This window comes from Barbatula barbatula (genome assembly GCF_947034865.1).
Source record: "Barbatula barbatula genome assembly, chromosome: 20".
In the NCBI taxonomy this organism is placed as follows: Eukaryota; Metazoa; Chordata; class Actinopteri; order Cypriniformes; family Nemacheilidae; genus Barbatula; species Barbatula barbatula.
Genome location: NC_136783.1, coordinates 4,032,680 through 4,176,858, shown reverse-complemented (window position 1 = coordinate 4,176,858; position 144,179 = coordinate 4,032,680). Strand labels below are relative to the sequence as shown.

Genomic DNA, 144,179 nt, shown 5'->3' with positions numbered 1-144,179 from the left:
AATGTTATTAATGACAGGAAAAAGAGAACCTGACTGATTGTGCTTCTTTACATATTGAAATTGATGACGGGCTTGTTACGTTTCAGGGTTGACTGAAAAGACTTAGTGACCATGACACAACCCAACATCAGCATCAATGCTTCAGCTCAGTTAAACAAGAGTACTCAAGATGAGAACCTCAACATTTTTGAGACAAAACAGGCTATTGCAGATTCAGTGTTTATCTGGATTATTTCAGTCATTGAGGTCCCTGCCATGCTCTTAACTCTGTTTGCATTGTGTTTACTCATCAATTCTCATCAAACTCATCATGCTGCTTCAGTTTATGTGATTCAATTGATTCTGTCAGATCTCATACAGATGATTTTTGTAATATTATCAACAATATATTCATGGACAGATATGTTGTGGGCTGGACATGAATATTCAGTGATTTTGGGACTGTTTTTTATGGCATGTATCGCTTTTGAGCGATACCTTTTGGTTTGTCATCCTCACTGGAACAGAGCTCATCATTCACTGACATTTTCCTGTTTGATTTCTTTGTCACTGTGGTTTATGCCTCTGATCTTTGTGGAAATAAAGCCCGCTAAGCTGGAGTTTCACCCTCTCCAAATATCTTTAGCGTATCTGATCCCCTTCCCAATAATCCTTCTGTGTTTTGTTGGTACTTGGAGGGGTCTCTCTCACTCAATATCACTGACTCATCAGAAGCGCAGGTTAGTTGTGGCTAGTTTGTTCCTGGTGCTGCTGAATTACACGTTTCTCATCCTCCCATACTCAGTTATCAATTGGGTACGTCATATCACTCCTGATATTAAGCAGAAATTAACCTTTAATAAAGTTCATCATTTTCTAGATTGTCTCTTGTATCTGAATCCTCTTGGTGACTGTTTATTGTATTTGTTCATGAGAACTGATGCTGTTGATATAATGAAGTCTCTTCACTGTTGTTGTAGATCTGACATCCATCATATTTCAGTAAGATACACAACCACAACAAACACTCTGCATGATAATATACACTAGACTAACGGTTGTGTGAATTAGAGAGGTATTGTCATATGGTGGTCATACATTTGTGTGCCGAGCTGTTTGGCAATGAATTTGTGATGTTTGACAGGTCCTGTCATGACCATATCATGCATGTTATAATACAATAATCACTTTTTCTATGAATGACTTCAGAAACTGAACACTTGTGTATGTGGAACTGAAATGATGACGTCACTTTGCTTCACAACTACGAAATGTTTATTAAATAGACATTTACTTCTAACAGTGCATTCTTATTCTGGTAATCTGAATCTCACTCAGATACCACATATGTAAACAAAGTTATTTATTAACATGAAATGGGTTGAATAGTCTGCTTACACAAAAAATGTTATACTTGGTATCTTTTAATTAAATTGCATATTTGAAGAACAAATAGCATGTATGCCTTGAATGCATTTGGATAATCTGCATACAGTACGTGTGAAAAGATGTTTGATTAAGCTTGAGGCGTGTTGATCTGCAGCTCAAGAAAAGCTCAAATGAAAACATGATAATAAACATAATAATGTGTTTTTTCATATCATGCAAATTAACTACATGTTATGGTGCTTTGTTCTATTGTTCAAATAAAGAACTTTGTACAATCTCAATAATCTGATTTATTCTTGACCTAAACATATCACTTACATGGTGCCATCTCTTAGTTTTGCATGTATAACAGGGACAATTAATAGATATTTTACAATTTCTTATGAAAACTAAGTATGTTGTGAGACTGGCACTTCATCTCAAAAAAAATTTGAATATCAGGAAAAAGTTATTTTTCTTTTTAAATTTAATTCCAAAATGTCTTATATTCTAGAAACATTGAACTGAATGTTCACAAAATGTATAATCCACTGCCAATTTGTTGTAGTATTGACTGTTCCTGTGGCTCAGTGAATTAGAGAATGGTGCCAGCAAAGCCAAAGTTATGGGTTCGATGCACATACTGTACTTAGAAACAAATGTATATTATAATGCAATGAAATTTGCGTCTTCCAAATGCATAACTGTAAATGTAACAACCTACAAAAGACAATGGCAAACACAAGGGTATATACTGTATACACAGTGAAAGTGACAGGGAATTTATGAATTGTCATTGCAACTGATGTGGTGGGTGTGGTCTATGAAGAATGTCTATGGTAATGGGAGGAACTTAACAGAAACAACAGGGAGAACAAGGCATCCCACAAACAGGGAAGAGAAACAGACATGACCGTGACACATATAAGCATAGGTGCATTAAGACCTACTGGTAGCCCTGAGCAGCTGCCCCAGAGGTGCACCCCATCAACCCACCAACCCCGAATTTATCACGCAAGAATACACTTATGCATTTATACGATTTGGTAAGAATGAAATATTCTTTTATAGTATATACACTATTTCAATAAAATGAGGGGGCAGCTGTCAGTTGACGTGACAGTGTATATGTTGTATGTAGTTTGCATGCATTGATGTATGTGTTTTCACATTAGAGGAACAATGGAACAATATACAGATTTTGCAGGGCATCAGGGCATTGGGTCTTTAATTGACCAAAGTTACAATGTACTGTATAGCCGGACACCTTTGAAAAATAGCATGTCAAATGATTACAGTTTTTAGAGAGATGCACTACACACCAGGTTTCATTTGCATATACAACTTTTCAAAGCCTCTTTTGAAGTAAAATATGTATTCATTCTTGTTACAGACGGTTAAATAGTCATAATAAGTAATGAAAAAAATAAAACACATAAATCAATTCTGTTTCGGTTAACAATACACAAATTCAACAGAACATTTATCAAAATGTTAAACAAATATCATTAAGATCTTATTATGTATGTAGGATTTAAAGGTGCTGTGTTATTTTTAGCGGCATCTAGCGGTGAGAAGAAGTCTGTTTAGGGATACTGTAGAATCAAACATGGCAACGTGTCCATGCAAGGGGACCCGCGCTGTATGTAAATAGAAATAGCTCATTTGTAGCTTTTTATACGACATAGTTATGTATATTATATTGCATTTCTGACAACAGTTACTTGTTTAAACTAATAACATTTTGCCATTTTTGTCACTTCTTTTTCCACATTATGTTCTACATTTTTACTTGATCAAGACCTAAAGCACCTACAAGATACATGCATTCACAGGAATGTTCTATTGTGTTCAACATATTACAAATTGTGGAAAATATGCATTAATTAAGTGAAATGGCAAAAATTAGCATTAATAATTCAATAAGTAAAATTGACAAATATAATGAAACCAGGAATGATCAGTACATGACTCTTAGTACTGACTACTCCTCAAGAGTATAGCTGCCTCGGCTCAAGATAGGTGGGATAGACTAAAGTACTAGGCCTACCCACAATTGTAGAACTTTCCAGCGGGTGTCACTACTGTTTGCGGGCGTATATTAGGATTGATGGGTGTTATTGTTTATTTTTCTTGTTTGAGGAAATAAGTGTACATTTATTCTCATTCTAATTGCGGGTACATTTATGTTATAATCTTACTAGGTCGCAGATATGTTTATTGTTGTTCCTAGTTACCAGATTGTGTGTTTGTATGTGTGTGGTTGGTGAGTGCACAGGCGCCGCCTTTAGTTTCATTTTTTATTCTGTTGTTGATCAGGACTGGTGCGCTTGCCGGTGAGTATCTGTAATCTGGCATTGCTAGTAGTTTGGATCGAAAGTTAATATTTCCAGATTGTGTAATTTCATTAGTTCATTTTGATGTATTGTTTTGTGGTTTTATTGCAGGTTTACAACCTAGCGATCTTTCAGTTAGTAAAATGACGAGCTAAACGTCACATATAACTAGCTGTGTATGTGTTCTAAATAAAAACTCAAAAAGTGGCTCGAGTTGTATCCGCCGTGCTTGTACTGAAACCTTCCAGTGGGGAGTTTATTGATCTACAGTAGGTAGGCTGGGTTGATTAAAGCATACACAACACAAAAATCAACAATATTTTTCCTTCTTCGTAGCTGATGAGCAGAGATTTCTGGGAAACGGCGTCCTTTAGGTGTGACACAAAAATCATAAGGGATTGGCATTGTCATGTACGGAAAAATTATGATTTATTAAAATAACACTAAACAAAGACCCACGAGGGGTAAAAAATGACAGAGGGAATACTTACCACAGTCTAAAAGAACGTAGACTAACTCAACTGGGCTAAGACAACATCTGATAAAAACTTGACTTTGACTAGGAAAAACGGAGCAGTAACAAGACGTAATGTTTTTCTAAGATATTGACCAAAACGAACTTGCACAGGACAAAAACACAAGGGCAAAAAATAGGGACCCAAATCGAAATGGGAACAGGTGAGGGGTATTAAATCATTACAATCACTGATGAAGGAAAGTGAGGGCGGGGACAGAGACGAGACCGGAGAGAGCACATAGCATGCCAAAACAAACAATACCATGTCTCTCTCCTTACTAGACATGTGGGTACTGCCACGATCCTGTACTGCAGGAGTCCTTGGGTGGCTGGGGACAGTCCGATGACCAGAGCCTCTCCTGCCACCACCAGGAACTTCAGAGTGAAAGCCTGCATCCCTGCATCTCTCTGGCGTAGACAGAAGAGCATGCAGACGTTGGGGCTCCACTCTGGAGAGGGCACTAAATCCAACACCCTCCGTACCGCTGTCTGCTCAGTTCTTTCTTGCCTAAATCTAACGATGTACAACCACACAAATCCATTGTTTTAGTTTTCACAATGTTAACACTAGAATTCCCAGAAATCTATCACTACGAGAATGGCCGTGGAGGTCATTTTGACCGCTCATATTAGACTGTACTGTATGTCATTTTTGCCATACAATTTTTACATTCAAATCTTCTATGGAGATTATAGGTTGAAGCTTTGAATGTCTGTTGTCATATTTTATAATATTATCACACTAACTAACGTCAAAATGCTCAACCACAACCCCAGGTGTCAAGCGAACTCAGACGGGCATACATAATACGATTCATTTTTCATTTTTGTATATAATTTTGCAAAAGCTACGAGACCGCACCCAAAGGTGTTTGCCTTGCTTTGTGTCCGGTGTTCGGTTTTAGGAAGTTTTTTAACGCAGGGAAAATGTTGTTTATGAAAGTCTTAATGGCAACAAATATGGATTGATGCAGAATATTTCGCTTAGATAAAAACCTGTTTTTGAATTTATAATATCCAACCTTTTTTCTCTATATTTGGGTCACACGAATCGCACCCACCACTGAAGTCAAAATTTATAAATTGATGTGTTTAGTTAGGACAGGTAATAATAAACATAAGGAAACGAAATTGAAATACTTACGAATGTAAAAATGTATTATTTCATCGTCAACCACAGAACTTATTGGGTAATAGATATTCAAGGAAGATAAAATTATATAAAAATATATATTTTTTAGAATATAGTAAGTTATAATATATAACAATCTGCATTTTATTGCATAGTAAATACCTTCATAGATATGTATGGACATATGGCAAGATGATCAAGATCAAAAACAGTTATAAAGAATATTCGCTAACCTGTGGGAAAACTAACTGATTTAGAAAGCTGTATACAATTTTTGCTGACATCTTGAGAGTAAGCTAGGTTTTGGACAGTTAAAAATTGTAATCTGTCAAAATGACTGCATTGGTAGTTCTAGTGCTAGTAGAGGAAATGGATTATAAATGCAGTCCATATGATATGGAGAAAAAACACCCCACGGTGTAAAGAAGTGTTAGAGCGATTTATTGCTGGTGATGCTCCAGCTTTGAGTTTCAAACGATCTTTAAATTCAGTGTCCAACTAAGCTTGTTCATAAACAAAATGATCAATCTTGACTGAGTAAGGACTAAATGCATTGCAGCCAAACAAAAATCTGATTGAAAAACATCACTTTGAGATAGTTCTGCGCACAGTTTTTAAAGTCAAGTCAACTTTATTTATATAGTGCTTTTTACGGTTTACATTGTTACAAAGCAGCTGGACATGAGAGACATTAACTATAAGCAAAACAAAATTTTACACTAGTAAAACCTTCCTTCCGTCACTCTCGATTCTCTGACCGGAATCTGTTTCATACTCAACCAGTTCAATTATGAATGTAGCTAGGTTTATTACAACATTTGATTTTAATAAGGGAATCAAAACAATTATGTTCCTTTAATCAGCTATTTGACTAAAAGGTGGTGAAAAACAAACAGTCATGCAGGCACATGACATTATAATATCAATTATGAATAAAAACATAATTTTTCACATATTTTACATTTCATCTTTCTAGCTCTCTCAAACATTTGATATGATAATAGTCTGGTTTAGCCCATAACCCTTAAACAAACACATGAAAGTAACCAATTTAATTAACAGTATACCATTCATTCAATGTATACCATTTCAAATGGAGAAAAATGTATATCTGCCTAGGCTAGCAGAAAAAAGTTCATCCCCACTGATTGCCAATGCAAACACACCTCAACCTCTCTCACTATAGCAAGAGTAATGAACTGCAGGCCCACAGTGCTCTTGATGGTAAGCGGGTCTTCCTATCGCTGGTCGGTTGACACGTGGGCGAGCTATTTCTTTCTCATTGCCGTGGGCGTGCTTTATCAGGAGAACAACCCAATCAGGGACTAGAAAAAGTTGTTACGCAACGATTATTCATGTTAAAAAACCTTTACGAACCTTGGGGGAGTGTATCGAGCACAGAAATACTAGGTGATACGTCCAACTAGTTCTATGACAAGTTGACCATGTTAAGCATTAGAAGCATATTTAACTTTGTAAAGAAGTCAGAATTCATGAAACAGTGTGATATCACCACTTTAACTATTCACCTATTACATTACATTAATGAGGTCCACTTGAAGGAGAGAATGAAAACGAATGAATTCCTTATGTTGTGCTGCGGGCAGGGGGCATCATCTTGTGCCGAGACGCAGGAATTCATTCAGCGCGAGCTAGGCGCGAGCTAGGGGCCACCTGTGGAGGAGAATACCAGTCACTACTCTCTAAATATGTCATGACATATTTTTAGTGATGTAACATTTTTAAAACATTCCACTAACTATGTATGGAAGAGTTTATATACTAACGTTTTCGGAACGCTTAGTATGTTTATAACATTGACGAACCGTTGCAAAAACGCTACTGCAAGAAAGTTTTTTATAACTTTGAGAGAACTTTTACAGAACATATTTTCTTTAATCTAATCAGATACCGGAAGACAGCATTAGTGATTTAGTGGTATATCCACCAAACAGCCTTCATTGAATATGAACATACATAAACATCCAAGCCCATGCCCTGTGCCAAGCCCACCCCCTGTCCCAAGCCCACTCCCGTTCCCAAGCATGCCACAGGCAGCCTCCAGCCCTGAGCCTTTTGGGGGGCATGCGTTACCCGGCTGCTGTCCGGCCTCATGCACCTTTGGTGTGTACACAGGGTTGGGGCCGGTTCCGAGCTCGGCGCACCCCCCCCCCATCGGCAGCTCGAGGCCCGTCCCCCGTGAAAGGATCCATAGAATTCATTAGTGTAGATGATAATATAAAGGATTTACATCAGCAGCTTATTAAACATTGTGATGTGTTTTTAATCTTGTCATTTTTTATATCATGCTTTTAGACATGTTGGTCAATATGCATTTTTATTGAATTCAAAGGTAATGAAAAATATACTATTTTTAAAAAAAGCATGCTTACTTTTCAATTACATTCAAATAGAAACATTTGTTTTTTTTGCATACAGATGTTTTCATTTGCAGTTGGAAACAGCAGTGTTAAATTGATTTAGAAAAGGACTTTTTAAGCGGAATACGTATAAGAAAGAACAACAATTCTCTAAATATCTTTATTAAGAATGAGAAAATGCTGGTGTTTTAGGCAGTGCACATTGCATCATCATCAACTCTTGAAGCTGGCCAGTACCAGTTACAGATGCCGTCACTGTCCTCCAGACAGGCGTACTCCAGAAAGTGAGGAGAGTGGGTATCCCACATACATTCTTTCTTAGATTTGGGACAACATGGACCGCCAGAACACCTAGAGATCTGTGGAGATGACAGTAACATTATGACTTTTGTGTTTCCCATAACAAAACGAGTAGTGCAGTTTTAGAACAGACCAAATAATGACAGAAGTTTAATATTTGGGTGAACTTACTGATTTAATAAAGCTAAATGCTTTCTCTTTAATGACTGCATGGCAGAGGTTGGCTTATTCCTGAAACTATGCCATTTTGGTAGATAATTGTGAATATCAAAGTCAAATTTTGTATGGTTTTGTATGCAGTATATCATTACCATGCAGTTGCAGCCCATCTTATATGTTTGTTTGAAGTTTTCTTGTTCCGTTAAGGAGAGAAGATCCCATCGCTTGACAAGGCCACACATTATCACCTCGATCCCATATTTAATCTGGTGTCCTTTAAAAAAAAGGTAGAAATGGTAAATTCGAGTCTACGACAAATAATTTTTTACACTCATATGCTTTGCCTCACAAGTACCACTAATAAAAAATAAAGAAATAAGGCAATAAGAATTGTGAGTTTTTTTATGGTAAGTTTAGATTCAATGTGATACGCAGAAGTTTACCTGAAAGCAAGTATCGCCCCTTATTCAGTCTGACGCGACACGCTGATCGTGGATTTGTATTGACGTATTTAATGTGCTTTGCTTTGTTAGAACCTTTCAATACCTGAAAGAGATATTTTCATGATGATGCAAACATTTTATATTGGAAGAATTTTATTGTGAATATTCTGCAAACTTGAAATATGTGATGCTCTTTCTTTTTCATTTTTCAAGATAAATATTCTGTAGATGAGGACTAACATTATCTTGCATTATCTTTGATTCATTTGAGATGTCAAATGAAAAGCTTTTGCGCTCTTCTGAGAAATATGGACGCTTGAAAGTGCAAGTAGATTCGCTCACCTGGATGTTTTTGATTTCATACCGAAATAAGTTGTGTTGACCCTTAACAGGACCACTCTTTCCAGTTACGTCAGCTAAAATCACTGATGGAAAATAAAGAGGCAAAAATGTTAGAAATGCTGTTTTGTCTAAACATCCTGAACACGATTATTCAGCGCTGTGGAGTTTTCACACACTCACTAATATATTGTTTATATGAGATATTTCACCATTATTGTCCCCTTACAACATTCAACAGTGGACATTGTTGTTTGTTTCTGAATCATGAACATTTCCAGCACATACTGTCAATAGTAAATCTTCACTTGCTTGTTTGGAAATGAAATACTGGTATTATAGATAAGTAGATAAATGACAAATCAACTGAAATAAAGTGTTTCCTTCAGATAAATGTGTTCTGCAGTTTAGAAAATGTCGTTAAAAAATTATAAGTTATATTATATAACTTTTAAAAATTAAAGTTGTGGAATTGATGCTGATGTTAGATTTGACGTACCTGTTTCAGAAGTGCAGAATTGATCTTGAGGGTGACGTTGGATACAGGTGCAGCTCTCTGCTGTCTGTATATTCAGCCCGACAGACAAGAAGATCAGCACAACACCCAACAGTGTGAAGCCCATCATGTACAGCAGAAGTCAAAGGATTGGGTTTGATTTACAGACTGTGATTGAATTTCTCCTTTTCTCTCAATGGAAGTGGATGCACTTTATAGTTCACATGTCTGAGGGCGGGATCTGCCCCCCAACCAAACAAACCCCTCCCACATTCTTGTGTGTTGATGAGTTAGTCCTGCATATTATAAGATAAAATACTAGATTCAGGAGCGCCGCTAGGCATTCTGGGCCCCTGTTTAATTTCTAGTTTGGGCCCCTTGCGAACGCCCCTTGGTCTGTCCACGGTTGGCTTTTGCAGAGATGAAAATATATTTGTCCTAAAGATATCATTGTACGAAGTTCAATTACAAATAGAGTCAAAACACATGTGACAGAACATAAAGTGTTTTCTCATACAACATTAAAATGCTGGGTCAAATATTTCAGTACATTGAAAATTAAGAAATGCTCTTACTGTATGTATAAAGGTATGGTCAGCATCAATTTTGTTTTACAGATTTCTATTCACCTTTCTAGTCACAATTTTACTAGTTACAGTTTCCTAGAAGCACACTTTAGTTTAAAAGCAAAGCACCTAAAAACACAGGATTAATGGGCTAAAGAAACATTCTACCATTTGTTACCAATAAATACCATGAACCAATAAACAGTTGTATTAATCTTACTTAATTTTATTTCTTAAAATACAATTGTATATTTTTGGATAATTTACCAACTCATATTAAATCACATTTATTTAGAGACACTTTGTAATTCAACAAAGCAAAAATCCCTCTAATACATGTCACAGCCAGCTGCTGGGTCATTATTTATCAGTAAGAAACATTTTCTTTTTTTGGCCTTCAATTGATAAGCAGTTGAATCGAGTTCTGTCCGTCACTTCTTGTGCAAGACTTTGAGGTCATCTAATGCCACATACAGAATAATGTTTTTAAAACCGTATGATGCTAAACACAATGCTTTGTGTAATAAAAGTGTAATAAGTTTGCACAAAAGGAAATATAACAAGCAAATAATTTTGTCAAAAGTAACGTTAGTAGGCAGCTCTCCAGTACAACATTACATCAAAAAAAGAAAGTGAAACTTGTCTTTGCCATCAGTTAAAACGATTTGCTCAGAAACAAATAACAGATTTATAAGAGCACAGATTGCCCGTTAGATATAAACAAAATGTATTATATCTCATGTTTAATCGCTACAAAGCTGTGAGATTTAGAAGCACTTGCCCGGGTGAGGTTGAGTTGGGTGGGAAAATGAGCGCTGAGCTCCGGTTATTGCCTGGAGCTCACATTTCCTGAAATCTCACAACAAATTTGAAATCAAAATGAATGATCGCTTTCTTAAGTATGCCTCATGGATGTAAAGCTTTATTCGGAGGTTAACATATATGCAGTTATAATAATATAATTTGCATAATATGCAGTTGTCATAGCAGATAGAGCTTGTTAATCGACGTAAAACGCGCCACCATTTTTGGAGGTTGTTACTAGTGATTGTTGTGTTTTACAACAACTCTCACCTTGCTTTTGCGTACAGTGGTGTGAAGAGAATTAGAGTCACAAGGAACAGCATTAAACTGATCTCACTAGCACAGGGGTATTCAATTAAAGTTCAAAGAGGTCCGGTCTTTATATCTTCTTTCAAACGGAGATCCAGACAATATGTTTTATGAAAATAAATACATATTTAATCAATTTAGCCCAGTTGTATAAAATATATGATCTTTTATCAGGCCATTTATTTTATATCTTGATATACTGTAGGTAGATTATGTATAGGCTGTGTGGTTTTAGGGGAATGCCCTCTTAATAGAAGTCTGATCATTAATATTTGTAATTAAAAATCTTCTGACAACATGCAAATTGATAAATAAACAATTAAAATGCTATATAACAATTAAAACTTAACCACATTAATAAAGAATGGGAAATAATAGTCACATGTTCCATATCCTATGTTTCTATTAACCATAATAGGGGCTAAATGTGCATCTAACATCCAATAAATCTTTGATTTAGACAAAATGTTATAATAAGCAACTAATTTGCCACATCAAATCATAGCTGGCTGAAAAAAAGTATGATCTCAAACAGATCTGCCATACATTTCATAATGCATGACCAAAGTTCAGGTCATGAAATCATGAAATATTGATGTGAACAGGGAACTTCAGAATATTCGAATGATGCACAAGACTGCTAATCTAATCATTATCCATGCTGGGAAGAATGATATTCGGAAAGAGCAGTCAGAACTCCCAAAGAGGATTTCAGTGAATTCATTGAAACGCTAGAAAATCTAATGTTCAGTAGTTCATCAGTGGACCACTGCCAGCAGGGGGAACTAACATGATTTCAAGTTAGCTTGGGCTAAATACATGGCTACAAAGAACCTGTGGTATAAAAGGAGTGAACTTCATTGATAACTTTAGACTTTTCTGGGGTCAAAGACAACTGTTCAAACCGGATGGCCTCCACCCAATCAAACTTTGGTGGAAGACTGCTAAAGGACAATATCAACTTCTCCCTTCAGGATCCTTGAGTAGAGTGTGCAAATCCACCCAACCTGAATGGCACTCCCTGACAAAGTATGAGTGACCAAAAGAATTTGCATCAGTTTCCGAGTCGTCATGTGCTTGACACACCCTACGAGGACATTGATAATGCCACGCAGCCAAAACAAGCACTGCTCACGGACACTATCCTGGCTGAGCCTTACACATCAAGATCATTACAGACTGGTTGTGATGCAATAGATCAGCTCCAAGAGTCAGCAACCAAGGACGACCTTCTGGAAAACAGCCAAAGAAGTCAGGTAAACATATTTCAGCCACCGTAAACACAGCCGTGCTGAGGAACTGGTCTATGCTGGGACATAACACTACCCACTCTTTCACTACAAGCCCCCAGACATCAACCACAAAACGGCGGACCCCACAACACCCAAAGCTTGTGGGCCAAACTCACCATCCTCCTCGCCAGGGCCAAAACCCTCCAACATCTTCTGGCGGACCAAAAACAACTGATAACAGCTCCCAGTTATACAGTATGTGTCGGGTCCCCGCTACGATAGTAGCAACATTGACAAATGTTTACGGAACAAGCTGGAACCCCGTGTGCCTGTAGTTTTCTCTATTTCAATTTTATTACATGATAGAAAGTCTAAGGCCATATCAAGCAGTACAGCTAACCCATCTTATCTGCAACCTAAGATTGCTTTAGGGACAAAAATATATGGCATCAAATTAGCATTTCTAAACATTCGCTCACTAAAAAAGAAAACAGAAGATGCGGACCGCTAGCACACTACAAATGTATCGTAGTATGTGTGGAAGCACAATGGCACATGACGGATCTGTATTGCATACGTGTTGCTCTACGCACGCAGACACACGCGCACACACAGACACGCACACACAGTGGTTATCACTGAGAATCACATTTAAGATAAAGGAGAGAGAAACACGATTATTAAACAGACTATTGTAAATTCCTATATGCAGTATTAATTAAGTAAAACCTAAAAATTCTTAATGTAATTAGAATGTTGACATGACCTGTTCCATACTGTTAGACATTAAGGGTTATTGCATATATTGAAGCTATATCATACTCATATTGATTGAAATGTTCATGGCTGTTTGGTATATCTTTCTGTCTTTCAGAGGCCCCAATAATATATCAGCAAAAACTGAAAAATTTATTTATGTCCTCAACATTGAACTTCGAAAAATAAAACCTAAAGTCTGTGTTCATATGTATCTGACTCTATAACATTAACATATAATATCTCTGACTTTTTTGTCTCCCTTTACAGCATCCATTTTCATAAGCTTTCTGCCAAGTTTTTCTATTACTTACACGCTCCTTGTCTTTGTCGTACGATCCAAAAATAGACAAATCTGTCTTGTGAAAGTTTCTCTCTGTTTATGTTTTAGGTTGAAGTTGGCCCAGAGAGGTCAGTCTTTCAGTCGCTAATCTAGAAGCATTAGGCAAGTGTCTGAGAACAGTGGCATGATCTGCAAAATCTAAATTTACCCTCAACACTGCCTTTTTATTACTGATTTATTCCTGACTAGTTTTTTCTTTCTTTGTTTTTATTCAAAAAGAGAAAACGCATATTAACGCTGAACAAAGGGAAACCTTAAATGGCAAGTGTTCAGCTTTAAAATCAAGAGCTACTGGTTTGGACACCAGTGTCATAGACGTAAGGTTTACTTAAGTGAGTCCCACACTAACAATCAACATGTCAAATAAATATACCATTCTGCTGCCCTGCTGGTATAAATGAAGGTTTTGTTAAGGTTTTGTTAAGGTTTGAACATTTTGCTGGTTCTAATCTCATTGCCAGCAGGTCATGACTGAAGTGCCCTTGAGCAAGGCACCTTACCCCTGATTGCTCTACAGTAATGTGTCACTGTAAAAAAAACTACTTGTAAGTCGCTTTGGATAAAAGCGTCTGCCAAATGAATAAATGTAAATGTAAATGTAAATGTAAGGTTCAGTTTAAGTGGTGTAATAATCTTTAGTTATTCTCTGTTTTTCTCTTTTAAAACTGGATCGGTATTTACGAAAGGTTGTTAAAAGCTTCATCTGAGATCCGGCCATCAAAGGCCAAAATTCACATCCGAGAGCTGACAACATACAATCTGTTTTGTAGGGACATTCTCAGAAACAAAGGTATGAGACAACTGAAGGATTCTGTTATGTGTTCACATATGCCATGTTTGGATCGATTTAAACAAACTCTGGAGCGATTGTTCGATTGGTGCAGTTTATTTGTGTAAGTGTGAACGGTGCCACTCCAACCCTGGCGTGCACCAAACAAGCGCCCACAGTGTATGCGAAACAAAATGAAGGCGGAGGGCAAACGTGGCGCATCGAAGACCCGTCTTCTAGCAGCAGATCATAGTTTGTATAAGCAGCGAAGGATTTCATGGCGCTTTTTTTATTCATTTATGCATCGTAAGCTCTGTGCTGGTAAAAATAACACAATATAAAGACGGGAAAATCAAGCGCATTTACGATAGAACGTATCATTGTGTTGTGTTGGATGTTCTGTCGCATAATAAACATCACAAAAGCCAAGACCAATCCGGTTGTGACCTAACCTCTGTGCCTTAAGATTCGGACTCTTCTATGTTAAAATGTCAATGTGAACGCTAAGCAAACCAGGAATATTTATTTCGTTTTTGGTCCGGACCAAACGAACCGAACTGCATATGTGAACACACCCTCAACCGTTATACAAATGGTTTGTTGTTGTACGGCCCCTGTTTACATCAGGGGTTTACGAGGGTCAGAACAGATTTTCAGGATAGTATTTGGGAAGTACTTGATGCATGCAAATTGGGTTCATCAGAGTAAGACTGCTGTGTGTATTGAAAATCAGGTCGTCTACTTCACACTGTATCTTGTTTTTACAAAGTTTTTACAGAGAAATGGATCGAACAACCCAAGTGAACCAGTGTGTTGGAAAGAGTGTCTCTGTATGAATTTACTTAAAAACAGACGCTAGTGTTACATTTTCTCTGCATCTATTTTTTTCCCTCAAGCACAATGAACGATATTAAGGGCAGGTGGTCCACATTAGGGAAAGAGGAGAAGCAGAAATAATGTCAAGACTCAGCAGCACTGAGAGCACATGGGCAGGCACCGGACCTTAGCCCTGAGATGAGGGATCTCAGAATGAACTTAGAGGATTGGGAAGAAACTTCATTTGCTAGGCAGTAGTGGTATTATTATAGTATTGGATGCGATTGTAGTGGGATTGGCCCTTTAAGAGTAGTCTGTGTGGCCCTTTAAAAAAATAGCAGGTCATTAAGTGGGTGGGGACTTCAGGTAATCAAGTAGCTATATAGATCCAGGTGAGTTAGGTGCTTCATGACATTCTATCATGTGACCTGTTTGTGTAGGTCTTGTATTTTCTTCACTCCTCGAGAAAGGTAGGTTATATTAAACTGGTGGCTCAGAGATGGTGAAATATAAATCTAGAATATGGGTGTTCGTGGGAATTTAACTTAATTCACATGTTTGCTTAATGTGCTTGATGTAATTTTAGAGTAGTCGGTGTGTCCAGATATTGCTAGTGAGCATGTGTGAGTGAGTTTCTTACACGTGAAGGGTAATATTGTTTCCCTTACCTGGTTTGTGTGACTATAAATCTGAGAGGAGTGGGGCGGGAGCAAACGAAAATGTCTATTTGTTTTTCAGAAGTTGCCAGCTGCTGTTTTGCTGCGGTTAAAATAGCGTTTCCAGTTTGGGACGCTGGATTCTCCTGTTGCGTTGAACACTCATGATCGCCTTGAATGCTCGCGATCACCTTGAACGTTTGTACCACGCTCACGTTGGATGCGCGCTAAACCCGTGGCCGTTGACTCTGTTGCTACCGGGTTCGCTCATGTCGCTGGCGTAATTCCAGTGCATAGGGGCGCCGCACCATGGGGGGCGCCAACGCGATGGTTTAAAAAATGTGAAATAAAAAGTTATATAAATTTTTATAAAATGTATATGTTGTTGTGTATATATACATTTAAGAGGACTAACAGGCTAGGCGGCACCGGTGCCCTTAAAGATTCCATCATATAATTTATTTAGACATAGGGTAATATCGCGAGTGGGCGGGGCGCCGTGAGTTACGTTAAGTACGCAGTAACGTCAGTGAGTTGTCGTTGAAATTTGAATTTGAAAAAGATGGATAAACCAAAGAAGCCTTAGGGGGCTAAAAATAGTAAAGGAAAGATGGAAAAAGGAGATGGCCTGTCAAGGCTGCGACAGCAGCTACGTGGATGGTGAAAGGCAACAGGTAGGATTTAAAATGTGACGTCTATTGTTGCAAATACAATATTCATGTTAACAGACTAACGTTAGCTAGCGAGCTTGCTGAGCACCCGACCGTCGGATTCATGAATAGATTTGCTACCAAACTCGGAGGCTTGCAAATATAAATATTGACTGGCAAGTGTTTGCTAACTTAATGCAAAATAATGTTGCTGCGGATATCTTTATATTTTGGTTAAACCCTATTGTACCAATGCCATGCATGAAATATCTCAATTTGATTAAAGTAAAATAAGAACTGGTTAATATAAGGTAGCATGCACAATAAATAACTAGAAGCTGGAAAACATTACTTGTGCAGTAAGGCTGGTTTATCATGGATTTATTTACCATTAGCTTGATGTTAGCAATGCTGTGCTGTCAGACATACAGGCTACTTTACATCTGCTGGGTGACATGAAAGCTGCAAGGGCCACATTTCTCCTTCTTTAAAGATCTGTGCTATATGTGTGTGTATGTATGTATATCAGCACAGACCTTTAAACAGAGAGAGATGTGACCCTGTAATTACTTTTCTATATGTATGTGTGTGTCATATTTGTACTTTTTAAAATCCCAAATGTTTATGTAATTTCAACAGCAGCACAACCTTACTGCATAATAGTTGTCTTATCTGATGCCATCCCTAGGCTGATTTAAACATTGAATTTAGGCTGCTATATTTAACAGCAAAGTTCATTTTATTCAGGTGTGAGGATGGTGGTTCAGGAAAGACAGGGGAAAGCAACAGGTAGGTCTAACATTTGGTGGAAGTGTAGAGGGAGCTTGATACCAACTTGATACCAACAGATGAATTTCTTAATATTAAGTAATATGGAAAAGGTAGGGGTGTAATGGTTCACAAAATTCAGGGTTCGGTTCGATACGATACACTTGTCACGTTTCGGTAAGGATCGGTACGTTTTAGATACGGCAAAAAGAAAGAAATGGCAGAAAGAAATATACATTTTTATACATTTGTGTCCATATGCCATATAATTATGGTAGGCTTACAGTAGCTGTCTGATATACTTTTAAAATAAACCTTTATTATTTCAAGCCCATACATGATGATTCTGCATACCCCCCTAACACTGAGTAGTTGCGCCCCTGCGTAATTCCATTTGATTTGCGTTTATTCGTTGTCTGTGTATTTTGTTTAAATGTGTGTGTAATGGAGTTGAATTGAAATCGCTTTATTGTATTATTATTATTGTTAACAAATTTAGTTTGTTTATTTAGTCATTTGGGTTGGTTGTATCCTTTCGTTGTCATGCTTTACATTTATGCTTGTCTATTACGGAGTTGAGTGGATTTATCTGTTTTGTTGTTCTTTTGACCTTGGTTTATTTGATGGGTGTTGAGTGGGTTTAAATTAATTATATTTCTTTTTGGGTTTGGTTGGTTTGAAGTGTTTTTGATTTGTATTTATTTTGTTTTTGAGTTGAGCAGTGAAATGTTTATGCAAAGACATAATACCAAAGAAAGAAAACAACTTTTATTTTGTTGTGAATTGTTATTTTGTTCTTTTGGCCAGTGTATGGGTGGCTGGCCCAGGGAAACAGTCTAAACAAAACCCATTGCGACGATTCATTGACATTGATTACATTTTATCATTGATATTGAGCTCCAGGTGTTTTTAGTAATTTTGATAAATAAATTTGTAGTCTGTGGTTTTGTCTGTGCTTGTCCTTTTCATTTAGTTGAAAGTCTGTAATTGGGGAGGCTCGAAAATTGGGGTTTGAGTACGGTCTTAACTAGTGTAAATTAATGATCGTCATACGGTCACACAAGGATGATAGACAGCAATTGTGATGTGAGCAGAACATCATTTTAAATTCTTCCCAAATAATAATTTCTGCTGAGTTTTGTTTACAAGGCTATCAGCATCAAATATTCTCACATTGAAGTTGTCAAAGACTCATACCACCCCATAATCCCTGCTGGTTGGGCTAGTCATTTCAGATCAAGAAAGTCAATAGAAGGATTAGTCAAATTATTAGTTGGATATTTATGTATATTTAATGTAACACTGCCAATGTCCCTGACCACTTATTTGCCATCTCAGACAACACATTTTTACATATATTGCCTAGACCTGTTAAGAGTTGTTTCTTCGTTGTGTGTTGGATCTTTAAAATTAGGTTTTGTCTATTTTGTGTATAATTAAGAGATTTGATTTGAACTAAGTGACATTAACAATGGTTTTGTTTCGGCAGACCATTTGGCTCCATGTAAAGTGGGGAAAATAAGTTAACTTAAGTATAATAAAATAATACATATGAGTGTTTGTATATTTCTGGGCCATTGCATCTCTCTCTGTCCCTTCTCCCCAACCAGTCGAGGTGGATGGCTGCCCACCCTAAGCCATTGTTCTGCTGAGGGTCTCTGCCTCTTGAATTGGGACTATAGTAAATTACTATATCATTTTTTTTAATTGAAACAGACATCAGTATATGTCTTTGGCGTTTTTTAATGTGACACTATTTCTCAGTTGTAGTTCCATCAATATACACAACACAATATAGTGCAAAAGTCACCTCTCTAGAAGATCCTATAGCTGTTTAGTTGAATGTGATCACTGACTGTAATGGCCCTTGGCAGTGCTTTACATCTTTTTCATGCTCACCAAACTATTATGTTATTTAATTCTTTGTATAGAATCCCTGTTACTTATACTCCTTCATTGACTTCGCTGTATTATCTTTCTCCAGTAATGCAGGAAGACCGTTATTTGTTTTGCTTATGATACACAAGTGTGTTTTTTTCCTAAACATATAAATCAGATGCAGCACAATGCCGCCCCACTAATACGGCAGAGGAAATGTCAGAGCACATGAAAGCAGAAGGTACGCTGAGTTGTTTTAATAAAATTTTTAAACAAATATATAACATTAAACTTACAAAGCATAGTTGACTTGATTTGTAACTGTGGTCATTACACAGCATATTTGCAATTAATGGTACTATTTCTAATCAATGATTTACTTATTAACTATTGACAGTATAAATGCTGACTACTTGCATTATGCATTTATAATTAAGATTCAAATTTTTATTAAAAAAGGTGTTGTGTTGTGTTTTATGTGCACAGCAGATAGAAGAAGAGTCCTCTGAAACAGCCACCACTGTTGCCATCGTGATGACTGCAGATAAAGGTCTTTTCAAATGGTGCTCATTTTATTTAACAAGGAAGTCCCATTGAGACTCATGAGCTCTTCCTACAATAAGAAAAGATATGGGAACAGAAGCATAGGGTACAACATTTTAAAAGTGAAAAAGAGTGCGAAGGGTGTCCGGTACATTTCTTCAAAATCCAAACGCAGAGATAGAAGGTGAGCAACAATTGATTTCTGAAACTAGAATTGAGTTGCTCTTCTATCCTCCTATTTGACATCCATTTCTGTCATGACACTGTGACACAAGAAAGTTCGCAAATGCGGGGAAAAACAAGAGAACTTTTATTAGTATGAGTCCAATAACTCCCCTTGGCAGCACCAGCCTTGAGAGAGATGATCCACCGGGACTTACAGGAGAACAGGAATGACACCTCCGGAGATCCGAGTCAGAGGAGACCTCGATACCACGAGAGTCAGCGGGGAGAAGACTGGACTCAACGGCACTCTTGGGAGAAACGACAGATAACCCTGTCTGGGAGAAGTAGTACCCGCACGGAGTGAGCTCGGCGGGGAGAGCCTCGACCCACCGCCCAGTGCCAGACGAGAGATGAGAACCACCAGGTGGAGAAATGCCAGCAGTGAGAGATGCACGGAGGTCCGAGACGCCAACGAGAACTGATGGGCAAAACAAAAGCAAAGAGAACTAAGGTAACGAAGACTGAGAGAACTAAACTCGAAGGATCACAGGGAATAGAGATGACTAAGACTAAGACTTGAATAGACTAGGATACTAGGAGACTACGGTAACAAGACAAGAGGGGCCAGGAACGTGAGCAAACACACACACAACGATCTGACAAGAACGAGAGAGATTAAATAGAGGGAACTAAACCAGGGGGAACAAGCTACAGGTTAAACTAATGAGTGAGCCGCGGCGGCATACATTTTCATTTGGCAATGCTTGAAAATAAGCTATTGGAGATGTTGCTTTGAATATGGTGATGAGTAAGATTTCAACTAACTGATCTTCCAAAATATTTGTGTTGTTCCTTTGGCAAAAAATGGTGGTTATGGTCACGGGGCATAAAGTGCCAATCATGGTCACACACTGCATGTGCCTTCACTGCCAGTGTCAAAACACCATGGAGAAACCCTAAAGCACTGCATCAGTGTTAAGAAACGTGCTATTTACTGCATACCAAGATGTATCTTTTAACTTGTTTGAGTTGTTTTTTACACAATGACCCACCCATCCCTTCACACACACAAAAACACACGCACAAATATATTAAGTGTATTAAAATGTATTAAGCGCCTTTTCATCTTTTAGATTAAAATATACTTTATTTAAACCTCGCAGCAAATGTATTGTAATGATTACATTTCGCTTCTCAGAATTTTTACAAACACACCCAATCCACGGTATAGTTTGCACACTGCCTGTCTGTGTGGTTAAGCCTATATCACAACATATTAAATGACTACAGCAATATATCAACTCTTATAACAACTTTAATACCATTGTGACAGTTTCCTTCAAAACTATGCTAGGCTTCAATGTTGAAGGACATTAGCAGGGCATTTAAAGACGGCTGTTATAACCACACATGAAAACACATTGAACTCTTACCTGAACTCGTAGAACCGAACCAGCTTGATGATGTCGTCCCTTTTCCATCTACAGATAGTGTCTGGAGAACAGATAGACATTACTACTTCCCTAATAAAATGCTTCACAGAGCTTACAGGATTGTATTTCATTACGGTACACGGAAAGGTAAATATATAACATATATACAATATTATTTATTAATCATATTCATGACCTTCTAACAGTAATTCAAGACATTCACGCTTTTATTTCAGTTGCTTAATATTTTTTTGGTTTTTGTTGGGCAAGCTCTATCTCCTCTTCTTCCATCTCTCCATGTCTCACTAGAAAACAAGAATAACAGGCAACAAGACAACCGTCAAGACTACATACATAATTGAATCGAAAATTCTACCATTTGCATCTATTGTTACCTGCTTATTACAAGCATTGTTTACCTGGTGCCTCTCTAGTGACAGAGGAGATGTCTTCTCGAGTCTTCTTTGTCTAGTCTTTGCAGGTGCTGCACCTCTGTAAAGGCAGTTTAATTTACATATGCTGACCGAAAACATCCAGAAACGATCAAATGTATAAACAGTGAACCACCAACACAGAATTTTGACAGGTTATTCAGCAGTGGACAAACATAGGTCAGTTGATTTCCTCCGCCCGTAATGCAAAAGCGCATCAGTCAGCAGATCAAGGCGGTGAGATGGAGGTCATCTCCTTTGTGAATCTGGAAAATCTTCGGAAGAAAGACCACAGCCTTTCCATTCCTTCCCCGTCTGTGAGCCCAAACCCATTGAGCCGTCTGGTGCTGTTCTTGATCTGTGAATAAAGCGATTGGTAGAATATCACATAGACTGACACGGAGCATGATCCTACTACAGTGAAATCTGCTTACAGTGATAAATCACTTATATGGATCGAAATGAATCTTGGGACAGAATCATTCCTATAGAAATGGTGCGTAAACAATTTGTTTATAGCTTATAGTGATTAGTTGGACCAGACAGATGGGAGATACAGACATCCCAACCTGCCAAAAGTAATTTCAGGGAGGTGTCCCGAAGATCCCCCCCCCCCATAAAAAAATGAAGGACAAGGATATGACAATTCACCACAGAACTGCACTTTACTTGTGTAGCGAAATACAGTTGAATATAACAACAATGAATGAATACAATAACTATTTACACACACTGCAAATGTAGAAGGCCTAGGCCTATTTCCTACATCATATGCCTTTTACTTTTCTTGCAAGCTTTCATTCTATATGTAGATTAATTTTACTATTTATATAAGCTGCTTATTCTATTTATACTTTTATCCCAAGAGCCATCATAGAACTGAACAGAGATGGCAAAAGTACACACATCCCTTACTTAAGTAGAAGTACAGATACTCATGTTTAAAAATACTCTGGTAAAAGTTGAAGTACTGACTTAATTTTTTACTCAAGTAAAAAGTAAAAAAGTATGAGCTCTAAAATATACTTAAGTAAAAAGTAGCCATTACTACTACCTGCTTTAGCCTGTATCCATGAACAACTGCTGTAGAGAACACAGGCAGACAAAAGTGAGTTACATTGTTAATTATACTGAAATGCAAACAAGAGTGAAAGTATCATTATAATTCACACCTCACCTAGTTTACCAGATGACAGATTAATAGGCCTAGTGAAAATATTATAAATCATTACTGCTCAAATTGGCAATTTTCTAGATAATCCTATTCGCTGGCTTAAACAATTTGTGCTAAAGACTGAATATTAAAGTGTGTGCCAACAGCACGAACAGCACTAGCAACATCCCTTTAACAAAACTGAAAAAATTGGAGGGAAAAACTTAACAACAGATAACAGGCAAGCAACACTACATGAAGTTATTGTGTGTGTTTGCCGGTGAGTGTATGTGTGTGTTCTTTTTCTGGTCAAAAAAGATGCGAAGTGTGAACAATGAACAACATCTAACTAACACGCTAGCAAAATATGAATTCATGATAACATTACAGACTTAGCAAACATAGAAAATAGACTATAATTACGGAAAACATTGACTTTGCTTATGACAAGAATTTTTAACACCGACAATTTCAAACATCTCCCGAATATATGGCCATGGGTGATTAGGAATGACTCACCTAAAAACCGATAAACCAACAGGCTTCTTGTTTAAAAACGGCGCGCATGACAAAAAATAATACAGATTTAAGTAACAAGTCTGGCTTGAAAATGTAAGAAGTAGAAAGTACAGATATTTGGTTAAAAGTGTAAGAAGTGAAAGTAAAAAGTTGTCGGAAAAATAAGTAGTGAAGTAAAGTACAGATACCAAAAAAATCTACTTAAGTACAGTAACGAAGTATTTGTACTTCGTTACTTACCATCTCTGGAACTGAACAATCATACACCCCTTCCACCCAGTCAGCACAGTTGCACTTTATAGATAGGGACTTTATGCAATGGGACTTCAGTGTAATGTTGGATGCCCTGTTATTGTTTTATATTTTTATACTTTATTTATTGTGTGAGTGTGTATATGAAAGTGAGTAATGTTTTGGAGGATGCACAAGCAAATTTAGTTGTATGGTACTACTGCACAATGACAAATAAAATCTCTTCTCCCCCCTCTCTCTCTCTCTCTCTCTCTCTCTCATGTAAACTGCTTTTATTTACATTCCACTTGCCATTTTAAATATGTCTAAGGTGTTTTCACGTAGCTACCTGAATAATATGCGCATGAAATCAAATAAAACTTGATGAACTCACCTCAACATGTCTTTACAATCATTAAACCCAGTATTCAGTTCGGGACTAGGGAGAAGAGATAAAAGCCCGCCCACACTGACAATTGGTTGATTTACCGAAACGGGCCAATCAGGATGCTCTCTGTATTACCTGCGCTTCACGAGGCACACACGCAGACTAGCACAAACACACACACACGCAAGGTCTCGCGCTCCCTCTCTGCTGTGCGCGCGCTACATGTGTTGAAGCACAGTCTCTGTCTCGCATGCGCGCTCTTGATCACTCGATCTAGATTCCGGGATATTTTAACTCATTTGCGGGCATCAGGGAGCCGCTATCAATATGCGGGAGACTCCCGGAACTTCCACTGTATTGTCCTAAACTGTACTTCTCTGAAACAAGTTTAGACAAACACCAAGTGGGAAAATGTTACATTAAAGATACTTTTAGGCATTTCTGCTTCATTTCAGCTATGCAGTGGATCGACAGGAAAATGGAGGTCAAACAGAGAGTGAATGATGTGAGACACAGCTGCTGATGTCTCTATAAAATGAAATGCTGTGTGCTGTGTCTTCCCCTGATCTCTGATTGAACACGTGACATGGGTTTGACTTCACGTCTCAAAGTAATCATTCAGTTTTACACAGAAACCAGTCTTGTCTAAAGTACTTGAAAACGATACTTGAGTAAAAGTACACGTATCAGAAAATGACTTTTGAGGACGCGAGTAATCCTGAACGCTCCTCTAACCTGCAATGGCATTAATGAGCCTGATGTGCTCTTCAGAAAATCCCACCACCGGTGTAACGCTACCGCTACTCCAGAAACCGCTATGGACCCTTTAAGTATTCTGGACATGTCTTCAAGAGTTTCGTGTGGAATTATTTCGGAGGGGAAATCATTTGTGTTGTTAAATATCTGCACATTGGCTAATCAGAAAACGTAACTAGCACACGTAGCCTCGCCATCACGTTAGCCAGATATCTGAACGGGCTGATCACAAATTCATGTTAAATAACGTTGACATTATGGCTTTATTGAATGAATATTAATTTAACTAATTTAAGCTACGATGTGCTTCATGTTGGACGGGGAGTTTTTGAATGCCAATATTTCAGTGACTCTCGGTCCGCATAACAGGCACTTAATCCAGTAGGAAGACATTTTCTCTTGAATGTGCGAAAATATTTCTTGCAAATACGGCCGCGGGTGTGTAACGTTCTCTTCGTCACCACCGACAAGTTCACTAGTCGAGATGCCCGTCATCTGCTACCGGAGCGGAGGCAGAACCTGCAGCAGGTGCTTCATGATGGCAAGACATCTATAATGTGACACGACCGGACAAGCAGGACTACTTCTTCTCCGTTGACATGACAACAAACAGGCATTACGTCACCAACACAAATTTCTTCTGATTTTAGTTTGTAGTAACGGAGGTTTGGAGAAATATATCGGAGTAAAATAAAATGTAGTGAAAATTCTACTTATAAGTACATTTCAACACTGACAGAGACAGATTGTACTTACATGCAAACGTGAGGCAACAACACAGTCAATGTCAGAAACTACTCGCAGGTGTTTGTTCTTGTCGTCGAGTTTAAAGATATTTCAACATTAATCCAACATGCCGGACTACGTCTGATGACGTTACATGACAACAAACGTCGGACTTGCCGTAACGTCAAAAACATTCACTGAGCGAAACCGACCAATGAGCAGCGCTGCACGTAGACAGGGTGAGTCACGTTTTCTACTGACAGCTCGTTGGCCCACAAACGTTCTAAACATGACGTAACAATGATCGTGCGCGTCTGCAGATGTTGTTGTGGCTCATATAAACGCTGAAACCAGTAACTTTACTCAGTGTGTTTTTCTGCTCCTTTCGCTGACGGTCGACTACGCTGCTCTTAACGTTCACTTACGGTTCGCTTAACAGCGGTCGACTAACGGAGAAATAGCTGAAGAATCTCGCAAACGCGATAAAACCAACAGCGTCGACGATCGGAGCGGTGTGTACCGACAGAGCTCACCCGCACCATCGACCGCGAACGGTAAACGCGAAGAAAGAAAGAAGATAAAGAGGTCTTGGAGACGAGAGAGAGTTCTCAGTGAAGGTCAGTTTCAGGCCACTGGAGGAATCGATATGGCATCTGACAGAAACAACGACGGTGAGTAATATCATCAACTTTATGTAGTTACACTTACGGTCAGCTCACTTATACACGCGTTCCTGTGTTTCGAATAGTAAACGAATCAAAATATCTGGAAAACAAAAATGTAGTTCAATTTGAATGAAACGTTCATGACCTTTTGGATCTGTTATATAACGTACAAATGTTTGTTATATGAATATTATGTCTGGTGTTTGCCAGGATGTCCTACTGTAACTTGTTGGTTAAAAGGACGAACGGATTCTTCTGTTGAAAATCTGAGTGAAATTTGTCCATTTTCAGTATCGTGTTGGATTCATGAACGTAACGCTAAGTGTCGATTATTTCATGAATATTCTTTGATTGACTTGATCTTGTGTGTTTGTCACTACAGAGTTTCAGGAAAACCAGGACCTGGAGATCCTCCACACTCCGTCCCTTGTGCAGATGCATTGTGGGTTGGACACGACGGACGATGACCCAGTCGCTATCGAGTTGGACTGGGAGGAAGAACAGGCAATAGTCCGTCTGGCTGTGGAGATGGAGGAAGAGCCCGTGGTCATTAAGGGTGAGTTTACTTCCATAATCCCAACACAATATACACTTCGGCTCATATGTTAGACAAGTATTGTTAAAATAGTTTGGGATGAAGTATCGCTAATGTTTGGTGTTTTGTGTCAACTTCGTGTCTCTTTTAATAGAAATCAAGCCGTACACGTATACGATCGGTCACGTGCTGACTGAAACCGCTTTTGGAGCCATTTATGAAGGGACCCGGGTGCAGGATGGTTTGAAGGTTTGATTTTTTTTTCTCACAGTAACTCACAAATAGTCTTGTGCTCATCTATTTATTATCTCACTCTGTTCTTTGCAAACCTCTGAATGTGTGAATCTTATGTCCAGTTTCGTGTTTGATGTATTTCTTACATGTCTGCTTTGAATGAAATGATTTAACTGTAAATCTTTGTTTGTTTTGTTTATCAGGTGGCAATGAAATGTGTCGATACGTCAAAGCATCTGGATTATATCAGCATCGTAAGTAGTACCTATTATTCTTCAATTGAAAACATCTTCATCACTTTTTACATGCACACAATTCAACCGTCTTCAGTTTTTCCAAACTATGTAATGATGCTTTTGTCTTTATTCTAGCCGGGTCATCCTGAGCCGCTTCCACGCGAGTTGGCTCTTCACCTGCTTGCCTGTAAGGGTGAAGTGGTTCCTGAGGTTTTCCAGCTTTTGGACTGGAACGTGTATCCGGACCAGTACGTCATGGTCCTGGAGCGCCCGTCTCGCTGCATGAATGTATGCGATTTTATTGCGAGCAAAGGGGGAAAACTGGATGAGGAGTTGGCCAAAGACATCATGTGGCAGGCGACCAGAGCTGCCTACAAGTGCTGCCAACGGGGGGTTTTCCACCGGGATATCAAAATGGAGAACCTTATCTTAATAGACACCCAATACGTGAAACTCATCAACTTTGGTTGCGGCGATCTGCTTTCAAGGTTGCCTTACAAGACGTTTATGGGTATGTGTTATCATTTCAGACACATCATTTACATTTGTATAAATAAGATGACAGCATTCAGATTCACTGCTAGGCTCACTAGTGTGAGGTAGTGTCAACGGTTAAATGATCTGTTTTCTTCAGGCACAAGAGACTACACCTGCCCAGAGTTCTTAAAAAGGGGGGAGTACTACGGACGGCCAGCGACGGTGTACTCGCTCGGGGCGCTGATGTTTGCCATGGTGTGTGGGACATTTCCCAACTGTAATGAGCGAGACTCGATCAATGAGAAGTCATGGAGTAACGGCTTGACAGAAGGTGAGATCTTCATCAGACCAACTGTAGTTCTGAATGATAGAAAACAGAACAAGTGCTTTGATAAAATAATTGAATAAGATGATGAATGAGAGTTTATAGTGACATTGGTCAGTTGAAGGTAATAATCGTCTCTTCTGTCTTTCTGAACAGAATGCTGCAATCTGATTCAAGCCTGTCTGCAAGAGGATCCAGATGATCGTATTGATCTGGATGAGATCCTCGAACACGAGTGGTTTCAGGTACATGTTTATATACACCTGACACATTTTCTGGAATTATTTTCTTGCTGTTGTTTTTTTCTGAAATCTGGAAGTTGGAAAGTCGATATGTGTCAATTATATCATATATGTAGACAATGCAGCTCTTATATTACTGTTTATTTCAGTACAAATATCCTGCCGATGGCCTCCAGACTCCCGTCAACGTTAATGAGGATAAAGAGGAAGATCAGAAGCCCAAAGTGAGATGTGAAGGTGAGTTTACTTTCATAATTCCCACATAACACAACTTCTAAAACCGATATAGTTTCACTCCTTGATTCTGATTGGTCAATAGCTGTCTTTTATTCACACAACGATTCTGTGTAACAACACTATATTTTGCTAGTTAAATATTGTTCAATAGTTTTAGGTCAAGTATTGCTGCTGATGTTTGGTGATTCATGTTTGCTGCATTTCTCTTTTAATAGAAATCCATGGGCAGTTGTATGCGATCGGCAGGGAGATTGGTGAAGGTGGTTTTGGAACCGTCCATGAAGGGACGCGTCTGCAGGACGGCTTAGAGGTTTGATTTATTTATCTTCCTTCTGTCTTGTGCTCATCTTCTTTTTAAATCTTAATGTATCCAGTGTCCAGGACTTCAGTGCTTGATCTATTGAAACCTGACCGAACTTGCTCTTTACTGTTGTAAGTGTTTTCTAGCACAGTTCTGTTCTGGATGAATGCTTACACAAATCCATTTCTTTGTTTTTTGATCAGGTGGCAGTGAAAATTGTCAAGAAGACCAATGCTGTGAAGAAGGATTATATCAACATTGTAAGAAGCGTGTATTATTTTTCAAATTGAAAACATCTTCATAGTTTGTTTGAGACCGAGCTAAATCCTTGTTTGTTAAACCACATTCATCTTTTCATGACAAACAATTGTCTTTCTTCTAGCCGGGTTATCCTAACGCTCTTCCACGAGAGGTCGGTCTTCAAATGCTTGCCTGTGCGGGAGAACATGTTCCAGCAGTCGTCCAGTTTCTGGACTGGGAGGACTATCGGGACAAATATATCATGGTCCTGGAGCGCCCCTCTCCCTGCATGGACGTCAGCAGTTTTGTGGAAAGCAAAGAAGGCAACATGACAGAGAACATTGCACGGTTAATCTTTGGTCAAGCGACCGTAGCTGCGGAAGTCTGCTGCACACGGGGGGTTTTCCATAGAGACATAAAACTGGAAAACCTCCTGATTAACACGGACACGCTGGAGGTCAAAATTATCGACTTCGGGTGCGGCGATCTGCTAAAAACATCAGCATACAAGGAGTATATGGGTATGTTTTATCACTCTCCTAATGAACGGGTGTTTACATAAATTCAAAAAATGATGATTTTTCAGATATTTTTAGATAGTTCTTCTGCTCACTTTTGAGACATCACATTTCTTTCTGTTTTCTTTAGGCACAAGAATCTACGCCTGCCCCGAATACTTTGAATGGGGCGAGTACCATGGGAAGCCGGCGACGGTGTACTCGCTGGGCGTGCTTCTGTTCGTCATGTTATGCTGGAGATTTCCCACTTATATGGACCAAGACCAGATCAATGAGAAGACATGGTGTAAAGACGGCTTGACAGAAGGTGACATCTTCATCAGACCAACTGTAGTTCTGAATGATAGAAAACAGAACAAGTGCTTTGATAAAAGAAGATGATGCATGAGAGTTTATAGTGACATTCAGATAAACTCACAGTTGAAGGTAATAATTGTCTCTTCTTTCTTTCTGAACAGAATGCTGCAATCTGATTCAAGCCTGTCTACAAGAGGATCCAGAAGATCGTATTGATCTGGATGAGATCCTCGAACACGAGTGGTTTCAGGTACAGACATGTTTATACACATTTTCTGCATTTGTTTTCTGTTGTTGGTTTATTCTGAAATCTGGAAATTGGAAAATCAATAAGTGGCAATAGTATATATTTATACAATACACCATTTATCGTACTGTTTATTTCAGAAGGAAGATCCTGCAGACCGCTTCCAGACTACCGTCCACACAGGGAGTGATGTCATTGTGGAATCAGTTGATGCTGGGTCTGATTTCCATGATGATGGGGAGATTATAATACAGCAGACCTCAGTTGGTAGTGTGTCAGGCGTGGTAAACCTGCACACTTCAGTAAGTATTGCGTCGGACCGTGAGCGTAATATACAGCAGAATTCGTTTGATAGTGCGTCGGACCGTGGGCGTAATATACAGCAGAATTCGTTTGATAGTGCGTCGGACCGTGAGCGTAATATACAGCAGAATTCGTTTGATAGTGCGTCGGACCGTGAGCGTAATATACAACAGAATTCGTTGGATAGTAGGGATACCACAACTAAAGATTTTGTCGGTACGGTTATAGTTAGAGGAATAACCACGGTTGCACGGTTATGGCAATTATTATACACTCATTAATTTCCACATTTTTGCTGGCCCTGGCTAAACTTTTACTTCTACTATCACAAAAAAGTAATAACAGGGTTCGTACGGGTGCAGGCAATCCTGAATAATTCTAGATTTTTAATGATGTGTTTTCAAGGTTAAAAAAGTCTTGGATTTGGGATAAAGGGCTCGAAACTACTTGACATTTTAATTGCTTAATTTAATATCAAATCAGAATGTGCAGTTCACTTTTTAGATAAAATAACTGAAAAATTCTTATTGCGTTCGCCCATTTAAAACATTCTGCTCGAGCTCTAAATCTGCACACGTGGCAGGAGGCTACATATGAAGAGTATAGATGCAAAACCGTCTAAAATCTACCTCCATCAAAAACAAGATTAGGATTTAAAGTGAATGCTCTCCACACAGAAGTTATCAACTAAAAATAAGTAAATAATCCAAATATTGTGCATTAAAAAATAAATAAATATCAGTATCTGGTTAATATCTGGTAAATATTATGCCTTAAAAAATAAAAAAATATCAGTATCTGGTTAATAATGTGCATTAAAAAATAAATGAATATCAGTATCTGGTTAATATTGTGCATTAAAAAATAAATTAATATCAGTATCTGGTTAATATTGTGCATTAAAAATAAATGAATATCAGTATCTGGTTAATATTGTGCATTAAAAAATAAAAAATATCAGTATCTGGCTAATATTATGCCTTAAAAAATAAATAAATATCAGTATCTGGTTAATATTGTGCATTAAAAAATAAATAAATATCAGCATCTGGTTAATATTGTGCATTAAAAAATAAATGAATATCAGTATCTGGTTAATATTGTGCATTAAAAAATAAATGAATATCAGTATCTGGTTAATATTGTGCATTAAAAAATAAATAAATATCAGTATCTGGTTAATATTGTGCATTAAAAAATAAATAAATATCAGTATCTGGTTAATATTGTGCATTAAAAAATATCAGTATCTGGTTAATATTGTGCATTAAAAAATAAATAAATATCAGTATCTGGTTAATATTGTGCATTAAAAAATAAATGAATATCAGTATCTGGTTAATATTGTGCATTAAAAAATAAATGAATATCAGTATCTGGTTAATATTGTGCATTAAAAAATAAATGAATATCAGTATCTGGTTAATAATGTGCATTAAAAAATAAATAAATATCAGTATCTGGTTAATATTGTGCCTTAAAAAATAAATAAATATCAGTATCTGGTTAATATCTGATTTTGCTGGAAGTAAAGCACAGTATGGGTTTAGCTACCATGCTGAAAGAAAACACCAAAACCATCACAGAAATCCTAATTGTTTCCATTAAACCATTACAAAATAAAAATGATTTAGTGTGTTTTGCGCATTATTCAAATAGGAATTACTGTTGTTCTGTTGGTTCCCAGCTGGCAGTTTACATCACATCATTACAATCCATAAATCAGTATACACTCTTATAGTTTCCATTAAAACAAACTCAACTCTCATTATATCCATAAAATATTCTATTGTGTTATTGAATTAAAATAGTAGTGATATAGGCTGATTTATTCATTTTAAAATATTTGACATTTTAGAAACAAGTAGAAAATGTGCTGCATGTTCCAAGTGAAATGAGCAAAACCGTTATGTCAAATGTACATTTATTTGAAACGCGGAGCCAGGCATGAGCTGACTCCAGTTGTGATTTGCTGTTGCTGCCGGCCTCAAGTCGATGACAAAACGTAAGAGTAGAGGTGTGAGGTGTGTTTAGAAAAGAGGTTGTAGTTGTTCATGTAATCATTTTGTGTTTTTTCGATAATGGATGATAAAAATTTGCATGTAAGCGGGTGGAACATCAACATGTCTTGAAAGTGTCTGACACAGGTACATTTCTTGACGACATGTAAATTCCAAGAAGTCAAGATCAAGTGGTGATCTTATCAGAGCTAGCTCTAATTTTGACAGTAGTCTTAGCTTATGTGTACAATAAATAAATAATTATTATGTACTTTGTAACACATGGACAGGTAACATTTCTACTATATTTATATCCCTTACATGCAAATTTTGATCATACAAGACAACAAGACAAGAGGGGCCAGGAACGTGAGCAAACACACACACAACGATCTGACAAGAACGAGAGGGATTAAATAGAGGGAACTAAACCAGGGGGAACAAGCTACAGGTTAAACTAATGAGTGAGCCGCGGCGGCATACATTTTCATTTGGCAATGCTTGAAAATAAGCTATTGGAGATGTTGCTTTGAATATGGTGATGAGTAAGATTTCAACTAACTGATCTTCCAAAATATTTGTGTTGTTCCTTTGGCAAAAAATGGTGGTTATGGTCACGGGGCATAAAGTGCCAATCATGGTCACACACTGCATGTGCCTTCACTGCCAGTGTCAAAACACCATGGAGAAACCCTAAAGCACTGCATCAGTGTTAAGAAACGTGCTATTTACTGCATACCAAGATGTATCTTTTAACTTGTTTGAGTTGTTTTTTACACAATGACCCACCCATCCTTTCACACACACAAAAACACACGCACAAATATATTAAGTGTATTAAAATGTATTAAGCGCCTTTTCATCTTTTAGATTAAAATATACTTTATTTAAACCTCGCAGCAAATGTATTGTAATGATTACATTTCGCTTCTCAGAATTTTTACAAACACACCCAATCCACGGTATAGTTTGCACACTGCCTGTCTGTGTGGTTAAGCCTATATCACAACATATTAAATGACTACAGCAATATATCAACTCTTATAACAACTTTAATACCATTGTGACAGTTTCCTTCAAAACTATGCTAGGCTTCAATGTTGAAGGACATTAGCAGGGCATTTAAAGACGGCTGTTATAACCACACATAGTCTTATGAAAACACACTGAACTCTTACTTGAACTTGTAGAACTGTACCAGCTTGATGATGTCGTCCCTTTTCCATCTACAGATAGTGTCTGGAGAACAGATAGACATTACTACTTCCCTAATAAAATGCTTCACAGAGCTTACAGAATTGTATTTCATTACGGTACACGGAAAGGTAAATATATAACATATATACAATATTATTTATTAATCATATTCATGACCTTCTAACAGTAATTCAAGACATTCACGCTTTTATTTCAGTTGCTTAATATTTTTTTTGTTTTTGTTGGGCAAGCTCTATCTCCTCTTCTTCCATCTCTCCATGTCTCACTAGACAACAAGAATAACAGGCAACAAGACAACCGTCAAGACTACATACATAATTGAATCGAAAATTCTACCATTTACATCTATTGTTACCTGCTTATTACAAGCATTGTTTACCTGGTGCCTCTCTAGTGACAGAGGAGATGTCTTCTCGAGTCTTCTTTGTCTAGTCTTTGCAGGTGCTGCACCTCTGTAAAGGCAGTTTAATTTACATATGCTGACCGAAAACATCCAGAAACGATCAAATGTATAAACAGTGAACCACCAACACAGAATTTTGACAGGTTATTCAGCAGTGGACAAACATAGGTCAGTTGATTTCCTCCGCCCGTAATGCAAAAGTGCATCAGTCAGCAGATCAAGGCGGTGAGATGGAGGTCATCTCCTTTGTGAATCTGGAAAATCTTCGGAAGAAAGACCACAGCCTTTCCATTCCTTCCCCGTCTGTGAGCCCAAACCCATTGAGCCGTCTGGTGCTGTTCTTGATCTGTGAATAAAGCGATTGGTAGAATATCACATAGACTGACACGGAGCATGATCCTACTACAGTGAAATCTGCTTACAGTGATAAATCACTTATATGGATCAAAATGAATCTTGGGACAGAATCATTCCTATAGAAATGGTGCGTAAACAATTTGTTTATAGCTTATAGTGATTAGTTGGACCAGACAGATGGGAGATACAGACATCCCAACCTGCCAAAAGTAATTTCAGGGAGGTGTCCCGAAGACCCCCCCGCCCCCCATAAAAAAATGAAGGACAAGGATATGACAATTCACCACAGAACTGCACTTTACTTGTGTAGCGAAATACAGTTGAATATAACAACAATGAATGAATACAATAACTATTTACACACACTGCAAATGTAGAAGGCCTAGGCCTATTTCCTACATCATATGCCTTTTACTTTTCTTGCAAGCTTTCATTCTATATGTAGATTAATTTTACTATTTATATAAGCTGCTTATTCTATTTATACTTTTATCCCAAGAGCCATCATAGAACTAACTGAACAATCATACACCCCTACCACCCAGTCAGCACAGTTGCACTTTATAGATAGGGACTTTATGCAATGGGACTTAAGAGTAATGTTGAATGCCCTGTTATTGTTTTATATTTTTATACTTTATTTATTGTGTGAGTGTGTATATGAAAGTGAGTAATGTTTTGGAGGATGCACAAGCAAATTTAGTTGTATGGTACTACTGCACAATGACAAATAAAATCTCTTCTCCCCCCTCTCTCTCTCTCTCTCTCTCTCTCTCATGTAAACTGCTTTTATTTACATTCCACTTGCCATTTTAAATATGTCTAAGGTGTTTTCACGTAGCTACCTGAATAATATGCGCATGAAATCAAATAAAACTTGATGAACTCACCTCAACATGTCTTTACAATCATTAAACCCAGTATTCAGTTCGGGACTAGGGAGAAGAGATAAAAGCCCGCCCACACTGACAATTGGTTGATTTACCGAAACGGGCCAATCAGGATGCTCTCTGTATTACCTGCGCTTCACGAGGCACACACGCAGACTAGCACAAACACACACACACGCAAGGTCTCGCGCTCCCTCTCTGCTGTGCGCGCGCTACATGTGTTGAAGCACAGTCTCTGTCTCGCATGCGCGCTCTTGATCACTCGATCTAGATTCCGGGATATTTTAACTCATTTGCGGGCATCAGGGAGCCGCTATCAATATGCGGGAGACTCCCGGAACTTCCACTGTATTGTCCTAAACTGTACTTCTCTGAAACAAGTTTGGACAAACACCAAGTGGGAAAATGTTACATTAAAGATACTTTTAGGCATTTCTGCTTCATTTCAGCTATGCAGTGGATCGACAGGAAAATGGAGGTCAAACAGAGAGTGAATGATGTGAGACACAGCTGCTGATGTCTCTATAAAATGAAATGCTGTGTGCTGTGTCTTCCCCTGATCTCTGATTGAACACGTGACATGGGTTTGACTTCACGTCTCAAAGTAATCATTCAGTTTTACACAGAAACCAGTCTTGTCTAAAGTACTTGAAAACGATACTTGAGTAAAAGTACACGTATCAGAAAATGACTTTTGAGGACGCGAGTAATCCTGAACGCTCCTCTAACCTGCAATGGCATTAATGAGCCTGATGTGCTCTTCAGAAAATCCCACCACCGGTGTAACGCTACCGCTACTCCAGAAACCGCTATGGACCCTTTAAGTATTCTGGACATGTCTTCAAGAGTTTCGTGTGGAATTATTTCGGAGGGGAAATCATTTGTGTTGTTAAATATCTGCACATTGGCTAATCAGAAAACGTAACTAGCACACGTAGCCTCGCCATCACGTTAGCCAGATATCTGAACGGGCTGATCACAAATTCATGTTAAATAACGTTGACATTATGGCTTTATTGAATGAATATTAATTTAACTAATTTAAGCTACGATGTGCTTCATGTTGGACGGGGAGTTTTTGAATGCCAATATTTCAGTGACTCTCGGTCCGCATAACAGGCACTTAATCCAGTAGGAAGACATTTTCTCTTGAATGTGCGAAAATATTTCTTGCAAATACGGCCGCGGGTGTGTAACGTTCTCTTCGTCACCACCGACAAGTTCACTAGTCGAGATGCCCGTCATCTGCTACCGGAGCGGAGGCAGAACCTGCAGCAGGTGCTTCATGATGGCAAGACATCTATAATGTGACACGACCGGACAAGCAGGACTACTTCTTCTCCGTTGACATGACAACAAACAGGCATTACGTCACCAACACAAATTTCTTCTGATTTTAGTTTGTAGTAACGAAGGTTTGGAGAAATATATCGGAGTAAAAGAAAATGTAGTGAAAATTCTACTTATAAGTACATTTCAACACTGACAGAGACAAATTGTACTTACATGCAAACGTGAGGCAACAACACAGTCAATGTCAGAAACTACTCGCAGGTGTTTGTTCTTGTCGTCGAGTTTAAAGATATTTCAACATTAATCCAACATGCCGGACTACGTCTGATGACGTTACATGACAACAAACGTCGGACTTGCCGTAACGTCAAAAACATTCACTGAGCGAAACCGACCAATGAGCAGCGCTGCACGTAGACAGGGTGAGTCACGTTTTCTACTGACAGCTCGTTGGCCCACAAACGTTCTAAACATGACGTAACAATGATCGTGCGCGTCTGCAGATGTTGTTGTGGCTCATATAAACGCTGAAACCAGTAACTTTACTCAGTGTGTTTTTCTGCTCCTTTCGCTGACGGTCGACTACGCTGCTCTTAACGTTCACTTACGGTTCGCTTAACAGCGGTCGACTAACGGAGAAATAGCTGAAGAATCTCGCAAACGCGATAAAACCAACAGCGTCGACGATCGGAGCGGTGTGTACCGACAGAGCTCACCCGCACCATCGACCGCGAACGGTAAACGCGAAGAAAGAAAGAAGATAAAGAGGTCTTGGAGACGAGAGAGAGTTCTCAGTGAAGGTCAGTTTCAGGCCACTGGAGGAATCGATATGGCATCTGACAGAAACAACGACGGTGAGTAATATCATCAACTTTATGTAGTTACACTTACGGTCAGCTCACTTATACACGCGTTCCTGTGTTTCGAATAGTAAACGAATCAAAATATCTGGAAAACAAAAATGTAGTTCAATTTGAATGAAACGTTCATGACCTTTTGGATCTGTTATATAACGTACAAATGTTTGTTATATGAATATTATGTCTGGTGTTTGCCAGGATGTCCTACTGTAACTTGTTGGTTAAAAGGACGAACGGATTCTTCTGTTGAAAATCTGAGTGAAATTTGTCCATTTTCAGTATCGTGTTGGATTCATGAACGTAACGCTAAGTGTCGATTATTTCATGAATATTCTTTGATTGACTTGATCTTGTGTGTTTGTCACTACAGAGTTTCAGGAAAACCAGGACCTGGAGATCCTCCACACTCCGTCCCTTGTGCAGATGCATTGTGGGTTGGACACGACGGACGATGACCCAGTCGCTATCGAGTTGGACTGGGAGGAAGAACAGGCAATAGTCCGTCTGGCTGTGGAGATGGAGGAAGAGCCCGTGGTCATTAAGGGTGAGTTTACTTCCATAATCCCAACACAATATACACTTCGGCTCATATGTTAGACAAGTATTGTTAAAATAGTTTGGGATGAAGTATCGCTAATGTTTGGTGTTTTGTGTCAACTTCGTGTCTCTTTTAATAGAAATCAAGCCGTACACGTATACGATCGGTCACGTGCTGACTGAAACCGCTTTTGGAGCCATTTATGAAGGGACCCGGGTGCAGGATGGTTTGAAGGTTTGATTTTTTTTTCTCACAGTAACTCACAAATAGTCTTGTGCTCATCTATTTATTATCTCACTCTGTTCTTTGCAAACCTCTGAATGTGTGAATCTTATGTCCAGTTTCGTGTTTGATGTATTTCTTACATGTCTGCTTTGAATGAAATGATTTAACTGTAAATCTTTGTTTGTTTTGTTTATCAGGTGGCAATGAAATGTGTCGATACGTCAAAGCATCTGGATTATATCAGCATCGTAAGTAGTACCTATTATTCTTCAAATGAAAACATCTTCATCACTTTTTACATGCACACAATTCAACCGTCTTCAGTTTTTCCAAACTATGTAATGATGCTTTTGTCTTTATTCTAGCCGGGTCATCCTGAGCCGCTTCCACGCGAGTTGGCTCTTCACCTGCTTGCCTGTAAGGGTGAAGTGGTTCCTGAGGTTTTCCAGCTTTTGGACTGGAACGTGTATCCGGACCAGTACGTCATGGTCCTGGAGCGCCCGTCTCGCTGCATGAATGTATGCGATTTTATTGCGAGCAAAGGGGGAAAACTGGATGAGGAGTTGGCCAAAGACATCATGTGGCAGGCGACCAGAGCTGCCTACAAGTGCTGCCAACGGGGGGTTTTCCACCGGGATATCAAAATGGAGAACCTTATCTTAATAGACACCCAATACGTGAAACTCATCAACTTTGGTTGCGGCGATCTGCTTTCAAGGTTGCCTTACAAGACGTTTATGGGTATGTGTTATCATTTCAGACACATCATTTACATTTGTATAAATAAGATGACAGCATTCAGATTCACTGCTAGGCTCACTAGTGTGAGGTAGTGTCAACGGTTAAATGATCTGTTTTCTTCAGGCACAAGAGACTACACCTGCCCAGAGTTCTTAAAAAGGGGGGAGTACTACGGACGGCCAGCGACGGTGTACTCGCTCGGGGCGCTGATGTTTGCCATGGTGTGTGGGACATTTCCCAACTGTAATGAGCGAGACTCGATCAATGAGAAGTCATGGAGTAACGGCTTGACAGAAGGTGAGATCTTCATCAGACCAACCTTAGTTCTGAATGATAGAAAACAGAACAAGTGCTTTGATAAAAGAATTGAATAAGATGATGAATGAGAGTTTATAGTGACATTGGTCAGTTGAAGGTAATAATCGTCTCTTCTGTCTTTCTGAACAGAATGCTGCAATCTGATTCAAGCCTGTCTACAAGAGGATCCAGATGATCGTATTGATCTGGATGAGATCCTCGAACACGAGTGGTTTCAGGTACATGTTTATATACACCTGACACATTTTCTGGAATTATTTTCTTGCTGTTGTTTTTTTCTGAAATCTGGAAGTTGGAAAGTCGATATGTGTCAATTATATCATATATGTAGACAATGCAGCTCTTATATTACTGTTTATTTCAGTACAAATATCCTGCCGATGGCCTCCAGACTCCCGTCAACGTTAATGAGGATAAAGAGGAAGATCAGAAGCCCAAAGTGAGATGTGAAGGTGAGTTTACTTTCATAATTCCCACATAACACAACTTCTAAAACCGATATAGTTTCACTCCTTGATTCTGATTGGTCAATAGCTGTCTTTTATTCACACAACGATTCTGTGTAACAACACTATATTTTGCTAGTTAAATATTGTTCAATAGTTTTAGGTCAAGTATTGCTGCTGATGTTTGGTGATTCATGTTTGCTGCATTTCTCTTTTAATAGAAATCCATGGGCAGTTGTATGCGATCGGCAGGGAGATTGGTGAAGGTGGTTTTGGAACCGTCCATGAAGGGACGCGTCTGCAGGACGGCTTAGAGGTTTGATTTATTTATCTTCCTTCTGTCTTGTGCTCATCTTCTTTTTAAATCTTAATGTATCCAGTGTCCAGGACTTCAGTGCTTGATCTATTGAAACCTGACCGAACTTGCTCTTTACTGTTGTAAGTGTTTTCTAGCACAGTTCTGTTCTGGATGAATGCTTACACAAATCCATTTCTTTGTTTTTTGATCAGGTGGCAGTGAAAATTGTCAAGAAGACCAATGCTGTGAAGAAGGATTATATCAACATTGTAAGAAGCGTGTATTATTTTTCAAATTGAAAACATCTTCATAGTTTGTTTGAGACCGAGCTAAATCCTTGTTTGTTAAACCACATTCATCTTTTCATGACAAACAATTGTCTTTCTTCTAGCCGGGTTATCCTAACGCTCTTCCACGAGAGGTCGGTCTTCAAATGCTTGCCTGTGCGGGAGAACATGTTCCAGCAGTCGTCCAGTTTCTGGACTGGGAGGACTATCGGGACAAATATATCATGGTCCTGGAGCGCCCCTCTCCCTGCATGGACGTCAGCAGTTTTGTGGAAAGCAAAGAAGGCAACATGACAGAGAACATTGCACGGTTAATCTTTGGTCAAGCGACCGTAGCTGCGGAAGTCTGCTGCACACGGGGGGTTTTCCATAGAGACATAAAACCGGAAAACCTCCTGATTAACACGGACACGCTGGAGGTCAAAATTATCGACTTCGGGTGCGGCGATCTGCTAAAAACATCAGCATACAAGGAGTATATGGGTATGTTTTATCACTCTCCTAATGAACGGGTGTTTACATAAATTCAAAAAATGATGATTTTTCAGATATTTTTAGATAGTTCTTCTGCTCACTTTTGAGACATCACATTTCTTTCTGTTTTCTTTAGGCACAAGAATCTACGCCTGCCCCGAATACTTTGAATGGGGCGAGTACCATGGGAAGCCGGCGACGGTGTACTCGCTGGGCGTGCTTCTGTTCGTCATGTTATGCTGGAGATTTCCCACTTATATGGACCAAGACCAGATCAATGAGAAGACATGGTGTAAAGACGGCTTGACAGAAGGTGACATCTTCATCAGACCAACTGTAGTTCTGAATGATAGAAAACAGAACAAGTGCTTTGATAAAAGAAGATGATGCATGAGAGTTTATAGTGACATTCAGATAAACTCACAGTTGAAGGTAATAATTGTCTCTTCTGTCTTTCTGAACAGAATGCTGCAATCTGATTCAAGCCTGTCTACAAGAGGATCCAGAAGATCGTATTGATCTGGATGAGATCCTCGAACACAAGTGGTTTCAGGTACAGACATGTTTATACACATTTTCTGCATTTGTTTTCTGTTGTTGGTTTATTCTGAAATCTGGAAATTGGAAAATCAATAAGTGGCAATAGCATATATTTATACAATACACCATTTATCGTACTGTTTATTTCAGAAGGAAGATCCTGCAGACCGCTTCCAGACTACCGTCCACACAGGGAGTGATGTCATTGTGGAATCAGTTGATGCTGGGTCTGATTTCCATGATGATGGGGAGATTATAATACAGCAGACCTCAGTTGGTAGTGTGTCAGGCGTGGTAAACCTGCACACTTCAGTAAGTATTGCGTCGGACCGTGAGCGTAATATACAGCAGAATTCGTTTGATAGTGCGTCGGACCGTGAGCGTAATATACAGCAGAATTCGTTTGATAGTGCGTCGGACCGTGAGCGTAATATACAGCAGAATTCGTTTGATAGTGCGTCGGACCGTGAGCGTAATATACAGCAGAATTCGTTTGATAGTGCGTCGGACCGTGAGCGTAATATACAGCAGAATTCGTTTGATAGTGCGTCGGACCGTGAGCGTAATATACAGCAGAATTCGTTGGATAGTGCGTCGGACCGTGAGCGTAATATACAGCAGAATTCGTTGGATAGTGCGTCGGACCGTGAGCGTAATATACAGCAGAATTCGTTGGATAGTAGGGATACCACAACTAAAGATTTTGTCGGTACGGTTATAGTTAGAGGAATAACCACGGTTGCACGGTTATGGCAATTATTATACAATCATTAATTTCCACATTTTTGCTGGCCCTGGCTAAACTTTTACTTCTACTATCACAAAAAAGTAATAACAGGGTTCTTACGGGTGCAGGCAATCCTGAATAATTCTAGATTTTTAATGATGTGTTTTCAAGGTTAAAAAAGTCTTGGATTTGGGATAAAGGGCTCGAAACTACTTGACATTTTAATTGCTTAATTTAATATCAAATCAGAATGTGCAGTTCACTTTTTAGATAAAATAACTGAAAAATTCTTATTGCGTTCGCCCATTTAAAACATTCTGCTCGAGCTCTAAATCTGCACACGTGGCAGGAGGCTACATATGAAGAGTATAGATGCAAAACCGTCTAAAATCTACCTCCATCAAAAACAAGATTAGGATTTAAAGTGAATGCTCTCCACACAGAAGTTATCAACTAAAAATAAGTAAATAATCCAAATATTGTGCATTAAAAAATAAATAAATATCAGTATCTGGTTAATATCTGGTAAATATTATGCCTTAAAAAATAAATAAATATCAGTATCTGGTTAATAATGTGCATTAAAAAATAAATGAATATCAGTATCTGGTTAATATTGTGCATTAAAAAATAAATTAATATCAGTATCTGGTTAATATTGTGCATTAAAAAATAAATGAATATCAGTATCTGGTTAATATTGTGCATTAAAAAATTAATAAATATCAGTATCTGGTTAATATTGTGCATTAAAAAATAAAAAATATCAGTATCTGGCTAATATTGTGCCTTAAAAAATAAATAAATATCAGTATCTGGTTAATATTGTGCATTAAAAAATAAATAAATATCAGTATCTGGTTAATATTGTGCATTAAAAAATAAATGAATATCAGTATCTGGTTAATATTGTGCATTAAAAAATAAATGAATATCAGTATCTGGTTAATATTGTGCATTAAAAAATAAATGAATATCAGTATCTGGTTAATATTGTGCATTAAAAAATAAATAAATATCAGTATCTGGTTAATATTGTGCATTAAAAAATAAATAAATATCAGTATCTGGTTAATATTGTGCATTAAAAAATAAATAAATATCAGTATCTGGTTAATATTGTGCATTAAAAAATAAATAAATATCAGTATCTGGTTAATATTGTGCATTAAAAAATAAATAAATATCAGTATCTGGTTAATATTGTGCATTAAAAAATAAAAAATATCAGTATCTGGTTAATATTGTGCATTAAAAAATAAATGAATATCAGTATCTGGTTAATATTGTGCATTAAAAAATAAAAAATATCAGTATCTGGTTAATATTGTGCATTAAAAAATAAATGAATATCAGTATCTGGTTAATATTGTGCATTAAAAAATAAATAAATATCAGTATCTGGTTAATATCTGATTTTGCTGGAAGTAAAGCACAGTATGGGTTTAGCTACCATGCTGAAAGAAAACACCAAAACCATCACAGAAATCCTAATTGTTTCCATTAAACCATTACAAAATAAAAATGATTTAGTGTGTTTTGCGCATTATTCAAATAGGAATTACTGTTGTTCTGTTGGTTCCCAGCTGGCAGTTTACATCACATCATTACAATCCAAAAATCAGTATACACTATTATAGTTTCCATTAAAACAAACTCAACTCTCATTATATCCATAAAATATTCTATTGTGTTATTGAATTAAAATAGTAGTGATATAGGCTGATTTATTCATTTTAAAATATTTGACATTTTAGAAACAAGTAGAAAATGTGCATGCAACATGCAGTTCCAAGTGAAATGAGCAAAACCGTTATGTCAAATGTACATTTATTTGAAACGCGGAGCCAGGCATGAGCTGACTCCAGTTGTGATTTGCTGTTGCTGCCGGCCTCAAGTCGATGACAAAACGTAAGAGTAGAGGTGTGAGGTGTGTTTAGAAAAGAGGTTGTAGTTGTTCATGTAATCATTTTGTGTTTTTTAGATAATGGATGATAAAAATTTGCATGTAAGCGGGTGGAACATCAACATGTCTTGAAAGTGTCTGACACAGGTACATTTCTTGACGACATGTAAATTCCAAGAAGTCAAGATCAAGTGGTGATCTTATCAGAGCTAGCTCTAATTTTGACAGTAGTCTTAGCTTATGTGTACAATAAATAAATAATTATTATGTACTTTGTAACACATGGACAGGTAACATTTCTACTATATTTATATCCCTTACATGCAAATTTTGATCATACATTATCGAAAAAACACAACATGAACAACTACAACCTCTTTTCTAAACATACCTATACTCTTCCGTTTTGTCATCGACTTGAGGCGAGCAGCAACAGCCAATCACAATGTCGTAGTGTCCCGCCCCCTAAGAAGCGTATCTCAAAATGACGTGCACGCGTGTAGAGTCCCAGCTTGTCCGCACGTGCGGATCACCACAATATGGTACGCGAGCAATTTGCTTGGACTCGGGAGTTTGTGATTTTCCATCACAGGTGTTGATTTCTGAGCGCAGTCTCGATTTTTGTGTTCGAGTGTGTGTTTTTGCGGTTTGTATTTTACGTGCAAGGTCCATCACTGTACTTCGCTTGCGTGCTGGGTCACGCGCTCACAGAGTTTTACCAACTCAAGTATAACGTCTCGGTTACGTCTGTAACCTCCGTTCCCTGATGGAGGGAACGAGACGTTGTGAGAGACTGACTGGGGTTTGATCTTGAGAACCTACCTTCTCCGAGATAATTAATTATAAAACACCAATGGGCTTGGCGAATGGCACGCGCACGCCAGTCTCCGCCCCGTACATACGGGTATAAAGGAAGATGGCGGCGGTCATTCACTCACCCTTTGTACTGAGGAACCTGAGAGGGCACTCCCGTTCACTGCAGTGATTCGGTGCAGCGTTGTGGCATGAAGTCACAACGTCTCGTTCCCTCCATCAGGGAACAGAGGTTACAGACGTAACCGAGACGTTCCCCTTCAGTCGGTCTCTCGACGTTGTGAGAGACTGACTGGGGATCAATCTTAACGCCACAGCGCTTGCACCGATATCACAACCTCTAGCGGAGCGACCCTGACTGGGCTAGCGAGTCACAAGAGTGCTACCGTGAGACGTAAACTTCCAGTCACATAGTATTGGTCATACCGAAAAGCCTCTACTGACGGCCTGACGGACAGTGGCGTACGCCTCTAGTAGCGAGGAGCTGTCCGGAGCCGAACACTGGGGAAACACTGCTCTCCTCTTAGAAGAGTGTGTTACGGAGGCCAACATGCGGAAAGGTGTTAGCCCGAATAGGGGGACAATCCAGGTGGGATTACCACCGGCGGGGAGGTCACAGATTCACCAATCGGGAAATCCTGAGTGAGGAATTCAACACACGGGACGACCCAGAGGGGAGTCACTACGTATGGGGCACTAGTCCTAATACAGGGGTCTGTCTGAGCAGGGATGACTCTACCTATAACGGACCTGGTTCTAACAGACGGCTCCGCTCAGTCTGTTACCAAGTGCAAAGCTAAGTGATGGATGGAATGCCTATACTTCGCCCGAGAGGGGAAAGTAGGGAGGCTACAATAGCGCACTAGTCTCACCTGGTGAGGGGAGAAGGCGCTTTAGCAGGCGTACGCCCAAAACCAGGAGCACAACCGAAACGTTGGCGGCGTTTAAGGGCATGTGCTGCAACTGGTTCCACGTGGAGATTGTAAAACCTTGTGAAGGTACTGGGCGTAGCCCAACCCGCAGTTCTACAAATGTCTGCCAGAGAGGCGCCCTCTGCCCGTGCCCACGAGTGGAGTGGGCTCTCGCTGCAAGCGGGCATGGCGATCCTGGGATTGGTACCCAGTGCGCCACCGATCCGAGTTCCAGCCCCCCCGGGTGCTGTCTCCCAGAACAGACCAAGAGCTGCTCAGAGCTTCTGAGGCTCTGTCTCTGTCCAGACAGAGGCGCAGTGCGCGTACTGGACACAACACATAAAAAGGTTGGGTCTTCCTCTCCAGAGGGGAGCGCCTGCAGGTTCACCACCTGGTCCCGGAAGGGAGTAGTGGGAAGCTTGGGCACGTCGTCGGGACAGGATCTCAGGACCACGTGAGAATTACCGATCCGAGTTCCAGGCACCTTTGGGACACAGAGAATGCCTGGTCCCTCACCCTCTTGATGGAGGTGAGCGCCACCAAGAGTGCATCTTTCATCCAACTGAGGAAGATTGGCAATTCTTAGGGGCTCACCAGGGCCGTACCAAGGCCCTGTAGGACCCATTAGGGTCCCAAGAGGGTACGGAGCGCGGCCAAGGTGGATACACCCTTCTCGCGCTCCTGAGGAACCTTGACCTGGTAGTGCTGACGGAGATACTTACCTGTGGGTCAGCACTGATCCGATCAGGCAACTCCGCAGGTTCTCCTCCGGGGAGAACACCAAGACAAATTGGCGCCACTTATAAGCGTATAACCGCCTAGAGGCGGGGCTCTAGCCTGTAAGACAGTCTCCCGGACCGCTAATGGGCAAGCCCTCGTCCAGGGTCCAGGCATGGAGGTTCCAGAGACCTGCGTTGGGGTGCCACAACGTGCCCTTCCCCTGCAATGGAAGGTCCTTCGTCAGGGGAATGGGCCAGGGGGGGGCGTCGTCAGATCTACCAGATCCGAGAGCCAGGTCTGGTTGGGCCAGTATGGCGCCACTTACCAGAACCTGATGCCCCTTTTCCCTGCCCTTGCACAGGACCTGTGCAAGGAGGCTCACTGGGGGGGGGGAGACGTACTTCCGCTTGTCCCGCGGCCGGCTGTGTGCTAGGGCATCCGTGCCGAGGGGACCCTCGGTCTGGGAATACCATAGCGGGTAATGGTTGGAGTCCGGGGAGGCAACAGGTCCACCTGTGCCTGCCGAACCGCTTCCCACATGAGCCGGGCTGCACGGGGATGGAGTCGCCACTCTCCGCGGGGAGTACACTGTTGAGAGAGCGCATCGGCTGTCTGGTTCAGGTTGCCCGGAAGAAACGTGGCCCGCAGGGATTCCACCTGCTGACTCCAAAGGAGGAGGCGTCGGGCGAGTTGAGATAACTGCGGTGAGCGTATGCCGCCTTGCGATTGATGTACGCAACGGCAGTCGTGCTGTCCAACCGGACTAGCACGTGTTTGTCCTGCACGAGGGGCTGGAGCCTCCTCAGTGCCAGAAGGACTGCCAGCAACTCTAGGCAGTTGATATGCCAACGTAGTCGGGGACCCGTCCACCGACCCGATACTGCATGCCCACTTGCACACCGCACCCCACCCTTGCAGGGAGGCGTCTGTCGTTACCACGACACGCCTCGAAACCTGTCCGAGCGGAACCCCCGCTCTGAGAAAAGGTCAAGTCTGACCAGGGTAAGAGAGTGCGAAGGCACTGCGGCGTTACCGTAATCCGCCTGGTGCCGGCGTGCCACGCCGTCCAGGGAACCCGACTCTGTAGCCAGTGCCGAAGCGACCGCATGTGCATCAACCCGAGAGGAATTACCCCCTTCGAGGACGCCATGTGCCCCAGGAGCCTCTGAAAGTTCTTCAACGGCGTCGAGGGATTCTGACTGATCAACCTCAGACAGCGCAGCACTGACTGTGCATGCTCGTTGGTGAGACGTGCTGACATACGGACAGAGTCTAGTTCCATACCGATGTAAGAGGTGCTCTGCGCGGGGGAGAGCTTGCTCTTCTCCTGGTTTACCCGGAGGCCTAGACGGTCTAGGTGCCGAAGCACAAGGTCCCTGTGCGTGCACAACACATCTCGCGAGTGTGCCAAGATAAACCAGTCGTCGAGATAGTTTAGCACTCGCACGCCTTGCTCCCTGACAGGAGCTAAGGCAGCCTCCACTAGTTTGGAAAAAACCTGTGGAGACAGGGCCAGACCGAATGGCAGGACCCTGTACTGATACGCCCTTCCCTCGAACGCGAACCGTAGGAACGGCCGGTGTCGGGGGAGAATCGAGACGTGAAAGTACGCGTCCTTCAGGTCGATTGCCACGAACCAATCCTGGTGACGTACCGAGCCCAGGATGCGCCTCTGCGTCAGCATTCTGAGCGGCAGCTTGTGCAGGTGCTTGTTCAGGCGACGCAGATCCAAAATGGGCCGCAGCCCCCGGCCCTTTTTGGGCATGATGAAGTACGGGTTGTTAAACCCGGACGACATCTCGGTTATAGGGACGGGTTCGACCGCACCCTTCGCCAGAAGGGCGGCGACCTCCTGCCGAAGTACGGAAGCATTCTCTCCTCGCACCGAGGTGTACAGAATGCCCTGAAACTTGGGGGGGCGCCTGGCGAATCCTTCAGGACTTTCGCCCGAAAAACCTGGAGGACCGCCATGGCGTGGAGAGCGGAGGCGGTTCGTCCAGCAACACTGCAAGCCCTCGACACGAGTGTCGAAGAGAGCTTACATGCTCTCTAGCCGCCCCGCCCCACATAGCCTCTAGCCGCCCCACCAACCAGGGAAGTCTAGCCTCTAGCCGCCCCGCCCCACATAGCCTCTAGCCGCCCCACCAACCAGGAAAGTCACAGCCACCGAGCCCTCCGGCCTGAAATGGACCGAAAAGGGCGCATTCCAGGACTTGGCGAGCTCGTCATGCACCTCCGGGAAGAATAGCAACGGAGCGGGGCGTGGCTTTTGACCACGCCCCCGAAACCGCGCATCTAGCCGCGAGCGTTCCGGGGAGGGTGTTGTTAGACCCTGCAACCCGATGCACGCGGCTCTCCGGGAAAGCATGGCCGACATCTCAGTGCAGTCTCCTCCGGAGCTCGACTACCTGACAACAGGAGATCAGAGGAGTCTTCCGCATCCGATGCCAGCAGGCAGCTGTCCGACGCAGCGACAGAGATAGCGTCATCATCCGTGTGCGAAGTCTTACCATTACGAGACGGCCGTCAGCCGCTCGTAGGGGACGAACCAGGTGAGCGTGAAGGGGTATAGATGGTTCGCGAGCGTGAAGCTGACGGAGCAACATCTATCGGAGTCCCTAAATCACCCCCGCCGCTCGCCAAAGCGGTCAACCTCGCCGAAACGGCAGCTGAACATGCCTGGGAAACAGACAGCGCTCAAAATAACGTAGCCACCGTGACAGCAACACCCAGATTGCTATGTCCGCACACACGGGACATACCGCATCCATGAAACCTGCCTCAGCATGCTTGCCAAGCAAGTGACACAGGAATCATGGCCGTCAGACTCCGGGATGAGTCTGTCGCACCCAAGGATACGGCTACGAGACATGCTCGTAGCCGGAGGGACTTACCTCTTAAGGTCTGTAGCCTTCTGCCGAGACGCCCAGGGAAAGTCCACCGAAAGGAGAAGTCCGCTGCTCCGCGTCATAAATCCAGCAGGTTAAAAGTTTTCTCGAAGTCGAGTATCGCGTGTAGCATCAGCAAACACACAGGTTCCAAAGAACAAAGGATGAGTGAATGACCGCCGCCATCTTCCTTTATACCCGTATGTACGGGGCGGAGACTGGCGTGCATGTGCCATTCGCCAAGCCCATTGGCGTTTTATAATTAATTATCTCGGAGAAGGTAGGTTCTCAAGATCAAACCCCAGTCAGTCTCTCACAACGTCGAGAGACCGACTGAAGGGGAACGAGCATTACGTAACAGTCTGTGCGTGTGCGTCAAGTTTTCACTGCTCGTCAGGGAAACACGCCGTACAGGCAGTGACGCGGGAGTATGACACAGGGTGTGTGTGCATGTCAAGTTTAAACTGCTCGTCAGGGCAACACGGCGTACAGGCAGAGACGCGGTAGTATGACACAGGGTGTGTGTGCACATCAAGTTTAAACTGCTCGTCAGGGAAACACGCCGTACAGGCAGAGACTCGGGAGTATGACACAGGGTGTGTGTGCATGTCAAGTTTAAACTGCTCGTCAGGGCAACACGCCGTACAGGCAGAGACTCGGGAGTATGACACAGGGTGTGTGTGCGTCAAGTTTAAACTGCTCGTCAGGGCAACACGCCGTACAGGCAGTGACGCTTGAGTATGACACAGGGTGTGTGTGCACGTCAAGTTTAAACTGCTCGTCAGGGCAACACGCCGTACAGGCAGTGACGCGGGAGTATGACACAGGGTGTGTGTGCACGTCAAGTTTAAACTGCTCGTCAGGGAAACACGCCGTACATGCAGTGACGAGGGAGTATGACACAGGGTGTGTGTGCACGTCAAGTTTAAACTGCTCGTCAGGGAAACACGCCGTACAGGCAAAGATTCAGGAGTATGACACAGGGTGTGTTTGCACGTCAAGTTTAAACTGCTCGTCAGGGAAACACGCCGTACAGGCAGTGACACGGGAGTATGACACAGGGTGTGTTTGCACGTCAAGTTTAAACTGCTCGTCAGGGAAACACGCCGTACAGGCAAAGATTCAGGAGTATGACACAGGGTGTGTGTGCACGTCAAGTTTAAACTGCTCGTCAGGGAAACACGCCGTACAGGCAGTGACGCGGGAGTATGACACAGGGTGTGTGTGCACGTCAAGTTTAAACTGCTCGTCAGGGAAACACGCCGTACAGGCAAAGATTCAGGAGTATGACACAGGGTGTGTGTGCACGTCAAGTTTAAACTGCTCGTCAGGGAAACACGCCGTACAGGCAGTGACGCGGGAGTATGACACAGGGTGTGTTTGCACGTCAAGTTTAAACTGCTCGTCAGGGAAACACGCCGTACATGCAGTGACGAGGGAGTATGACACAGGGTGTGTGTGCACGTCAAGTTTAAACTGCTCGTCAGGGAAACACGCCGTACAGGCAGAGATGCAGGAGTATGACACAGGGTGTGTGTGCACGTCAAGTTTAAACTGCTCGTCAGGGCAACACGCCGTACAGGCAGTGACACGGGAGTATGACACAGGGTGTGTGTGCACGTCAAGTTTAAACTGCTCGTCAGGGAAAAACACGCCGTACATGCAGTGACGAGGGAGTATGACACAGGGTGTGTGTGCACGTCAAGTTTAAACTGCTCGTCAGGGAAACACGCCGTACAGGCAGAGATGCAGGAGTATGACACAGGGTGTGTTTGCACGTCGAGTTTAAACTGCTCGTCAGGGAAACACACCGTACATGCAGAGACTCGGGAGTATGACACAGGGTGTGTTTGCACGTCAAGTTTAAACTGCTCGTCAGGGAAACACGGCATACAGGCAGAGACTCAGGAGTATGACAAAGGGTGTGTTTGCACGTCAAGTTTAAACTGCTCGTCAGGGAAACGTGTCGTATGGGCAGAGATTTGGGATAATGACACAGGCTGTGTGAGCACGCCAAATTTAATCTTTTCGTCAGGGAATTAAACTCAAAGAAAGCCTACACCCTAATGAACCGAGTGTGTCCCATTTGCAGCAATGTTGTTTTTACCATTGCACAGCCAACCCCCGACTCATTAACGTACCTGACTAATGATGTAGCAGCAGAAATAGTATCTCCTACGTCAGGAGCACAATTGGCTTTGGATAACTTGCAATGTCCATGGCACAGTACCGTGTTAACTACATGGTCAATGCAGTCCAATCAATAGTATGACCGCAGAGCTAATTAAATTTTTGCCCCCTCATCGGTCACCCATACAATTTTGCTGAGAGAGGAAGAGCCAAACTTTGTCACCAGTAGTTTCAATATTTCCGGTCTAAGATAGTTTCTCTCGTCTTTGCCTCTTCCAAAAGGAACATTGTAGTTGTCAGGGTTTGATTCACCAGTTCTATATCCTCACTTATGAAATGGCATGTGATTGTCAAATAACACATTTTTCCATAATCCTCTGTAGACTAACTGAGGTCACTGCGTCTGTACCATCCTTCAACGAAGTCTTAAGTTTCTGTACTAAAGCGTCCCACACCTCAGACTTTGCTTTAGTTGCTGGTGCAACCAAAACATAAGTGCCAGAGGCAAGCCTCCCTTTCACCTACTCAGCATCCATTTTCACATCTTTCTCGTGCTAATCAGAACGCATCACATGACCTCTCATTTACAGTGCAAGCCCGATCCCGACGGTTTCGGGCAAAGATCTTCCGCTTTTATCTGAATTCTTCATATGGAACTCACAACATGGGAGGGTTAAAAACAAAATACGATTTATGGTTAAACATATTACACTACCAGTGCTGGCCTTCTAAAGTTTTTCGTTGAGCTCTGTTCCCCAGCGGTATATTCAAATCCTTCTTTAAAATATAAGTCACATTTAGCCTAAGGTAATGATGCAAAACTCAAATAAGAGATTTAATATTTGTTCTTTTTTGGACAAAAATAGACTACGTTATTTAGCAGTATAGCCTAGATAATCAAAGTAATCAAATGTGAAAATAGACTACGCTATTTAGCAATATAGATGACCGAAGTAATAAAAAGTGTTTTCCATCCGTTTCTCAACATACTTTATAAATCTTGCTAACCACGGGCTCCAAATGTTTTCAGTTCAGGACCCACTGACCAGTGGCGGAGCTAGAGTTTATATATGGGGTGGCCAAAATTACGTCAGGGGGTCCACAGACCATGACAGAAAATGTGTGTGTAACCCTGACCTGTCATAGAATTATAAAAAAATAAATCCTAGGATTGCTGATTAGAGGTACAAGTGATAATTTACTTCTAAATGTATGTAGATTAAATAATATATACAAAATAAATAATAAATAAATGCTAAAATCAGTTTAACCCTGATAACTTGTGTAATGTAAACAGAAACAAAACAGCACCAGAGGTGTCTTTAAACTGATGTGGATCAGAGCAGCATACATCGTACAGGATGGTAAAAATACAGTGAACATCTTTGGATAGTGCATCGGACACTTCCGCGTTCGGTGTGCTACCCCCTCAAGAGCCTTTTCTAGGAATATGTACCATTATGGATGTGACAATCCTGATATTGGCACTTATCTGAATATGGAAAATCATGCACTAAAAATAAAACAAATGCTTTAAAATCTTGTAGTGAAAATTCACGTGGGTATTTGAACCACCAAATGTTAATATCGGTGCTGTTAGTATAGTAAACAACCTTTGGTTAAAACTTTATTTTTTCATGTTAGGTTGACATTTTCACAGGATTGCCCACATGCACACACACCGAGACAAATACAAGACATTTTAAATCAAGCTATATATATATATATATTTTTTTTTTTTATTTAAAACATTGAAGTACATTATTAAAACAAATTGACAGATTTGATATCAGTCATTGAATGATTCTTCTCAGAAGCACACAACATACAGTACTGCATTTCTGATTTGGTCAGGGTCTATGGTTACCAAAGCAAACACGAATCACCTGAATGCAAACTTCACAGAAAATGATTATTCACACAACAAAACAACATCAATAACACTAAACACATCTTAAATCTCTCTATACATCTTAGTAACATATGCCCAAAAAGTGCTTCTTATTTAAATAAATCATGAATAAACATGAAGGAATTTGATATTCCTCACAGCATTTACTGATCATATTAAGTTCATTGTAGTTGGAAATGTGTTATTTTTACTTCATTTTAACTGTACTCGTCTCTGAGCTTTTCTAGTCATTATATTTTTGTGTTGCACGAACAAAGTATTTTAGTAAAGCAAAAATGTTATAAATATGTATATTTTTAAGTAGACGCTATTGGTCTTTTTTCAAGTATGGAGGGTTACATTTATTAGAGCTGAACATAAGTGTTATGTCTCCACCTATTGGTGAATGTACAATCTGCACATTTTTGTCGGCTAACACGACCTCTGGCTAACACAGCTGGATCAAGGTCAAAATCCTTATCATCACTTAAGTGAACAAAAGCATCTGTGATTCGTTCCAAAAGAAACAGAAAGTGGCCGCTAGGTTGAAGATCAATGATATTTGATAATGATCGTAAATCATAAGCAATTGTTCTAAAACACCCGCCAGCTTTAACAGGGCTAGTTACTGACCAATCATGTTTTGAGAGAGGAATAGGACCGCCTACCTTATTAGAAATACAGAAATAAATGTAGTATTACAAAAATTGGTGCAAAGTTGATATTTTTGACAAATGTATTATTTATTTATTATTATGTAGGTATTTATTGATTGATTTAATTATTTATTTATGCATGTATTTATTTAATTATTAATTTCTGCATGTGTTTATTTATTTATTTATTACTGCATTTATGCATGTGTTTATTTATTTATTACTGCATTTATGCATGTGCTTATTTATTACTGCATTTATGCATGTGCTTATTTATTTATTTATCATTATGTAGGTATTGATTGATTGATTGATTTAATTATTTATTTATGCATGTATTTATTTAATTATTTATTTCTGCATTTATGCATGTGCTTATTTATTTATTGCTGCATTTATGCATGTGCTTATTTATTTATTACTGCATTTATGCATGTGCTTATTTATTTATTACTGCATTTATGCATGTGCTTATTTATTACTGCATTTATGCATGTGCTTATTTATTTATTTATTGCTGCATTTATGCATGTGCTTATTTATTTATTACTGCATTTATGCATGTGCTTATTTATTTATTACTGCATTTATGCATGTGCTTATTTTTTTATTATTATGTAGGTATTTATTGATTGATTGAATTAATTATTTATTTATGCATGTATTTATTTAATTATTTATTTATGCATTTATGCATGTGTTTATTTATTTATTACTGCATTTATGCATGTGTTTATTTATTTATTTATTAATGCATTTATGCATGTGCTTATTTATTTATTTATTTATTTATTTATTTATTACTGCATTTATGCATGTGTTTGTTTATTTATTTATTACTGCATTTATGCATGTGCTTATTTATTTATTACTGCATTTATGCATGTTTATTTATTTATTTATTACTGCATTTATGCATGTTTTTATTTATTACTGCATTTATGCATGTGCTTATTTATTTATTTATTACTGCAATTATTCATGTGCTTATTTATTTATTTATTACTGCATTCATGCATGTGTTTATTTATTTATTTATTACTGCATTTATGCATGTGCTTATTTATTTATTACTGCATTTATGCATGTTTATTTATTTATTTATTACTGCATTTATGCATGTGTTTGTTTATTTATTTATTACTGCATTTATGCATGTGCTTATTTATTTATTACTGCATTTATGCATGTTTATTTATTTATTTATTACTGCATTTATGCATGTGTTTGTTTATTTATTTATTACTGCATTTATGCATGTGCTTATTTATTTATTACTGCATTTATGCATGTTTATTTATTTATTTATTACTGCATTTATGCATGTGTTTGTTTATTTATTTATTACTGCATTTATGCATGTGCTTATTTATTTATTACTGCATTTATGCATGTTTATTTATTTATTTATTACTGCATTTATGCATGTTTTTATTTATTACTGCATTTATGCATGTGCTTATTTATTTATTTATTACTGCAATTATGCATGTGCTTATTTATTTATTTATTACTGCATTTATGCATGTGTTTATTTATTTATTACTGCATTTATGCATGTGCTTATTTATTTATTACTGCATTTATGCATGTGCTTATTTATTTATTACTGCATTTATGCATTTGCTTATTTGTTTATTTATGATTATGTAGGTATTTATTGATTTAATTATTTATTTATGCATGTATTTATTTAATTATTTATTTCTGCATTTATGCATGTGCTTATTTATTTATTTATTACTGCATTTATGCATGTGTTTATTTATTTATTACTGCATTTATGCATGTGTTTATTTATTTATTACTGCATTTATGCATGTGCTTATTTATTTATTACTGCATTTATGCATGTGCTTATTTATTTATTACTGCATTTATGCATGTGCTTATTTATTACTGCATTTATGCATGTGCTTATTTATTTATTTATTGCTGCATTTATGCATGTGCTTATTTATTTATTACTGCATTTATGCATGTGCTTATTTTTTTATTATTATGTAGGCATTTATTGATTGATTGATTTAATTATTTATTTATGCATGTATTTATTTAATTATTTATTACTGCATTTATGCATGTGTTTATTTATTTATTTACTACTGCATTTATGCATGTGTTTATTTATTTATTTATTACTGCATTTATGCATGTGCTTATTTATTTATTTATTTATTTATTACTGCATTTATGCATGTGTTTGTTTATTTATTTATTACTGCATTTATGCATGTGCTTATTTATTTATTACTGCATTTATGCATGTTTATTTATTTATTACTGCATTTATGCATGTTTTTATTTATTACTGCATTTTATGCATGTGCTTATTTATTTATTTATTACTGCATTTATGCATGTGCTTATTTATTTATTTATTACTGCATTTATGCATGTGTTTATTTATTTATTACTGCATTTATGCATGTGCTTATTTATTTATTACTGCATTTATGCATGTGCTTATTTATTTATTACTGCATTTATGCATGTGTTTATTTATTTATTACTGCATTTATGCATGTGCTTATTTATTTATTACTGCATTTATGCATTTGCTTATTTGTTTATTTATGATTATTTAGGTATTTATTGATTTAATTATTTATTTATGCATGTATTTATTTAATTATTTATTTATGCATTTATGCATGTGCTTATTTATTTATTTATTTATTACTGCATTTATGCATGTGTTTATTTATTTATCACTGCATTTATGCATGTGTTTATTTATTTATTACTGCATTTATGCATGTGTTTATTCATTTATTTATTTAGTAATGCATTTATGCATGTGTTTATTTATTTATTTGTTTATTTATGCATCTATGGGTGTATTAATATGTTCATTTTTGTATTTATACTGTATTTATTATAGTCATTTCTCGTCCTCCATATTATGTTGTGTCAAGTTTAAAAATTTGAAATGACAATTCAGAAGAGCTCATTGCATATTTCGCATAACATTTTCAAGCTAATAAATTGGACTGAACTAAAGCATGCTGTATTTAATACACTCACTGAAGGGCTAGTTTCTGGTTCCCAGAACGTTCCTCTTACGTTGTAAGATAATATTTCATATTATATAACAATATGTCCCACTAACAGTACAAAAGCTCTATGCTAAGTTTACATGAATACCGTTACAATTTATAAATTCAAAATAAGTGACACAAGTTTATGTACAAGAGTTATATCTTTATTCAGTATTTATAGTTACTGTACATCCATTAATAATGGCTTTGAACAATGTGATACACCAGTGCCTGATGACAACTGAATAAATCATAATAATTTAACAGTATCTGTAAGAATAATTTAACTTTAGGTTGAACACTGTAAATGCAGCCTATATTTTGGTCAAAACCTATTATAACAAAACACACCAGGATGATGTAAATGAGCCTACTGGCAAAAAGCTTACAAGATCCATTCTAGGCTTGGACTCTGTTCTGGCGTTGAACTGGCACCGGTACATTGCTAGACAGATTATCTAAAGAGAAACAAATGTGTGAGAAATGGTCATGGATTTTACAATTTATGCATAAAATACAACCCGCAAAATATTATTTTATTTTCTTCAAACCACCAACTTTATACAGTTTATACATTTAGTTATACATCAAACTTCAACAAAACCATTCAATTAGGCTCATCAACTATCACACCGTCCAGCACAGCCAGAAACCTGGGGGTGGTAATCGATGATCGGCTTAATCTCACAAGTCATGTTGCCAGCACCACCCGGTCCTGTAGATTCATCCTCTACAACATTAGGAAAATTAGACCTTTCCTATCAGAGCACTCTACGCAAGTCCTAGTCCAGGCTCTTGTTCTGTCCAAACTGGATTATTGCAATGCGCTTCTGACTGGACTTCCTGCTTGCACAATCAAACCTCTACAGATGATCCAGAATGTGGCGGTAAGAGTGGTCTTCAATGAACCGAAGAGAGCGCATGTTACTCCGCTCTTCATCAGGTTACACTGGCTCCCTGTTGCCGCCCGCATAAAGTTCAAAGCTTTGCTCCTGGCCTACAAGACCAACACCGGATCCGCACCATCGTATCTCCTCTCGCTAATGCAGATCTATGTTCCTGCCAGATCACTGCGGTCTGCAAAGGAACAACGACTAGTGGTACCATCCCAAAAAGGAAAAAAGTCACTCTCCCGTACCTTCTCTGGATCTGTTCCACATTGGTGGAATGATCTACCAGCTGCTACAAGATCAGCAGACTCGGTTGCCATCTTTAAAAAAGCCTAAAAATGCATCTCTTCCGTCAACACGTTGCTGATTGATTTATCCTAATTCTTTTCCCTTTCCTTCATATAAAAACTTACTAACCTCACTATTCTTAGCTTTGTATACTGTGCTAGGCTTTAATGGACTAGTTTGATGCACTTATGTATTTTGTTGCCTATGTTGTAATAATTGCTTCCAATGTTTCCTCATCTGTAAGTCACTTTGGATAAATGCATCTGCTAAATTACTAAATGTAAATGTAAACTTGTGGTATTCTTTTTATCAGACAAAACACAGCACATTTTCTTTCTGTTAATATTTTTTATAATTTCACACAAATAACCTAATAAAAATAAAGTCTCACAGGGATAATGTTATTTTAGTTAAAGAGATAGAGATGTTTATCATGTATAACAGCACGTGTATGAAAGAGATGCTTATCGTGTATAACAGCACGTGTATGAAAGAGATGTTTATCGTGTATAACAGCACGTGTAAGAGATGTTTATCATGTATAACAGCACGTGTAAGAGATGTTTATCATGTATAACAGCACGTGTATGAAAGAGATGTATATCGTGTATAACAGCACGTGTATGAAAGAGATGCTTATCATGTATAACAGCACGTGTATGAAAGAGATGTTTATCGTGTATGAAACAGCACGTGTATGAAAGAGATGTTTATCGTGTATGAAACAGCACGTGTATGAAAGAGATGTTTATCATGTATAACAGCACGTGTATGAAAGAGATGTTTATCATGTATAACAGCACGTGTATGAAAGAGATGTTTATCGTGTATAACAGCACGTGTATGAAAGAGATGCTTATCGTGTATAACAGCACGTGTATGAAAGAGATGTTTATCATGTATAACAGCACGTGTATGAAAGAGATGTTTATCGTGTATAACAGCACGTGTATGAAAGAGATGTTTATCGTGTATAACAGCACGTGTATGAAAGAGATGTTTATCATGTATAACAGCACGTGTATGAAAGAGATGTTTATCGTGTATGAAACAGCACGTGTATGAAAGAGATGTTTATCATGTATAACAGCACGTGTATGAAAGAGATGTTTATCATGTATAACAGCACGTGTATGAAAGAGATGTTTATCGTGTATAACAGCACGTGTATGAAAGAGATGCTTATCGTGTATAACAGCACGTGTATGAAAGAGATGTTTATCATGTATAACAGCACGTGTATGAAAGAGATGCTTATCGTGTATAACAGCACGTGTATGAAAGAGATGTTTATCATGTATAACAGCACGTGTATGAAAGAGATGTTTATCGTGTATAACAGCACGTGTATGAAAGAGATGTTTATCGTGTATAACAGCACGTGTATGAAAGAGATGTTTATCATGTATAACAGCACGTGTATGAAAGAGATGTTTATCATGTATAACAGCACGTGTATGAAAGAGATGTATATCGTGTATAACAGCACGTGTATGAAAGAGATGCTTATCGTGTATAACAGCACGTGTATGAAAGAGATGTTTATCATGTATAACAGCACGTGTATGAAAGAGATGTTTATCATGTATAACAGCACGTGTATGAAAGAGATGTTTATCATGTATAACAGCACGTGTATGAAAGAGATGTATATCGTGTATAACAGCACGTGTATGAAAGAGATGTTTATCGTGTATAACAGCACGTGTATGAAAGAGATGTTTATCATGTATAACAGCACGTGTATGAAAGAGATGTTTATCATGTATAACAGCACGTGTAAGAGATGTTTATCATGTATAACAGCACGTGTAAGAGATGTTTATCATGTATAACAGCACGTGTATGAAAGAGATGTATATCGTGTATAACAGCACGTGTATGAAAGAGATGCTTATCATGTATAACAGCACGTGTAAGAGATGCTTATCATGTATAACAGGACGTGTATGAAAGAGATGTTTATCGTGTATAACAGCACGTGTATGAAAGAGATGTTTATCATGTATAACAGCACGTGTATGAAAGAGATGCTTATCATGTATAACAGCACGTGTAAGAGATGCTTATCATGTATAACAGCACGTGTATGAAAGAGATGCTTATCATGTATAACAGCACGTGTATGAAAGAGATGTTTATCATGTATAACAGCACGTGTATGAAAGAGATGTTTATCGTGTATAACAGCACGTGTATGAAAGAGATGCTTATCATGTATAACAGCACGTGTAAGAGATGCTTATCATGTATAACAGCACGTGTATGAAAGAGATGCTTATCATGTATAACAGCACGTGTATGAAAGAGATGCTTATCATGTATAACAGCACGTGTATGAAAGAGATGTTTATCGTGTATAACAGCACGTGTATGAAAGAGATGTTTATCATGTATAACAGCACGTGTATGAAAGAGATGTTTATCGTGTATAACAGCACGTGTATGAAAGAGATGTTTATCATGTATAACAGCACGTGTATGAAAGAGATGTTTATCGTGTATAACAGCACGTGTATGAAAGAGATGTTTATCATGTATAACAGCACGTGTATGAAAGAGATGTTTATCGTGTATGAAACAGCACGTGTATGAAAGAGATGTTTATCATGTATAACAGCACGTGTATGAAAGAGATGTTTATCATGTATAACAGCACGTGTATGAAAGAGATGTTTATCATGTATAACAGCACGTGTATGAAAGAGATGCATATCATGTATAACAGCACGTGTATGAAAGAGATGTTTATCATGTATAACAGCACGTGTATGAAAGAGATGCTTATCATGTATAACAGCACGTGTATGAAAGAGATGCATATCATGTATAACAGCACGTGTATGAAAGAGATGTATATCATGCATAACATCATGTTCCCTAATAAGTAAGTGAGGTAAACCTTTAAGAATTTCTGGTGTGTTGTATGTTGTATTATAAAAGATGTGAAAATATTTACAGGTTTTGTTAACCAAATACCTTATTTAATTTACCCCCTTAAAAAAAATTAAATTTGGGGCAATGGAACCAGAAGTGCTGAAATGTTTACTGCAGGTTTTGCAAATAAAACACGTCCTGTGACACTTGATATGGACACCATAGGAGACTTGTGCGATACACTTTACTCTGAATTTTGTCTCTTTATCAGTCAATGTATGGATTGCTCATATACTGTATATATATATATATATGTATATATATATATATATATATATGTACCATTACCTATATAATAGTTTAAGTATTGAATTAGTCACCTATGTACCCGCATAGTGCACACTGATACTCCAGATTAACACAAGCAGAGAGACAGCAAAAGCACTGACAAACACATTGATGGATAGCAGAAGACCTAAGCCCTCAGTGCTGACCATCCTGAAACCAAAATACACCATGAAATAAAAACATCAGCTAATTTATGGCATTTAATATAATATGACAACATACTATCACAATAAACACATTTTTATACCTATGAGAACTTGATCTGTGTTGTCACCTCAGGTATCTTGGTGGATGTCGACTGCAAACCCAAAAAGTAAAACCTGTCAGATATTGCAAGTCATTTCTATTGAAGAGAAACTTTTCCAGGGGATATTACAGCCGTCAAAATCAAGATTTGCACCTCTTCAAGACGTAGGCTTCCTCATCAACAGAGGAAAAGCAATGATGGCAACCTGGTAGCTGTATATTCCTCTGCTTTCCCAGTCCGTGTCACAGAGCAGGCCCATGGCTTATATGTCTTTGGGCACAAAATCACATGGTTATAGTTAAAATGTAACATTATAATTATTGTTGGGGATTGCCCCACTGAAGGCCAGTTTTGGACATTACTCAACGCCACAGAACACAAACATTTGTGATTGTTATTGCTATCAAAGCAGGGACCAATGCATATCAGTTACCAGTCTTGTGTTCTTCACCTTCAGCAGATGGGGGTTGGTGTGATGCCTGGCGTTGTTGTGGCAGAGGTCGGAGAGCTCCTTCAGAAGGAGGGGTGGGCGAGCTGGACCTGGAGGACTTGGTGGTTGAGGGGCACATAGTTTTTTAGTTGAAACTTGTGGACTCTTGTGGGGAGCTTTGTTTCAGTTATTTTCTCTGAGAACCTCAAAAGAGGTGATGTCGGACAGAGAGAGAGAGAGAGTTGAGGAACTGTAAGTCTGCGGTTTGTGGAGGTTTAATTATGTTATCTTGCCTGTCCCGGTTGTTATGTACAGAAACGTCCTTGGGTGTTGAGTCTTCGTCACAGTCCAACTGATGTGATGTCACTGGGCAAGATACAGCCTGAGTGGTGACCGTGAGCAGTGGTTGTTGTGGCTGAGGGGTGTTATCCAAGTGTCCATCTGACTGCTGATGTGAACTCCTGTTGTAACTGAGGCCAGTTGTATGTGTGCCATTCAGGATTGGACTGGCACATTCTGCTAATGGGTGATGGACGGAAAACAGGATATTGTCCTTTAGCACTCTTGAACCAAGTTTGTTTGGGAGTCCACTGATGATTGAATGAACTTTCTTAGCGTTTCTAAGAGTCCATTGAAATCCCTTTTAAGGAGCTCTGACTGCTCTTTTCAAAGATACATTTTGTTATTTACAATGTGATTTACAGATGTTGTGTCAGGATGTTTGACAGTTCACTTGTTTACATCAATTGTGAGTGTTGCCCTGCTACGAATGTTTCTGACAATAGAGTCCCCCACTAACAGAGTGTTTGGCTCGGCTGCTTTCTGAGCGGAGCGCCTGTTTGACATACAGCATCTGCCAGCTGCAGTGTCCACTTTTGTATACACGTTTGACTTGAGTAGAAAGCTGCAAATTGTAGTTTAGTTATGAATACATTATAATTAATCTCTAAAAAGTGATTTAAATGGATAGTTCACCCCCAAACAAACATTCATGACAGAATCTTGTTATTTCAAACTTGTATGTCATTCTTTCTTTTTTGTAAAAAAACAGTACAATGCTTTTACGTGGAAAGCCTGTAAAAATAACAGAAAATGTATTTTGTAGTGACGTTCAATTTGAAAGTGTAGACTATTCTCACCAAGGGCACTGTTGTAGAAATTCACTCCACACACCTGACCTGAAATACTCCCACACACCACACCAGTGACCCAGACAGACAGGATTCTAACTTTCCTGGTATACAGCTTTACCCAAATAATTACGTATGTTAATGTTTTTAACAAAGAATAAAAAACACCCGTTATAGATTACAGACTGTTTTATACTTCACAACACTTGGCATTAAACATTATTGTATTCTAGTATTTTATCTTTTAATATGCAGGACTAACTCATCAACACACAAGAATGTGGGAGGGGTTTGTTTGGTAGGAGGGGCAGATCCCGCCCTCAGATATGTGAACTATAAAGTGCATCCACTTCCATTGAGAGAAAAGGAGAAATTCAATCACAGTCTGTAAATCAAACCCAATCCTTTGACTTCTGCTGTACATGATGGGCTTCACACTGTTGGGTGTTGTGCTGATCTTCTTGTCTGTCGGGCTGAATATACAGACAGCAGAGAGCTACACCTGTATCCAACGTCACCCTCAAGATCAATTCTGCACTTCTGAAACAGGTACGTCAAATCTAACATCAGCATCAATTCCACAACTTTAATTTTGTTCATCAATAAATGTTCATGATTCAGAAACAAACAACAATGTCCACTGTTGAATGTTGTAAGTGGACAATAGTAGTGAAATATCTCATATTAACAATATATTAGGGAGTGTGTGAAAACTCCACAGCGCTGAATAATCGTGTTCAGGATGTTTAGACAAAACAGCATTTCTAACATTTTTGCCTCTTTATTTTCCATCAGTGATTTTAGCTGACGTAACTGGAAAGAGTGGTCCTGTTAAGGGTCAACACAACTTATTTCGGTATGAAATCAAAAATATCCAGGTGAGCGAATCTACTTGCACTTTCAAGCGTCCATATTTCTCAGAAGAGCGCAAAAGCTTTTCATTTGACATCTCAAATGAATCAAAGATAATGCAAGATAATGTTAGTCCTCATCTACAGAATAATTATCTTAAAAAATGAAAAAGAAAGAGCATCACATATTTCAAGTTTGCAGAATATTCACAATAAAATTCTTCCAATATAAAATGTTTGCATCATCATGAAAATATCTCTTTCAGGTATTGAAAGGTTCTAACAATGCAAAGCACATTAAATACGTCAATACAAATAGACGATCAGCGTGTGGCGAGGGGCGATACGTGCTTTCAGGTAAACTTCTGCGTATCACATTGAATCTAAACTTACCATAAAAAAAACCTCACAATTCTTATTGCCTTATTTCTTTATTTTTTATTAGTTGTACTTGTGAGGCAAAGCATATGAGTGTAAATAATTATTTGTCGTAGACTCGAATTTACCATTTCTACCTTTTTTTTAAAGGACACCAGATTAAATATGGGATCGAGGTTGGGATGTGTGACCTTGTCAAGCGATGGAATCTTCTCTCCTTAACGGAACAAGAAAACTTCAAACAAACATATAAGATGGGCTGCAACTGCATGGTAATGATATACTGCATACAAAACCTTACAAAATGTGACTTTGATATTCACAATTATCTACCAAAATGGCATAATTTATAGAATAAGCCAACCTCTGCCATGCAGTCATTAAAGAGAAAGCATTTAGCTTTATTAAATCAGAAAGTTCACCAAAAGATTAAACTTCTGTCATTATTTGGTCTGTTCTGCTGTTCTAAAACTGCACTACTCGTTTTGTTATGGGAAACACAAAAGTCATAATGTTACTGAAAAACTTATTTTGAAGAACACAAATGAAAGTGAACAAGGACCGAGGCTTCAGTTTCTAAATGTTACTTTGCATCTCTTGGAGCAACATGAGGATGAAGAAAACATAACTGAATATAAACTGTATGGTCTTGCTGAACTATTCCTTTAACAGCAGTTAAACACAAAACTCATGTCAATGTCAAACTGTATGTCCATTCAAACTCGTGTCAATCTGTCATCTCCACAGATCTCTACGTGTTCTGGCAGTCCATGTTGTCCCCAATATGATCATGAATGTATGTGGGATACCCACTCTCCTCACTTTCTGGAGTACGCCTGTCTGGCGGACAGTGACGGCATCTGTAACTGGTACTGGCCAGCTTCAAGAGTTGATGATGATGCAATGTGCACTGCCTAAAACACCAGCATTTTCTCATTCTTAATAAAGATATTTAGAGAATTGTTGTTCTTTCTTATACGTATTCCGCTTCAAAAGTCCTTTTCTAAATCAATTTAACACTGCTGTTTCCAACTGCAAATGAAAACCTCTGTATGCAAAAAAAACCACATGTTTCTATTTGATTGTAATGAATTCTATTCACGCTTGTACAGCTTTTAACATGTATTTAAGGTGCATTCTTTATCGTACGGTTCACTTTGAGAATTATTTCAGCCTTTAGCTCAGGTATCTGTTAATGGCAGAGGAAACTTTCTCTGCTTTTCGCAAATTGTAACTCACATTATTTGAGAAAGTGACGTGTTGGGCTAAAAGATACACATAATTTTAATAATGCCAAAATAGAATCCTCTTATTTTTATTTAGAATCAACTTATGTCATAGGGGGTGTGGGGTCGTACTACCATGTCTGATCATGACTACAATAAAGGCAACAAGTTAACATAAGACCCATTTATGTGTTGCCAAAACAGATTTCCAAGTGAACAACAAGCATTAAGCCCCAAGAAGCCTTGGTTTACAAAGATTTTATAACAGGTATAAGGTCGTTGTTAGGCGTTGTTTGGAAGATTGCTCCCCCAAAGAATGTACAGTGCCCTCCAGTAAAACTGGCACCTTTGGTAAATATGAGCAACGAAGGCTGTGAAAAAATGTTTTTTGTGTTTAATCTTTTGATCTTTTTACTCTGCTCATATTGAAAACAAACAATTGCAAATAAAACACAGTTTGAAATAACACTAATACTTTGTTAAATATATGTGTGTCACAATTATTGGCACCCCAAGGAATTCATATGTGCAAAATATTTTGTATTAAATATATGTGAAATATAATCCCATTGATATTTTTTTGTATTTTCCTAGTACACCTGGGTGATTAGGACAGGTACAACTATGACTTCCTTCTTCACAGGGATATACTGTACATATGAAGTAATACATATTCCAAATTCCCTTTGTCCTTTATCACAATGGATAAGAACAAAGAACATGGCTGTAATGTGCGGCAAAAGGTTGATGAGTTTTACAATATAGGAAGTAGCTATAAAAAATAAAATAATAAACACTGATAATGCCCTTTTCCACTCTCAGAGTAATAATTAAGAAATTGCAATCGACTGTGTGGGAAACAGAGGATGCGGAGACTCAGATGCAGGTACAATAAGAGATGTTTTATTAAGTCCTATAAATCCACCAGGCGATACCGGCCTCAAACACAGGAACCATGTAAGCAGGGGGAGAGAGTACTCGACCCACCGGGACTTACAAGAGAGCAAAACCACCTTGGGAGATCCGGACCAGTATGGCCATCGAGAACAACGAGAGTATGCGGACTCGGCCTGATGGCACTGACGGGAGAAGTGGAAGTGGACCCAATCCGAGGGGTTCCTGACCCACGAAGGGAGCACACACAGTGGGGAGATGCAACCAACCTGCCGGCTGACTCTACATGAGAAAGGTGACCAAATGTTGATAGATGCCACGGTGAAAAGAGCAGGGAGGTCCGGGACACCAACGAGAACTAAGGGTGGAATAAAAAGAACTTGAAAGCAAAGGGTCTAGGCACTGGAGACTTGAACAGGGGGAATTACGGTAGGGAGCTGCTAAAGGGAATAAAGTCCTTACTGAGGGAGAAATCTAGAACTACGACTATGATTGGGCAGGGACGTATGCAACAAACAAAGTGTAATACACGCACATGTACCCAAGACTCCATTTGAGGAAGAAAAACCCCACAGGGAGACCAGGCCTAACCAGGGGATTCCAGTTCCCCTCTGGAAAAAGCTGCAGCCTTTGCACAAGCTTGACAGTGCTGGCACAACAATGCAAAATAAAAATATAATAGATTTAAAATGATGATTAATAATCTAATAGCAGCTGAAATTTTGAAGTGAAGACGTGTCAAGTCGCTGTGTCCTTCTTTATCCAGCTCTATTATCTCCGCATTTGTCAGGTCTGGGCATGGACTGCATCCTGCCAACTCTGGTTACCTTGGACTGCATCCGTCCCACTCTAGTAACCTTGGAACAATGAGACAAGACTGGCTGAGAGTAGAGTACTGTTCTGCACTCTTTGATGCAACAAATGCATCAGTTGTTATTGGAAGTGTTCCTGGTTCCGGTTGATCTAACTAGTTTAAACTGAAAGAGTGTGTCTGCCTCCCGGACAGTGCGGGGAAGACTGTTTCAAAGTGCTAGATGGGAAAAGGATCTACCACCTGCACTTGATTTAGAAATTCTATTCAACTGACCGAACGCCTGAGAGTGTAGTGCACACGAAGGACTGTAATACAAGAGAAGTTCATTCAAGTAGTGAGGAGATAAACCATATAGGGCTTTATATGTAATCAGTAAGATTTTAAAGTTAATGTTCTCTAGTGCATTATTAATCTAGTGCATCATATTTTATGAACATACTCATTATTTGATCAGTTGTCAGTTGATCAATTATTTGAACACTTTGCTGTTTTTTACTAGTGCATTACTAGTCATCAAGTGCCACCTGCTGGACTCATGTTGGATTTACTTATAAACAAAGTTTTACCCTTTTATATTAGAGTAATGACCTCACTGAGAGTTTAACTTTTATTTCTCACAAACTAAAAGTGTTGTACAAATGTGACACAGCAATACTTGACAAATTAATTGACAAAATTATTTGGCACAATCTGCAAGACTACGGTTCTATCAGTTGTTGTTTTTTTTGCAGTGATTCTCCTGGCTCTTGACTTAACTCATGTGTTGTGTCATTTCCAGCCTTTAAACATTTTTCCAAAGAGATTTACTTTACACTCCAAGCAATTACACGACATGCATATAAAGTTTTTAACATGTTCCACAATATATTTTTTATAAAAGTGAAGATGTGTTTTCTGAGGTTCGACATCACTTGAGGATGGTATTGTTCAGGCCTATATATCCAGGACAGTGGCCTTTGTACTAACTGACCTTGTTAAGAATAAACAAATAAATGGTAAAAAAGTTACAAATACATGCATAACAGTATGTGTTGCCACTCAATGTTTCAGCGGGATGTACAGATAATGGGCAAACAGCAAATGAAAACAGGACAGATCACACTAGCGTATCAGTGGAATGGTGCGCCACATGTTTATTGACACTTGTACAGAGAAACAGTTGTCACCGGGTCATGCAAAGCAATATCACTGCGTACAAAGAAAACACAACACGAACAGTGTGACGCCGGAAATAAACATATTTTCAAATGAAACTCCTGAGATGTAAAACACACAATACAATACGATATGTAGAGATACTCCAAACATGGGACTCATGAATATCTTGACATGTTGATAAGTGCTGGACGAAGTTATGCCACTAAAATACCAGTCATCTCACCACTGCATTATAACTGATCAGTCCAAGCATTGATTATCGTAGGAAACTTGACTAGGAAAGTGCTTTTAAAAAGATCTGGAGGTTTTTTGAACTAATGTCTTACTGGCTAATGATTACAACACACAGAATAGATACACACTATGGGGCAAAAGAAGGGAAACTAGTCACAAGTCTCTGGGTAATGACAACACACTACCACAATACGACTACAACATCGAAGGGTTATAGACAACTTCAGTACACACCAGCCTCTGTAACTGATCGCTTAAAAACAATCCCCTCCTCACATAGATCCCACTGTTTCTGGGCAAAGCAATACACCAACGATCACTGTACATCCAGTCTCCACTTGTTAACACTCGGATAAGAACAGCAGAGTTGGGAGGAGGGGTTAACAGCTACATGGAATTAGCCTCAGACCAGGATGCATAACGGCTGATCGCGTCCCTGGACTCCCGTCAGGCTGCAGGGGTTTTCATTAGTCAGAGAACAGGCTGGCAAAAGACTTTCGCAAGTTTCGGATGGTCTCTGCCTTGGCTTCGTCTTCATTGCTGGAACGGAATGTATCTCCAAAGGCATTGAAAGCGTTGGTCAAGGACTGAGATTTACTGCAAACCATAAGAAAAAAGTACACAACCATTCAATCAATCATTTAAATTCATGTAATGCAATTGTGTTAAGTAATTGTGTAAAGGTAACCTGATCTCACAGGAATTCTTAACTATTTTACGAGGTGGTTAATTCTTATGAATTCATATGATTTTTGATATGATTTTTTTTAAGTAATACTGAAGCCCCTCCCCTAAGTCACTGGTATTATATCAAATAGTATTGCAATGTACAAATAAGGTTGTACGAATTAATACAAATCAGCCACCTTGGAAAATTGTTAAAAATTACTGTAAGATTGTATTGGAAAAAAACATTTTGATTTTGCCAAGTTGTGGGACAACCTTTCAAATGAACCAATCAGCTTTGAGGTGTTTCCATTGATTGTGAAGTTCTGGCTTCCAACCAGTGTCAGGTGCTTTTACATTATTGTTATTAATAATTTTCCTCTGATTTTAGAGATAACTTCCGTTTGGGGTACAGGTGGGGCTTTTCTACAGAAATTTTGTTCCAAGTTTAACCGGTTCTATCCACCGCGCTCTGCACAGGCTTCGAACCGACGTCGGTCCAGATGGGAGACGGGTGCTCTAACGAGGAGGCTAAAGACCGCAGTCTCTAGCGTCTGTCACTAGAGCATCTCTGTTGGTCGGGGAGTGAGGTTTACACACTACACAGCTCGATACTAGCTTGCCTTCATTACACTCACCCCCCTAAACCTCACTCCCATCTGGGTCACGGCACCAATTTAACCGGTTCTACCCGCCCCGCATTGCAGGCTTCGAACCGACGTCGGTCCAGATGGGAGACGGGCGCTCTGACGAGGAGGCTAAAGACCGCATTCTCTAGCGTCTGTCACTAGAGCATCTCTGTTGGTCGGGGAGTGAGGTTTACACACTACACAGCTCGATACTAGCTGGCCTTCATTACACAAGCTCCTCATAGGAACATTTGTTACTTGGCAAAATCGTAAAGCACAAGAGCTCAATCACACTGCAGGAGGTCCAGCCACTGTCTGAAAGTCTTCATTGAGCAGGGTGAAAGCTCAGCTCTGCAGGAAGGTAAAGGATCAAAAAATATCTGTTATGTACGGTACATGACATTAGGATTAGTGCATCCAACACATAGTCCAGTCAAGTGTTTCCCAATTCTGGCCCTAGAGACATCCCAAAACAACACATGACGTCCTAACCCACCACACCTGATTCATCTCATCAGCTTGAACTGTGTCTGAAAAGAAATGTATGCACTGTCATGGAACATTGATAAAGTTCAATATTACTGCATTTGTGTGCACCCGTTTGGTTAATATTTCCAATGATTTGTTGAGCTATGTATCAGAATGGGTTGGATAAAATTATTCTTATATTATTTGTATGGGCTACTGTGAAACAAATAACAAATGATGCGGTTATCTTTTATCTTTGTTTGAAAGAAATTGGTGACAGATTTCCAAAGGGATCAAATTATAAGAGCTCATTTATCAGGATCAGGATGTAAGTACTATTCCATGGGAGTTCTTATAGAAATTGTATTCAGTTGACTTCTCCAGAAGCATGATTGAGCATCTCTGATGAAATGAACTGCTGAATTGCTTCCTGCTGCAATGGACATGCTTTACAGTAGATCTAAACGTAATGAAGGCAAAGAACCTTACTTCAGGAGAGGATGAGTTGACTTCTGCTGAGGTGCAGGCTGGTCCTCTACAGGAGGCTGGTCTGGGAAGTGTTTTACCGGGGACGGTTGGGCTGGGGCTGGGCTAGGAACAGGGAAAGGAGCTGCTTTAGTAGGGCCTGAGGATCCTTCAGATGGGGCAGCGCTCTGAGCTCGGACTTCCGGTTTGGATTGCTGTTTGAGCACAGGTTTAGGCTGGAGCTGTGGTTTAGCTGGTGATTGTGGCTTGGAAGAAACTTTGGCTGGGGACTGCTCTTGTGCAGGTACTGGATCGGCCCGGATTTGACCAGGATTTTGATCTATGTCATCAAATTGGGATTTTGGATGGGCCTTGTTAGGAGGTGGGGTTTGGGGTTTCGGCTGGATCTGAGGCCTGGAGTTTCTTCGGATCGGAGGCACCGGTTTTGGGGGAAGTGGTTTGGGAGGTTGGGGTTTTGGGGGCAGTTCCGTTGGCTTGCCTGGAGTGGGTTCAGGTGCCGCTTGAGCTTGGGGTTTGGGCTGCTGCGTGGTGGGTGGAAGAGTTGGGGTAGGGCCTGATTTGGGAACTGGTTCCTGGGCAGGGACTGGCTCAGGCGGAGGTTCTTGACCTTTAGGTTGTGGTTCTTGGGGTTTCACTGCCCCCCCTAGGTTTAGTACAGAAGAGATTAATCATAAACATTTTGAAAATGCGAAAGCTAACAAGGGTTTTAAATCCAGCACCGGAAACTGACCGATTGTAAAAAATGAGGGTGCCCCCAAGTCTGGCCAAAGTAACCGTACAAGTCCAAGGTAAATTCACAAGTCTGTGATCTCTACAAAGCAAACAAAGTTTTGTTTACTCCGAACAAGCCGAATAAAACAGGGGGAACATTTAGTCTGCGGTAGGATCACAGGTTTAAAGATTCAAGGTTGTAGGTTCACAACAACAGATCATGCAAATAAAAGAATCAAGACGTAGAGGCTGCATGCTGCATCCCATGGGCTTGATTTTGATATCTTGCCTTGTGTTTATTCCCAGACATACCGAAGTATTTGTTAGTTTTATACAAATAAAGTATTAAAGAGCAAAGAAAAACCACAAAGGAATACTGGGGAACATGCAAGAAAAAGTGGGAGATTATGCTCTTTTTTATATGAAAGATAATGACCTATTGAACTAATTGTGAGTGGGACGTCTCTTTTAAACATTTATTTAGATTTTACTATACTATATTATGTCTTTATATGAATAAAATACAATATGTTTTGACTCTTTAAAAAAGTTTACATAACACCTTTTGTAAATGCTAGTTCACTTGTAATGAGAATAATGAAATACCATTAAGTGACACAGAACATATCTAAAAGGTCTGAAAAACGGGAGCTTTATTACTTTGGACATGAGGGGGAAAGACTATAGATCATGGATCTATATCAGATAACAATCACAGGTATCATTAATAACCCAAGTACTGGATTTAAAGATGCAGTGACATCAGCAAAACCACTTACATTTAGAGTTTATACTAAAGTTTGATCATATCAAAGGCAATTTTGTGAGACTTACGGATTGTTAATCAAATTAATGATTATTAAGTCACAGAAACACCTCAAATGTGTGGGTCACTACTGCTTAAGATCTGACATTGTTCTCAATCTTTGATAATTACATTCATTGATTGAATTCCTCATATTTTTCAGGCACATGTATATTTTCCATTCTTTGGTAAAGCATGCAGTTTAATCTTAAGGTAACAGTTTGCATGCAATATAAAGACACATTTATACTGTGAATATTGATACCTCTTAATACAGACACCATCTTGCAAGTTGTCAGTGAAATATTTAAAAACATCAACATACTGTACACTACAGACACTACACTGATAATACTTCTGTCCTGTGTATATTCAGTCCCAGAACCAAAGTCTTTATATCGGGAAAAGCTTATTTAAAGGAATAGCTCAGCCCAAAAATGAAATTATTCAGAAGATTTTACTCAGCCTCAAAAAGGTGAGTTACCAACGAGAGAATTGTCCTTTTCGGGTTACCTATTTCTTTTGCATGGGTTCTCAAACAAATATTGCATTGTGTAATGTCAAATTTAAATCGCTATATTGACTTATTAAAATCTTTATCTTTATTTATCTTTGCATAAAAACAGCGTTTCCACTGTATGGCTAAAATATGGCACTTCTCAAGCAATGCTTTTAAACTGCAACGTAATAAAGCATAGGGAAGCGCTGTTAGAGGAACACACAACTTGTAAAATGTTGTAAACAGTCTAAATTCTAAATTTAAATCAAACCTTTTATATTTCACATTATAGTAGTGAGGAGGGAAAAATGTAAATGTTACAAAAAGTCCTATAAATGCTTCATTTTGATTAGGCAACATATCTTTTTATCATATTTTAGGATAAAAAGTGATAATATTCACCTATTTTAAAACATGCTCTTCAATAGGTATGATACTGCTTCTAATGATGTCTAATATAAGCTGACAGTCGAGGAATCATGGGAGGATGGAGTCACAGGTGAAATCTAGTTTGCTATTCTGAAATCTCAGCGTTGCTTTTAGCCATTCAGCTTGAAGGTAATCGCTAAAATGTGTTTGGCGAGACCCTTTAGCCAGATATCCACTGGTTATGTGTTTATAGTTCAACAGAAATAAAGAAAATCTTCTTCAAACACTTGTTTTAAAACAATCTACTTCCAAAACCTCAACATTCAATCTGCCCTCAAAACAATACTCAAAACAAACATCTTATTTAGAAAAAAACACACATTGTGTTTCTAAAATGTAAACAGGGACATTCTCATCAGTCATGCAAAACCACAATCTCCACAGCTAAACAAGAACAAAACAACTTTTCACATTACTCACACTGTTCACTGATCTGATAAACGATTACGAACTACCCAGACCAGACAATAAGTAATAAAAACGCTTTTCATAGTACACATTGAAAACACTGGACACTACTGCGCTGAAGTTTGCGTATAGGCATAATAAGAGTTATTCTTTAGCCAATAGCCACGCCTTGAAAACCACAAGACTGACAACAAACAATGACAGAAACGGCACAGATTAACACCACAACCCAACTCATGGCAGATTCTGAAGCTCCACACTACCACCTCTTTAGCTATCTTAACCTCATCCAGCACCAGTGCACTGAACTTTCTCTTTACTGACGCTTGAACCGTTTATCTGGATTTGTGGAGGTTTAAATCATTTTGCCTGGACTTGTTTGGGTCCAACTGCAACTCCGTTACAGTCAAGAATGTACTGTAAACAACCTTGTGGCGGGGGCCGCTGGCCGGGGGTCTTGTTGGAGTCAGCCGGGCTTTCCTTTAAGGGAGTGCTCTGTAGATACATTTAAACATATTCACACACATTAATTCAAACATTCAAATGTAAATTCTGAGTGTGTGTCATTTGCCACAGTGCAAACACCAGAGGGCACTTTTTACAAAGACATCAAGATCATAGTAACTTTGTGAATGCTTTCATATAGTGCATGTCCTTTAACAATTGATTATATTTCTAAAACTGTATCTATTTTTTACTGTTATTATATGATAACTAACTGCCCCACCGTCACTCACATTGGAGTTTTTAGATATGTGTTGTTTAGTCACAACATGATAACATGTCCTTCAATGTCGTCTCAGTTGGATGATCATACCTGAGCAGGTTGAACAGTGGTTGAAGGTCTTTGTGTTGTCCGGCTTCCTTCTTGGTTCATCCTGGACAGGACGATTGCAGCTATCAGCTGTTTGTCCTCAACCTGATGTTCCCCAATGAGTGGCATTGAAGAACCCACAACCTACAACAAAACATCAGATGACACTTTGATATGCATTACGCTTGGGTATTAAGAGGTCATATTTTGCTTTTTAAACTGTCACCAAAATTCACAAACTAAACTATAAATACACATGAAGAACGTTGTAGTGAGGTAGGCGGGACGAGAGCCGGGATGCGAGGCTGTACATGCACAGGTGTCGTATCACGGAGGAGATTGTGGTGCATAAGAGGACGAGCGACCGGACCGTCAGGGAGAGAGGACCAGGCCTGGATTTTATGTTATGGTTTGTGTCTGTTTACTTTGAGTTTATTAATTAAAAGTGATTTCATGTTCCCCGGTTCCCGTCTCCTTCCTTCCTTTTATGGATTTTGTTACAAACGTCAGGTTCCCAAGCACCTAGTCCGCGGCATGTATCCAGGTTGGGGTCTAGCCCACCTGGGGTACCCGAACGCTAGGCACCCGCTGGACATGGCGAGTGCATGCTGATCCCCTACCATCCTGATGGAGCGCCGACAAGAGAAGCGTCTTCATCATTAGAGAAAGATTGGGTTCTCCAGGAGCTCCAACGGGGCCTTATACAGGCCCACCAGGACCATGTTAAGGTCCCAGGAGGGTACGAATAACGATAGGGGGGATTATCCCCCTGTGCGCCCCTTAGGAATCTGCTGATCAGGCCGTGCTGTCCAGATCAAGGGCCAGAAGAGGCGCCACTTATAGCAACAGTCGCCTAGTGGTGGTGCTCTTTACCATTGAATTTTCACCAGAAATGTTCGACCATTCAGGTTTGTTTAACAATACTTGTAGTGAGCTAATTATATTTTTTATTAACCCTCAGCAAGAAAAACGATTCCATGACAAAGCAGTTGCATAACTGATAATGTTTGTGCATCCAAAAACACGAAACACCTACTAGAGGAGTGACATTCAGCAATGAATCAATGTTGATCTGAATCATGTCTGCTGTAGAAAACTTTATATGTGTAGTCATACACTAAGAGAAATGTTTTAGAGAAATGTAGCTCTACTTGTACATTTATTTCATTAAAATAAATTTGGGCCTTTTTATACATTATTATGTACTGTATATATAATGAAATAATTGATGGCAATTTCTTTGCTTTATATAATGAAAGTCTGGAATGGACTATTCCCACAACTATCACCTGTTACCATCTCTATCATCACACAGGTTGAGCTCATTTCATCATGTTGGGATAATTGTTTTTACATTTCAGCTGCTTGTATAATTTAGCAGTTACTAAATGAATAGCTGAACAGAACGTTATTTTATTAGCTTCCCTAAAGGACGTCTCTTAAAAAGCAGACAGTATCATTTGTTCTCACCTCAGTGATGTAATCCTTCTCATCCTTTCCATGTATGGCTTTAATGGCACAGATGTCCAGACCTCCAAAGACCTCTGCACATGTGTCAACCCACAGCTTATATCTGCAGGACGTAAAAACACATGGCATGTGCTTTCACATCAGATACTGTCATTTTCACACACTTAGATTTAACTCAGAAGTTTCAGGAAAGTAAACTGCTTTAGCTCAGCTTCTGTCGCTCTCCTTCCTACACGTTTGGTCTCCAGATTCACTCTTTTCAATTAAAACAATTGACAAGCAGGTTTTGGTACTTTTTCATATTTATAGTAAATATTTGCTATACCCCGTGACTGTCACAGCTCTAGTATGTTTTGGTTTTGTCTTCTGAATTCCTTTGCCTGTGTTCATCATTAGTGAATTAGTCCTTCCCATGATTACGTTCCCCTCTTTAAGCCTGTCTGTTCCTTAAGTTCATTGTCTGGTGTTATTTAATGTTATGTTTGGTTTGTGAAGACTCCTGTGTTTGCCTTTTCCTTTATTAAAGAACTCTAATGGATTAACCTTCTTCGTAGTGCGATTGCTTAAGTAGCCATATAATGGATCTACATGTATATTTGCATCATTTCCATTTGTAGGGCAGTATATGTGACATGGACTTCTTTGTTAGATTTTTTTCTGGTCTGTAGAAGTTCAAACTCTGACTGAGTGATTGCAGACTTAAAACCTTGACAAGTAATGAGACATAATGAATGTTTTTAGAGTAAGGACAGCCTGGTATTTGACCCATGTCGATGTTTGCTAAAAAGGGCACAGTCCCTGGGAACTGAACTCACAAAATGATGCAAACAAATTATAACCATAAAACACATTTAAATATAAGATAATTTATAATAACAAAATCTATTAGTGTGTAACACAAAAAGACTAAGGAAGTGTACACTGCAAAAATGCCAATAAGCTCATAATGACAAATGTTGTTTTTTGGCATATTTTCTGTGAGAATAAGAGGCAGGATATACAGTAGCTTGTATTGTTTTATGGCCAGTAAGTTTTATCAAACATGTTGTAAGTTGTGACGTATTATTGCTAGTAAAGTCTAGTAAGGTATTTGAAAAGGAACAAGAACAAGACAGGACTTCATTTTGTTAATCTTTTGTTCTGTGGGAAGAGAAAGGCTGCAAAAGTTTGTAAAGGCTTTTTTATATAACTCACTTGTCAGTCATAGCCACTTGCTCCAGCATAGCAGAGCCTGTGTTTGACTTCCAGTTGCCTGAGATGGATGTTCTCCTGTGGATTAAAATAATTTATTATGTCATACACAATATCACATTCAATCTGAGTATTGATTTGGCTAAACCTCAAAATGATGTGTCTGTATTAATTACAAATGGATTGTGATGTTTTAACTGAATTTATCTAACCATTGAATAACTAATATAAAGACTATACATTGCAATTCAATGTATCATATCAATACTGCAATTATTTTTATTAAGAAAAGTTACTACAATAAAATAAATGTTGGTTCAAACAAGTTACCTGGTTGCCTTATTTTTAACTTAAAAAAATAGTTAACACGTTAAAGTAACTAATATTTTCAAGTTGAATTAACAATTAATTGTATGGCAACCAGGTAAGTAACTTGTTAAATTGAACCAGCACAAAACAAAAAGCAATTTTTACAGTGTAATTGTCATGATTCTACTGTACCTTCTTTTCGTCTTGATTTTCTAGTCTATTGGCAGGATCATGACAGAGCCACGTTTTTAGTGTAGAGAGAGACATGACATTGTTTGTTTTGACCTGTCATGCACTCTCTCTGGACTCTTCTCTTACCCCGACCCTCTTGTTACCTCGTTAAGCTTCCTTTCAGTGTTTCATTCCCGACACCTCTCCCTTGTTTATTATCCTTTGTTTGTCTACCTTTATTAAAAACTACTGGTAAGTCGCTTTGGATAAAAGCGTCTGCCAAATGAATAAATGTAAATGTACCTAACCGGTCCTTGTTGGACTACCTTGCCTTGTGGATTATATTGCCAGATTGGAATTCCTTTCCCCTTGTGTTGTTTTAGTTATCTTGTCTTTTTGCTTTTTGCCCCCTTGTGGGATGTTTTTCTATTAAAGTTATTAAAAGTTCTAACTTTGTTAATTGCTGCCTTGGTTAATACGGTTCATACTTGAAAATCGTGTGACTGAGTTTTAGCTGTTTTTCTCCTACTAGCATGCTTATGTAGGTGAAAGTGTACTTACATGTAAGCTTTATAATCAGATCCAATCTTCTGGACCCTGATATCATATTTAGCATCAATAAATGGCTCTGTGGTTGTGTACGTCTGAGTAATAGCCACAACACTTGCAATGTCTTGGAAGTCGCTATGATTGTCAACTTTCACCTGCAAGGGGAACAAGCATAGTTTCTTAATAAACATCAAAGAGTTAAGAGGTCTCCAGTCACTGCCATTGGTCGGAAAACCGGTAGACCTGCCCCAACTTCAAAATCAGGGTCCACACCAAGTCGACAAACAACCAGACGAAAAGTGGGCTGTAACGGTTTGCTCACGGTGACTGCGTCTGGGTACAAAGTTACCCTAAAACTCCAAGCCATCGGTCGAAACCCGACAGCCAAGTAGCACTTTCATTCTGCCCCCCGGATGAGGAAATTATTCTCACCAGCAGGTGGCAGTAGTCTGTATCTAATACTAAAAACGGGAAACCAGAAGAAATTCCATCTAGGCCCTCTGATTACATAAACTTATCGCAAAAACGTTTACGGTGAAAGAGATTCATGTTGAATGACAGTAAAACGGACTGATCATAATCTTTTTAAACAGGCAAGCTTTGTTTTTTGCTAACTTTCCGCCATCTGGTTGCAAGCAGTCTTGTAAAGCAGAAAAGCACCAAAAATTGGTTTGCCGACTGCCATAAAACTTCAAATGAGGATGATTTGCAACCATGTGGATGAACTTTAAGTCTTGAACAAAAAGAGAAAAGCAGATAAACGACAGGAGGAAGACTTTGTTATCAAGTCATTTGATCATCGAATTGTAAGTTATTTATGAGGCCCCGGTGTCTCGATTCATTCTGGTTGCTGATGTGCATAGTTGATTATTTTTCTTAGCTTTGGCCATTTCTCAATATGTTTGGCCTAAAAAGGAAGCCTGTCCTTCTTCAAAACAACAACCCATTGATTGTTTGACTGTCAGAACTATTTAAAGTATGTGTTTGGTGCCGATAGCCTCTCGGGCAGAGATCCGAAATGTGCCGCAGTTGCGCATCGGGCAACTTGAGTTCGATTCCCGTCCCGTGGTCCTTTCCTGATCCCCACCCTCTTCTCTTTCCCACTTCAATTTCTGTCCTCTTTCTAACCGAACTGTACAATTAAAGGCAAAAATAACCAAAATTAAAGTGTGTATTTGTTTATGTTATGTGAACTTGTTACACAGTCCCTCACCAGCTTCTTTAGCAATATTCAATCTGCAAAATTAGAAAAAATCTCCATTTAACACTATCATATAGTTATTGTTATAAAATGGCAATATCCACTTCGAGAATTAATGTAAACATACCTTTCCCATTCCGGAGTGAGCATGTCCAATCTTCACCACAACAGGAAATGTTGGCATTGAAATCTGGACAGCAGGATAAACAGAACATGCATTTAGTTTTCTTTTATCAGTTCACGTTTACATGTATGCATTTTGCAGACTCTTTTTACAAAGGGAATTACAGTGCATGCTGTCTGTACGCTTAGTTCATTTTACGTAACAATTAGGCTAATATAACAGTCCTCAGTTCTCTTCAAAGTAAAACTGTAATACCATAACCGATATGTTTTAGTTTCCCCAGTGTATGATCAATCTACATATATAATCTAGAGCAGTGTTTCTCAACCACAGGTTCTAGGCCTAATAGAAGACCTCAAGATGACTGTAAATTATTTAAAATAAGACAAAGAAACATTCAATTACCTAAAACAACTAATAAATATGGGCATTTATTAGTATTTGGTTATTTTTATAACAAAAATCTCTAGAAAACTGACAGAAATGTGTGTAGTGTGTAGTATGTGACAATGCTTTATGTTATTCAAACTTGTATTATAAGGGAGTCTTTAAATAGGAAGATTTTAACCTTAAAATCTTTGTAAATTATCAAACACACAAGAATGTTGGAGGAGTGGTTAGAGGGGAGGATCCCTCTCTCAGGCAGACACATGTAAACTACAAAATACGTTCACTTCCCCCGCGGGCTACAGAGAGAAAAGGAGAAATTAATCGCTGCTTGAATCAGACCTGATATAAATCTTTTAGCAAGAATAACATCAGTCTTCTGCTTTACATGATGGGCGTCACACTGCCGGGTGTTGTGCTGATCTTCTTTTCTATAGGGCTGAATATACAGACAGTGGAGAGCTGCAGCTGTTACCTAAGTCACCCTCAAGATGATTTCTGCACTTCTGAAATGGGTACGTCGAACCTAAAATGAACATTATTCGTGCAACTCTTCTTATACTTTTCTAAAACATATTTTGAATGCCATTTTTTCATTTCTTATTACATTCTTAAAATCACGATGACACATACTTTTTTGGTCTAAATGGTTCCATATGGACGACACCATTCCAAATAGTAATCCCAGTGGCATAAAGTGTAAAGTATAGCTTTGACTCTGGAGACTGGGGTTCCAGGACTTTTATATCTCAATAAGTTGCCATCATTTATAATTTTAATAACTATGATGATTTACACTCTTAATGTTTAATGATAACAACAAAACTGATGTGCAAATAGTAATGTTATCTGCCACTGTTTATAAGTACCAATAGCATCAAAACAGCATTTCTGAAATTTCTGACATTTTATTTTCCATCAGTGATTTTAGGTGACATAACCAGTAAGGAATATGTTATTGAGGATGGATGGGGGGAGTTATTTCGCTATGAAATCAAAATAATTGAGGTGAGCTACTGTTCTTGCACTTTCAAGCATCTGTAAATTTCAGAAGATCACAAAACCCTTTTTATGCTTATGCTCCAATCAGAATCAAATTTTGTATGTAATAATGTTCAACTTTAATCTAAAAAATTAAATACCACCAATATAAATGTAGGCATAATAATGTAGATTTCTATTTTCAGGAACTTAAAGGTTTTAACAACGCAAAAGGAATTCAGTATGTGTACGCGTATCAAGATGAAGCCACATGTGGCATTACATTGGACCATAGGCGATACGTGCTTTCAGGTAAAATAATTTACACATTTGCGTCTCACATTGAAATTAAACTTACCATGAAATAAAAATATAGACCCATGAATGAGGTGTCAAATCCACAGACTTATTAAGGAGGAGAGGTGTGCTATGAATTCCCGGTAACGCTTTAGTATAGGGACCAATTCTCACTATTTACTAGTTGCTTATTAGCATGCATATTATTAGAATATTGGCTGTTTGTCAGCATTTATAAAGCACTTATGCATGACCATATTCTACAGCCCTAATCCTAATCCTACCCAATACCTAAATCTAACAACTATTTTAGTAACTAATTAGAATCAAATTAGGAGTTTATTGATGCAAAAGTCATAAAAAATGGTTAAAGCAGCCGTATCTCGGTTTCTGCATATATCATGTTAATCTTGAGTTATAGAATACTATTATAGAAAAGTATAGCACCCTTCAAATATCTGTGGTCTTTAGTTTGATCACATTTGTAGAAGACAGATAAAGCTGTACGATTATTTCAGAAGACATGCGACGCATGCAGGGGGATGGGGGGACGGAACTAAAGTATGTGTGCACCCATTGCCAACAAAACACAGACATGACTCAGTTTCACTTACTGCTGCGTGCAGTTCAGGTCCGGCATCTTTTAGCACTGGGACCGCACCATCTTTCAGTTTCAAACAATTTCCAAATCCAGTGTTATGTCCACCATTTATATAACATCCATCACTGAAATGCCATGGACAAACAAATACACCTCGACATTCCTCAGTATTGCTAGGGTAACAAACTGCAGGCCCACAGGTCGCCCTATATCATCCGTTGACGCGTGAGCAATTGCTTTTCCGGGAGAATTGCCCAATTAGGGACTAAGAACAGTTTTTATGACATTTAACGGATTTTCATGTCGAAAAAAACTTTATACGAACCTATTTGACGCTGGGGAAGTTGACCATGTTAAGCATGAGAAGACAATAGGTTTAACATTGTAAATAAGTCAGAATGCATGAAACACCGTTGCAGGGCCACTTTAAAATAAAGTGTGAACGAATTTTCTAATGATTGGGTGTACAATGTTAATGGGGCGAGTGAAAAATTGTTTAAAAAATGTCAAAGAATGACATTTTTGCAGGGACAGACTGACCATCTGGAGCACCGGAACTTTCCCCTCACCCTAGCAACAGTATAGCAATATGAACAAGCCATATCCCAAATCCACACCATCGGACTTGGTATGCTATCTTGAGCACTTTAGCAACTGACCAGTGCCAAATTTTGCATTGCAAGCACCACTCACATATAAAAATATCAAGAAGAATGTATAATTTCTACTTTTCTTTTTTAAAGGACACCGGTTTAAAGATCATGGGATCAAGGTTCACTTTTGTGACCTTGTCAAACGGTGGGACGTTTTATCCTTAACAACGCAAGAAAACCTCAAACAAGCATATAAGACAGGCTGTAACTGCATGGTAATGACGTAAAGCATACAAAACCTTAAAAAAAGTTTACTTTGGTATTCACTATTATTTTCTATACAAGTCTTCATTAAAAAGGATGCATATTAATTGTAAAGAGGAATTGTTTTCCCAAAATAACAATTCTGTCATGATTTTGTTTCAGGCTCTTCTAAAACTGTGTTACAGGTTTTGTTTGTCAGAATTTTACTGAAAAACTATTCCTGTAACATACATAAACACGTCAAACTCATGTCAATGTCAAACTGTACATCAGCTCAAACTCATGTCAAACTGTCATCTCCACAGATCTCTGCGTGTTCTGGCAGTCCATGTTGTCCCCAATCTAAGAATGAATGTATGTGGGAAAACAACTCTCCTCAGTATCTGGAGTACGCCTGTCTGGAGAACAGTTACGGCGTCTGTAGCTGGTACAGAGAAGGTTCAAAAGTGGATGCAGATGCAATGTGCATACCCAAAGGGCGGAGCATTTTCTCATTCTTAAAGAAGATGTTTGGTTGATGCTGAGACTCACTGTTCTTTATAAATGCTTATCCATTCTTCCCCCAATGACTGTTTCCATTAGCAAATTAAACACATTTTATGCAAAAAGTAAATGTGTTTGTCTTTTACTTTTATCAGGGAACGTAAGTTTTTTGCAGTAAAATATCCAATAACTACTAGCCAGAGTAATATACTTTGTTCATTTTGGTACTTACAAATGTTTCCAACAATTTGTAAATCGTGAGAAAATGTTCATTTTAACCAGTGACACAGGGCCATGTCTGGCAGTCGCCTGTCAATAGCATCACATCCACATTACCAAAGAGACTGACCCTACATTCCAATCCACATACTATCCGTCCAAATAGTAGAATTAATACGTTCCAAATTGTAGTATGTTGAAAATAGTATTCCAAAGTTTCCTCGATGGTCTACTACTTCCGGTAGAAATTCGAAGTGCTGAATGATGCAAACGCTGACGGCAGATATTACTCACAACTCTCCACGAGTAGGCGGATTTTAGTGATGCTCCACTGCATTAATACATTATATAACCTACTGTATATATAAAACTTATCTAAATAAAAAAAACTACCATTTCTTTTAAAGTGCGTTATGAAGTGAACAAGGGAAGTTTATATGGACAGACCCTCCATCCCTTGTCTACTTCTTATGTACACTTCAAGCAGCAATATATTTCACAATTCAACTTCCCTGTGAGGTCGGCTCTCCTATTTTTTTCAAGTGGTTGATGTCCTTAGTGCAACATCATGTTGACCCTGGGACAACATTTAACCAATCAGATTTCAGAAATAAATGTACAGTTTATTTTAAGTTTAATCTTACAGCCAGGATTAGGTGCTTCTTAGGTTTTTCAATTATCATTTCCCTCTGATTTTATGGGGAAGTTATGGTTAGGGTTGGGCTTTGGTGTAGAATTTATTTATAAAAATATTGTCCTTAGGTCAACAAAATATGTTGCCATGAGGACATCAACCACTTGGCAAAATCAGGTCAAGCGAGTGAGGTCACAGCAGAACGCTCCACTGTAGTATGTGGTATATTCTTTTTTGTATAAACGCATAATAGTGTAGATTACATTAATTATGTTGAGATTTAATTGCATAATACTTGTGCCAAGGTTTTGAAAATGTAATTTTTCTCAAATAGATTATACATATATCTTTATTTTCTACAACAACTGATATGTAAATAAAATGCTGCATAAAATAAATTCCTTAGTGAACTTGGGTTTATTTAATAATTCAGCTTCAAAGTGAATACCAAGTGGTCAAGGGCTTAGAGAGTTCCATTTAAACCTTATTCACGAGTTCCACCCAGTAGTGGGCATTCATGCAACGTTTGCAAATTATAGACTCACCGGCAGATTGTCATTCTCCAGAGACGGGAGAAAACACACCTCTGTGTCTGGTGGAAGAGAGGCTTCAGCAGCTGTTGTGGGAGCAGCACTCACTGTGTTAGCTATCTGTGGAGTTTGTGTGATAAAGAAGAGACTTTTGGAGGTTTGACTTTTCGGTTCCACTTGGGTACTTTATATGCTTTTCATTATATACTTAATCTGCCGCTGGCAGGCAAAGGGGGAAATGTTGGCAGGCTGGCGCAAGAGGAAATGCCGACTGGACTGCCTCTTAGGAAAATGCAGCGATCCCCTCCTCTGCATCTTCCTCCTGGAGCTGAGGAGACGCGTTGGGGAGTGCGAGACTGACTAGCGGGGCAGGACCTCCGAGAGTTGAGGTGGGCGGAGCAGGGTTCCCTAGAGTTGCGATAACCACCAAGCAATCCTCCGGGATGGGAGGCAGGCAGGAACATGAGGAGTCCCAACTTGCCACTGATACCCAGGCATACTCAGCCAGCGCCCCGAGGATGGAAAGGACCGTCGCCCTTCTGGATCATGGCGGAAGTCACCTTCCAACAATTCTGGTGGTCAGCCAACTCCTTCCTAGCCGGGGATGAGCTGCGATCACAAGCACGCCCGGCTCCACCCACTCCCAAGCACCACACGCAGCCTCTCCCAAAACTTAACACACACACCTGCAGCTCATCATTACCTCATCACTGCCTGCACTTAAGCCCCACGCTCACACACAGTCACTGTCCGATCTCGTTAGCACTACGCTTACCTCAAGGACTCTCCCAAGCTACTAACCTGCTTCCTCGTCTCCAGTGTGTCTCCTGTCACCATCGTCTGCTTGGCTCCAGTGTTCCGTTCTCCTTATCCTTTAGGTTTTGTAAAAAGCTGCTGAGTATTAGGTGCATTGCTCACCTTGGTGGTATAAAAATATGTTTTGGTAACACTAGCAGAGATGAAAAGAGCAGTGATTGGTAGTCCCCTAGGTCAGCAGGATTCTTTGTCTTGTGCCATTTCCTTTTAGCAGCCCTGAGTGTACTCCGCTGTTCACGGAGGATGTCAGACAGCCAAGGGCAGGAGGGGGTGGCATGAGCTGTTCTGGAGGACAGAGATTATCTAGACAGGATGTAAGTGTAGAGCATAAGGTGTCGGTGGCAGTGTCAGCATCCAGAAATGCAAAGTTGGAGGGAAGAAAGGATGTCACCTTAGCAGAGAGGGTGCAAGGGGAGAGAAAGCAAAGGTTCTGTCTGAAATAAACAGGTGGTGGTGCTGGTGTAGTGCATATAGGAAGGAGCATGTTGAAAGTGATGAAGTGGTCAGAAATGTGAAGAGGTGTGGACTAAACTGACTATAAGAACTCTAAATATTCACTGATGGCTGTCACTTTATGTTAATCTTTGAAAAATTATTAATAAATGGTTTCCACGTCATTAAAGTGGTCATATGGTGCGAATACTTGTTTTTCTGTGTCTTTGGTGAGTTATAAGTTGCCCATGCATGTATTAGATGCGTAAAATTGCAAAAAAATACATTTCAGAACAAAAGATGCATTCTATCTAATTGAAAATGCTCTCCCAGATCTGCCTGAAATGCCTTGTGTAACCACACCCCCACGAATGTATGTCATTTTGTGACAAGACTTGACTAAGACCGCCCAAATCTATGCGCAAGTTAGGTGGGTGTACTTGTAAATCTCATTGTTGAGACAACAAAAATTGGAATGGTTACATTTTAATTATAACACGGTTCCGGAAGAGTACAATCTGAAAATTCAAGTGTGTGCAGCGCATTTCACGAATGATTGCTCATGAACCTGTGAGAGATCAAGGCCGGCTGTGCACAAGCATTTGTTAAAAGCCTTTAAATGGACAGCCTATTATGGCCTATTAAGTATATTATATGTAGTAGACATGGCGTAACACTGGTTGATCAAGAAGGGTCAAAGCCTGCACGTTATTTGTTATGTTACTGTTGCCTGCTGTAGTGCGAGCTTGTTTCTCTCTCACACAAACTCTGTATGATGTATATGTTTTTTTTGTTTATAGTCTTTATAAAGTCATATACACTGCAAAAAAAAAGTGAGTCTTGCAGGAACTGCTCACACACTCCAGCCAGGTCTAGCTTTGTCTTGCAATAGGAGGAACCCAGGGCCAACCGCATGGGCATATGGTCTCACAAGGGGTCTTGATCCCTAATGGCAGTCAGGCTACCCCTGGCGAGCACATGGAGAGCTGTGTGGCCCTCCAAAGAAATGCCACCCCACACCATTACTGACCCACTTCCAAACCAGTCATGCTGGAAGCTCTGTCACGTCTGTCAGCTATGCTCAGTGTGAACCTGCTTTCATCTGTGAAGAGCACAGGGTGCCAGTGGCGAGTTTGCCAATCTTGGTGTTTCTTTGGCAAATGCCAAACGTCCTCCCCGGTGTGGACCCCAACCTGTGGACACCGGGGCCTCATACCACCCTCATGGAGTCTGTTTCTGACCGTTTGAGCAGACACATGCACATTTGGGGCCTGCTGGAGGTAATTTTGCAGGGCTCTGGCAGTGCTCCTCCTGTTCCTCCTTGCACAAAGGTGGAGGTAGCGGTCCTGCTGCTGGGTTGTTGCCCTCCTACGGCCTCCTCCACGTCTTCTGATGTACTGGCCTGTCTCCTGGTAGCGCCTCCATGCTCTGGACACTACACTGACAGACACAGGAAATGTTCTTGCCACAGCTCGCATTGATGTGCCATCCTGGATGAGCTGCACTACCTGAGCCACTTGTGTGGGTTGTAGACTCCGTCTCATGCTACCACTTCAGCCAGAAAGCATAGGAACTGAGAAGTGGTCTGTGGTCAACATCAGCAGAACCACTCCTTTATTGGGGGTGTCTTGCTAAGTGCAATTTGCAACAGCATGTGAAATTGATTGTCAATCAGTGTTGCTTCCTAAGTGGGCAATTTGATTTCACAGAAGTGTGAATGACTTGGAGTTACATTGTGTTGTTTGTGTAAGTGTTCCCTATATTTTTTTGAGCAGTGTAAAAAAGATAAAACAGTTAGCTATAGTTTTTAACTGTTAATCGCTCAGTTTTTGCACATCCTGCACAAGTCATGCTGGCTAAGTTGATGTATCGCATGATCATCTTTAGATTCATGTTCAAGAAAGTACCGATGACATTTTATCACCTTTCAATACAATTGCTTTTGAACCTGATTCCAAATATGGTACATTTCGGTCACACGCTTGCAGTATTCGACCAATCATCACGCAATCATAGCACACCTCACTTTTCAAAGCAACGAGCTTCGTAAAAAATCTGCGCTTTTCAGAGAGGCGGAGCAAAGAGAAGATACAAACATGAACGTTATGTGGAAAATACAGCGTTTTTGAACCTTAAATCGTGTATACACATTGTATTACATCTAAAACTAATGATCATATTCATTTTAGCCGAGTCATATCACCCCTTTAAGATGCCAAAATCGAGATGGAACTAGTTTTTGCCCAAAGATGAAAGAGACATGTTATCTGTTCAAAGAGGGAGCGTTAAGAAACCCTGTCTCATATATGTCATGTCCAAGAACACATATGATACAAGCATGAGGTTCTGTCATGATCCTGCCACTAGACTAAGAGAAACCTGACATGATGCGGCAGAATCATGAGGCAGTGATTGACTACCTATTTTAATTATTCCTTAATACGGTTGAAACAGGTGAAAATAACAGAAAAGATGCTCTGTTTTTTTTCAGACCTCAACTACTGCAAAGAAAACAAGTTAATCTTCACCTTTAAGCAACAGTAATATTATGGATTTTACAGGAATTAAGGAAAAGTTCCAAAAGTATTATTTGACGTTATAACCTCGATTGTTTTACCACAGTTTATTTCATGTGTCTTCACATTGCTGTTGGTTGACTTTACCTCACTCCTTTTTGATTTTGATGAAATTCAACAGACACTGGACTGGAATGACACCAATACATTGACAAATGCTGCTTTTGAACATTGAACATTTTAAATGGTGTGTATTTTGGAGATGCATGTTACTTGTTACTTCTCTGCTTTGAGCTGAACTTACCATGTCCCTGTAGTTTGAGTAGAATGTCTGATCAATAAGAGGAAATTTATCTGGTCCCAGCCTCATATAGGTGCTGATAAGTTGAGAAAACTAGAAAAAACAGACGATCAAAATGTTGGTGAGCCATGCTGAAATCCTGTCACTTTGAATGACTATTTTCCAGACTCAGGTGTGCAAGTTTACAGCTTTAATGATCACAGTCTCATTATAATTGTGACATCAAATAATGTTTCACTTAAATTGTCTATTGATGGAAGAGGTGTGTATGTTGTTGCATTCATTCGCCTTGATGCATTGCATTTTGACTTGACTCAAAACAAATAAACTCTGCCACCCAAATGCAACTTTGTGTTATACATACAGAATTGTATGTTATTATAAATCTGTTATCTGATGGCGACATGACAAATGTCACGCATGAAGTGTGTACTCACAGCCCATGGCTTATCGCACAGGTTATAAATGGACTCCAGTGAGTTGACGCTGGGAATTCCAGCATACTGCAGTCCAATGATGATATTTCTGAAGTCTTCATTCTGTGCCATGCTGAACGCATGCTGTCGGACCAAGACAAAGTCAGGCTTGAATGACCTGTGAGATAAACACAACACAACAACATCTTATTTATATCAGGGTATCAGATATCTAGGTTGTTAACAATGTGACATGCTCAAATGTTAAACACGAAGGCCTACCCTATTAACAAATCTAGGTTAGTTCAGCCATAGTTTGGTAAATTGTGAACAAACCCAATCGTTGGCTTAAATAAAATTTGACGCATTGTTTAGTGTTGTGTTGAATGTTATTCTTTGATATTCCAACAATTTCTGAAAAGTAATATTACTGTGTCTGTAACATTGTTACGATCACCAGTTTGTCATTAAACCGCAATGCTTAATGATAAACTTTCTTTTACGCATTAATTGTTTTAAAAGGATGCATGCATAATGAAGGTTAAAGAAATTGGTAATGAAAATAACATTTAATCGAATAATCTATTATTCGTGATAGTAAAAAAACGAATGCAGTTTTGCACAGTTTTGCAAGTCCAGAGCTTGCAAACTGAAACTGAGATAGGAGAATGTGACATCGTATGCATCTAAATGCAGATTTAAAGATGAAAATAATTATTAAAAAATGTTTTGTCTTAAGTCTTCATCTTCAGTCAGTATATTCCTCTGTACCCTTACACACACACACACGCGATTTTTGATATACAATCTATATTTAAGATGGCTATCCTCTCTCATAAAGAAAAAAGTTTTATTCTTATTGAACCAGCTGCTTTGTGTATTTCTGCATTTATAAATAATAAAACATGTATTTTCCTTGAATTGTCTTTGTCATTTAAAAAAGATCTGTATAATACTAACCCAATGATTGCTTATTCATTTGTATTGTCAGTGATTCTCTTTTCACCGTTTCTAGTGCATTCATAATGTGTCGCAGGTGGCAGTCATAAATATACAACATGTTTATATTGTTTTACACGCTGTGTAGAGTAAAATCAGTCATATATAAATGCACGATGTTCACGGTTTTTGCCACTTTTTATTTTTTATCTGTGGATGCAAGAAGAAAATGTATTGTTTGCATGTTTTTGCACAACAATGGTTATATGTTAGCCTCATTTGCAAGTTTCTAGAGTATGTGAAACTTACCGAACCACTTTGGTTCCATTTCGGATCACCTGCATGTCCACACTGCATGAGCCGTTGGCATGTGCCACGAGGTTGATCTCTGAGAATTCAGCCTGAAATTACACAAGAAAGCTATGAAAAAAGAATCAATTACAACACATGAAACTAGCATTGCAGTGCAGACATGCAGAAAGTGTTGTTTTGGTCTACTGACTGTTTCCTTCCCAAAACGTTGTTCCCCATACTCAGAATGAACAAACAACATTGTCACTCCTTTACATTTTGTTTTTGGCCAGTTTAACCTGCTAAAAGCACCAAACATTTTGCTGCAAAGCTATGTGAGACTGTCAATTAAAACGGTTCATAAAAAGGCATAAAAAAGTAAACCGTTTCTTTTATTCTAACAGACAGGAAGAAACTGATCATTAAAAACAACGGCAGTAATATGTGACAGTAGAAGTGAATTGTTACCTTCATTCTAATCACTGTGGGCTTGTTAACATTTATCTATTATGTACGGAAGTGCCAAACAAACAACAAATCTAAAAGCCAAAAAACGAATTCCAAATCACAATTACAAATCTGAAAACACATTAACAAACCACAAAGCGCAACAAAAATTCCGGAAACAAAATAACAAATCAGAAAACACAACGACAAGTCAGAAAACACAACGACAAGTCGGTCAAACCGGAAAAGGTAGGTCTTTTGTGTGACCGGGGTAGTTACTGCTGATTGGACGGAACCCCTGTCAATCAAGATAAACAGGAAGTACAGTTCTGTAGCTGGCGGTACAGAACATTTACATTTATTAGACGCTTTTATCCAAAGCAACTTACAAGTAGTTTTTTTACAGTGGCACATTACTGCAGAGCAATCAGGGATACGGTGCCTTGCTCAAGGGCCCTTCAGTCATGACCTGCTGGCACTGAGATTAGAACCGGCAACCTTCTGATCACAAGCCCAACGCTCTAACCCCCAGGACACAGCTGACCCCGAATAATAAATGAATGACAAAAAAATGACAGAATAACAAGAAGAAGTAGCTGGCGGCAGTGTACACAAATATATAATGTGGGTTCAAATTTGTTTTTTTGCATCTGCTCTGAAAGCATTCCTGACATCGAATAATAGGGAAATCGTTTTTTCGTCTGAATAAACCTGCATTCTTCAGGTGTCTTTAAAGAGAGCGCAAGCTGATCTTAATATCATGATATGTTTAGAAGCATATCTAGAATCACACCATATGAATTTTGATTTGATTTTGATTTGATTCAATTTATTGTCATTACACACATACAAGTACAGTGCAACGAAATGTCCTTCTTGAAAGTAGTGCTGAACAAACTCCATTTCTTTCTATGAAAACACACACCTGACTGTTCATCTTGATTGACAGGGGTTCCGTCCAATCAGCAGTAACTACCCCGGTCACACAAAAGACCTACCTTTTCCGGTTTGACCGAATTGTCGTTGTGTGTTCTGACTTGTCGTTGTGTTTTCTGATTTGTAATTTTGTTTCCGGATTTGTCGTTGTGTTTTCTGATTTGTCGTTGTGTTTTCTGATTTGTTATTTTGTTTCCGGAATTGTTGTTGCGCTTTATGGTTTGTTAATGTGTTTTCAGATTTGGTGTTGCGTTTTCAGATTTGTAATTGTGATTTGGGATTTGTTTTTTGGCTTTTAGATTTGTTGTTTGTTTTGCGATTTGTTGTTTTGTTTGGCACTTTACGGTTTCCGTAATTATGCATTGTGTGAAGTAAAACTTTATACAGGGACATTTAAAGCTTGAATGAGCCTCTGGCTTTAAGAAAACTGGATCTGTTGTCTCATAAATTTCACTCTTAATAACTGCACTGTAAAAAATCCAACTTACAAATTGTTAAGTCAAGTGGACAAATTTTGGGGCACATTGTTGAGTTTACTCATAAAAACGAGTTATCTGCATGTTTTTTTACTACTTTGTCCAGTGAATGTAAGTGCATAAATTGAGTAAACGTAACGTTACGATTTCATGGTTTGACTGTTCAACTTCCTATTTTTGCGCATGCGTGGTCTCTCTTAGCGATATCTTGCGCTGGGCTAACAGCCACGCCATCAAATGGACTGGATTTCACCTGGTTCAGGTAAACTGTCTTTTTCGATTATTATTGAAAGTAAACTGCACACATGGATTGTAAAGTGTAATGATATGTTCCTAAAAGTCAAAACCTTGTCTGAGGCATGTAGTTATATTTTAAAACGAGCTCAGACAGGGAGTTAGCTATCTGCATAGTTCAGCTGTAAGGGTTGTGTAACACACAGATTCAGTCGCGGGATAACAAGAGTTATTGAGCGAAACACACAGATAGATGTTGAGAGAGGTCAATAATGCCGGAATCGGCTGATGTCCCAGACATCCGAACTGACTACGAGGCCAACTGGGGAACCCAGTGTACGGCAGCTTCAGCAGAGATGATGGGATGGACGACCGAGCAGCAGTGGGAAGTGCCAGTGACGTTGGAGACCTCACGAGACGGCAGTTTTGCCCGGCAGAGAGACCCATGAGCCGTGAGAGACGGCGAAGCCAGCTGTGGGCGGGGACTAGTTGCCAGCGGGCGTGGGGTAACAGGACTAAACAAGAGATAGTTATTTCAAGTAACGGGTAATCCACAAAGACGTACATCCACTCAAAAAGACAGGTCTGTGAACAAGGCAAGACAAGGAGGTAGGTGGCATAACGTCGGCTGAGACCCTGGACTCCTGTCGGTCCATGGCGAACCTGACCACGCCAAATGAAGCCCAATGGCTCTGCTCGGCAGGCGTAAGGGGTTGCTGAAACAAAGACTGTGCGCCTCCAAGCTGCGTAAGCGTCATCCATGGCCTTTGGCACTGCCTCTGGGTTCTCCAATGGCTGAATTGTTCTGTCATGTTTGTGTTCTGAGGGGCGGGGCCAAAGACGAGCCCGGAGATAACTCACATTATGTTGTGACCGACAATAATGTGTTTCTCTCCACACAAAAAAGTGGTACTGATCACGATCCTGCCCTGAGACTAGAAAAACCTGCCCCAAAGTGGCAGAACCAAGACAGTTAGGCCTAACGTTATTTGTAGTATAGCCGCTACATTAACAACAGTGTTATGGCATTCAAGTGCTTCATACAACGCAAGGCCGCATTATCCAATTAAAATGTTTTGTATTTTTTTATGTGATTACTAGAACTGTCATGATCCTGCCTCTCCTTGTCTTGGTTTTCGAGTCTTGTGGCAGGATCATGTCAGTCCCATGTGTTTTGTGTGGAGAAAGAGCATGCTCTGTCATGATCCTGCCTCTCCTTGTCGTGGTTTTCGAGTCTTGTGGCAGGATCATGTCAGTCCCATGTGTTTTGTGTGGAGAAAGAGCATTGTTTTGGTTTGAGAAGCCATGCTCTCTCTCCGGTGTCACGTCCTTTAGCCCCGCCCCCTTGTTTCCCTGTTAGCAGTCCATTAGTGTTAGTCTTGTCTCCAGCCCTGATCCATCCTTCCCTTAGTGTTTCAGTCCCCTCACCTGCCTCGTGCAATCCTCCTGTTAGCTTTCCCTTAGTGTTTCATCCTTGTCACCTGTGGCCACTCTCCCTGTGTCATCAGTCCTTGTTAGTGTTTTCCCTTTATCTAGCCCCAGTTTTCCCTCTGTCCCTTGTCGATTCATTGCCAATATTTGTTATCGTCATCCCTGTTGGAGTCACTTTATTGGATTACATGTTTATTGGATTACCCTGTTTCCTGGACTCTAGTTTGTGGACTTCTAGTTTATTTCTTATTCTTATTACCCTGTTGTTTTGTTCCCCTTGTGGGAGGTTTTGGTTTACATTCTTGTCTTGTTTTAGTTAACGTTTTCCCATCGAGGGTCTTTGTTTTAATAAAGTTTTCTTGTTTCTCAAACCGCTGCCTGCGCTTGGGTTCTGTCCACACACCGTAACAGAATGAATCGACCACAGAGAACCCAGCAGGCAGCCAGGGACCGTGAGCAGTCCTCTGCCAGCCAGGACCACCAGCATTGGTGGCAGTCGACTGCTGACTTAATTCAGCGGGGCGATGGTCCTTTCCAGCCTCAGGGAGATAGATCCCTTAGTGAGTATGCTCAAGCGTCTGTGGCAAGACGGGGTTTTCTGCCAGAGACGCTCATGAATGCCTACTTCCTGGCGGGCCTCGTTAAGCCTCCACCGTTGGAGGAACGGGAGAGGCTGATCCGGGGGTCCTTTCAGCAACTGGTCAGCAGTCTTGCCTCCAGCTGCCCCTCGGCTGCACGCTCTCTCCTGCCTTCGATCCCAGAGAGTCGTTCCCTGAGGATTGGGGTTTTGGGCGTCACCACAAGCTCTGCTCCACCACCTGCTAGCCTCCGTGGTAGGCGTGGACGGAGGGAGTCGTGGGACTCCCCGTCCGACTCTTCCAGCACGGAGATAGTGGGGTCCCCCACCGCTACTCTGCAGCCGGCCACACGTCCTGTGAGCCGGTCAAAGAGGAAGAAGCAGAGGAGAGCTGCACCATCCTGCCCTGCCCAGCAGCCGGTATCCAGCCCTGCCCAGGCGTCAAGTCCGGTGGTCCCGTCAAGTCCGGTGGTCCCGTCAAGTCCGGTGGTCCCGTCAAGTCCGGTGGTCCCAAGTCCGGTGGTCCCAAGTCCGGTGGTCCCAAGTCCGGTGGTCCCAAGTCCGGTGGTCCCAAGTCCGGTGGTCCCAAGTCCGGTGGTCCCAAGTCCGGTGGTCCCTCCTGCACCCAGTCCGTCTCAGCCGGCCCTCCAACCTTCAACCCAGTCAGCCTTGCCCCAGCCGTTCCCAACTACGGCCGTCCTGTCATGCCCTACCCCTTCTAGTTCCTCCCACTCCAAGAGAGGTATCCCTTCCATGCCCAGACCTTCCTACCCCACCCCTCCGCCCAGCTCTAGGAAGCAGGGTCCTGTCCCTCCTAAGTCCCCACCCAGTTATGTTCCCAAGTTTTTCCCACTAATTCCGCCTCCACCCTTCCCATTGATATTTATTTTATTGTCCAACCCCAATCCCTTTCTAGTCATGTCAGCCCTGCCCCTAGTGTGTTCTGTTCTGTGTTTGTGGTGTCTGTCCTCCTGTCTGTCAGTCTTGTCATGTTTAGTGTGATCTTGAAGAACTCCTGGAGGAGTTCTTTAAGGCGGGCGCTCTGTCATGATCCTGCCTCTCCTTGTCGTGGTTTTCGAGTCTTGTGGCAGGATCATGTCAGTCCCATGTGTTTTGTGTGGAGAAAGAGCATTGTTTTGGTTTGAGAAGCCATGCTCTCTCTCCGGTGTCACGTCCTTTAGCCCCGCCCCCTTGTTTCCCTGTTAGCAGTCCATTAGTGTTAGTCTTGTCTCCAGCCCTGATCCATCCTTCCCTTAGTGTTTCAGTCCCCTCACCTGCCTCGTGCAATCCTCCTGTTAGCTTTCCCTTAGTGTTTCATCCTTGTCACCTGTGGCCACTCTCCCTGTGTCATCAGTCCTTGTTAGTGTTTTCCCTTTATCTAGCCCCAGTTTTCCCTCTGTCCCTTGTCGGTTCATTGTCATTTTGTCATCATCGTACCTCCTCACGTCACCTTGTTGGATTATTCCTGTCTATGGATTATCGTGTTTGTTCCTGTTCTAAGTTTGTGGATTTTGTTGATTTACTATTCAAAGGACTTTGTTTGTTTTGTTCCCCATGTGGGAAGTTTTAGTTTACACTTTTGTCTTGTTTTAGATCGTGTTTTCCTCATCGAGGGTCTTTTGTTTAAATAAAGTTTTTGTTATTTAACTCTGCTGCCTGCGTTTGGGTTCTGTCCACACACCGTGACAAGAACGTTATTTTTTCATTCATTTTGCTTGTTTTGAAAAAACTATTAAGACGTAACAAATGGTAATGAATGATAAAAAACTGAAACTGAATCTCAGTATTTTTCAGACACCCAATTATTTAATTTCTGAAGTAGGGTATATGTGTGTGTGTGTGTGTGTGTGTGTTTAAACATTCAATGTCCAGTGTTACATAATTAACATATTTGTGCAGTTTTTATAGGTTTGGAAAGTGTAAACTTTGCAAATGTGTTCACAGTAGCAGAGAGGTTTCAAAACTATAGGTGCGTTAAAATCACATTTCACAAGATCACACTAACAGACTGGTGCAGTGACAGGTCACCCAAATTTTACATGTGATTTTAAAAATGTTTGTCAGCCATCTCAGTTTTTAAACCACATCAGAAACCCTTTAAAGAGACAGGATGTGAGTTGACAACCAATGTCTTTCAACGTTTAGTAGTCACGTGTCTTGTAAACGTATAAACCTGATTCCAAAAAAGTTGGGACACTGTACAAATTGTAAATAAAAAAGGAACGGAATAATTTACAAGTCTCATAAATAATATTTTATTCACAATAGAATATAGATAACATATCAAATGTTGAAAGTGAGACATTTAGAAATGTCTTGCCAAATATTGGTTCATTTTGGATTTCATGAGAGCTACACATTCCAAAAATGTTGGGACATGTAGCAATAAGAGGCCGGAAAAGTTAAATGTACATATAAAGAACCGCTGGAGGACCAATTTGCAACTTATTAGGTAAATTGGCTCACCAGGATCACCAATTCCCCCAATGCTGCGGCAGGAAAATAGTGGAGCAATATCAGAAAGGAGTTTCTCAGAGAAAAATTGCAAAGAGTTTAAAGTTATCATCATCTACAGTGCAAAATATCATCCAAAGATTCAGAGAATCTGGAACAATCTCTGTGCGTAAGGGTCAAAACCATACTGGATGCCCGTGATCTTTGGGCCCTTAGACGGCACTGCATCACATAAAGGAATGCTACTATAATGGAAATCACAACATGGGCTCAGGAATACTTCCAGAAAACATTGTCGGCGAACACAATCCACCGTGCCATTCGCCGTTGCCAGCTAAAACTCTATAGGTCAAAAAATGAGCCATATCTAAACATGATCCAGAGGCGTAGGCATTTTCTTTGGGCCATTTAAAATGGACTGTGGCAAAGTGGAATACTTGGTCAGACGAATCAAAATTTGAAGTTCTTTTTGGAAAACTGGGACGCCATGTCATCCGGACTAAATAGGACAAGGACAACCCAAGTTGTTATCAGCAGTCCGTTCAGAAGCCTGCATATCTAATGGTATGGGGTTGCATAAGTGCGTGTGGCATGTGCAGCTTGCACAACTGGAAAGGCACCATCAATGCTGAAAGGTATATCCAAGTTCTAGAACAACATATGGTCTCATCCAGAATTCGTCTCTTTCAGGGAAGACCTTGCATTTTCGAACATGACAATGCCAGACCACATGCTGCATCAATTACAACATCATGGCTGCTTAGAAGAAGGATCTGGGTACTGAAATGGCCAGTCAGCAGTCCAGATCTTTCACCCATTGGAAACATTTGGTGCATCATAAAGAGGAAGATGCGACAAAGAAGACCTAATACAGTTGAGCAACTAGAAGCCTGTATTAGACAAGAATGGGACAACATTCCCATTCCTAAACTAGACCAACTTGTCTCCTCAGTCCCCAGACGTTTGCAGACTGTTATAAAAAGAAGAGGGGATGCCATACAGTGGTAAACATGGCATTGTAAACTTAAAATCAACTTATTTTTTCCTTACAATTATACATTTTCTCAGTTCAAACATTTGATATCTCATCTATGTTGTATTCTGAATAAAATATGGAAATTTGAAACTTCCACGTCATTGCATTCTGTTTTTATTCACAATTTGTACAGTGTCCCAACTTTTTTGGAATTGGGTTTGTAAGTCTCGACAGTTTCAAAGATTTTTAGCTCTTTCGATTTGGAAAGCAATGAGGAATCACGGTTGGAAGACACTGATGGTCTCATGCCAAATCCACAGCTAGCACTGTTCCTGTAACTCATATTCAGAGCCTGTAGACTATATGGGGCTAGAGTGCAAACTTGCATCATTGATCCATTATATGCAGACAATTTTGCACGTTTCAAAAAGTGCAGCTCAGGAGATATTAAGCTGGAGGATAGATATTGTTTCATCATCTAAGTCCATAGCAAAACAGTCGATCAGGGACATGATTGAAGTGAGAGAAGACATTGTTAAAATAGTCCATGTGACTCCAGTGATTATATGTTGATATATGCTGTTATATGTTAATTAATATTGTAGATATTTTAGATATGTGCTGAGTATTACAGTTTATCCAAAGTGACTTACATCGCATTATACTATGCATGTTTCTAAGTATGTGCAATCCCCTGGGATTGAACCCACTAGCGCCATGCTCTAACCACTGAGCTACATACATTCCAAAACTATAGAATAGAATCCAAAAACAAATCCACTAACAACTATCAGCCATGACATAGGATGTTTTATGCTGTTTTTTAATGCAGGACACAGAGCCAGAAGAAGATCTTACAAAGGGGATGAAGATGACGTTGTGCCCATCCACTCAAACCCAAATGTCTCTGGTTTCTAGGGGAGCATATCGGCTGGATAATGTGCAAGACCTTCCCACAGCTATGGCACTTCTCTTTGGCTTGATTTATGCCCTGAACATGAACTGTCCTAAATAACTCAAGTTCACCTTTGAAATTATTCAAAAAGTGTTTATTGTTCTTTACCCCCTGTGCTCAGCAAGGGTCTAGTCCTTCCAAAACAATGTCTAAATAGCTGGATACGGATAAGCGTTGTAATGTAATAACAAGTAAGCATACGGAGAGGGGCAAACATTAAGCTGTTCCTATTGTTTCTCTAGCAGACATTTTCGTAAAATTTCAACATATGTCAAAAGAGTAAATTCTTTTCAGTTTTTATGTAATGTATCTTAAATGCTGTTTTTACGGTTCTGAAACATTGCAATCTGTAGAATTCTGAAGTCTTCATTGATACAACACTGTTGCTCTTTCAATTTGTAACTCCAGGACTTTAATAAGATATTGTGCTGTAAAGGCACTTTAAAAGCATTCCAAGAAAGTGTTATTTTGCCATTTAATGATCCTCAGTGTGCCCAATTGTTAAAAAAATATTTTCTGTAATGATGCATAGTCTTTTGTATTGTTTTTACAGCATGGTTTACAGCATTTACAAAGATTTTTCAAAGCTAAATTTAAAGATTAAAATTAAAGTTGTTCTTTTTTGAGTTGAGTGAACTTCATTCTCATGCATGTTTCCTGTAGCTCAGTGGTAAGAGCATTGCGTTAACAATGCAAGGTTGTGGGTTTCACCCAGGGAATTGCACATACCCATGTATAAATGTATAGGATGTCATCATCCTGCCTCTCATTGTCTTGGTTTTCGAGTCTTGTGGCAGGATCATGTCAGTCCCATGTGTTTTGTGTGGAGAAAGAGCATTGTTTTGGTTTGAGATGCCATGCTCTCTCTCCGGTGTCGCGTCCTTTAGCCCCGCCCCCTTGTTTCCTTGTTAGCGGTCCATTAGTGTTAGTCTTGTCTCCAGCCCTGGTCCATCTTTCCCTTAGTGTTTCATTCCCCTCACCTGCCTCGTGCAATCCTCCTTTTAGCTTTCCCTTAGTGTTTCATCCATGTCACCTGTGGTTAGTGTTTCCCTTTATCAAGCCCCAGTTTCCCTCTGTCCCTTGTCGGTTCATTTTGCACACTTTGCACATTTATTCTGTCTTGTCTTGTTTTTCTTAATGTTTTCCCCACCGAGGGTCTTTGTTTAAATAAAGTTTTATTAGTTAGCAAACCGCTGCCTGCGCTTGGGTTCTGTCCATTCCTCATACTCTAGGATACTGCGATGTAAGTCGCTTTGGATAATAGTGTCTGCCAAATGCGTAAATGTAAATGTACTAGTTTTTTAAAGTTCGCTTTACTCCCTACTCACCTTCACTGAACTTTCAAAAATGATTTGGCACAACTTCAACCACCGAAGATGAGATTTTTTTGTCTATTATTAAATAACTACAGTGTGATATATAGCATAAAGTGGGATAGTTCAGTTGTTCAAACTGGGATAATTCACAAAAAAAGAAAATTCAGTCATCATTTTCCCAACCTCATAAAATGTTGCTGGTGTAACCAAACAAACGCACCCATTCAAATGTCTTCCTCCGCTCTCACCTCGTTTGACAGCACAGAGGATAAAGGCTACGAGAAGCTGCCTCCCCAAGATGTGTCCGTGGCCGCACATCTGTGTCCGCCCACTGCCTTCGGTTCGACGGCGAAAGCAGCTCATCCCTCTAAGCCATGCATAACAACCTTGACCCTCGCTGGATGCACATTCTCGTCCGCCGGCCAAACTGCATTAAATGTCAGTGCTTCAGGTATACCAGGCCAAACTCCTCCGGTACTGACCTCGCGCCCTTCAGAGTGCTACAAATATGCCCAGAGGACTGGTTCTTCTCCCTGGATCTGAAGGATGCCAACTTCCCCATCCAGAGATTCGCAGATGAAGGGGTTGCAAGTCAATACTTGGTCCATCCATTCGGACTATCTCTGGCTCCCTGCACTTTCACGAAGTGCATGAACGTGGCTCTATCCCCTCTCAGGCAGATGGGAATCGGCATTCTGAAATACCTCGACAACTGGCTTGTTCTAGCACTAAGGTCCCACAGGTCCCTCCTCCTCAGTCATCAGGATCAACCTTGCCACGAGGGCTCTGTCTCTCAGCCAACATATCTCGTTCCTGGGGGCGGTTTTCGATTCGACCCATATGACGGCCAGAATCGCACCAGACTGTGCTCTGGCTATTCAGCAGCTCGTGGCCTCCGCTTCTCAATTACTAACGTTGAGCGTTCTTCGGATGCATCCCCTTCAGTACTGGCTGAAACCGAGAGTTCCGCCACACGCTTGGCATCTCGGATGCCTACTCGTCTGGGTGGACAAAGTCTGCGTAACCGCCCTAGCCCCTTGAAAGAATCCCCTTTGGTTGAAGCAAGGTGTGCCCCTGGGCACCACATGCAGACGGAAGGTGGTCAGGACAGACGTCTCCAACACAAGTTGGGGGGCTCTGTGCGATGGTAAACCAGCCTAAGGCAACTGGTCGAATCAGGAAAGAACCCTGCACATCAAATGCCGTCTTGGAATGGGCCCAGTGCAATCTGCGTTGAGGGCAACTCATGTTCCGGGTAGACTGAACCGAGGAGCAGATATGTTATCTTGGAGCAATTCAGAGGAATGGTCGCTCCCCCCGAGGTCAGTTCAGCAAATCTCTGAAATATTCGGCAAGGCAGAAGTCAACTTTTTTGCCTCAGCGAAAGGCCGTTTGCCTCATAATCATTGCCCAATTGCCCAATTTTTTGAAGGGCAGGGACACCTCGGCCCACAACTGGCCCAGTCGGCTCCTCTATGCCTTCCCCCCGATTGCTCTCATACAGCAGACGATCAGGAGGATCAAAGAACAGGCGCACAAGTCACATTGTGTAAAGCTGTGATTTTGTTAAATATTTAGTTACAGAGAAACTGAGTAATCACACATGTGCACGCACAGTTAAAGCATCATCCCTGTCAATCATATTTTCTTCCACAGCTGAATCACTGTGTGTGGGAGATGTGAGGTTTGTTTGAAGTGTAAACAAACACAAGCAAAAAGGGGATCAAATCTCCATATATAGCAAGCAGTTAAGGGTTTCAAACGGAGGATCAGCATTGTGACTCTTACCAGGCACAAGCTATTCATATTTGGAGTAGTAAAACAACAACAAAGCTACCTATATTTACATTCAAGTAGCTTATGTAGTTGTTTTTTATCCATACAGCTTGTGTCATCATTTATTATTTATGAGAGAATTTGAATGAACGAACATTCAACAGTGACGGTTTGTTTCTGCATACTAGCGCTCATTTCTGTCAGGTGAGGAGCCAGAATTTTTTGTTAAAACAAGACAAGATATTTTGAGAAATGTCTTCATGGTTTTGTGTTCACACATTGTAAGTCAATGGGGGGTCAATGTTGTCTGGTTGCCAACATTCTTTTGTGTTCTGCAGAATAAAAAAGGTCATACAGAAATGTCATGACAGTGAATGATTAACACATTTTTATGTTTAGGTGATCGTTCTGGCCACACTAGGAGACAAGCTTTCAAAATTTTCTGCCATCAAAACATAACATGCAGGCAGGTATGTGCTGAATGTTAATACTAAAATTGTCTTACCTGTTCGACTTTAATGTCACAATCGCCTTGGACCTTCTTCCCACGAAAAATCTTTGCCCTGCAAGACAGAAAAGATATTCATCCAACATTTCATGCCTGTGTTCATGCATACACAGTTCAGTGACATTATTAACATCCCTGCTGCTTTAATGACTGAAATAAAAACAAATTCATAAACAAACAAACAACATAATTGCAGAGCGCATGGCTAGAAAATGACAACTATGCAAATAACTGCTATTCAAATCATTAGGCTTAATAATGCGTTTGTATATTGCCACGTCTCGTTTTTGTTCATTTTCACTGCGTAGCTGCCACTGCAGCTTGTGTTTATTGAAAGAGTCAAAGGATACAAGAGCCCAAAGAGCCCAGCAGGATACAATTACACCACTAAAGAAGCAACAAAAAAAAAAAAAAATTAGAGCTCATCCCATCTAAAACTATCAGGTGACCTTGCTTGTACATGACTTTTAAGACGATGCAATTGTCCCTATATACATAATAGGAAATATTACAAAGCTGACAGTTTATCTTACTGCCAGCATTTTGTTACCAAATGTTCCTGATTTAAGGGTCAAAGAAAGCTTTTACAGATGAGTTCCACACAGCCCTGGACGCAGACAAAAAGTTTAATCCAATGCTACCATCTAAAGGAAATACAGTGTTAAAAGGCACACAAAATACAACACCCTGTACATTTTATCAGTAGACTGACAGGTTTATTTGAATATAGATTTTATATTAATTCAAGTTAATAGGCATAATGGGCATGTTGGCTCAAAACAGAAAAGCAGTTAACATTGAGAAGTAAATCTAAAGTGAAGCAAGCTGGTAGCACCATTTGGTGGATTTTATTCTTGGCAGCACAGAGGCAAAACAAAGTTGTTTTGAACAGACTGGAAATGATTTCACAGTTTGGGAAAAACAGGGTTTTCAGAGTCAGGATGTGGATTATACTGTAGGAACGTCTTAATATGCTACCTCATTTCTATTCACAGTCTCTAGATCTTATATTTTTAGAATTCTAGAGTCAGTGGTGTTTGCTCAAGCATAATCATTACTGCTGGTTATTCATTGATCTTATCAAGCCTCTACATAACCTAAACAATTACACTTGGTTTGATTAACTCATCCTGCGAAACAATCTGGACTCTTGTATATTATGTAGACATCATATCATATTATGGTGATAGTTTTTCTAGAAGGACCTAATAACAACAGATGGAACAGGTCAGGATCATTCATGTGGCGTCACGTGTGCAATACTTATATTTTAGTATATGTGAAGAGTTTTGTTCCAAAATGAGATAAAAATATTTTTTTTATTGTGCAGTCCAATAAATATCAATCAATAAAAATTAAACGTCGTGTCGAACCGACAGATGGGGTTCGCCCTTGAGAACCAATCATCTTCTGACTATTTTGAAAAGGCCAATGAAATTGGCGAATGAAATTTGCATGCCGGGCTCCGCCCCCGGAAATCGGGGTATAAAACGGAAGCCGGCGTGCTCATTCATTCACCTTTTGTGCTGAGGAGCCTGAGAGCATCTCGAGACTGCTGCAGCGGACGGCTATTGTTGTTGCATGAAGGACACAACGTCTCGTTCCCTCAATCAGGGAACAGAGGTTACATACGTAACCGAGACGTTCCCTTTCTGTCGGTCTCTCGACGTTGTGTCGAACCGACAGATGGGGTTCCTATTGAAAACGCCACAGCACTAGCCGCGTCACAATCTATAGCGAAGCGACGTTGACCGGCCTAGGCGAGTCAGACGTAAGCGCTGTCGCGAGATTGTAACCTTCCAGTAGCTAGGCAGGGGTCCCAGAGCATTAGAAAAGATGAGTAGCCCCTGCCCTTGGCCACCTCAGACGGCTCCATTGGCGAGAGTCGTTTGGTACCGTAGGACCCATGGGTAAGCGCTATTCCCTCAATGGGGAGGTGCGCTATGGAGACCACTTCCCACCCTCGGGGGAATACAGTGGAAACATCAACATGGTCTTACCGGCAGGGAAGAGCTCAAGGGAGGTATGTGCAGGATGCCGCAAGGTCATGGGTTCCAGGAGGGGAACTAACTCATGACGAAATCTCAGACGGAACCACCCTGCTGGGGGGTTACTACGTCTGGAGCACTGAGGTCGGTTAGAGCTACATGAGGGTAACTCAGCTTGGGCCCGCCAAAGGTGGCAGGCTGCTCCGCTCGGCCCGTTGCCTTGAGTGCTTAGTGATGGATGGACTGCCTATTCTTCGCCCGAGGGGAAAGAAGGGAGGCAGATGATAGCGCACTGACCCACCTAAAGAGGGGGATGGCGCTCTTCGCAGGCGTACACCCTACCGGCCGCCGGTCTCACCTGGTGTTACCCTGTAAGACTCGAGCTGACACCGGTTCCACGCGGAGGTTGTAGAACCTCGCAAAGGTGTTGGGCGCAGCCCAACCCGCAGCTCTGCATATGTCTGCCAGAGAGGCGCCCTGAGCCAGTGCCCACGAGGAGGCAACACCCCTAGTGGAGTGTGCCCTCACTGCCAGCGGGCACGGGCAGTCCTGAGATCGGCACGCCGTCGTGACGGCGTCCACGATCCAGTGCGCCAGTCTCTGTTTGGAGAAAGCTCTCCCCTCTGCTTACCTCCGAAACAAATTAAAGAGCTGCTCAGAGCTTCTGAAGCTCTGCGTGCGGTCCACGTAGAGGCGCAAGGCGCGTACTGGACACAACACGGATGGGGTAAATAATATTTACTATAGAGCGACCATGACAGAAAAGACAGTCTTGAGCATTCAAACTAAAAGTGTGTGCTCAGGACATGGAGCAAGTCTGGAATCATTTCAACAAATCAAAACAAAAATACAAAGTTGTTACAACTCTAATGATGGAGAAGTGTCCTTTCAATGTAACAGTGAGTGCAGATCAAGGACGGTTGATGTAAAATGCAGCAGATACTGCAGATCACCCATGTTTTCTAAGAATTCTCATTCGTTGCTGTAATCTGAAAAAATTGCGATAAGTCGATTATTTAGTAATTGGGATAGCTCTAACTTCACACACACTATAAATGTTGTTTATTCAAAATAACAATATTATAAAAAAATATCAATAGTGACATTTAAGGCATAATATTGAGAAATGTGCATTGTGCACAGGCCCTCCAAATGAAATATATTTTTATATACAGTAATTAAGTCTCGAGCAAAATGTCAGTAAATATGTTTAGACATTAAACCTATACTTAGTATGACATAAATGTTTTTAAATGTATTTTTTTACTAGGGTGGCAATACAACCCCAGTTCCAACATCCACTCACTCAACCTTACAACACACAAAAATACAGAATTATTAGAGATTATCTTCAGAGGTGTATAAAGAGATCACACAATGAAGCGTTATGCTTTATTACCTTAGAATGAGCAATTTCTGTCTAAATACACCGCTGGTCTGTCAGCTTGTAGTGTTTGGAAAGGGAGGGGTGGAGTGAGCGCTTGGCTGCAACACGCAACCTTTGCCACTAGATATTACTGACCGGACATGCAGTTACATTTGTATGACTCCATAGTTTTGATGAGTTGACCATTCACCTGCTCTACACTACGGCCTACACTCCCCACACACGTGTGTGTCGCACTGTCCTTCAGCCCTGCAGTGTTACAAGTTTATATATGTTCCTCCTGACCACTAGGTGGAGACTTACATTTATACATGTAGCAGAAGCTTTTATTCAAACCGACTTAGAAGTGAGGCAAACAAAAAGCAATTGGCAACAAAAGCATAAGTTATATAAGTATCAATGAAGGTCGCAAGGATAACAGTCGAGTTCCACTGGTTGTAATTTCAGCAAATAATTTCGTGTTTTAGGCACGATTTGTTTGTTTCTCCTATTCTCCTCAGCCATTGTGCTGGGTGTTTTGCACCCCAGGGGAGCGTGTCCCGGGGCGTATCTCGACATGGTTATGTGGGAAAATGACGTCAATCCATACCCTCTATACAGGACCCAGAAGAGGAGCTTTCGGACAGGAAATGAAAGTGCTCCTAGAAAGGCTGTGGGCATTCTGTGTGTTTTGGAACATGAGGCCAAAACAACATCACCAGTGATGCAGAACATTTCTGTTGAATTGGAGGAGGTCGTCGTTTTGGACAATCTTCCAGATCTTTTTAAAAACACAATTGTATGTGTCACAAGTTTCAGTTGGGAAAGGTTGAGATTGTAAATGGATTTAAAATAGTAGTCGAATGGGAAATGTTATTGCAAATACTTTGAAATGTTGTGCCTTGCTGTGTTGACCCCAATATCTTTTTATTCTGATCCTATTTTAGTAAAGAGATTTCATGCTCATTTAAATTGAAAAAATGATTTGTTTTCCATTGTATGCCCAAACAAAGACCCGTTTGTACTGTTTTAAATATGTTCTTAATGCTGGGGTCTGTGTGCCCCCCGCTTGTTTATGGTTTGTTCTAAAAGCATTATTTTTAACATACATTCTTATTTATATTCATTTGGATTATAAAAGTAAATTCTGGTCCTTGATTCTGATTGGCTGAGCCGAGTTCTAAGCCGTTATAAAATACCCCGATTTATGACTGCTGACTTCATTACATTGTCTAAATATAATTGTATTTACTTTATTTTATGAAAGCTTGCTACGCATATGGAATAACTGTTTTATTAAAAAGCAATAAACACTGTGACGCAGTGCATTTTTTATCTACTAAGTAAACCCACTGCTTCTTGGGGCTTATTGCTTTAGTTTAAACTGTTTAACTCCGTTTAAAACTGTGTTACTGTATTGTAACAACATTGTGTAATACACTCAATTTTTGTTGTTGTTTTGCTTTAAGTGTACCTTAAAGGTAACTTGTTTAGTAGTGGAAATCTTGCATACTGTATAGTAGAGATGTGATTTTTGCTTTTCAACTAGTGTCAATTGCAATGTCACACTAGAAATTTGAAATAAATTGATAAAGTAACATGTTTGTCCATATTTGTCATTTGGGAACAAAACCAAAAGGTCCACAATATTTAGCAGTACTTGAGAGTTCTTGGAACAATTCATTTAGCTCATTTAACATTTTAGCGAAAATAATTGCCTGAACAACAGTAGTTGGTGTGACAAAAATATCTTTATTAGAAAAACAAGACAAGCAGCATTGCATAAACAAACGAATTTAAGTTGGCCGAACAAAGTGTCTTTACTTTTAAGAATTATATTACATAGTCAGCTCAAAATTCTTACTGCATCCGGTTGCCTCGTTCTTTTTTACGTTGGCTCAACTATTTATTTTTTACATTGTAGGTTTTGTTTGAAGCTACCTCATAGCTGTGGGCAGTTTGCCTCTACAATCCTGTTTGAGAAACTTGTGTTTTCAGCTCAAAAAGGATTTATGGTGTGATGCTTGATGCTTGGTTTCCAGTACGCGTTATCAGACCAGTACACCATTTAAAACCACACATTGCGATATTGCAAACTGTCCAAATTCGGATCTACAGCCTACCTACCTACAGTTATCAGTTGACTGTTATAATCATTTTGTGACTGCTTTTCTCAACACACAGCAACAACTTTCCTGTAGCTCAGTGGTTGGAGCATGGCACTAACAACACCAGAGTCATGGGTTCAATCTCATGGATTGCACATACTCAACATCAAAATGTAATAGTATAATGCAACATAAGAAGTTTTGTCGATAAAAGCATCTGCCAAATGCATAAAGTATATGTAAATTTAAACAATTTATGGGACATTTCAATTCATCGCTCCCATATACACACCCACCTGGTGGGATGGTGGATTTTTGTATATTTGCATGTATTGCCTAATATATGGTGTTGGTACATTGTAAACATATTTTAAATACATACATGCTGAGAGAATTGTTTATGGATTTCATTATTAGACCTTCACATAATATCAATCCTGACCCTTTGCAAAATATGATCCTCTCTTATTTCTGTTAACTTGAATGGTGCAAAGTAGATATAATAATAACGGTTATTATAATAACGGTTATAATCCCATCAAACTATGCACAAAATATTTGTAAAGAAAAACTGGTGGATGTGTGTGAAAAGGGAAATAGGTGGACATCAGACAAAACAAAAGGTACCCAACCATCAAACAGCTATTTAAATAATGTGCCCATCATTACAGATCACTGTCATTAGGGAATGAGCCCATCAAGAATCAAGTCTTTCTGTCTTTATATGCTGTATGCAAACTCCCTATTTTTATTTTATTACATTTTTACATTCTGGGTGTAGCGAGACACTTTCCTGTGTCATTTTGGTTTTCTTTGTGTAGATCTGCTATGTGTTTTAAAAAAGCCTGGAACATACTAATCTGTTAGCCAGTTCAGTCCAAGTTTTGTACTTTGGTTGTTTCTGTCGACACACAAGGTAGTTTTTTGTTGTAAATGCTGTTTTCCCCTTGTTTATGGAGAGATAGGGAACGCGGTTACGATTAGTTTTTCTATTTACAAGGATAAGCAGTTCGTCCCCTCCAGCAAGTTCACCATTTGTGTTTATTATTTTAACATCATTATGTTGCAAACTGGTGTTTTTGTAACAACACCCTGTAGCAACACCCTGGCAAGTGCACAGGAATACAAAAAGCACATAGGAGTGACCTGTTAACTAATTACCCACCACACGGGAGGACTCGATCAAACTAAACATCATCCAGCACCTTAGCAACCACAAATTCTACAAGCAACAGCCAGTCAGCATAGCCCTCACGACCCTTCAGAACAACTGCACGGTGATGTGTTTAAAAACACTTGACAACCGCCTAGATTTGAACCCCCACAACTACTCACAACACCACTCACCCTTTCATCAGAAAATGTCAAATCTAGTCAAATATATTACTGTTTTTGTAAATCGAGGGCAGCTTAGGTGAAGAAAATAAGCTTAATACAAAAATGGCATCTGTAAAAGAACCGAGTGTTATGTCAGTGTAGCTTCATACTGAAGGTCTGGAAGCTTTCACCGCTTTCTTTGGCATATGACTGACATGTAAAGAAACCAATCACGTTTCGTTTTGTGCCGCGTCATGTTTTGAGGTGTGAAAATGTCCCCACAGACCGGTGTACATTCATGGACACTTTTAAGAATGAACCGTTTCGTCGATTGTGATGCATTCTTATTGCAACCATTGTAAACACAAGAGATTACTTCTTTGATCAGATGGCTTTGTGTTAAAGAACGCGATACGCACGTCTCCCGGAAATCCTGTGAAATTCAACCAATAAGATGACTAGATGAAAAGTGTGCCTTCTGCATCAGACGTGTAGGGTGACGTCTGAGGCTGAGACTAGTACACAGTAAAAAAAGTATGAAGCAGCTTTCATCTTGTGAAATGAAGAAAAGCAGTTTTGTTAAACAAAAACAAACACAAATTTTCATTTTGACCACACAACCCCTCATAATGAGTTATAATACACACAGTGCAGCCCTGCTCTTATGAAAGCTTCGTGTTGGCAGGAGCCTTCAGCGCAGGAAATCAATGATGGTGTACATGACCAGTGAAGCATCATCACCGTAGATCTGTCTCCATTAAACTACAGGAGATCTGGATATTGAGCGCAGTGGTCAGGCAAACGGATCTGCTCCATTAACTTTAACCTTACAAAAGTAAACACAAGTTTACCCAGAGCAACATCGATATAAAAGAGGCAATTTGTGAATACTTTTCTCAAGTTTCTTCTCTTATTGATAAATTAGTCACTTTACCAAATACATTTACACATTTGTCAGACACTTCTCTCCAGTGCTTTCAATGTATTCATTTGATCAGTATGTTTGTACCATGGACCATCCGGCATTTGTGCTACTAACACAGACTAATAATTGAGTATCTTGACATTTTTTATTTAGTGGTGCTTAAGACGTAATAAAACTAACATTTAAATAATAATAGTCAAGATATTGCTGTTGCCGTTCTCAAGATATCCGTGAACATATCCTATGATACTATACCAGTGGCAGTATCGTAATACCAAATTGTATCAAGATACTGTGTAATGTTTGAGTGATTCATAAATGAAACCTACAAAACAAGCATAATGTCAATCAAATCCAAATGTACTTTAATAAATTAGAATAACGATGATTGTATAAACCAGCCCACCATAAAAATACGGTTGTATACTTCCATATTTACTAAAAGTAAACTTCGTATGAGATATGATATGATATTCTATGTGCAACATATTTCATCTACACAGCCACAAAGTCAATAGAAATCAGAAACTGTCTTCAGAAAACTATACTGTACATAGCATTTTAGGAAAAGTCATAAAATACGGATTTCAGTGTTGGAGAAAATGAAATGATATGCTTACTTCTAACGTGAAATTTGAAAGTGACTGGCTGGTGGGACGAAAACAGACGTTTTGGACAATATCATGAGTTATGAGTTTGTGTAAAGAGTTTTTTCTAATTCTTCCATAATAACTGATTGTATTGTGGACAATGGCTGTTATTTCAAAACGCATGTCTTAAGGAGCGGTGTGCTATCACTTTTACAAGGGAAAGGAAGATTTTTTTAAGTTACACTGATGGACTGACCAGAATATCTCCTGACCTGGACCACCGAGATACTGCTCACACTGTACTCTGTAGCTATTGTATTCATTCACAAGTCAATATGTTTGTAATTCATCATAGTGTCAGCACAGTAGGAAGAGTTTTCCTGTATACAGTGAATGAATAGGAAGCAGTGAGGTGTATCTCAGGCCGACAGCGGTCATTAACCACGCAGGTTAACTCTGCACATGTTGACGACGCGCTCGCTTGACTTTGATGGCAGACTCAAGGAGTTTCACTGAACGTTTCAAGATTAAGTCATTATTTTCTAGTGTTCTCTGGCTGCCAGAAGAAAACAGAGAAAAATAAATTGAAAGGAAAGGTTGTCCTGCTCAGTTATCATTTCAGAAGAAGCTAACAGCCCATTTAGATTGTTTGTGAGGGTGAGAAAAACGTCTGTGCCATCCATATTACTTACTCTGATTATTATAGTAAAATATGATGATATAGTCCGGGGTACACGGTGCCCTTTACAATACTGCCCACGTTACATGGGATTTCTTTGAATTGCTTGACTCTGATATTTATATTTTATACAGACATTAAAGGTATCCAAAATTAAAGGTATACACATTATAAGGAGTGGAATCCACTGTTCAAAAAAAGCCTTGGGCACCAAAAACAAAACATTTACGTATGATAAAATGAACATCAGTTTTGTGGCTGGGAATTTAATTTGACCACAAAACTGCAAGTGCTTGTGTCATGTTTATTTTATACAACAGTGAATTCAATAATAATTATTTTTAAGATTTATTTTAATTAAAGATTTATTTTACAACATTTTCTGTTTTCCTCATAATTATATATAAGAAATATAAAGCCTCTGGAGAAGTGTTGCACGTCTCTGAAGAACACAGCGTGGTTTCGTTTCTAAATGAATAAGTTTCTTGAGCGAATCAATTGGGTGAATCAATGAATCAGCTGCTTGTTCATAAAGAGTCATTTACTGCACTCCTGAACGAATACAGGGAATCTAATGAATTAATGACATTATCCGCCACGTACTGGTAGTTTTTCATTCTTCAAAGAATTTGAACAGTTTTAAAATTACAAAGTAGATAATAACAATACTTCTAAATGGGTGACAGTTTGCCCCGACCAAAAAAATCTGCTTATTTACATTTACTTACCCTTATGTCGTTTCAAACCTGAATAACTATTTCTTTGTGGAAAAGGAAGACATGTCTTAAGAATGTTAGTAACCAAACTGTTTTGGTCTTTGATTATAATAATTCAGCTTCTGAAAAAAAGAATGACGGCCGTTCAGCTTTTGAACATCTGAAGCTACTTTCTGTATTGTCTTATTATGGCTTTAAATGATATTTTGGCCCTATGTGTGATGAAGATCAAGATTAACATCATGTAATTATTTTGATTGAAAGTTTGAATCGCTTCACAGCCCTTTCCACTCCCGACGTGTTAAAAAAAACAGTAAAGTTGTTTTATAGTATAATGCAATGCTCATATGTTGGTGTAATAAACAGACGCAATCTTTTTATGCACGTGAAAACGTGGACCGCTAATGACTGTGTGATCCTTGTTTAGCTGCATGAGGTTATAAAAGGGCACATTTCCCCGTCCCGTTTCCTCTCTCTGAATGCGGAAAGTGATTTCTGCGTCACCGCAGCTTACCAACAGCAGATAAAAGAGGGATACTAATAAGCTTGGATTCCTTTGATCCTGACATTTGATAGAGGCAGCTGCCGTCATTACGAGAAGAGGAAATGTCCCAGTGAGCCGCTGAAATTCATCTCTGTCATATTACTGTTGCTTTTCAATCATGTCATTACGACTATCAAACCCTTTGAGACTGCCATACGGAGTTTCATGATGATTTAGAAAAAACTCTGCAACAGTTCTGCATGCTTTATTTTATGAAAACACAACAAGTACGGTGTGAACATAAATGTTTCTTGCATTTTTTATAACACCGTGTGAGCTGAATATACATCAATAATATATTAGCCAAAAGAAATGCAGAGCTGTGTTCAAACATCTCCACCATAACCCAGAAAAAATAAGATTGCTGCTTTCTTGGTTAGGCATATGGTTGCCTGGGTGTTGCTAAGGTGTTTGGGCTAAGCTTTCCTGTAGCTCAGTGGTAAGAGTATGGCGCTGGTCGTGGGTCCGGTCCCAGGGGATCAGGGGCGCCGCCAGGAATTTTGGGCCCCATGACAAAAAATTAGAATTGGGCCCCCTCGGTGCAGCTGTTGGCACCACATCTCTAGGACCGAAGTGTCCAATCAAAAGCTTTAAATAACTCTAATCAAAGTCTTGCTTCTTGTAGTTCAATACCAGTACTAGCAAAATATTTGTGTGTGTGTGTGTGTGCGCGCGAGCTTCTCAAATAAATTGCCCTTCATGATGAGAATAATAAGGTCTGTATCTATAGATGTCATTTAACGGCCAAAATTCAGTCTAAATGAACGCATCAAACTGGATTATTTTAATATTGTCTGTAATTTACATGCAGGTTGAGGTGAGCTATTGTTTCTTAAATGCATCTAATACAGAAAATAGGTTATTTTTTATGTCATAATGGTCATAATATAATTTGTATTTGATTTTTGTCATTAATAAATATTCCACTTTCTTTTTGTTATGGTAAAGTAATTAACACAATGTTGCTCACCTTCTTCACTGGGACAGGGAGGGGTGCAGTTATGGGGAGACTGGGGTGCTGCTGACTCATCTGTTGTTTAGTCTGCTAAAATGGCCATGGACAATTATTTCATATGAATATCTTGCTAAATGTTTATCTGCACTGATTAAATGTTGATGAAATGTAGGCTGGCTCTAGCCTGCAGCTAGCTAGTTTATTTGACTATGGACAACAGGTTAATACCACTCAGACTGAATGCTACACACCTTTCTTGGTGAAAAACTGGGTTACAGATTGACACCCTTTCTTTTGTCTTTGCTCTCTTCATTTTCTTTCTTTTTCTTTTTTGAAAACCAGATTTTTTTACTTCGCAACATAGCGTTCTCTGTTTCTGTCGCGACGCGACATTCTGCAACTAAACACTGTCACTGATGAGTGCGCTGAGGCAGGACCAAACCATTTCATGCAGATACAGGGGGGTGCTCGGTCAATATGGATGTTTACTTTTTGGTCCATTGGGGATATTTAACTTCTATTGCCAAAATAAGTCAAATAAAATACATCATTAATTTTATTGAATAGTAAATGATGATGATTTATATAGTGTATAATATAATAAAATTGGAATTGTCCTAATTTTTCCCCCCTATACGGCGCCCATGCAGGGGATTGCACATACTTTGAAACAAATGTATAGGATAATGCAATGTAAGTCGCTTTGGATAAAAGCGTCAGTCAAATGCATAAATGTAAATGTTTGGGGTGGTTGCTAGGTATTGTTCAATACTTTTGCCAGGGTGCAGCATCGTAGGGGTTTCTAGGTAGTTTCTGGATGGTTTCATACATATGTCTGAGACTGTTGCTTCAATATACTCAATACGATTGTAACACCTACAATATAATCTGAGGTTTCGTTCACATCCAGAGCAAAAACAACACAGGATTTGTGCAGATTTATTGAGGGGTGATAAATGCCCCAATAGGGTTTTTTTGTCCTGGGAATATATATCAACGCAAGAAGAAAAAAACAATCCGTGAAAGCAGCTCCATTAGTTCAGCTGTTTTATTCATTCGGATCAATACACAGAAGTACACAATTGCCCAGATTCGCTCTAGCAGTCTATTGAGTGCCCTCAAAAATACATCCAGTAATGGGCAACCAATCAATGCTCCTGACATCCATTATGTCTGCAGCACAACTGGACAACAACCAACAAATCTCACGTCAACACCTTCTGGGCTCGTCTCAGCGATCAGACTCAATAAACGTCCCGTCTCTAACCGCCAGAATATCTGATGATGGTTTTAGGCTCTGTAGGTTTAAGGTGAAACATATGACAGATATGAGTTTACACAGCACCAACTGAATCCAATCTTCTGAATCCCGTCTGCCTGCGGTTATGACAGGTGTGCTAATGAATGTTACACATCATGTGACCGGCTCCAAGCTGAACGCGCATCTGAAGCCGTGAAAAAAGATTTAGCTTGCAGGCACAGGATGATCAATCGGCCATTAAGTAAATGAGATCGCAGAAGCCAAAGCTTCTAGACAAGTCTGATTTATACCACGGCTTGTGGCCTTCTTAAACCTTGTAGCTCTGCGTCTTTGTTTTTAAAGAGATGGTTTACCCAAAGAGGAGTACTGTCTGTCATGATTCACTTACCCTCGTGTCGTTCTAAACCTGTATGACTTACTTTCTTCTGTAGAATATATTTGGAAGAAAATAACATTGACCCCCACTGGCTTTCATTGTATGAACACAATACCACAAAGACATTTTTTTCAATCTTCATCTTCTTTTGTTTTCCACTGAAGAAAGTGATTTAACGTTATATCAGAACTGTTGGGACATTGTTAACTACGCACTGTTTAATCTCATATTTTATTATACATGTTTTATTTTTGTCTGTTGACTGTTGCTGCGCCCCAGCAACTGGTGGTTGCTAGGGAATTTATCTTTCCCGCCTAATTCGCATTAGAGGGTTTATTTATATATTGCTGAAGAACATACATGATATATCTGATCTGATAGGAGAGTCATATGGTATCACTGGAAATTCTGTGAACTGCAATCCAATGCTTTTCTCGAGGTGCTCTAGTTGAATTCAAGAGATCAGTCAACATGGACGGCCTCTGGCAGGTATCTCTGTCTCTGTTATGGAGTGAGTTGCCATGGCTACTGTTTCCATGGTGATTTTTCAATAGTAGCTCTAGATGATAGCCAGCCATCGAGTGCGGAGCTATTAGAGACTGTACAAGACTACGTGTTTCTTACTGTGAGCTCACCCATCCAGTTATTGTCAGTGATTATTGTTCTGCATGCTCTGACTTTACCGTCTGAAATAATTTACAATTCATCATCAAAAAAAAATTTGCATCACAGAAATGCAGCCAACGCATTTCCGCATAAGATTTACAGTAAAAACCCACATTTTTTCTAATGGTCTGGATGTGTACTGTATGTCGGCCACAAGTTCCAGCTCAGTCATCTTCATCAATGGTGTAAGTGAGGTTTAAAATGATTGTAACAAGGATTTGGGTAATTTGGATTAAAATGCTTGAGGTCATATTGAAAATACAGTCATGGCCAAAATTGTTGGCACCCCTGAAATATGTTCAGAAAATCTAGTTTCTCACAGAAAAGTATTGCATTAACACATGTTTTGCTATACACATGTTTATTGCCTTTGTGTGTATTGGAACAAAACGAAAACAAGGAGGGAAAAAAGCTTATTTGACAATGTCACAAAAAACTCAAAAAATGACCTGGACAAAATTATTGGCACCCTTTGGAAAAAATAACTGAAATCAATAGCTTCCTATAACAATCAATAAACTTCTTACACCTCTCACCCGGCATTTTGGACCACTCTTCCTTTGCAAACTGCTCCAGGTCTCTCATATTGGAAGGGCGCCTTTTCCCAACAGCAATTTTAAGATCTCTCCACAGGTGTTCAATGGGATTTAGATCTGGACTCATTGCTGGCCACTTCAGAACTCTCCAGCGCTTTGTTGCCATCCATTTCTGGGTGCTTTTTGAAGTATGTTTGGGGTCATTGTCCTGCTGAAAGACCCACGATCTCGGACACAAAACCAGCTTTCTGACACTGGGCCCTACATTGCGACCCAAAATCCTTTGGTAATCCTCAGATTTCATTATGCCTTGCACACAGTCAAGGCACCCAGTGCCAGAGGCAGCAAAACAACCCCAAAACATCTTAGTATCTACAGTCAAATATGGTGGAGGTTCAGTGTTCTTTTCTTTGTAGGCCTCATTCCGTTTTCGGTAAACAGTAGAATGACGTGCTTTACCGAAAAGCTCTATTTTGGTCTCATCTGTCCACAAGACTTTATCCCAGAAGGATTTTGGCTTACTCAAGTACATTTTGGCAAACTGTAGTCTTGCTTTTTTATGTCTCCTTGTCAGCAGTGGGGTCCTCCTGGGTCTCCTGCCATAGCGTTTCATTTCATTTAAATGTCGACGGATAGTTCGCGCTGACACTGATGCACCCCGAGCCTGCAGGACAGCTTGAATTTCTTTGGAACTTGTTTGGGGCTGCTTATCCACCATCCAGACTATCCTGCGTTGCAACCTTTTATCAATTTTTCTCTTCCGTCCTCGTCCAGGGAGATTAGCTACAGTGCCATGGGTTGCAAACTTCTTGATAATGTTGCGCACAGTGGACAAAGGAACATCTAGATCACTGGAAATGGACTTGTAACCTTGAGATTGTTGATATTTTTCCACAATTTTGGTTCTCAAGTCAGTTCTCTTTTCCTCGTTCTATTGTCCATGCTTAGTGTGGCACAATAAGACACACAATGCAAAGAATAAGTCAACTTCTCTTCTTTTTATCTGCTTTCAGGTGTGATTTTTATATTGCCCACACCTGTTACTTACCCCAGGTGAGTTTAAAGGAGCATCACATGCATGAAACAATCTTATTTATCCAGAATTTTGAAAGGGTGCCAACTATTTTGTCCAGGTAATTTTTGGAGTTTTGTGGTACATTATGTCAAATTTGCTTTTTTCCCTCCTTTATTTGGATTTGTTCCAATACACACAAAGGGTATAAACATGTGTATAGCAAAACATGTGTTAATGCAATAGTTTTCTGTGAGAAATACTTGATTTTCTGAAAAAATTTAAGGGGTGCCAACAATTTTGGCCATGACTGTAGACGTTATATGGACATTTGTGAAATTTCTGGATCTTTTTCTCAGTATAAATTTCACATGTGACATATCAAAAGGCAATTAATTTCCCAAATTCTAATTACTGAAGCAAATCTTAACTTGATTTGGGGTTCCTATCTTATCTTACAAAATCGTCTATTTCCTCTTGTTTGGAAATACAAATTTGCACCATCAAGTTAGCCAATCCACTTTTAGGTCTGATACCTGTGCAAGCTGCTGATGAGTTAAAACCGGCGAGCATTGAATTTTAGTGCCACGGAAATGGAAACTTCAATAAGTTTGTTAGAAAAGGTAAGTTTTCACCTTCGCTCACTCACGAAGACAAAGACAGGGAGTGGGCCGATGTGTCTGCAGTGTCCGGCATTAACCGTACAACTTACACTGAAGAAAAGTTTACCACCTTTGCAAGCGAAACAAAAAGAAAGTGGTCTACAGGCAAGGAAGATTTAATTGTGAGCGGTTTTTCTGTTAGTTTTTAAATCATTTTGAAATTAGGACATCTGTGGGTTTGTCCTTAAGTTAAGAACGTTTAGATAATTATTTGTCAAGTTAAGATGTTTCAGTAATACCCCTTTCCTATCTTTAGATAAGATAAGATTGTGCACTTAGGAAGTGCTGTTCTGTAACAGCATTTGTCCTAAATGAGGTCCGAACTGGAATTACCATGGTTACCGAACAGATAGGACAAGATTTTCAAGTTACGATCTGTAATACGCACCTTATGATGAAAAACTGGTGGCAGTACAAATGATGCTGGTTGGAGCTTCAATATATAGCCATACTTCCTTCCTCTATATTCCGCATTCAATAACTGTTCTCCTACAATTCAGTATGATTTCAGTCAACCTCTGCTTCTTCCACATCATAGAACTGAACCAGTGAATCGGAAACAGTGACTCCTTCTGTCATACACACTGTGAAAAGCACTTCTTAAGACATAATACGTATGATACCAGTGGATGTATAACTAAATCAAGAACATTGTTTCATACAGTCTAAAAAATTATTCCTGGGATCTGTTAGCATGACTTAAATTAATGCATTTAAAATTGACTTAAATGAATTAAAATTGCAAAAAAACAGACCAAACTGCAGTCTTGGGTATTGGGCATAGACAGGAAGGTTAGGGTACTCATGAGACAATAAGTTTGGTTTTGGACGAGTTCATCAATACAGTTGCCAAACCCCAGACTGCTTACCCCTTGTACAAGCGGGTATAAAGAATCATACCCCTACACCAATATACAAAAAATCCAGGGGACTTTAAAGTGTGAGGTACTGCACAAACAAAAGAAGGTAAGGGCACTCATTGTACAATATGTTTGGTTTCTTCAAGATAACTTCTATTTACATAGAATGACATGTCTTGTTATTTACCGTTGACTGAGGCCGACAGGTAGCTTCGCAAGCCTACATTTTGGAACTGGACAGGCTTTTACGTGAATTGCAAAGTGCACTAAGTAGAGAAACCATGACTGTGACACCCTTTCCAAACCTCAGAACGAGATGGTGCAATGCTTTGCAGACACTATGAACCCGGAGAGAAAGCACCCGAAACGGCAAAGATCAGACAGCATCAGTCAGCAATGCAAAGAAACCTCTTTCGCAGGTAAAGTGAAAAGCACATTGAATTCAATCATCTGTATAACAAGTACACTGAAAACAACTCATAATAGGATGTACCTGATTTTTTGTATGTTGTTTGCAAAGTATAGTATAGTATATTTAAAAAACAAACCCCTTGACCAACAAGCCAATGGCTCCAGACCAAACTGTCTTTGGCATAGACAGGATAACAAATGGTTCAGGAGTACAGATACTGTTGTTTACTCTGTAATGTGATCAGTTCGCTGTTGGCAATAGTGAAAGATGAAGCATGACTATGAATCTGTCAGGTCGGTGTTATTTGAGGAGTCTTTTTATTGCTGCCATCGGTCACATGAGGCATCATACATACTGTAGGTAAAATGTAATTGGGCTGTAAAACCCAAGTAAAGAGGGCTATTATGAAGACAGAAATAAATCTCAGCCACACAAATTCAACCACAGCATATTGAAATCATGCAGGCAATCCGATTGGAGCATGACATATCTGTCTGTTGGATCCGTGGAGTGGGAATGTAAATTCGATTGAGACTCAGCCTTGGTGACTGGCAGCTTTGAAAATGACCAATATCTTGTTACTGTCTATAAACATTGAGTGAAAGTATATGCTTGCTACAAAGACTCCAATAAAAGCTTTTTGGTTCATTAAGTTCACATGACCAAAATAACAAAACCTACTTAACTTATTGTCTAACACTTGTGCTCAGATATTTCGGGGCCGTATAATAACGCGTCAGTATAGACCACTTTGAAATGACGTAAACAACACTGGTCCAGAACAACTTCCTGTTTCAGTTATCTTAACAATTCACAAACGTTTGAACAAACTGCAACCAACAGAAGCAAAATATTAAATTATTCTCTAAAAATAGAGAAAAAAAAAGAATGAAGTAAGAAGTGCTTTTGGACCAGGATCTTGCAACGTGGTTCTATAAGTCCAAAATAACTTTCAAATCAAAAACATAAACAAATAATATATATTACATTTGAAAGAAACCAGTGAAATCCAGTTTTGTATTCACGATGCCTCTGATACTGCATAACAGCAATACTAAGAGGTACAATAATAGATAATGAATTGTCTCATAACGAAAAGCATCAAATCCTATATTTAGACCTATTTAGTATTAACACTCTTTTGTTTTGTAGGACGTTTTCTATCTGACTGGGAATACATTACCCCTGAGTGGATGGGGTGGAGAGTACACGGCTCTGAAGTATGTCGACTAGAATTACCAAAGGGCACTGAAACTCAGGCAGTGCTGTCCAATGACTTTGCAGTCCTCTTGAGGACAAGAGTTTGGCTGACAACATTTGGATGGCTGGCAGTCTGGAGAACCGATCTATTTAATACCGGCCCTGTGGTGCTGTTACAGAGTGTGACAGCATTAGATTAGATTAGATTCGATTAGATTCAACTTTATTGTCATTACACATATACAAGTACAGTGTAACGAAATGTAGTTTAGGTCTAACCAGAAGTGCAGTTAGCAAGTGCAGGATATACAGTTAGAATACAGAATACGATATGAGAGAATATAATACAGTGGGCATGGACTATAAAAATATTTTACAGTAGGTATGTTCTATGAAAATATGACAGTAGGTGTATACTATGAACATTATATACAGATGACTATATACCTAGAACATTAATGTACAGGTGGATATGAACAGATAATAATTTAGACTAAAATAGTGCAAGTGACTATGCATAAATTATTGACATTGGCTATTAAAGTTGCAGTGCATTAGGTGAGTTAATGCAGTTGTGAAGTTACGGTGCAGTATACAAGTTAATGCAGTTAATAAGGTTACAGAGCAGTATATTAGTTAATGCAGTTATTGAAGTTACAGTGCAATAGATGAGTAGATGCAGTTAATAGAATTACAGTGCAGTAGATTAGTTAATGCAGTTATTGAAGTTACAGTGCAATAGATGAGTAGATGCAGTTAATAGAATTGCAGTGCGGTAGATTAGTTAATGCAGTTATTGAAGTTACAGTGTCATGATTCTGCCTGCTCTTGTCTTGATTTTCTGGTCTAGGGGCAGAATCATGACAAACCCACATGTTTTATGTGGAGAGGATCATATTATGGTCAATCAGGACATAATATGCATTCTCTCCTGTCTCGTCATTTGGCCCTGCCCCTCTCGTTTCTAGTATTGCTCTCCTCCTGTGTCGCATTACCCACACCTGCCCATCGTTATCCCCTTTGTTAGTCTCCCTATATAATACCCTCTTGTCTATTGTCTTGTGCTCTTTGGTTGTACATATTCTTGTGTCCTGCCCTGTTGGAGTGTTCATGTTTCCTGATATTCTATTGAGTGTTTGCTGGTCTTGTTTGGTTTTCAGTTGGTGTCTTGTTTAATAGTGTTCTCCCCATCGAGGGTGTTTGTTTTGTTCCTGTTTTATTATTAAAGTCTGTTCGTTAACCCCTTCATCTCCGCTGCCTTGCAATTGGGTTCTTCCACTACCACGTTCCTGACATACAGTGCAATAGATGAGTAGATGCAGTAATAGTTACCGTGCGGTAGATTAGTTAATGCAGTTATTGAAGTTACAGTGCAATAGATGAGTAGATGCAGTTAATAGAGTTACTGTGCAGTAGATTTGTTAATGCAGTTATTGAAGTTACAGTGCAATAGATGAGTAGACGCAGTTAATAGAATTACAGTGCAGTAGATTAGTTAATGCAGTTATTGAAGTTACAGTGCAATAGATGAGAAGATGCAGTTAATAGTTACCGTGCGGTAGATTAGTTAATGCAGTTATTGAAGTTACAGAGTAATAGATGAGTAGATGCAGTTAATAGAATTACAGTGCAGTAGATTAGTTAATGCAGTTATTGAAGTTACAGTGCAATAGATGAGTAGATGCAGTTAATAGAATTACAGTGCAGTAGATTAGTTAATGCAGTTATTGAAGTTACAGTGCAATAGATGAGTAGATGCAGTTAATAGAATTACAGTGCAGTAGATTAGTTAATGCAGTTATTGAAGTTACAGTGCAATAGATGAGTAGATGCAGTTAATAGAATTACAGTGCAGTAGATGAGTTAATGCAGTTATTAAAGTTACAGAGTAATAGATGAGTAGATGCAGTTAATAGAATTACAGTGCAGTAGATTAGTTAATGCAGTTATTGAAGTTACAGTGCAATAGATGAGTAGATGCAGTTAATAGAATTACAGTGCAGTAGATTAGTTAATGCAGTTATTGAAGTTACAGTGCAATAGATGAGTAGATGCAGTTAATAGAATTACAGTGCAGTAGATTAGTTAATGCAGTTATTGAAGTTACAGTGCAATAGATGAGTAGATGCAGTTAATAGAATTACAGTGCAGTAGATGAGTTAATGCAGTTATTAAAGTTACAGTGCGGTAGATTAGTTTATGCAGTTATTGAAGTTACAGTGCAGTAGATGAGTAGATGCAGTTAATAGAGTTACAGTGCGGTAGATTAGTTAATGCAGTTATTGAAGTTACAGTGCAATAGATGAGTAGATGCAGTTAATAGAATTACAGTGCAGTAGATTAGTTAATGCAGTTATTGAAGTTACAGTGCAATAGTTGAGTAGATGCAGTTAATAGAATTACAGGGCAGTAGATGAGTTAATGCAGTTATTAAAGTTACAGTGCAGTAGATGAGTAGATGCAGTTAATAGTTACAGTGCGGTAGATCAGTTAATGCAGTTATTGAAGTTACAGTGCAATAGATGAGTAGATGCATTTAATAGAGTTACTGTGCAGTAGATTTGTTAATGCAGTTATTGAAGTTACAGTGCAATAGATGAGTAGATGCAGTTAATAGAATTACAGTGCAGTAGATTAGTTAATGCAGTTATTGAAGTTACAGTGCAATAGTTGAGTAGATGCAGTTAATAGAATTACAGTGCGGTAGATGAGTTAATGCAGTTATTAAAGTTACAGTAAAGTAGATGAGTAGATGTAGTAATAGAATTACAGTGCAGTAGATTAGTTAATGCAGTTATTGAAGTTACAGTGCAATAGATGAGTAGATGCAGTAATAGAGTTACCGTGCGGTAGATTAGTTAATGCAGTTATTGAAGTTACAGTGCAATAGATGAGTAGATGCAGTAATAGAGTTACAGTGCGGTAGATTAGTTAATGCAGTTATTGAAGTTACAGTGCAATAGTTGAGTAGATGCAGTTAATAGAATTACAGTGCGGTAGATGAGTTAATGCAGTTATTAAAGTTACAGTGCAGTAGATGAGTAGATGCAGTTAATAGAATTACAGTGCAGTAGATTAGTTAATGCAGTTATTGAAGTTACAGTGCAATAGATGAGTAGATGCAGTTAATAGAGTTACCGTGCGGTAGATTAGTTAATGCAGTTATTGAAGTTACAGTGCAATAGATGAGTAGATGCAGTTAATAGAATTACAGTGCAGTAGATTAGTTAATGCAGTTATTTGAAGTTACAGTGCAATAGATGAGTGATGCAGTTAATCGAATTACAGTGCAGTAGATGAGTTAATGCAGTTATTGAAGTTACAGTGTAATAGATGAGTAGATGCAGTTAATAGAGTTACAGTGCGGTAGATTAGTTAATGGAGTTATTGAAGTTACAGTGCAATAGATGAGTAGATGCAGTTAATAGAGTTACTGTGCGGTAGATTTGTTAATGCAGTTATTGAAGTTACAGTGCAATAGATGAGTAGATGCAGTTAATAGAATTACAGTGCAGTAGATTAGTTAATGCAGTTATTGAAGTTACAGTGCAATAGATGAGTAGATGCAGTTAATAGAGTTACTGTGCGGTAGATTTGTTAATGCAGTTATTGAAGTTACAGTGCAATAGATGAGTAGATGCAGTTAATAGAATTACAGTGCAGTAGATTAGTTAATGCAGTTATTGAAGTTACAGTGCAATAGATGAGTAGATGCAGTTAATAGAATTACAGTGCAGTAGATGAGTTAATGGAGTTATTGAAGTTACAGTGCAATAGATGAGTAGATGCAGTTAATAGAGTTACTGTGCGGTAGATTTGTTAATGCAGTTATTGAAGTTACAGTGCAATAGATGAGTAGATGCAGTTAATAGAATTACAGTGCAGTAGATTAGTTAATGCAGTTATTGAAGTTACAGTGCAATAGATGAGTAGATGCAGTTAATAGAGTTACTGTGCGGTAGATTTGTTAATGCAGTTATTGAAGTTACAGTGCAATAGATGAGTAGATGCAGTTAATAGAATTACAGTGCAGTAGATTAGTTAATGCAGTTATTGAAGTTACAGTGCAATAGATGAGTAGATGCAGTTAATAGAATTACAGTGCAGTAGATAGGTTAGTGCAGTTATGGAAGTGGTCCATTAGTGCAAATGAGCATGAGCTGGTATTAGCGGCTAAATTAGCATGAGCTGGCATTAGCGGCCTTTCATTATTCTAGTCATATATAGTGCAAAACACAAATCCTCCCATCTGTATGTGAGAATGGATTTACCCTTCAGCAGCAGGGACGTGTATGCTGTTCAGTTGGCACTTAAAGCCTTTGACTGACATCTACTCACACATTTCTTATCATTAAATACTTATTGAAGAGCAAAAACATCCTACTGGTACAATAGCATCTCACTGTTAGGTGTCTTGCAAATTCATTTGTGACACTGGACCACAAATCCAGTCAATTTTCACTTACAAGTTGAGATTTTTATATAATATTAAAGCTGAATAAATAAGCTTTCCATTGATGTATGGTTTGTTAGAATAGGACAATATTGGTCGAGATGCAACTATTTGAAAACCAGGGCCCATGTATAAAGCCACTCTGAATAAATTTTTACTCTAAGTGTGTCAAGATTCTTAAAATGATGCAATTGTACTCTTATTCTTACACTTAAGAATAACAGTGATTCATAAAGGTTCATAAGTGTTAAGACTAGGTCTCATAAATTATTTAGAAGAGCTGAAGAGGTCTCCTAACCTAGTTAAGAGTTATAAGACGGCATTATAGATGCCGATACCATGTATATTTAAGTTAACTGTTAAACTCAATAAAAGTGTATGAAAACAAGCCAGATCGGATATATATTTTGTAATATCTTTGCGCATAATGCGAAATAACATTTTCAAACTGCTTATTTTAACGTTTGCATCTCTGTCGCCATCTCTGTTGTTAAAATGAAATTGCAGTTGACTATGTTTTTATCATTCTCTCTCTCTTTCTCTCAACAGATTGTGGTCTGGCTTTTGTTGAAACTAGTAACTTTGTATTAGCACCAATTGTATTATTGCTCCTGTTTGACATATCGCTTTATTGGTCCTTGAACTCTCTGTAGGTCTTTAGCGTCTACTAAATGACTAAATGTAAATATAAGTCAACCGATGTTAAATTTCCCGCAAACTTGTACAGCTCAATCAATCAATCAATATTATAAGCTAACCTTTGTAAATCAGGGGAAGATAGGCAGAAAGTTTTCAACACTGATTTTTATGAACTTGCCCAATAATTAAATTTGGGTTTATTTGACCCAAATAAGCTATGGATAGCACTTTTATAAATTAACTATATAAACTATATAAATTAATACAAAAATTATGCAATAATGTAATGTCTGAATTATGCAGTGTCTTAATTTATACATGAATAAATGGAGCCATACTGCTATGACTTCAATCTTACAGGCTCCCTATTGACTGAAGAATCAGTCTTAAACTTTAATAAAAGTTGCTGTTAGCTTCTTTACAAAAGTCTCCTACTCTTTAAAAAGTCCTAAGAATTTTTTGAAGTCAAATTTGAAGACTACTCTTGGAGAAGTTTTATACATACGGCCCTGAAATCTGCTGTCGCAGGCCATTGCTAAAAGTAGATGAGCCCAAAAGCAGAAACTCTAAGCTTTAGATACCAAGCTTGAGTGGATAATAGGTTGTTTGCACATGACGTCACGGCACTGGGCGAAGTGCCGATGGAGGGCAGCAAGTGATTTTCTTCATAGGAATTCATTATAACAAACTCACAATAGCTTACATTTTAAAGGTATGTTCATGTTGCCACACTTAAAGTTACTCCCTTACGAAACTGTACCCTGTTTTTTTGGGGTACACTTGTAGTGACCATGATTTTTTTATTTGAACTGTAGTAACAGCATGGTAAATGTCCTGTATGGGTGTTTACATTGACACGTAAGTGTGGAGTGAGGTCAAGTGAGGTCGGCAGCGAAAGGGTGAGGTAAGCGGTGTGTAAGTAGGTCAATTACACATTGTGAACACCTGTGTCTCCTTACAGTAATTGGTGGGGAGACGGTTAAAAGCCAGCTGCAAAGACAAGGTGGTCAGGTTTAAGTATGGATTTGGACAAGTTCATCAACACAGTGGCCAATCCACAATCTGCTAACCCCCTGTACAAGTCGGTTGTGGTGAGGAAGGCGGGACGAGAGCCGTGACGCGGGGCCCGTGGCGTGAGTGATCAGTGCAAGCAGCTGTGCGCGCACCGGTCCCGCATCTTATCACGGAGGAGATTGGGAGCTTAAAAGGATGTTCGGCAGGACTGCTGACGAGAGAGGACAGGGCCCGGACATATGTTTAGTTTGTGTATGTTTTATGGCCGGCAGTCTACCGTGAGGTGGCTGCCGGTTACTTCCGTGTTTATTGTTTATTTAATTAAAGTTTTATTGTTTGAATGTTCGCCGGTTCCCGCCTCCTTCCTTCCCTTCTATGGATCTTTATTACATCGGTATACAGAAATGTGTTTTTTGAACTGTCGTGGGTTCCATGGTGTAAAACCCAGGAAGGAAGAGTAAGCCGCAGCCAGCATGCAGTCCTCGCCAGCCTCGCTATTTGCAGAGGTGATTCAATCCCTCGCGGTTCTTCATCACGAACACCATCAGGCACTGCTAGGTTTCAAGGCACTCATCCAGGCCCAGAAGTAAGGCCGCGAGCAGTTCCGGAGCTGAGTCAGCTGCGAAAGGAACCACCACCACGTCGGCGGCCGACACCCCTGCCCGTCCATCTGCCGCTACATAAGATGGCAGCTCAGGACGATCCGGAGGCGTTCCTGGAACTTTTCGAAAGATATGCGTAGCTCGCAGGCTGGTCTCAGGATGACTGGTCAGCCTGGCTCATCCCGCTGCTCTCTGGGGAGGCTCAACTGGCCGCCCAACAGCTTCCGGTCCAGAGTCTCTTCGTATACGCGAACCTCCAGCGGGTCGGCCTGAGTCCCGAACAACACCGCCAATGCTTCCGCTCACTGGAGTTCGGGATGGCCCAACAGCTCCAGGATGCCTGCTGCAGATGGCTGGTGACCGAGGAGCCGGACATCGATTCCATCATCGACATGGTGAAACTGGAGCAGTTCGTGGCACGCCTCCCAAGGAAGACCGCAAAGTGGGTCCAGTGTCACCGGCCGACGTCGCTCAGCCAGGCCATCCAGCTGGCGGAGGACCAGTGTTGGTTGCGTGTCCCGGGGCTTTGAATTCTTAATGTACTTATATAAACTCATTCATGAAAGACTGTTCACTGTACCGTGCCATCCTCCATTATGAAAATGGTGCAAAACAACGCCCAAACTAAATAAACATATTTGAAGAATTACACAACAGAATTGCTGTGCTTTTGTCCTGATTGGGATCCGTGGGAAGCTGTAAAGATTTCACTTAGAAGTGTGAACGGTTTGGAGGAACGCACAATAGATTCACAGAGCACTAAACATCACCTAAAAGAGAGCGTTTTCAGCTAAATTAAAGGAATCAATGCCATGCGTAGACTTTCTATTATTCAACTCTTCTACAAAAAATTGCATATTGTGTCCATAAATGCTAGGAAAGAGTACAAATAGCTTAAAGTTATCCCCACAACTCCAGTAGATTTCCAGATCTGATGAAAACTAAATTCCTTCATCTGTAATCCTTATATATGAAGCAGCGTGTTTTTTTGGCACTTTTAAATGTAGTATAATGTTTAAGATCAGTGACAGTTAAAATATTTCCGAACAATGATAAATTGTCCCATATATGTTTTTTAAAATATTGTGTTTTGTTTACAGTCACTTTGATCCGTGCTCGCTGTGTATGAATCTCTCAGATTGTCCTCAGTGAATAAGCTCATCTGAGTATGATTGTCAAACTGTATTTGATTTGTGAAAATGCACCTAGCCTTTTATATTTTTCATAATAAAATGTATATTTTACATTTATAACTTTTGACAGATGCTTTTATCCAAAACTAACAGTGTTGGATGAAGCTTTACATTATGTTAGTGTGTGTTCAAATCAAATGCAAAACCATTTTAAATTCAAATTTTTCTCCTAAGATGGTCTTCTTTATAATGAGTTCATGACAGTTTATGGATAAAACCTGATGAGAACAACATGAGAGCTTCACGAGAATCACAGAAGAACAAAAGATCAACAGTATCACAATGGATTTTTGGTTATTGGTTCTTAAATATTGAATATTTATGTCATTTTCTGGTTTAAACAAGAAGACATTTTAGGTCTAGGGCAGTTTTGCCTAGTCATCTACTTATAATGTGCAGTTTAGGGTCATGGTTTTCTTCTCTTCAACCCTCCTGTTATGTATGGGGTCAAATTGACCCCAGAGTAACTTTGACGACATCTGAAAAATATCGGGGTTGTATTTTTAAACCTTGAGTCTTGAAAATAGTTAGCAAGAAAAAAACATTTAATAACATAACTGTATATTCCATTGTTTTCAGTTGTTTTTATATAGCCTTTTATTAAAACATTTTTGGAGTCAGTATAACCCCACACATTATAGCAGTGCTTATATTTGCTTTAGTGCTTTATACAATCTTCACTGCTTTGATATTACTGGAGTCTCCAGGGACATCAGAGGATTCTGCTTTCAGTCTTTCAACATTCACCAACGACAAAAACTTGTGAAATTATCTGAACAATATTTGACCTTTTTTTTAAAGCCAGAAGTGGGACAAATATATATAATTTCAACATCTCCATCTGTTCTAACAGTAAAAGTAATTTTGCCGGGCATTTCTTTATATTTTACTGTATTCTGGCTGGTTGCCAGGGTTTTCTAAATGTGGTTGCTTACTGGCCCAAATCAACACAGTCCATCCCTCCAATCTCAATGTTACTACGATCACACAATATGTGGTTTAGAGCAAATCTAAGATTTTTTCCCCCGATCATTTTGTTGTCCACTATATAGATAATATAAAGAGATAAATCCAAAATCTAAAATCTCCAAATCGTGTCGTTCAAACTTGTACGTGGCATTTTATTCTGTGGAAATCAAAAACGTAATTATTTTTCTGAAATATCAGGGCTTTTGTGTTCGTACGATGGGAGACAATGTTGTTCAGTGTGCAGTATTAGCAGTTGAAAACTCAAACACATCATGGCAGGTTTCTGCAGGTCAAACCGCTCTCACTGACGATGATCTGTGATAAAACAGCTGAAAATACAAACAGTCAAATATTCCACTGAGATGAAGACGCGGCTCATTTACAAACGCCCCTCACACTGTTAAAACACATTATCACATCATCGTTGTTTTCCCCGTGAGAAAAAAATCACGACAAATTTGACAAAGGGAATAGCGGAAAAGCATCATTATTGTTGGTTGTGTTTGTTTTCTATGTTATGCATGTCATGAAATGCAGTTATTTTTGGAAAAACAATAAAACATTTTCTCAGTTTTTTCCATATTAGGTTGCATCACACTTTAACGTCTGCACATTGTTTGCACATTATGTGGTTAAAATATCGATTTTATAATCCGTGTTTATAATACCTGCTATAATGCACAATTCTTTTGTAATATGACTTTAAAATTGGAGCGTTATTTTTATATATCCACCTGTAAAGAGCCTTGCATCTGTACACTGCACATCAGCTAACCTTGAGAGAAATGATAGTACGCTGTATTTTATTCTCAAATCCTTCATAATAATTCTCCCCTGTAAGAGGTTTTCCGTCCCACAACAGTTTATCCTTCAAGCATGAAGGTTTGTTTCCTGATGTGAGTGTTATCAGAGTCGCAATAAAACCGGCAATGGATCAAACCAGGTAGCAGAAAGGCACGTGAAGCAATAGGGCTTAAATCATTAGACAAACAGGGCATTAAGGATTTAGGAATTTAGTTAGTATGTTTCTATGCAGTTGCTACTATATGGTTAGTTTGTTGCTATGCAGAGGTCTTAAAGCCCCAGTAAAATCAATATGTAAGTTGTTTTCTTTTATGAAAAATAAGTTAGCATTGAGGACGTCAATAAACTGATGCTCCTATGAGCTGAGAAAAATTCGAAGATATAAACGTTCAAACCTAAATGATGTAAACCCAATGGAAATAAGCTTCAAATGACACATCACTAGCCAGGTTTCCATCACAGATCTGCACAACAGCTCTTTCTTCTCGCGATATGTCATTCTGGCCATACATTTTCTTCGTACGTTTTAAGGCCGGTTGCAAACCAACTTTAGTGCATGACCAACTTTACCGTGACGAAAGAGTGATAAGAAATGTCTATATTTCCATATATATTCATATTACCTCACTGTTCCTAATGAATCTCCATACTGCACTCACTCATTTTCCTGCATTTGGGACATCATATAAGATATTACTTAAAGATGAATTCCTTCATCCTATCTTTCCAAAAGTTCTGCAAAAACATCCCGCGAATGACCGTGTGCCGTTTTTTATATGCCACGTGACTTGTATGAACTTTTTTTCTAAATTTACGTGTTTCCATTCCATTTCCATTGCCGCATTTTGAATGGTAATGGAAAGGCAGATATCACTGGTAACACTTACTTTTCTTTTCAATTGACTTTTTTCAATTACACCACTGTGGCTACTACGTTGTTAAAGGACATTGGTTACAAGCATTCTTCCAAATATCTTTCTCTGTGTTCATCAGAAAAAATTAATTCATAGAGATTTGGAACAACTCGAAGGCGAGTAAATGATGACAGAATAAAAGATTTTGGGTGAAGTATCCCTTTAAATGTATTTCTTATGTCTATGGTTAAATGCAACTTCGCCTGGATGAATGTCTGCCGTAAACGTAACACTTGTTTATTATTGGTTATTGGTTATTTAAAAGTAGGCGGGGTCACTCTATATGTCTCTTACTCTCTGCATTTTTCAGGTTAAATTGTCAATACATCATATAATTCTGCGTGTTCCAAGGAACGGCAGTGGAGCTTTAATCTTGCAATGCAGTTGCTATGGGAGTTTGGCATGTTGCTATGGTATTTTGGGTGGTGGTTAGCATGTTGCTATATGTTTTGAAGTCCACTACTTATGCATAAACTGTGTAATTTAGAGTTGAAAAGTGCTGTTGCCACCAGGGTGAGATGTTCTGTTTACACGAACATTTTCCTGTAGGGCAGTGTTTCTCAAACTTGTTCTGCCATTCCCCATTTGGAGGTAGGGAAGGGTTCTGAGCCCCACCTTTCCCCAAAAAAATGGTAATACACTTTCCATTTACAATTATGCGCTTGGCATAATACAATTGTATCTACCAGTGGTGTGCGGTGGACTTAAAAAATTAGGAGGCAGATTTCTACCCATGTCATTTTTGTTCATCTCTGCACTATTAACAAGTGTGTTTGTCAGAAAACCAGTGTCATTTCAGTGTTTATGTGTGAAAAATTCCTTAGAGGAGGCAAGAGAAACGCTGCCTCCCTTTGGAATTCTTTCGAGCGGGGTCGCTGTTTCATCTCATATTTAGCTCAATACGTTATATCCGCTGTCCTATTTTATTTCTGAACTGTTAATAATATTCTCAATTGATTATTTTCGAGGCGGAGGGGAGGCACTGCCTCCCTTGCCTCCTCGGAGGAAACGCCCCTGGTATCTACGTATGTGCAATCCCTGGGATCGAACCCATGACCTTAGCGTTGCTAGCACCATGCTCTAACCACTGAGCTACAGGAAAGCTTTGGCTATGTCTGTCTGGGTTTTGTCTGCTGGTACAGAATTTCCGGTTTTCTTTTCATTCCATGTCACAAACTTATCCATTGCTAACTTTTATACTTGTCACCGCCTACTGCCTCTCCACATTGTGCCGCTCCAATTAACATCCCGGCATGAAATCGTTCTCCAAGGCTACTTCCGTGTGACATTTTCTTCGCAGTCTAATGTTGTTTTATGTAAGGCTTACATTAAAATGTGTCGTTGTTTTGTTTTGAGTGCACGGTCAAGGAATTCATAAAAATGACCCAATTTCCTCCCGTTTGTCGCGCCCCATCCGTCATGTCTCTATTCCCCACCAGTGGGGCCCACACCACACTTTGAGAAACGCTGCTGTAGGGACACAATCATCAGATCACTCAACACCATCACATAACTCCTGTTAACTACACACATGGAAATGTCAATCATGTTGTTCCAATACTCTTCTAATTAAATTCTCGCCAACACCTGTCACATGTCAAAACCTCCATTATGCTGTAACGTGTTTATAACAATTCTAAAATTAGAAGGGAAGCTGATAAACCAGTCTAATGCAAATCAATGCAGAATCTTGACATTTAACTGTACCTCTCAGGGATTCAATTATTGATACGTCGAATGATCGATACGCTTATGAGTAACATCAAGTTATGTAAAACAAATTGGTGGGTTGGATGACACAAATTTGTGTATGGCTGATGTTAAGTTAGCTTTTCTGAAGGTCGATAAACAATGTGAAAAAGGATTTACATTACATATAAGAAAAATTTTGAAAATTAGATTTACATTAAGATGTGTTGTATCTAGAGTTCGCAGGCTATTTATTTGTGACCCATAACTTTTCTTTCCTGTTATTCATTACCATGTTGAGTCGTGACCCTGGCGTCTTAAATAATTAAAATAGTTTTCTAAATGAAATTTGAAAGAAATGTAACAATACAATTCCTCTAGGTATGCAATGAAAACGTTCCGATGTTGACTCGTGAAAAAAATCACCCATCTGTCTGAGCCATTGACCTCAACTCATTGAATAGCAGCCATAAATAAATGAAGTCAAATACATCCTTTGACATAATTGGATGTTTGTGCAATTGCAGGTTGTCTAAGACAAAGGTCTTTTTTTACATTCTATCATTTGGCATTTACGTTGTGTTATTTTCACAGTGAACTAAAGTGAGTTTCATTAAGAGCCGGATCCTTTTTCCTATGGAGTCTTTTGATGATGTTCAGTTCCTCCACAGTTGTCGAAGCGCTGCAGATGCAAACATAACACTGTACAGAAAATGCTCTGAACGTTTTTCCTGCACCACCTCTACACCAACAGCACTCAAATGAATGATGTTTAAGAAATACTACACGCCGTGATAAAATGCAAATATAGTATTACAGAAAACACTGTTGTTCACCTGTGTGCACAACATCAGTCTGGTTAATGTACCAATGTAGGTGAAAACAAGACTCATGTGTATTCATTTGGCAGTGAAAAAGATAGGTCCAAAAGCAACGACTGTGTCAAAACACTTCTAGTCTTCAAACAGGAAGAGAGATCAATTCAGCTTAAGTTAAAGGTTTTCATGACAGCTCATTCATAAAATATCCCAATGTGGACACACACACACACACACACACACCTATGAGACACAAAATATAGAAACATCTATATGATGATCGACATCACATCTTTAGACATGAAGCGTTGAATGGTACATCGTTTATGATTTGTTGTCATTAGCAGGATGTTATGACACGCTGTTGTAGCTTGATCAGACATTTGTTGTTATTTCTGGGGTGTTATTTCAACAGTGACATGTCAACTAAACACACCTGGCTTTATGATATGCATATATATCCTTTTAAAATACAGTTTCATTCAAATGACAGTTCCAAGTAATTTATTCACTGTGATATCAGTTTATATCATCCTAGCAGAGTTATGCACTGTGATAAATATGTACTGTGTTTTTTAAACATAAAAATGCCGGATATGTTGTAATCACTTTTTGGTGATGTACTATCATGCTTAAGACTCTGCTGGTATGATAAAAAGGCAATTAAAAACTTGCTCAGAGTTTGTATTAATCGCACTCATTATTCAGCAGATAGTCATCGGAGCTTTAAATGAAAGTCGCTCGGAAGTGTTTAATAAAAGTCCGGGTTTAGTGATTATTCCTAGCAGATCTGTAGCATTTCCATCGCCATTGACATGTTTGTTTTACTGCAGTGAACTGCGCCTTTACTGTACCGACCAGGGGCGGACTGGCCATCTGGCATACCGGGCATGTTCCCGGTGAGCCGCTATCGTTTGGGGCCGGTAACGGATGCTTTTGATGAATTATAAATGCGAGTGTAGGAAACACGAAAGCAAATGACACTTAGGTTTTCCCCACACAACCACCCCTGTCGACATAATTAACCATGCGCAACCAACAGAAATGGTGTAGGGCCCATGCGGGAAGAGAAATCGGCCCTGGATTTCAGTTTACTGACTGAGCTTTTCCTTTCTAAAGGTTCATTCGCCTCTTCAATATCTATCTTCATTAAAACACTTTTAGATACAATTAATCCAATTTAACACTTTTGCTATTAAATTATTAAAGTTTCAAGAGATGGTCTTAAAACCCCGCTTACCCATAGTATGTACTTGTGATTTAGTAGATTTACTTGTTTAAAATCTTTCAGATTTGTGAAACAGACCCCTATATTCGTGAAGCCAAGATGATAAACAGAAAGGTTTAGCTGCGTTTTTATCCCCTTTAAGGTGCTGTGTGTAATTTTTCTGAGGATCTATTGACAGAAATGCAATATATTATGTACAGAACTGTCTTCAGACTTTCTACAAAGACCTTACATAAAGTACATAACACACCATAAACGTTATGTTTTTATTACCTTAGAATAAGCTATTTCTATCTACATAATTCACCATGTTGTTTCCGCAGTAGCCCTAAACTTCTCTATAGAGAGCTTTTCTTAAATGCGTTATCTCCTTTTGCAAAGAAGTAAAACTATCTTTGTTCTGTGCGGGCAACGTAGTGCTTGGAAAGGATGGGGTGGAGTGAGCTGAAGAAAATAACTGAAAGATAAATACCATGTATGGGGAGTAGATAAGCTTTAATAAACTGTTAATAATACCGGCACAACTACTTAACGCGTGTTCTCGTAAAGTTAGAAAACACAGCTGAAGGAGATTACTAAAGGAGAATTCAGCCAACCCAACGGTTGTACCCACATGGTAAAGATTAGATTCAGTTTTTTGGCTCTGTTTAATACACTAGGTACTACCTAACACATACTGTATGTTGGACCTATTAGGTAAATTCAATTTAATTGCTATTAAAATGCTAAAAAAACACAGTTTGGCTCTGTTGATGCAACAGCTTACCCATGTGTTACAGATGTTAAACTAAAGAGAGCTCGGTCGTAAGGCACATGGTGATTGAGTTTGGACACAATTCAATAAAGCCACAGAATGGACGTGATGAAATTACACTACAGGTAATATCCGTGTGTTGAGGGACACGTGCTCCACAGCCACATCTGGTCTCTGAACAACGGAGAGTCTGAACATACAAACAGTCACAATTAAAAGAATCAAAGTCTGGTTACTTGGTGTCAGCCACCCTAAAATGTTATATAAAAGCTTTCAGAATCTTTAAAATAAAACCCTATCATTTATTCTTATTCTATATGATTTTACACAAACTGTAGTGTCTATACTCTAGAAATATGTTGACATTTTTAGGTTAACTTAAACCAACAGTTGGGGTTTGTCTAAGTTGACCAAACCATGTGTTAAGTAAGGTATAATGTATAGGCAGCCGGTTGTCAACTCAGAAATAATGTGTGTGATCAGGATCGATGCAAAGCGGATGTACAAGTTGGCTGCTTGTACATTATCTCGCTTATTGCACGGCTACTTACAACATGAGAAAAAACTGGATATGAAATGTGATTTTGAAATATTTGATTAGCTTTGTGCAGACGAACGCAGACCTTCCACGAGGAAAAGCTTTTTACTTTCTATTTTTAGTAAAGAACTGATGTCACGGACAGGAAATATGGTTGAATTATTTGTAAATATAATGTCATCTATGTTATTAAAAAACATATTCATATTAAATTTTTCCAAAGAAACGTCAAAATAATTTGCTGCATCCAGGTAATTAGTTTTGAGAGGTTGTTATCTGGGAATAACGTACCTGCAAATGCCACGACTGGCCAATCAGAATCAAGCATTCCATGTAATAAAGAGTTAATATTACAAAGTCCTTAAAATGACATTTCATGCAGTGTGTAATGTTACTGTGTGTGAATTTAAGCAGTCTGCGGAGTTATAAAGTCAAAAATGAACAAATAGCAAAGTCATTGGCTTGGGAAAAAGGAGTCGACTGTGAATCACACAAACTGTCGTTCTAATTTCAGTTTCGGGTTGGATTTGCGTCACTGCGTGTAATGCCCGCCTACGTTCCATTTGCGACACTGCACGCGGTAGATCAATCAGAGCAGACTAGACCATCTGACCAATCAGATCAGAGTAGTCTGACAGAAAGGAGGGGATTAGACAGAGGAAAGGCCGAACGAATCACCTGAGAGTCCATCAAGAAGTGAGGTAACAATAACTGACTATTATTGGAAAATGAACGTGTATTACACCGTGTATGAACGTAAACTTGTTGTTGGACGCCCCATGGACCAAAGTAGGACTTTAAAACCAGCCTGTGCACTATAAAGTTAACCAAACATCAATAAATAATTCCTGAAAAGTCTTAGAATTAATAAAGTCTCCAATTATGTTTTCTTGTTGCACGCACGAGTCTTACAACAGTGGGATTGGAGTAAAGATAGAAACAAGACAATTTGCCAATGGACCATAAGAAACAAATGAACAAGACAAGTATACAAGAATATTTACATATGTTTTTTTTTTCAGAAAAATTATTTTACATTTACAATAATATATATATATATTTATATATAATTATATTTATTAAATATGCTTCATGATGCCATGGAATTCACCATGTCCCTTGTCATTACTGCAACATTAAGTCGTTACTGCAACACATGACTGGACTTCTACTGCGCTCTGGGCATCTACATAGAGGAGACTGTGAAGGGCAGAGCCTGTATTCCCTCAGTAAATTCTCATGACCCACAGGGATTCTTTACTCTCTCTTGGTTGCAGGAGGGGTTGGTTGGGGGGTCTCAAAGCAATATTTATCAAACCACTGGTTTCTCCGGGCTCTGGAGTTCAAAACCTGACCGAGTGATGCTGAATGATGTAAAAGTGTTACGTATAAGAGATCAGGGGGAACGCATGAAAAATACTATTAGTAATACTTTTAATAATACTACTACAGAATTTATTACAGTTTTTCATTTAAATTTAGTTCTTTCTACAGAATACAACGTGCTGTACAGTCTCAGGAAATATTGCGGCATCCTTCACGTCCTAAAGCACTGCAAGAGGAGAATCAGCAGACACAAATCAGTCTTAGAGAATTACTCCCAAAACCCTGTGGGAAATAAATAAGGAAGCTTTTTCTTTCAGAGTGGCAAAAAATTACATGTGATGGAAGCCGGCGGTTATGTAAGACTCTGTGTCCTCTACACTCAAAGGGATTCACAAGATGGTTTCCAAAACAAATAAATAACACCATTAGGCCTATCACTTAATGCTGGGAGTCACCCGAAATATACTTCAAGAGTAACCGTAGTGCGTGTCATCAGGTGGAAACAAATACATCTCAGACAGGAAGCTCTGTCGAAAGAAAAAGGGCTGATGTCCGTGTCTTTATTCAACGCCGCACATTCACAATTCACTGCGCATCTCCTGGCACACGTCACAAGACGCACTCCCACCGAGACAGTGCCCTGCATGTGGCTTCAACGATGAGACACAGCAGGCTTCAAATTAATTTTTAATCAGGTTAAAATCACTTAGGCTGTCACAGTATTTGTTTCAGTTTCTTTATCTCGACCTGAGTGCTATGCTTCCCCCCTGCAGGTCTTATTTTGACATTGTAAACCACAGCACATGTGCGTCAACAATGACGCGTGGACCACGGTGTGTACTCACCGCGGCGGTTTAGCTACGTAACTGCTGAGGCATAGATGCTAGTGTGAGTGTTTTAGTTTTGCCCATTTGCTCATACAGCTAAAACATTATATGCAAAGAATGACACCTGACTTTTTGGTCAAGAAAGTTAATTGTAAATAGATGAAAGGTGTTTAAAAGAGGCTAGCAGAAGGGATTTTTTTTGTAGTAGAATAGGCCAGTGTCATCCAACCCAATCTTTCAGAATTTTGTATGACTCTAACCCTTCAGGGAACACACAGAATGATAAAAGTTGCTTTGTATCAAAGTGCCTTCCAAAAATAAAAATGCTACATGTAAATCTACTATGTGAATAGACTACATGCACGCTGGGTGATGACGTACTTCTTCTAGAATCTTCTGCTTTCATGATGCTGAGGTAATTTGTCACCAAGCGATTAGGATGTGTTTACTAAAAAAAGGCTCAATATTCAGCAAACCGACAGCACTACAGTGCCTCCGTGATCAAGCCTCAAGTACAAAAGTGTATTTGTTTTGTCGTATTTTTGGATGTAGCTTGAAACACATAGCTTTTTTCCCTTTTTGGTTGTCGATGTTTGATGTGGTGTTTGATCATTTGAATCACGTCATTGACCATAATGTTAGTGAAAAACGTCACTGTACCCTGTGGACGCTAAGTGCACCGGATGTAACTGAGCTGGATGAGACGCGGAAGCAATCGTTTGTCTATTGTACTCAGATCATACAACAACAATGAAGACCCACACCAAAACCATCACTGGAGTGAAAGCAGATCAAACGAAAACCTACAAATTGTTTAAGTCCAAAGAATTAGCCACTTCGCCAGAAAAAAAGTTATTCAACTGTTTCCCTTTCTGGACTGTATTCAGAAATCACATGAGTGGTATCCGGCGCACTAGGGTGAAATCATAATTTGCGTGACCTAAACAACCTGAACTCACAACTTAATGGACTTTGTCAAACAGACTTCACACCTGAACTACTAATAAAACCACCATTAGCTTTAAGATCACTCATTTAAGTACTATAATTTAGACATTTATAGGGACTCTGTGTGGGTTTGTTTAAATAATCAGACTAGTATGTATAAAGCAATGCACTGGCTTATTAAGTCAGTATTTATGACCCAAGGGTCTCCTCCTGTAATGGAAAAATCAATGGCATTCAAACACTGATGGCTTTACCTTCTTAGACAGAGACCATGCTGGTTATCCACAAGGAACACTGAAATATTCATGCTTGTAGTTAGCAGAAGAAAGGTGTGATTCCTCTACTCTAAGCACTTTTCTTGGTTTATTGCTTTGTAAATCTTGCGATCTAAGCTTATTAACGTAGTATAGACTAAACATTCATCAGGTACAGCTGGGGAGGGTTTTTCCCAACCAATCACAGAACTGGTTTGGAGCATAGCAACTGGGGTTGACTGGTCAACATTGTAATACAGGAATTGCAGAAATGATCATGCAAACGGGAATGTACCGCACTCGAAGCGGTTTAACCTTTTATCATGTATATTCATGGATGCTAGTCATTGCCGGTCAAACAAACATTTGGCAATGATTCATCTGCATTTGCAGAGCTCATGGCGTGACAGTTATACTCTCCTCTTTTCACCCATTAGGAAGACAATCTGCACAAAAGGTTGAAACTGTAACGTGAAGAGAAGCTTTGGGTGGTCGATCTTGTTTATTGGCAGCATTGCCGTAAATCAAGTCTGCTTGCATGAAGCCATCTTCTTAAGAGCCACAAGAATGATGGAGCTGCTCAAGGGACCAATTAAACTCATGCGTGTCACGAGAGGTCCATTTTGGAAAAAAACAAGAGGCTGGGATTGAAGTGGACTGTGCAACTCTTATACACAAGAACAAACGAACAACATGCACACTTATAGAAGCTCTGAGTTGTTTTTGTATCAAGTTCTACTACTGCAACTACTATCAAAACAAATACAGCATCTTTTAAAATCTGTTACAGTCTGTCACTGAAACTTACCAATCATGCATCGATTCATCGATGACCAGGAGGATTTTGAACTTCCGTGACACCACCGCTGGACTCTGCTCTACAAGTCCTGCCGAAGCCGCCGTTTGCTTCACCGCGTTGGTGATGGAGCTGAAGAATCCGGTTCCGGTGGATTGTGCAGGCTGTCGCTCAGGTGCCGGAGAAGCGGTCGGGGACTTGGCCGCAGTGGGGGGAGCAGTCGGGGCAGGAGTCGGTCCGGAGGCAGGGGTCTTGGTGCTGGCGGTGGGAGGAGGCGGTGGAGTTGGGTCGGGCCTCTGGAGGTCTGACATGTAGCCGTTGGGCAGGTTGGCGATGAAGCTGCTATCAGAGAGGCGACGGCGTAGGAAGTTCATGGCGGTGGCTGGAGAAGTCTAGAATGGACGACGTGGGAAACTCTTGGAACTGTAAAGGCGCTGGTCCAGGGCTTCAAGCTCTGAGATATCCAAGACTTGTGCTGCTTCTTAAGAATAAGTTGATGATGTTGCTCTTGTATTTTTCCTCTCTGCTCTCTCTCTCTCTGTCCTCCTGCACTGACAGCCAGAATGCCAGGAAGAGATGCTCACGCTCTGCCTGTGTCTCCACTCCCTCCCTTTCGCACTCTCACTCTCTCTCTTTCTCACACACTCACTTTCCCCCTCCCCCCAGTCCCTCACAATCTCCTACATCACCGCTTACGTGGCTGTACTACGTTGTTCTGCAGCTGCTGAACAGGGTTTCCAATGAATATGTATGGAGGAAGGGGAGCTCCTACAGAAATCCCCCTCATACGAGTGTCTCTCCTCCATTGGCCCCCTCCCTCTACTCCTCTGAATGACCCGCAGACCCTGATCTGGTCATACTGAGACTGTAGGAAGGCTAAAGGATTGAGTAATATGTCTGCAGATGGCGTAGGCACGTGTCAGCTCGACCCTGTGGGGTCTGTGAGTGTCTTCCAGCCATTGATTCTGTTGCATCGTGGAGTCAATGATACATGAGCTGAATGTGAAATATAAAGGTTGAGTCAACTCTTTGCCGTGCAGGTTATACAAATATAAGAGAGGGAACAGTGATTTTTCCATATTTCCGTTCAAGAAATGTCCTTTGCAAAAAGTTAAAATCAAAAGGATACTATGTCCTTAAGAGTCATTAGAGCAAAACAGTTTAGCAGTTACTAGAGACCCAAAGGTTTTGAATTGTCTTGTTGTCTTCTATTTACATCAATAGCTACTCTTTTAGGTTTCCTAAATAAAATAAAATCTCACCAGTGTGACTAATATAGGAAGCACAGATATGTCATGCAGATATCAGAGATTATATTAAAGTTTCCATTTGCTTTTCTTTTAATCTCCTTGAGGTCTAAGATAAATAATTGACATATTATCTGTGATTTTTCTTTCTTATGTGTGGCATTTCATATGTGAAACAGGTCATGAGATACTCAATATACAATAAATTCATTTTAAGCTTTCTTTAAAATAAAACATAGCACACATAAATACTTAAAATAATTGAAAATGAATTGGATTCCTTTCTATACACTTGTTCGCAATCTTAAATAAATTTTTCAATACCTGCAAATGCAAACAAATTTAACAGTCAATTGCGGTTAAAATATTTACGTACATTTAAGAATGATAGTTGTAGGAAATGATGTCCGGTAGTGTATTGAGCCTGAGGTCATAAACAGGCCTTTCTTGCCACTGTTTATCATTACTGACCAGAAACGTTTTGATATGAATGAATGAGGCATTTATATTGTGCTTTATTGTGTATTGCTTTACACCCAAAGTGCTTTACGTAAGGGATAATAAAATGCACGACGTGGAGGCCTGGAACCACCTGACGCAAAGCCGAGGGCTGTTGCCTCTGTGTAGTGCATTAAAATCCTTTAACGCACGGTTAGTTATTGATTATCCCGCTAATGCCATGGTTATTTGGCAAGTTTAAGCTTTTATTGATATTTACAGTGTAATTTTAGATCAAACAGATAACAGTTATTTTCGTCAGTTAATTTCAAGTGTAATCAAGCTGACTGGAGCTACCCGTGTGTTAAAGGGTTTTAATGCACTCCCTCCAGCCAATCAGAATCCAGTATTCAAACAGACCATGGTATAAAACCCTATGAGGGGGTCTCTCCTCACCCACCACCAGTGTGCAGCATCCACCTGGATCCTTTATTCATCGTATGAACCTTATTTCAGGAAATCAAGGTTTTATCACCGGTGTTTTCTGTGGCAAGCCTCTCTTAAAGTGTGGGCTTTTTTGACCTGGACCTAGCAACACCCTAGCAACCACCTACACTCTAAGAAATGCTAGGGTATTTTCAACCCAGGAATGGGTCAAATAGGGATGAACCCAGCCGGAAGGTTCTAAATTAACCTGTGATGAGGTGTTTAAACTTAGGTCAAATATAAAAACATTTCTGGGTTAATTTAACCTAATTTTTGACCCAACATAATTTTAACTCAACGTTTTTTAGAGTGTACTGCAGCCCAGAAAACCCTAACAACCACCTGGCTCCACCCAAAGCACCCTAACAACTGCATAGCAACACACTCAGAACACCTTTTTTAGTGCATAGTAATCCACCAATAACATTCAAGAGTGGATAGCCGTGAGTTTTGCAGTGTCATAAATGCTCCAGTCACACTCACATTTAACACATCATCATGTTGATTTCTGCACTGAACCGAGAGGCAAAGAAAATGAGCAGTGGACTGGAGTTGGAACCTTTAGTATAAATTATAAGCCAGTGGGATAAATTTATATTTACTTATTAAATGGCAGGTCTTTCTCGGGCTAAATTAGATGACAATCCATGATTAGAATAACGTTTTCATTTCAAAGCCCAGCAGAGACAACAGTGCGATGACGGCAAACAGGAAGGAGAAATTATAAAGAATATGAACATAACTATATTATGTCTTATTCAATTTTGTGACATGAATCCAAACAAGAGTCTGCTTTATGATTGATCAAATATGCTTTGTACTGTGTTAACAGAAAAAAACATCCATTAACATGTCCTGGAAGCTCATTGCCTACTTCTGAGGCAGACGTCTGAAGTCACGACACGTTTTGCAGTAGACGCAGTATAGTGCTGCGGGTGCGAGCGTTGCTCGGTCGGGCGTGGAGCGCGTCGTGAGACGCAGCTGCAACCCTGCTGACATGCTAAGCTCATTCTGACCTCGATTTTTTCATGGCAGGGAAAAAATAGCTCTGCATCATGTGGTGCTCGGCCATACAGAGACTTCTGATTAGCTTACCACCGCAGAGAAAAGGGCACTTAAAAATACAGATTTTATTAAGATGAAATGATCAAAACCATCATCAGATGGATCAGAAAACCCATCAGCTCATCGTTTTATGAGACCGTGGCATGATTTCTCCTTAAAGCGCGTGAGAAGAGGTTTGAGATAAAGCATCTATGCATCCCCCTGAGGGATTTCTGCTGACATTGTGATCTTCCGCTTCTCATACGCTTGTTGAGTTCTGCCTGGGGCTGACTTGTAAACAAAGATTTAACAAAGGCAGCAAAATTTAAGCATTACAGTTTTAGGAGACGCAGAAATGAAATTTGCAGTGTACAGAGAGCTAAATTAATGAAGACCAACCACAATTGTGTACGCAAATATGATAATAACATCATGCTTGTCAGTTTTCAAATGACAAACATTTAATATTTCCTACATTATTCCGATTGTATTTTACATTTAATCCCATAGTTCTCTACTAGACATGTATGTGTTTGCACTGTAAATTCAATGTTGAGTTGCCCGACTTAATCATCTCCAAAAAAAATTATAAAGCTAAATGTGAATGTTGACGTGCAACAAAAGAAACGGTTAAAACGCAAAGATTCTATACTATCTGCTCTATCAAAAATAGCATTGGGTTGTGAACGTATGGGTGTTAGAAAATGTGTTGCTGGAGCATGAAGATGTGTGTTGCAGCATCTTTACTGCAGCGATAAATCTACTCTATTTTCA

General features: G+C 39.4%; 4 protein-coding genes across 4 annotated transcripts; 2 read left to right on the top strand and 2 right to left on the bottom strand.

Annotated features, from left to right (window-relative positions):
- Positions 1 to 7,597: 7,597 nt before the first annotated feature.
- LOC306909227 (metalloproteinase inhibitor 3-like) lies at positions 7,598 to 9,641 on the bottom strand. The gene is made up of 5 exons (XM_079482724.1): positions 9,454 to 9,641; positions 8,958 to 9,040; positions 8,616 to 8,718; positions 8,325 to 8,446; positions 7,598 to 8,072 (listed from the first exon to the last, which is right to left on the bottom strand). Exons 1-5 carry the CDS (start codon positions 9,578 to 9,580, stop codon positions 7,902 to 7,904), a joined length of 606 nt encoding a protein of 201 aa, XP_079338850.1. The 5' UTR covers positions 9,581 to 9,641; the 3' UTR covers positions 7,598 to 7,901.
- A 53,693-nt stretch (positions 9,642 to 63,334) lies between these two features.
- LOC306909249 (metalloproteinase inhibitor 3-like) lies at positions 63,335 to 65,991 on the top strand. The gene is made up of 5 exons (XM_079482754.1): positions 63,335 to 63,529; positions 63,776 to 63,858; positions 64,098 to 64,188; positions 64,360 to 64,481; positions 64,957 to 65,991. Exons 1-5 carry the CDS (start codon positions 63,403 to 63,405, stop codon positions 65,125 to 65,127), a joined length of 594 nt encoding a protein of 197 aa, XP_079338880.1. The 5' UTR covers positions 63,335 to 63,402; the 3' UTR covers positions 65,128 to 65,991.
- Positions 65,992 to 67,737: 1,746 nt separating this feature from the next.
- syn2b (synapsin IIb) lies at positions 67,738 to 141,019 on the bottom strand. Its single transcript, XM_079482550.1, has 13 exons — positions 140,203 to 141,019; positions 102,249 to 102,306; positions 90,184 to 90,275; positions 88,957 to 89,113; positions 88,523 to 88,612; positions 79,469 to 79,531; positions 78,153 to 78,295; positions 77,115 to 77,189; positions 75,921 to 76,023; positions 74,454 to 74,594; positions 74,065 to 74,131; positions 70,788 to 71,427; positions 67,738 to 69,132 (listed from the first exon to the last, which is right to left on the bottom strand). The coding sequence occupies exons 1-13, from the start codon at positions 140,562 to 140,564 to the stop codon at positions 69,003 to 69,005; spliced, it is 2,121 nt and encodes a 706-aa protein (XP_079338676.1). The 5' UTR covers positions 140,565 to 141,019; the 3' UTR covers positions 67,738 to 69,002.
- On the top strand, positions 80,110 to 83,191 carry LOC306909139 (metalloproteinase inhibitor 4-like). Its single transcript, XM_079482551.1, has 5 exons — positions 80,110 to 80,367; positions 80,775 to 80,860; positions 81,040 to 81,145; positions 82,475 to 82,599; positions 82,894 to 83,191. The coding sequence occupies exons 1-5, from the start codon at positions 80,241 to 80,243 to the stop codon at positions 83,104 to 83,106; spliced, it is 657 nt and encodes a 218-aa protein (XP_079338677.1). The 5' UTR covers positions 80,110 to 80,240; the 3' UTR covers positions 83,107 to 83,191.
- Positions 141,020 to 144,179: the final 3,160 nt, after the last annotated feature.

Coding starts and splice junctions, on each gene's coding strand:
- LOC306909227 (XM_079482724.1), bottom strand. CDS start 9,580: ATGATGGGCTTCACACTGTTGGGTGTTGTGCTGATCTTCTTGTCTGTC. Junction 8,719..8,957: donor ATGAAATCAAAAACATCCAG/GTGAGCGAATCT, acceptor TATCTCTTTCAG/GTATTGAAAGGTTCTAACAA. Junction 8,447..8,615: donor GGGGCGATACTTGCTTTCAG/GTAAACTTCTGC, acceptor TTTTTTTTAAAG/GACACCAGATTAAATATGGG.
- LOC306909249 (XM_079482754.1), top strand. CDS start 63,403: ATGATGGGCTTCACACTGTTGGGTGTTGTGCTGATCTTCTTGTCTGTC. Junction 63,530..63,775: donor ATTCTGCACTTCTGAAACAG/GTACGTCAAATC, acceptor ATTTTCCATCAG/TGATTTTAGCTGACGTAACT. Junction 63,859..64,097: donor ATGAAATCAAAAATATCCAG/GTGAGCGAATCT, acceptor TATCTCTTTCAG/GTATTGAAAGGTTCTAACAA.
- LOC306909139 (XM_079482551.1), top strand. CDS start 80,241: ATGATGGGCGTCACACTGCCGGGTGTTGTGCTGATCTTCTTTTCTATA. Junction 80,368..80,774: donor TTTCTGCACTTCTGAAATGG/GTACGTCGAACC, acceptor ATTTTCCATCAG/TGATTTTAGGTGACATAACC. Junction 80,861..81,039: donor ATGAAATCAAAATAATTGAG/GTGAGCTACTGT, acceptor TTCTATTTTCAG/GAACTTAAAGGTTTTAACAA.
- syn2b (XM_079482550.1), bottom strand. CDS start 140,564: ATGAACTTCCTACGCCGTCGCCTCTCTGATAGCAGCTTCATCGCCAAC. Junction 89,114..90,183: donor AATGGAACCAAAGTGGTTCG/GTAAGTTTCACA, acceptor TTTATCTCACAG/GTCATTCAAGCCTGACTTTG. Junction 69,133..70,787: donor TCAACTCATCCTCTCCTGAA/GTAAGGTTCTTT, acceptor TATGGTTTGCAG/TAAATCTCAGTCCTTGACCA.